General features: G+C 43.0%; 34 non-coding genes across 34 annotated transcripts; all 34 read right to left on the reverse strand.

Moving 5' to 3' along the window:
• Positions 1-42,152: 42,152 nt before the first annotated feature.
• Positions 42,153-42,226, reverse strand: trnan-guu (transfer RNA asparagine (anticodon GUU)). Its single transcript has one exon. It is a non-coding gene; the product is annotated as a tRNA-Asn (tRNA).
• A 1,094-nt stretch (positions 42,227-43,320) lies between these two features.
• On the reverse strand, positions 43,321-43,394 carry trnan-guu (transfer RNA asparagine (anticodon GUU)). The gene has a single exon. It is a non-coding gene; the product is annotated as a tRNA-Asn (tRNA).
• Positions 43,395-44,481: 1,087 nt separating this feature from the next.
• Positions 44,482-44,555, reverse strand: trnan-guu (transfer RNA asparagine (anticodon GUU)). Its single transcript has one exon. It is a non-coding gene; the product is annotated as a tRNA-Asn (tRNA).
• A 2,262-nt stretch (positions 44,556-46,817) lies between these two features.
• On the reverse strand, positions 46,818-46,891 carry trnan-guu (transfer RNA asparagine (anticodon GUU)). The gene has a single exon. It is a non-coding gene; the product is annotated as a tRNA-Asn (tRNA).
• A 1,094-nt stretch (positions 46,892-47,985) lies between these two features.
• trnan-guu (transfer RNA asparagine (anticodon GUU)) lies at positions 47,986-48,059 on the reverse strand. Its single transcript has one exon. It is a non-coding gene; the product is annotated as a tRNA-Asn (tRNA).
• Positions 48,060-49,153: 1,094 nt separating this feature from the next.
• trnan-guu (transfer RNA asparagine (anticodon GUU)) lies at positions 49,154-49,227 on the reverse strand. The gene has a single exon. It is a non-coding gene; the product is annotated as a tRNA-Asn (tRNA).
• Positions 49,228-50,321: 1,094 nt separating this feature from the next.
• On the reverse strand, positions 50,322-50,395 carry trnan-guu (transfer RNA asparagine (anticodon GUU)). Its single transcript has one exon. It is a non-coding gene; the product is annotated as a tRNA-Asn (tRNA).
• A 1,094-nt stretch (positions 50,396-51,489) lies between these two features.
• trnan-guu (transfer RNA asparagine (anticodon GUU)) lies at positions 51,490-51,563 on the reverse strand. The gene has a single exon. It is a non-coding gene; the product is annotated as a tRNA-Asn (tRNA).
• Positions 51,564-52,657: 1,094 nt separating this feature from the next.
• Positions 52,658-52,731, reverse strand: trnan-guu (transfer RNA asparagine (anticodon GUU)). The gene has a single exon. It is a non-coding gene; the product is annotated as a tRNA-Asn (tRNA).
• A 1,094-nt stretch (positions 52,732-53,825) lies between these two features.
• trnan-guu (transfer RNA asparagine (anticodon GUU)) lies at positions 53,826-53,899 on the reverse strand. Its single transcript has one exon. It is a non-coding gene; the product is annotated as a tRNA-Asn (tRNA).
• A 1,094-nt stretch (positions 53,900-54,993) lies between these two features.
• trnan-guu (transfer RNA asparagine (anticodon GUU)) lies at positions 54,994-55,067 on the reverse strand. The gene has a single exon. It is a non-coding gene; the product is annotated as a tRNA-Asn (tRNA).
• A 1,094-nt stretch (positions 55,068-56,161) lies between these two features.
• On the reverse strand, positions 56,162-56,235 carry trnan-guu (transfer RNA asparagine (anticodon GUU)). Its single transcript has one exon. It is a non-coding gene; the product is annotated as a tRNA-Asn (tRNA).
• Positions 56,236-58,497: 2,262 nt separating this feature from the next.
• Positions 58,498-58,571, reverse strand: trnan-guu (transfer RNA asparagine (anticodon GUU)). The gene has a single exon. It is a non-coding gene; the product is annotated as a tRNA-Asn (tRNA).
• A 1,866-nt stretch (positions 58,572-60,437) lies between these two features.
• trnan-guu (transfer RNA asparagine (anticodon GUU)) lies at positions 60,438-60,511 on the reverse strand. Its single transcript has one exon. It is a non-coding gene; the product is annotated as a tRNA-Asn (tRNA).
• A 1,094-nt stretch (positions 60,512-61,605) lies between these two features.
• On the reverse strand, positions 61,606-61,679 carry trnan-guu (transfer RNA asparagine (anticodon GUU)). Its single transcript has one exon. It is a non-coding gene; the product is annotated as a tRNA-Asn (tRNA).
• A 1,094-nt stretch (positions 61,680-62,773) lies between these two features.
• Positions 62,774-62,847, reverse strand: trnan-guu (transfer RNA asparagine (anticodon GUU)). The gene has a single exon. It is a non-coding gene; the product is annotated as a tRNA-Asn (tRNA).
• A 1,094-nt stretch (positions 62,848-63,941) lies between these two features.
• On the reverse strand, positions 63,942-64,015 carry trnan-guu (transfer RNA asparagine (anticodon GUU)). Its single transcript has one exon. It is a non-coding gene; the product is annotated as a tRNA-Asn (tRNA).
• Positions 64,016-65,109: 1,094 nt separating this feature from the next.
• Positions 65,110-65,183, reverse strand: trnan-guu (transfer RNA asparagine (anticodon GUU)). Its single transcript has one exon. It is a non-coding gene; the product is annotated as a tRNA-Asn (tRNA).
• A 2,262-nt stretch (positions 65,184-67,445) lies between these two features.
• trnan-guu (transfer RNA asparagine (anticodon GUU)) lies at positions 67,446-67,519 on the reverse strand. The gene has a single exon. It is a non-coding gene; the product is annotated as a tRNA-Asn (tRNA).
• A 3,430-nt stretch (positions 67,520-70,949) lies between these two features.
• Positions 70,950-71,023, reverse strand: trnan-guu (transfer RNA asparagine (anticodon GUU)). Its single transcript has one exon. It is a non-coding gene; the product is annotated as a tRNA-Asn (tRNA).
• A 4,598-nt stretch (positions 71,024-75,621) lies between these two features.
• trnan-guu (transfer RNA asparagine (anticodon GUU)) lies at positions 75,622-75,695 on the reverse strand. The gene has a single exon. It is a non-coding gene; the product is annotated as a tRNA-Asn (tRNA).
• A 2,200-nt stretch (positions 75,696-77,895) lies between these two features.
• trnan-guu (transfer RNA asparagine (anticodon GUU)) lies at positions 77,896-77,969 on the reverse strand. The gene has a single exon. It is a non-coding gene; the product is annotated as a tRNA-Asn (tRNA).
• A 1,094-nt stretch (positions 77,970-79,063) lies between these two features.
• trnan-guu (transfer RNA asparagine (anticodon GUU)) lies at positions 79,064-79,137 on the reverse strand. The gene has a single exon. It is a non-coding gene; the product is annotated as a tRNA-Asn (tRNA).
• A 1,094-nt stretch (positions 79,138-80,231) lies between these two features.
• Positions 80,232-80,305, reverse strand: trnan-guu (transfer RNA asparagine (anticodon GUU)). Its single transcript has one exon. It is a non-coding gene; the product is annotated as a tRNA-Asn (tRNA).
• A 2,263-nt stretch (positions 80,306-82,568) lies between these two features.
• On the reverse strand, positions 82,569-82,642 carry trnan-guu (transfer RNA asparagine (anticodon GUU)). Its single transcript has one exon. It is a non-coding gene; the product is annotated as a tRNA-Asn (tRNA).
• A 3,368-nt stretch (positions 82,643-86,010) lies between these two features.
• Positions 86,011-86,084, reverse strand: trnan-guu (transfer RNA asparagine (anticodon GUU)). The gene has a single exon. It is a non-coding gene; the product is annotated as a tRNA-Asn (tRNA).
• A 3,399-nt stretch (positions 86,085-89,483) lies between these two features.
• Positions 89,484-89,557, reverse strand: trnan-guu (transfer RNA asparagine (anticodon GUU)). Its single transcript has one exon. It is a non-coding gene; the product is annotated as a tRNA-Asn (tRNA).
• A 1,094-nt stretch (positions 89,558-90,651) lies between these two features.
• Positions 90,652-90,725, reverse strand: trnan-guu (transfer RNA asparagine (anticodon GUU)). Its single transcript has one exon. It is a non-coding gene; the product is annotated as a tRNA-Asn (tRNA).
• Positions 90,726-94,062: 3,337 nt separating this feature from the next.
• On the reverse strand, positions 94,063-94,136 carry trnan-guu (transfer RNA asparagine (anticodon GUU)). Its single transcript has one exon. It is a non-coding gene; the product is annotated as a tRNA-Asn (tRNA).
• A 1,063-nt stretch (positions 94,137-95,199) lies between these two features.
• trnan-guu (transfer RNA asparagine (anticodon GUU)) lies at positions 95,200-95,273 on the reverse strand. Its single transcript has one exon. It is a non-coding gene; the product is annotated as a tRNA-Asn (tRNA).
• Positions 95,274-96,336: 1,063 nt separating this feature from the next.
• On the reverse strand, positions 96,337-96,410 carry trnan-guu (transfer RNA asparagine (anticodon GUU)). The gene has a single exon. It is a non-coding gene; the product is annotated as a tRNA-Asn (tRNA).
• Positions 96,411-110,472: 14,062 nt separating this feature from the next.
• Positions 110,473-110,546, reverse strand: trnan-guu (transfer RNA asparagine (anticodon GUU)). Its single transcript has one exon. It is a non-coding gene; the product is annotated as a tRNA-Asn (tRNA).
• A 10,790-nt stretch (positions 110,547-121,336) lies between these two features.
• Positions 121,337-121,410, reverse strand: trnan-guu (transfer RNA asparagine (anticodon GUU)). The gene has a single exon. It is a non-coding gene; the product is annotated as a tRNA-Asn (tRNA).
• A 5,097-nt stretch (positions 121,411-126,507) lies between these two features.
• trnan-guu (transfer RNA asparagine (anticodon GUU)) lies at positions 126,508-126,581 on the reverse strand. The gene has a single exon. It is a non-coding gene; the product is annotated as a tRNA-Asn (tRNA).
• Between the last annotated feature and the right edge of the window lie 17,598 nt (positions 126,582-144,179).

Here is a 144,179-nt window from a genome sequence, read left to right on the forward strand (position 1 = left end):
CAGAAGATCAGAGACCATTGACAGCCATTTTACCAGTAGGTATCATAACTTGTCATCTTTCATGTTCAACAACACACCAATCACATGTGACAACAGGAAACACAGCAGGTCAAAAGCAAGCTTACTGTAAGGCTAGGAAGGTCTTCCACATCACTAGAAACAGAAAGACAGCATTCCTGGGTGGGCTCAAATCACCAACTTTTAAATTAACAGTCTAACGCGCCAACCAATTGCACCACAGAGACTTGTGGTTATACTGACCCTCAGCAGGCCAAAGTCTCATGGAAGCTCAAGCCAAGTCAGGAAGGGTCAGTTCACATCTCCACAATCTGAAAAATGTCATCCCTGGGTGGTGATGATGCACCAACCTTTAGATTGACAGTCAAACACGCTAACTGATTGCACTAGAGAGGCTTGTGTTGGCATTGACCATCAGCAGGGCAAAATAACAGGAATCTCATTACAGGATGTCACATCCACATCATGGAGCACAACAAACTGACAACTGTCGTCCCTGGGTGGGCTCGAACCACCAACCTTTAGAATAACAGTCTAACGCACTAACCAATTGCGCCACAGAGACTTGTGGTATATATGACCCTGACGCTTGATCGATGGCCTTTTGTGCTCTCATCCAACTGAACATGGAGTTTACGAAACAACAACACTTTGTTCCAATGGTTGTGTTAACGTGCATCAAAAGTGCAGCAACATTTTCAAGGAAGTAGACCTATAGTTTTCTAATGTTTGTTAGCTTTTTGAATGGCCTTAAAAGGGCAAAAATGTAGCGCAATGTTTGTCAGCGCAACATTATATTAAAAGGCATCTGGCAGGAGTAAATTCAGCCGCAATCACAAATATATTCTGATAAATATATATTTTAAACAACTGCATTTTCACAAATGTAATATATAATCGCCAAGCCCATTCAAAATAATTAGGGGACTGACTCCGGAAGAATGATGAAGTGGCTAGTCACTTTCATGGCGTATAGGCGTACATATACACACTAACACACTGGACCAACATTGTCCTTCTCGCGAGATAAATATAAATGCTACGTTTTTTCATGCCACATTGACATCATTTACGTTGTCATGCTAGCCGGATTAATTCATGACTGACATTTTTTGGTGTAAGGGTTTATAAAACATTACTTCAGACTGAGATGTAATTATGTTGCCCATGCAGTATATGATGCACTTCTGGTGAATAATTACACTGTCAACGGTGGGATTTGTACTTGTGAGCTCAGGAAGGGTTATCAGACCACCCTCACTTCTCTTTCCTGTCATCTCATCCTGTTCTACTGAATGTGTGGGAGGAGTGGATTTTAATGAAGTAAAAAAGGACTCACACACTCAGATATGTAAATATATACATATACTTTATACCATCTCCGCCTCGATCCACCGGCCACTTCCAGGGCTTTCGAATCTCCGGAGCCCAGAATCAATAACCCGCCGTGTTACTCTGGGGAGCCCACTGAATGCCGCTCGTTCCTCACCCAGTGTGATATTGTGTTTTCTCTCCAGCCCAACACTTACTCCAGGAGCACAGCTCGTATCGCCTACGTCATATCTCTCCTTACTGGACGGGCTCGTGAGTGGGGCACGGCAATCTGGGAGGCGAGGGCTGAGTGTACTAACCAGTATCAGGACTTTAAGGAGGAGATGATACGGGTTTTTGATCGTTCTGTTTTTGGGGAGGAAGCTTCCAGGGTCCTGTCTTCCCTATGTCAAGGTAATCGATCCATAACAGATTACTCTATTGAGTTTCGCACTCTTGCTGCCTCCAGTGACTGGAACGAGCCGGCTTTGCTCGCTCGTTTTCTGGAGGGTCTCCGCGCGGAGGTAAAGGATGAGATTCTCTCCCGGGAGGTTCCTTCCAGCGTGGATTCCTTGATTGAACTCGCTATTCGCATAGAGCGACGGGTTGATCTTCGTCACCGAGCTCGTGAAAGGAGCTCGCGTTCTCCATTGCCCCCCTCTCCGCATCACTACCATCTTCCTCCGCCGGCTCGGGTGCTGAGCCTATGCAGCTGGGGGGTATCCGCATCTCGACTAAGGAGAGGGAACGGAGAATCACCAACCGCCTCTGTCTCTATTGCGGTTCCGCTGGTCATTTTGTCACTTCATGTCCAGTAAAAGCCAGAGCTCATCAGTAAGCGGAGGGCTACTGGTGAGCGCTACTACTCTGGTCTCTCCTTCAAGATCCTGCACTACCTTGTCGGTCCATCTACGCTGGACCGGTTCGTCAGCTTCCTGCAGTGCCTTGATAGACTCTGGGGCGGAGGGCTGTTTTATGGACGAGACCTGGGCTCGGGAACATGACATTCCTCTCAGACAGTTAAGGGAGCCCACGGCCTTGTTCGCTTTGGATGGTCGTTCTCTCCCCAGGATTCAGCGTGAGACGCTACCTTTAACCCTCACTGTCTCTGGTAATCATAGCGAAACCCTTTCTTTTTTAATTTTTCGTTCACCTTTTACACCTGTTGTTTTGGGCCATCCCTGGCTAGTTTGTCATAATCCTTCTATTAATTGGTCTAGTAATTCTATCCTCTCCTGGAACATCTCTTGTCATGTGAAATGTTTAATGTCTGCTATCCCTCCTGTTTCCTCTGTCTCTTCTTCACAGGAGGAGCCTGGTGATTTGACGGGGTGCCGGAGGAATATCACGATCTGCGCACGGTGTTCAGTCGGTCCACCTCTCTTCCTCCGCACAGGTCGTATGATTGTAGTATTGATCTCCTTCCGGGAACCACTCCCCCCCGGGGTAGACTATACTCTCTGTTGGCTCCCGAACGTAAGGCTCTCGAAGATTATTTGTCTGTAGCTCTTGACGCCGGTACCATAGTCCCCTCCTCCTCTCCCGCCGGAGCGGGGTTTTTTTTTGTTAAGAAGAAGGACGGGTCTCTGCGCCCCTGCATAGATTATCGAGGGCTGAATGACATAACAGTGAAGAATCGTTATCCGCTCCCTCTTATGTCTTCAGCCTTCGAGATCCTGCAGGGAGCCAGGTTTTTCACTAAGTTGGACCTTCGTAACGCTTACCATCTCGTGCGCATCAGGGAGGGGGACGAGTGGAAAACGGCGTTTAACACTCCGTTAGGGCACTTTGAATACCGGGTTCTTCCTTTCGGCCTCGCTAACGCTCCAGCTGTCTTTCAGGCATTAGTCAATGACGTCCTGAGAGACATGCTGAACATCTTTGTTTTTGTTTACCTTGACGATATCCTGATTTTTTCACCGTCACTCCAGATTCATGTTCAGCACGTTCGACGTGTCCTCCAGCGCCTTTTAGAGAATTGTATTTTTGTGAAGGCTGAGAAGTGCACTTTTCATGCCTCCTCCGTCACATTTCTCGGTTCTGTTATTTCCGCTGAAGGCATTAAGATGGATCCCGCTAAGGTCCAAGCTGTCATTGATTGGCCCGTTCCTAAGTCACGCGTCGAGCTGCAGCGCTTTCTCGGCTTCGCAAATTTCTATCGTCGTTTCATCCGTAATTTCGGTCAGGTGGCAGCTCCTCTCACAGCCCTTACTTCTGTCAAAACGTGCTTTAAGTGGTCCGTTTCCGCCCAGGGAGCTTTTGATCTCCTCAAGAATCGTTTTACATCCGCACCTATCCTTGTTACACCTGACGTCTCTAGACAGTTCGTTGTCGAGGTTGACGCGTCAGAGGTGGGCGTGGGAGCCATTCTTTCTCAGCGCTCCCTCTCTGACGACAAGGTCCACCCTTGCGCGTATTTTTCTCATCGCCTGTCGCCGTCGGAACGTAACTATGATGTGGGAAACCGCGAACTGCTCGCCATCCGCTTAGCCCTAGGCGAATGGCGACAGTGGTTGGAGGGGGCGACCATTCCTTTTGTTGTTTGGACTGACCATAGGAACCTTGAGTACATCCGTTCTGCCAAACGACTTAATGCGCGTCAGGCTCGTTGGGCGCTGTTTTTCGCTCGTTTCGAGTTCGTAATTTCTTATCGTCCGGGCTCTAAGAACACCAAGCCTGATGCTTTATCTCGTCTCTTCAGTTCTTCAGTAGCCTGCACTGACCCCGAGGGGATTCTCCCTGAGGGGCGTGTTGTCGGGTTGACTGTCTGGGGAATTGAGAGGCAGGTAAAGCAAGCACTCACTCACACTCCGTCGCCGCGCGCTTGTCCTAGGAACCTTCTTTTCGTTCCCGTTCCTACTCGTCTGGCTGTTCTTCAGTGGGCTCACTCTGCCAAGTTGGCCGGCCACCCCGGCGTTCGGGGTACGCTTGCTTCCATTCGCCAGCGTTTTTGGTGGCCCACTCGGGAGCATGACACGCGTTGTTTCGTGGCTGCTTGTTCGGTCTGCGCGCAGACTAAGTCCGGTAACTCCCCTCCTGCCGGCCGTCTCAGACCGCTTCCCATTCCCTCTCGACCGTGGTCTCACATCGCCTTAGATTTTATCACCGGACTGCCTTCGTCAGCGGGGAAGACTGTTATTCTTACGGTTGTTGATAGGTTCTCTAAGGCGGCTCATTTTATTCCCCTCGCTAAGCTCCCTTCTGCTAAAGAAACGGCACAAATCATCATCGAGAATGTTTTCAGAATTCATGGCCTTCCGTCAGACGTCGTTTCGGACAGGGGTCCGCAATTCACGTCTCAATTTTGGAGGGAGTTTTGCCGTTTGATTGGGGCTTCCGTCAGTCTCTCTTCCGGCTTTCACCCCCAGTCTAACGGTCAAGCAGAACGGGCCAATCAGACTATTGGTCGCATCTTACGCAGTCTTTTTTTTCGTAACCCTGCGTCTTGGTCAGAACAGCTCCCCTGGGCAGAATACGCCCACAACTCGCTTCCTTCGTCTGCGACCGGGCTATCTCCTTTTCAGAGTAGCCTCGGGTACCAGCCTCCGCTGTTCTCGTCTCAGTTCACCGAGTCCAGCGTCCCCTCCGCTCAGGCTTTTGTCCAACGTTGCGAGCGCACCTGGAAGAGGGTCAGGTCTGCACTTTGCCGTTATAGGGCGCAGACTGTGAGAGCCGCTAATAAGCGTAGAACTAAGAGTCCTAGATATTGTCGCCGTCAGAGAGTTTGGCTCTCCACTCAGAACCTTCCCCTTAAGACAGCTTCTCGCAAGTTGACCCCGTGGTTCATTGGTCCGTTCCGTATTTCTCAGATCATTAATCCTGTCGCAGTGCGACTTCTTCTTCCGCGATATCTTCGTCGCGTCCACCCGGTCTTCCATGTCTCCTGTGTTAAGCCCGTTCTTCGCGCCCCCGCTCGTCTTTCCCCCCCCCCCCCATCCTTGTCGAGGGCACACCTATCTACAGGGTCCGTAAGATTTTGGACATGCGTCCTCGGGGCCGTGGTCATCAGTACCTAGTGGATTGGGAGGGGTACGGTCCTGAGGAAAGGAGTTGGGTTCCCTCTCGGGACGTGCTGGACCGTTCGCTGATCGATGATTTCCTCCGTTGCAGCCAGGTTTCCTCCTCGAGTGCGCCAGGAGGCGCTCGGTGAGTGGGGGGGTACTGTCATGTATTGTCATATTATGTCTTGTTCCTGTTCTTTCTCTTCACTCCGTCTCCCTCTGCTGGTCGTATTAGGTTACCTTCTCTTCCCCTCCTTCCCCCAGCTGTTCCTCATCTTCTCTAACTACCTCGTTCACCCTTTCCCACCTGTTCCCTTTTTTCCCTCTGATTAGGTCTCTATTTCTCTCTCTGTTCCTGCTTCTGTCTTTGTCAGATTCTCGTTTGAGTTTCTCATGCCAGAACCAAACTATCGTCTCGTTTGCTTCATCCTTGTCCTGTCCTGTCGGAATCTGCCTGTTCATCTGATGCTACGTGTGATCAGGTACCTCTGTCCTCTACGACCCGCGCCTACCCAGAGAGACCAGCAGTCTGTCGCCGCTAACCCAGCTATTCTCCTCTGCTGCTAAGAAGAGGGACTCTTTGTTACGGTGCGTGAATGAGGACCCAAAAGCGAATTAACTTAAACAGAGCTTCTTTAATTACCAAACATAGGTAGGCTCAGACGGACCGGCAGATTCCGACAGGACAAGACAAGGTTACAGCAAACATGACGACAGTCTGGTTCATGCATGAAACACAACAAACAAGAATCCAACAAGGACAGGAGCAGGAACAGAGAGAGATATAGGGACCTAATCAGAGGGAAAAAGGGAACAGGTGGGAAAAGGGGTGACGAGGTGGTTAGGAGGAGACAAGGCACAGCTGGGGGAAAGAGGGGGAGAAAAGGTAACCTAACAACGACCAGCAGAGGGAGACAGGGTGAAGGGAAAGGACAGAGACAAGACACAACATGACAGTACATGACACTCTTCTGTGAATATCAGAAGGACTTTATTATTCATTTGTCGCCCTCTCTGCGGGTTGTCAATTTTGCCATTAAAGGACTCTGTTTTTGTTAAACCGCTTTTGGGTCCTCACTCACGTGCATAACATCACACATGAAAAGGTTAAACATCTCTAATAGTCTCCCCAGCGTGAGTTTTTTTTATGCACGTGCTGTTAGAACGTTCTCTCCATTCCAGAATGTGATTGTTACGCAACTGCCCTCAAACCAAGGCATGCAGCCTGTTTTAATTTATAGGCTGTTTTCAGCTTGTCAATTTCAAATGATTTTCTAAGACGTGTTTTATTTTCTAAGAACAGTTTCGTATTCGAGGGGTGTTACGCCTCCTCGTTCATTCACATAAAAGTAGTCATTTTTACTTTTGAGGACCTAGTTGTTTTTGGACATTTCTGACCTGGACAAAATTCCCAAAGCACTTCCCAATTGTGTGTGCAGTTCAAGTCTGCAGACATTTGCGCATCTCCCGTCCTGCACACACATATTTCACATTTCCTGTCTGTTACCTGCATCGCAGTCATTGTTGTTTTCGTTACCAATAATAACTTAGGAAATGTGTGCGTTTCTATCAAAGTAAGTGCCTTATTACGTTATAATAGTTTCTGTATGTCGTGTTATGTCGTTTCTACTGTAGCATAATATATTTGTGTATATTCCTTATAACCGTGGACACGCGAGGAAACGTTACTCATTTCATAACCTTTATGGTGTTATATTCAATCATGCTTATGTTGCTAGCTGCATTCTTCTATTAGCTCTGTAAAACAATGCTAATTGCATCAGAGAAGTATTAGCTTGTGCTGTATTTTGAAGCTACCCTGACCTTATGACTTCCAAGTGGTGCAGCGGTCTAATGCAGAGCATCTTATTGCTAGAGGCGTCACTACAGACACGCTGGTTCAAATCCGGGCTGTGTTTTTATCTAAGTACCTTATTACGTTAATAGATTTTGCATGTGAACTGTATGTCCAATTACACAAAATGCCTTGTTCAGTGACCATCTCACTTGTTCGTTGGCAGTGAACTATGTGGCCATTGAGGGCAGTGTCGATCAGATGGAAAAATCTCTTCTTATACCACTTGGTCGTTTTTCGAGTACATTCCACAAAGCTGTTTATCATGTCCGCCTTATCCACTGCCCCCTTTTTGAGGTTATAGTCAAGCACACAGTCTGGATTGATTTTTATCTCTCCCGTCAGGTGGTCAAACTTCCCTGTGGCCGACATGGTTGCTGTATGGACAGTGGAGAGGATATGGACGTCTCGTTTGTCATGCCACTTTACTGCCAGCTGTTGACCGTTCTCTTTGAACTCCACCTCTCCTCTCTGCATCTTCCTGCATCCAAATGTTTCCTGCATCCCCTTCCTGTTTGACCTGACTGTGCCACAGGCCCCTGTGCTGTTGGAGAGCAGATACTGGAAGAGTGTGGGACTCCTGTTACAATTGTCCACATACATAGTGTGTCCCTTGCTGAGATGAGGAGCCAGCATGGTCATCACCATGGACTCAGACACCCCAAGCCCCTCATACTCATCAATGCTATTGTGTTAGCGTGCTAAACGCTAATTCTCCTCAGCCTTTTCACTCCTGTTGTAGGATCCCCTTTAATCACTGTGTTGCTAATTAAGCAGGGCCTTTCAGTATGCTATTGCAGTATGCTAATATACTAACACAGCCAGGTTATGCAGGGTAGCTCCAAATGCTATTGTCAGGCTGGTAAGAACATTTCTTATTTCGTATAACGGGTCATTTAGGATGGCAGTAGCATTGTAGACAAAATGCAGGCATCGCAGCAGAACTAGGAAGCGGTCTTGGGAAAAGAGGGTGGCAAAGAAGGGAGTTTCAATTCAAACAGGATCTGTGCTCCAGTATTCTCTTAGGGAGTTCTTCTTTACTATCCCCATGAGAAGGACTGTCACCAGTAGGGTATACATTTCACTAATTGTGGTTGTCCCCCCCCCCACTCCTGGCTCTCTCTTCTCCTGTAGCTCCAAGGCATAGCGATTGGTCTCTACTATGTATACCCACCAGCTCCTCTGTCAGAAACAACTTGAAGAACTCTGCCTCAGATGGAAATGGCAAGGGGTATTGCACTCCAGACTGGGACTCATCAAAGTAAACAGCAGGGCCAGGAGGGGTGAAATGGCTGGCAGCCTTCCAGCTACCACAGAACTCCTGTACTTTTTTCCACTGTCTGTCTGCCTCCACCACCACCAGCATATTCAACGGGACCTGTCAGTGGACAAGAAGTCCTCAGATTCAGGGTTCTCAATGGCTGGGGGGCAGCGCCTCACTGTCACTGTCAGAATCTGATTGCTGACTTTCATACAACACAAAATCTCCAGAATTTCCGCATTTGTGAGTTGTTTCCTTTTGAAAGACATTGCTAATGTTACAGCTTAGCTCACTAGCTACATACATACCCCGATCAGAGACTATGTCCTCAGGCACCCCGTAGTGCCGGAAGACGTGAGTGAACAGGGCCTCCGCAGTCTGTAGGGCCGTAGGGAGACCGGGCAGAGGGAGGAGACGGCAGGAAACCGATCCACAACGACCAGGATCGTGGTGTTGCCCTGTGAGGGAGGAAGATCCGTGAGGATGTTCACCGAAAGGTGCGACCACGGCCTTTGTGGAACGGGGACGGGTTCTAATTTCCCTCTGGGCAGGTGTCTGGGAGCATTGCACTGGGCACACACCGAGCAGGAAGAAACATAAACACTCACGTCCTTGGCCAAGGTGGGCCACCAGTATTTCTCACAAAGGCAACGCACCGTCCGACCGATTATACCGGTGCCACCAGGCAAGAGGCCGTGTGGGCCCAATAGATTAAACGGTCGCAGACAGCAGACGGAACGTACAGACGCCCAGCTGGACACTGGGGAGGAGTGGGCTCTGTGTGTAACTTGTGTAGAGGAGTCAGGCGCAGGACAGCAGATATGAGTAAGTAAACGTAATTTACTCAAAAATAGGCAAATACAATACAAATAAGCAAGCCCATATAACGGACCGAATAACATACAAACAATCACTCACAAAAAAACGTGGGGGAACAGAGGGTTAAATTATGAACAAGTAATTGGGGAAGTGAAACCAGGTGTGTAAAACGAAGACAAAACAAATGGAAAATGGAAAGTCGATCGGCGATGGCTACAAGGCTGGTGACGTTGACCGCCGAACGCCGCCCGAACAAGGAGAGGGACCGACCTCGGCGGAAGTCGTGACACCTGTGTACATAAGTGGACATTATAAAAGGTCATATTTATTCATGATAAAACAATAGGCAGTTTGGATTGCATATTTATGTTTTTCTTTTAAAAACAAACAGAATAGCATGCAAATTTGTTCTGTTTTTTCAACATGGCCCCTGATTGAGTTTGATACCCCTGATGTAAAGCAACACTTTCTAACAAAATCTCTATGCACCATACTGCTGTCAGTCTTCTGTAAACCACATTCAAAGCTTTTTGAACCCATAGAGAAGTGGTCCATGTCTGTACTAATATGATGACATAGATAGAGGGAGGAATAAGAGGGCAGACCAAGTAGACTGAGGGGTTATGTTGTTGCTATGTGACCAGTGACCATATTAGTTTCTATATTGTGATCCACAAGAATGTGAAGTAGTTACAGGCCTGTCCTGACGGGGGTGACAGCAAATCCAAGATGTTTACCTTAGTAATCCCAATAATAGTTAAGTGTGTAACTGATTTCCCCTGTAACCTTTCTCTCCCCATGTTGGTTTCTTCACACATGTTGTACATGTGTCCCACACTCTACGCTCTACAACAAGCCACTTAGACATATTTAGAGGTAAATAGTTGATAAAAATGGATTCATGATTTCCACGTGTTTGAAGACTAATTACCAGATTTAATAAGCCTTTGAGGGGAAAAGGAATAAGATATTCATGGAAATGAAGACAGTGTAGTGGTCTGGGTGTAGCTGGTGAAGAGGAGTCAGGCACAGAACAGCAGAGATGAGTAACACAATTCACTTTACTCAAATATTCCAATAACATGTCGTAATACTGAGCCCACGATAATGGACCGAACATACATAAAACAATCGAGCATGAAAACCATGGGGAAAACAGAGGGTTAAATAATGAACATGTAATTGGGGAATTGAAACCAGGTGTGTAAAACAAAGACAAAACAAATGGAAAATGAAAACTGGATCAGTGATGGCTAGAAGGCCGGTGACGTTGACTGCCGAACGCCGCCCGAACAAGGAGAGAGACCGACTTCAGCGGAAGTCGTGACATTACCCCCCCTAACGCGCGGCTCCAGCAGTGTGTCGACACCGACCTCGGGGAAAACCCGGAGGACGAGGCGCAGGGCGATCCAGATGGAGACAGTGGAACTCCCGCAGCAACCAAGGGTCCAAAACGTCCTCCACCGACACCCAGCATCTCTCCTCCAGACCATACCCCTCCCACTCCACGAGGTACTGAAGGCCCCTCGCCCGAAGCCTCGAGTCCAGTATGGCTCGAACAGCATACGCCGGTGTCCCCTCGATGTCCTGAGGGGGCGGAGGAACCTACCGCACCTGAGAATCCTGGAGTGGACCAGACGCCACCGGCCTGAGGAGAGACACAAGGAACGAGGGATTAATACGGTAATCGGGGGGAAGCTGTAACCTGTAGCAAACCTAGTTCAGTCTCCTCAGGACTTCGAACAAACCCAACAAACTGCGGGCCCAGCGTCCGGGAGGGCAGGCAGAGGGGCAGGTTTGGGGTTGAGAGCCAGACCCGGTCCCCAGGTGCAAACACCGGGGCCTCACTGTGGTAACGGTTGGCGCTCGCCTTCTGACGCCTCACGGGCCGCTGAAGGTGCACGAGCGGCGTCCCAGGTCTCCTCCGCTTAAACCGTTCGTCCACTGCAGGAGCCTCTATCTGGATCTGATGCCAAGGTGTCAGAACCGGCTGACCCCAGTACTCACTGGAAGGGGGAGAGGTTAGTGGAGGAGTAGCGGAACGAGTTTTGGGCCATCTCTGCCCAGGGGATGAACGCCGCCCACTCCCAAGGCCGGTCCTAGAAAAAAGACTGCAGAAACCTACCAACATCCTGGTTTACTCTCTCCACCTGCCCGTTACTCTCGGGGTGAACACCCGAGGTAAGGATGCCCTCCAGACCCTTGACGTGAACTGGGGACCCCCATCAGACACTATATCCTCAGGCACCCCGTAGTGCCGGAAGACGTGTGTAAACAGGGCCTCCACAGTCTGTAGGGACGTAGGGAGATCGGGCAAAGGGAGGAGACGGCAGGACTTACAGAACCGATCCACAAAGACCAGGATCGTGGTGTTGCCCAGTGAGGGAGGAAGATCCGTGAGGAAGTCCACTGATAGGTGCGACGCGGCCGTTGTGGAACGGGTAAGGGTTGTAACTTCCCTCTAAGCATATGCCTAGGGGCCTTGCACTGGGCACACACCGAGCAGGAGGAAACATAAACCCTCATGTCCTTGGCCAAGGTGGACCACCAGTACTTCCGACCGATGCCAGGATGACAAGAGGAGGGTGGCTTGTGGGCCCAATAGATCAAACGGTTGCGGACAGCAGACGGAACGTACAGATGCCCAGCTGCACACTGGAGGGGGAGTGGGCTCTGTATGTAACTCCCGCTCGATGTCCGCGTCCAGCTCCCACACCACCGGTGCCACCAGGCAAAAGGCATGAAGTATGGGGGTGGGATCTATGGACCACTCCTCTGTGTCATACATCCGGTACAGTGTGTCTGCCTTAGCGTTCTGGGAACCTGGTCTGTAGGACAGGGTGAAAACAAAACAGGTAAAGAACATTGCCCACCTTTCCTGGTGAGGGTTCAGTCTCCTCGCCACCCGGATGTACTCCAGATTGCGGTGGTCAGTCCAGATGAGAAAAGGGTGTTTAGCCCCCTCATGTATCCACACCTGCAGAGCCTTGACAACAGCCAACAGCTCCCGATCCCCCCCATCATAGTTTCGCTCCGCAGGGCTGAGCTTCCTCGAAAAGAAAGCATAGGGGCGGAGCTTTGGTGGCGTACCCGAGCGCTGAGAGAGCACGGCTCCTATCCCAGTCTCGGACGCATCCACCTCCACTATGAACGCCAAAGAGGGATCCGGATTAGCCAGCACGGGATCCGAGGTAAACAGACAGAGCCCTCAGGTGACCAACAGCCCTGTCCGCCTCAGCCAACCACTGCAGTCGCACTGGTCCCCCATTCAGCAATGAGGTAATGCCCCTGCCCCAGGGATTCGGAGACATATGTTTCCATAGCTGCCGTCTCCTCCTGTGACAGGGGATACACGTGACTCCTGGGAAGTGCTGCGTCTACCAGGAGATTTATCGCACAATCCCCCTCTCGATGGGGTGGTAATTGAGTCGCCCTCTTCTTACAGAAGGCGAGAGCCAAGTCGGCATATTCAGAGGGGATGCGCACGGTGGAGACCTCGTCTGGACTTTCCACCGTAGTAGAATTGACGGAAACCCCTAAACACCTCCCCGAGCACTCTCGTGACCACCCCTTGAGAGCCCTTGTTGCCACGAAATAGTGGGGTCATGACAGGCCAACCAGGGTAGGCCCAGCACCACGGGAAACATAGGAGAATAAATAAGGGAAAAACGAATTCCCTATTTGTGACCCTCATGCATAACCATAACCAGTGGAGCGGTGGCCTCCCTAATTAGCCCTGACCCTAATGGTCGACTATCTAGGGCGGGCATGTCCCGTTATACCGAGCCCACAATAACGGACCGAACATACATAAAACAGAGGGGGAAAACAGAGGGTAAAATAATGAACATGTAATTGGGGGGATTGAAACCAGGTGTGTAAAACAAAGAAAAACAAATGGAAAATGAAAAGAGGATCGGCAATGGCTAGAAGGCCGGTGACGTTGACCGCCGAACGCCACGCGAACAAGGAGAGGGACCGACTTCGGCGGAAGTCGTGACAGGCAGTTTCATGCTTTACTTTTGTTTTTGGTGTTTTATCCCTTATTGACAAAACAGCGCAAAAGCTTAGAAAATGGCACTAAAAGGAAATTGGAGCACATATGGTCTGCAGATAGAATGTGGCCACAATACATTGATGTTGCATCTCTGTGAGAACCTGGGCTTGTATAGCCGATGCCATGCAGACCTGGTTCGTGTGGTGGTGTGCACTTAACCAGGTCAACACTTAGGAACTAAAGATTGATTCTAACTCAGTGGTTGGATGAGTTGGATGTGTTGTATTATCAAGTTGTGATTATTGTAAATGGTTGAGGGTTCCTTCGCTACAGTTATAGTAAACTGTATTAAGAGATGAATGACGGGTGTTTTAGTGTTTTTGGTCTCTGTACTCTCTCTGTGTGCAGAACATGGGAAGTCAGTGGCCTTTTAAAGCTGCAGTCATCTCTTCAAACAACCACAAAAATAACACCCTTCCACTTGTTGTGGTATATAAGTCTGAGGGATGGGGCTAAGGATATTCATTCATCTACATTATTTACAATAATTGTCATAAAATAATCATATATTTTGCGTTATGATGGGATAAGACTTGAATTTCTATGATTCATTTAAAAGTGAAGAAATCAATGCAGAAATCTCAGATTGCACCTGTAAAATAAAGTACAGGGTGGATGGATTTAGTAATCAGAAACATGAAAATGGCATGTTGTTTATTTCAAGTTTATATTGGTGCAATGTGACTTTCTGTGTTGTAGTGCTTAGTACACACATCTACTCTGGACACTCTGAAGACGATGGTGGTAGATATTTGTACACTTGATCAAGCCTCCATCTCTTAATGCTTCATCAAATGTTTTATTTGTCATTTTTAAATCTGTTTTTGGATAGACAATGTTTGTGTTTTGATCGTCTCAAAATAACATGTGTTAAGCAATTGAATCATGCTGGTTTTATTTTTTGCAGGACAGGCAATGGTTGTTCTGACCAAACACCCCAAATCCTCCCAGATATTCAGTGGAGAATCTGTCACTCTCAGATGTAACATACAGAGGGGAGAAGTCACTGACTGGAAATACACATGGAGCAAGGATGATGTGGACTCAATCAGTAGGAAGCATGAATATGAGATCAGTGAGATTAAGACTTCAGACAATGGTGAAGCATTCTGAGTAGAGTGATGCAGTCAGACATACAGTGACATCATGTATTATTACATTTTAGCGCATTTATTATTGAGTAGGCTTTTCAGGACTTACAGTTGGCCTTTGATGTTATTCAAAGGCAGCTTTTCTAATTAAAATGTGTGCTTTATGAAAGGAAAACAAAGATGATGGTTTTCTCTTCCCTGAAAGTAAGGACGTGGAGTCACTTGCAGATTTGAACTTCAACAGGCCATAAAATTGATGGGGTCACCTCCTATAAGTATCTTGGGGTTTGGCTAGATGAAAAGTTTAATTTTAAACAGCACATTGATAACTTGACCAAGGAACTGAAGTTGAAATTGGGTTTCTATTTCAGGAACAAATCTTGCTCTTCAATGTTAGTCAGAAAATATCTTGTTCAAAATACTTTTTTAATCAATGCTGGATTATGGTGATATTGTCTATATGCAGGCCTCTGGCCACTGTGTATCATGGTGCTTTAAGATTAATTACAAATGCTCGACCACTTATCCATCACTGTGATTTGTATGCCATGGTGCAATGGACCTCTCTCTCCACTAGGAGGCTAAAGCATTGGTACACTTTAGTGTACACAGCATTGATGGGACAACTCCCTTTGTTCTTTACTGACCAGATCAGTCACTCAATATTGTCTTCATTCAAAGTCGCTGCTGTCCTTGTCTGTTCCGAAGGCCAGAACTGAGATAGGGAAAAAATGCCCCTTCTTGGAACATGCTTCAGAAGATTTTAAAGTTAGGGGAGTTAGTGTCCTTGTCTGTTTTAAAGACTCTGATCGACAACACTGTTTGTGACAACTGCAGTTGTTTCTAATCTTCAGTTGTTTCTTCAACTTGTGACGTTTTGTCTTGTGTGTGTATTCTGTTTTTATCTGTAATGTTTAATGGACACGCTGCTATTTCCCTGTTTTGCCTTCTTGACAGGTCGCCCTTAAATAAAGGTAATTAAAAATAAATAAAAAAATTCATCATCTTTTCACCTCCATGCCCATAACAACTTGACATTGGGCCCCATTTGAAGAAGGCTGCCTACCATTGCTGTTCTGATTCCTCCATTCATTAAATCTCATTTCATGTAATAATTGAAGAAATATGGTGCACGGTACTAAGATCATACTTTTAACTGATTGGTGCGCTAACTGCATTTGTCTTCATTGAACTGTTTCCACAGCTCTGCTTACAGCCTCTGTGAAGATAGTCACTACTCAGGAGCCACTGTACTCCGGAGACACAGTCAAGCTGCAGTGTGAACTATGGACGTACCGCTGGTTAATAAATAAACAACGGCTTTCCAGTCAGACCAGTAAAACCACCACCATCTCTCTCTCTAACCAGGCTGGTCAGTACCAGTGTGAGGGGACAAGGACAGGACGGACCCAAAATTCATATCTCAGCTCATCTCTCCACATCAACTTCACTGGTGAGCTCACTATTGATCTTCAATCACTTCTGAACTTTCTAAATATATAAATATTAAAAATCTATATATACTGTATATAATGCAAGCTCATAAGAGGTTAAATGGTGTGAGTGATTACTCCAGATTTACAGATTTATTGATATATTATTTTACACAGTTGGCCCTCTGATCCTGGAGAGCCCTGTCTATCCCATAACTGAGGGAGACTCTGTGACTCTACGCTGTACAAATAGATATCAGGAAACAAACCCGAACCCCAAGGTTGATTTTTACAAAGATGGAGTACTCATCAGGAATGAGACCACAGGAGAGATGACCATCCCTGTAGTATCCAAGTCAGATGAAGGCTTCTATAAGTATGAATCTAATGAAGGAGAATTACCAGAGAGCTGGGTGGCAGTGAGAGGTCATAATCACATGACCTTTTCATAATATCTCTGGTCATAAGTCATTTGTAGTGTTAAAAAGGTTTGGAGTTGCAAGCTCAGGCTGGTCATCTGATCTCAAGTCAGTTGTCAAATATACACTGCTCAAAAAAATAAAGGGAACACTAAAATAACACATCCTAGAACTGAATGAATGAAATATTTTTATTAAATACTTTTTTCTTTACATAGTTGAATGTGCTGACAACAAAATCACACAAAAATGATCAATGGATATCAAATTTATCAACCCATGGAGGTCTGGATTTGGAGTCACACTCAAAATTAAAGTGGAAAACCACACTACAGGCTGATCCAACTTTGATGTAATGTCCTTAAAACAAGCAAAATGAGGCTCAGTAGTGTGTGTGGCTTCCACGTGCCTGTATGACCTCCCTACAATGCCTGGGCATGCTCCTGATGAGGTGGCGGATGGTCTCCTGAGGGATCTCCTCCCAGACCTGGACTAAAGCATCCGCCAACTCCTGGACAGTCTGTGGTGGATGGAGCGAGACATGATGTCCCAGATGTGCTCAATTGGATTCAGGTCTGGGGAACGGGCGGGCCAGTCCATAGCATCAATGCCTTCCTCTTGCAGGAACTGCTGACACACTCCAGCCACATGAGGTCTAGCATTGTCTTTCATTAGGAGGAACCCAGGGCCAACCGCACCAGCATATGGTCTCACAAGGGGTCTGAGGATCTCATCTCGGTACCTAATGGCAGTCAGGCTACCTCTGGCGAGCACATGGAGGGCTGTGCGGCCCCCCAAAGAAATGCCACCCCACACCATGACTGACCCACCGCCAAACCGGTCATGCTGGAGGATGTTGCAGGCAGCAGAACGTACTCCACAGCATCTCCAGACTCTGTCACGTCTGTCACGTGCTCAGTGTGAACCTGCTTTCCTCTGTGAAGAGCACAGGGCACCAGTGGCGAATTTGCCAATCTTGGTGTTCTCTGGCAAATGCCAAACGTCCTGCACGGTGTTGGGCTGTAAGCACAACCCCCACCTGTGGATGTCGGGCCCTCATACCACCCTTGTGGAGTCTGTTTCTGACCGTTTGAGCAGACACATGCACATTTGTGGCCTGCTGGAGGTCATTTTGCAGGGCTCTGGCAGTGCTCCTCCTGCTCCTCCTTGGAAAGGCGGAGGTAGCGGTCCTGCTGCTGGGTTGTTGCCCTCCTATGGCCTCCTCCATGTCTCCTGATGTACTGGCCTGTGTCCTGGTAGCGCCTCCATGCTCTGGACACTACGCTGACAGACACAGCAAACCTTCTTGCCACAGCTCGCATTGATGTGCCCTCCTGGATGAGCTGCACTACTGTGTGCTGAGCCACTTGTGTGGGTTGTAGACTCCGTCTCATGTTGCCACTAGAGTGAAAGCACCGCCAGCATTCAAAAGTGACCAAAACATCAGCCAGGAAGCATAGGAACTGAGAAGTGGTCTGTGGTCACCCCTTGCAGAACCACTCCTTTATTGGGGGTGTCTTGCTAATTGCCTATAATTTCCACCTGTTGTCTATTCCATTTGCACAACAGCATGTGAAATGTATTGTCAATCAGTGTTGCTTCCTAAGTGGACAGTTTGATTTCACAGAAGTGTGATTGACTTGGAGTTACATTGTGTTGTTTAACTGTAAGGTTTTTTTTTGTGTCAGGGTTTATAAAACATTACTTCAGACTGACATGTATTTATAATGTTGCCCATGCAGTATATGATGCATTTATGGTGAATAATTACACAGTGAATGTACTTGTGAGCTGAGGAGGGGTTATCGATCCACCCCCCACTTCTCTTTTCCTGTAATCTAATCCTGTTCTACTGAATGTGGGGGAGGAGTGGACTTGAATGAAGTTAAAAAGGACCCACACACTCACACACGTAAAGATGTAAAGTGAAAATATGTATAATGCCATGTACAGTACAAATGAAACCTGGAAATGGGCTTTATAAATCCAATCCACTATCTATTATTGATTAGGTAGGACTTTGCATTGTAGTGTATTATTGTGTAATTATTCATGTAGGCACACTGTAACAAGTATTACAGTCACACTGTAACAAGTATTAGAGTGTAACAATGAGTAATTACAACACTTGTAACATCGTACTACATGAATAATTACACACTAATAAGTTCATTGTAATATAGTGTTTAACCATTGATTGATGTCAGAATTATTTTATTTTTGACTTTATTTACCCTTTATAATGTGTGTATTTGTGTTTTTCCGGTGTAGGTGTTCCTCTGATCATCAACAAGAGAGTGGGGGACTCCGTGGAGCTGCAGGCAGGCTTAGAGACGGGACATTTAAAATCCTTGGTGTGGAAGTATATGGGAAAGGATATTGCAGAATTCAATTCAGAAGTTGTATATTCCCCTGCATCCCAGTTTGAGGGGAGACTAAAGATGAACACCCAAAACTTCAGTTTAACAGTCAGAGAACTGACACTGCAAGACTCATGGGATTTTCTACTTACAGTTGAAGGGGACAAAGGTCAGATTGGCAGTAAGACCATCACTCTGAAGGTCCACGGTAGGCTGTTAATACCATTATTGAATCCTATTTTGATATCATTGTTATTTATGATCTTTAAACTATAACACAGGTTTTGTGGTTTTATACTGACCTAACTCACCGTGCTTTGTTAAATATCCATCATATTTTCAAGTATTTCTCCTGGTGGAATGGCTATGGTAGGGTTCATTTAGAAGACTGATTATGAGTCTCTATCTCTCTCCTGGTTGGTCAGAGCCTATATCCAAGGTGGCGATCCAGACAGACATCAAGCAATTGGCCAACTGCACCTGTACGGTGCTGCTGGTGTGCAACGTGTCCTGCTACCCAACATTACCTACACCTGGGAAAGAGACAATGAGATCTACGGGGATGCCCAGCAGATTTACTTCTCTCTCTCACCAGCAGAGAGAAACATCAATGTGAAGTGCAACGCCCCCAAACTAGTCAGTTGGAAAACTGCCTCTGCGACAGTAAAGTGTAGAAATGGCACAACCACCCCAGGTACCTAGATATCATAATAATCCTTCCATACACGTTCAGTGTGCCTATACGCTTATGTTGTCAAATACATTATGTAATGCATGTCATTACATTGGATGTATATGATATAGAGACATTTAGTCTTTATCATATTGTATCGTCTAATCATGTGTGTTGTACAATATGTGACAGGACTGGTGTGGTAAACCATCTACATTGGAATATCAGTAGGAGGCGCTGTGGTGCTGATCCTCACTGTAGCTGTGGCAGTGTGCTACTGCAGGGGCCGAAGTAACACAGGTATGTACAGCTTAGGGGCCTCAACTGTACTTAAAGTGGCATTTCAGGTGGTTCTAGAAGTATTCTTCAGCTGGTTTGATTTTGGGGGGGATTTGCTAGAAATTAGAAAAAGAGTGAGACCCCTCATTAATTCCTGAGTATGTTTGTTGATATCCTGTTTCTGATTGGTTGATATTTTGTTCTTATAAAACACAGCAGATCTAACTGACATCACAATATATGCTGATATTATGGACAACACAAGAAGTAGAGATGTAAGTTACATCGCGATGTAAGATACATTGCCGTTATTATGTATCTGAATGTGTTAAAGCTGTATTCCAGACAAGATCAAACAGTCATGTAAACCCAATATCCATCTATGAAACTGTCAATGATCTGGTTATCCCAAGATTGAACAAGGTAAGATATAAATGGTCATAATGGTAAAATGTCTGTGGTTGAATGGAAGACTATGTAGTCTACATTGAGAATAGTCACTACCTTTCTTGATGCTGAAACAGTTTCTTCTTGATTATCTGTCACATGTAGCCGCAGACTCTGTATGATAAGATCGTTATTGGACGCCCAGAAGGCCCCCAATCTCCCTACCAGGAAGTACTGTGAACTGAACAGGATGTGGTCATAGGCTGTGCCTTCCATAGATATGGAACTCTCTGCATCCTCTGTAATTTACAGTTGTATATTCTGTAGATAGGCCTAGTTATTACTGTTAAATTTCATCACAAACTACACTATTTGCTTCTATTTCCTTCTCCCTTTGATGATTCTCATATATACAGTATATCATAAGGCCTTATACCTTTCTTTGAAGGCCTAGATACAATTGGAAGATTCGGAAATGGGTAATAGGCAGAATAAGGCGTGGTGATCAGATAAGCTCATATGTCGAATTTCTATTTTCTAGATTAAAGAAAACAGTTTTAGTTAATAGTATGACATTGATTAGTGAGGTTGATTTATGCCTGTGAATAGAAAGTGTACTATTTTGCATTAGGATTATGTGCTCGCCAGGCATCAATGACGTTGTAATCAGAGAGTATATGCTTGGTTGCATGTTGATTGTAGATGGTCTTATTTGATTTGTCTGCATGTCCAAAATGGCATTCATGTCTGTCCCAATTACCAGATGTAATTCAGTTCATTCTAAAAAAAAACATGCTGATCAGAGAATTAAGAATACTTCTACCTTATGTTGGGGAATAATCAGAATTAGGTGGTAACATAGGTAAGATGTTTTATATTCATCATATGTTTGTAAGTTACTTCTCATCAAGAATGTTATTTTTGTATAATACTGTGGCAGAGTTGCAGTATCTGTTCTATGTCAAGACTAAGTTGTTTCGGCCGGAGAGAGGGGAGAGGTCAAGCGTGTATCTCTTGGCTCCACAATGTCTGTGTGCCAGTCATTGTGTCTCTGTGATCTTGTCAAGATAGGATGGATTTGAGATATGCCTGTTGATATGGAGGATTGGTTGTATTTAGAATTGGTTGTATCTAAATGACAATTTGATATATATCATAGGGTGGGGGTAATGTCTTGGTACCATTTTGTACCAAGGACGAAATAAGAGCTTTGTTTAGGAGACCAAACTGAACGCTAATTTATAGCCAACTCTGTCTGGCTAGGGGATACTCCTCTCTGAAGTAAAGTATTTTCTTTGTGTAAGTTCCTAAGACCTGTGGTTTGTCATGTCGTCTAGGGGGGGTGGATCTTTGCTATTAAAGGATCTCAGTTGCAATGTAGAGGGGGCTCTCAGAGAATTCATTGATAGACACTGAATTGATCTGAGAGTCACAGGGTTGTGATAGAGCTCATATAATTAAAGATGGACTTTGATAACTAACTATGACTTGTGTGTGGTTTGCACTCATGATTTGGTAAATAGAGGAAATTTCCACGACACTTATTTGCATGCCTTGAGTGCTTTGCATTTAGAGTAAATTGTAATTAACACTCGCGACTGTATTTGCTAGCAACAGAGGCATGATTGTTGTATTGAATGGTTTTCAGTACTGTAGCCTTCACCAAGTGAATGTCTAAGTGGATATGTTATCTTTAAAATTAAACTCATTATGACAACACATTACATATATCATAAAGCCCCTGAGGGCCTAGTTACACCCTAACACACTGGTCTGAAGCTCCTGGTTTAGTCAAATTATGCCGGCTTGCAAAGGGATGTGTCATTTCTATAGGAATCCAGCCAAAGTTAGGATATTCAACAATTTAACCTTTCAGTCACACGCAACCTGCATTCAGAATGACTGTTGGGGTAGGGAAGATTGATTTTGAGAATTTCTAAATCATATAAACTGGAACAAACATATCAGTAATGGGTGAAATAAGTCCAACTACTAACAGATTGGATTAGTTTAGAAAAATTGATGTTATCTATGTTTGTGTAGCATAAGATTAATCAACCAGTCATAGTACATGCAAATACACAGGTATTGAAATAAACCATTCTGAAAATCAACCTGTGAAGAGTTCATGCTGGAATAATGATAATGATGATGATTGGTGTCGTTTTGAGCAAACATTCATTTTGTATTTTACTCAACAAGGGTGTGCTTCTTCACCTGCATTGCTTGCTGTTTGGGGTTTTAGGCTGGGTTTCTGTACAGCACTTTGAGATATCAGCTGATGTACGAAGGGCTATATAAAATAAATTTGATTGATTTTGATTGTTCAAAAACGACTGACTTCAAGCAGAGTTTAAGCAGAGTCTAACACATTGGCTCAAAGTCTTGTCATTTTTAAGTCCACTCAACATGCATAGAAATGCCAATTAAGCAATTGGTTAAGTTAGACTTTTTCCAGTGCACAGCGGATTAAATTAAAAGGCTGAGGAACTTCACATTAGATCACTTGTTTGTCATAGTTGAGGGGTCATGGTTTGCTCTCTTCATCTTTAGCAGTGTGGGTTTGTGAAGGAAGGCACTCTGTAAAGCTGTCTTTTCCCGCTGTGATCAGAGAGTCAAATAGAGAAATGGTTGTAATCATATGCAAAAACCTGTGAAAACCTTGTTGCTGGGCTGATGAGTACACATGAAAAGTTTTGCAGGGATTTATGTCCTTTTCAGAGAGAAGATGACAATGTTCTTGCAGCATACATTATCTGTAGTTCACTTATTAATTTCTCTCTTTTTCATTCAATCTATCACTGTGATCACTACTTTCCTGGGTTATTACTTTGAACAGTTGACAGACTGTAACTCAAGAACATCTACATGCAGTTGACCTCCAAATAGCTACAACATAAACCAAATGATAAACATGCCATGACCTCAAACCTTTGACACCTCTCCTAGTGACATTAAAGATTGTACTGAACATGTTAACATGACCAGGTATGGTAAGTGCAATATTGACTTCACTTTTTGTACAACTATGTCTTATCCACTACGTTTCTTTCTCTGATATATACTATAGTTCTCTCTTCCTCCCACAGAAAGACCACAGTGTTGATGTGTCCATTTACTTTTACAGTAAGAGGAAGTTGTGTAGAGATGAACATGATACCAGATGCTATTTTTTCTGTTTCTCTTTAAGCATCTGTACCTTTCTAATTCTGTCAAAGCCCCATTCGTGTCACAGACGCAGGAACTGTCCGGGTCCGGAAGACTTGCCAGAGGCTTAGAATGGAGTACACTTTATGTGCAACTCTGCAATGATGATGATTAATGTATTTCTCTGTATTTTGAATATTGTTAGTTAACTATTCACTTTATTGGACGAGAAAATGTTTCATTCATAGAATATGAAGTATGTCATATATGCACAATAAATGTGGCAACAGATGATGTTTGGTTACACTGTGTTTTCTGACTGCAGAGATATGGAGGTGTTGGTCACTACAGCTTTCAATCAGGTTGTAGCATGAGCCTGAGAAATATATAATATACACTAATATGATGACATAGAGAGAGGAAGGAATAAGGGGACAGACCCAGTAGACAGTAGACCCAGTAGAATGTTGTTGCTATGTGACCAATCTCATCTTAGTTTCAATAGTGTAATCCACAAGATAGTGGAGTAGTTACAGGTCTGTCCTGAAGGGGGCGATAAGAAACCCCAGATGTTTTATCTATCTACAGTGCCTTGCGAAAGTATTCGGCCCCCTTGAACTTTGCGACCTTTTGCCACATTTCAGGCTTCAAACATAAAGATATAAAACTGTATTTTTTTTGTGAAGAATCAACAACAAGTGGGACACAATTATTAAGTGGAACGACATTTATTGGATATTTCAAACTTTTTTAACAAATCAAAAACTGAAAAATTGGGCGTGCAAAATTATTCAGCCCCCTTAAGTTAATACTTTGTAGCGCCACCTTTTGCTGCGATTACAGCTGTAAGTTGCTTGGGGTATGTCTCTATCAGTTTTGCACATCGAGAGACTGAAATTTTTTCCCATTCCTCCTTGCAAAACAGCTCGAGCTCAGTGAGGTTGGATGGAGAGCATTTGTGAACAGCAGTTTTCAGTTCTTTCCACAGATTCTCGATTGGATTCAGGTCTGGACTTTGACTTGGCCATTCTAACACCTGGATATGTTTATTTTTGAACCATTCCATTGTAGATTTTGCTTTATGTTTTGGATCATTGTCTTGTTGGAAGACAAATCTCCGTCCCAGTCTCAGGTCTTTTGCAGACTCCATCAGGTTTTCTTCCAGAATGGTCCTGTATTTGGCTTCATCCATCTTCCCATCAATTTTAACCATCTTCCCTGTCCCTGCTGAAGAAAAGCAGGCCCAAACCATGATGCTGCCACCACCATGTTTGACAGTGGGGATGGTGTGTTCAGGGTGTTGCTTTTACGCCAAACATAACATTTTGCATTGTTGCCAAAAAGTTCAATTTTGGTTTCATCTGACCAGAGCACCTTCTTCCACATGTTTGGTGTGTCTCCCAGGTGGCTTGTGGCAAACTTTAAACAACACTTTTTATGGATATCTTTAAGAAATGGCTTTCTTCTTGCCACTCTTCCATAAAGGCCAGATTTGTGCAATATACGACTGATTGTTGTCCTATGGACAGAGTCTCCCACCTCAGCTGTAGATCTCTGCAGTTCATCCAGAGTGATCATGGGCCTCTTGGCTGCATCTCTGATCAGTCTTCTCCTTGTATGAGCTGAAAGTTTAGAGGGACGGCCAGGTCTTGGTAGATTTGCAGTGGTCTGATACTCCTTCCATTTCAATATTATCGCTTGCACAGTGCTCCTTGGGATGTTTAAAGCTTGGGAAATCTTTTTGTATCCAAATCCGGCTTTAAACTTCTTCACAACAGTATCTCGGACCTGCCTGGTGTGTTCCTTGTTCTTCATGATGTTCTCTGCGCTTTTAACGGACCTCTGAGACTATCACATTGCAGGTGCATTTATACGGAGACTTGATTACACACAGGTGGATTGTATTTATCATCATTAGTCATTTAGGTCAACATTGGATCATTCAGAGATCCTCACTGAACTTCTGGAGAGAGTTTGCTGCACTGAAAGTAAAGGGGCTGAATAATTTTGCACGCCCAATTTTTCAGTTTTTGATTTGTTAAAAAAGTTTGAAATATCCAATAAATGTCGTTCCACTTCATGATTGTGTCCCACTTGTTGTTGATTCTTCACAAAAAAATACAGTTTTATATCTTTATGTTTGAAGCCTGAAATGTGGCAAAAGGTCGCAAAGTTCAAGGGGGCTGAATACTTTCGCAAGGCACTGTATCTATCTATTATTTATTGAGGTTAGAAGCCCAAAAGGGCTGATTTGAAAACCACACCACAAATATAAGTTTCAAAAAAAGTTTTTTCAATCAGTTAAACAAAGCAAATGAATTATAAGTGTACATAATATATTCAGTAAACAAGAAAAAACATATTTGATTATATGTGGGTACACATGTTTGTGTGTGTGAGTGACAGTTAGGCTACATGAAGGGGATTATTGGGTAGTTTGGTTCATCAGGCTGACCCCCAGTCTTCGCTTGAAGTTATTGAGGGATGATGAGGTTTTGACAATGTGAAGATACGAGCGTCTGCGTTGCCAAGAGCTAAAATAGAAGTAATTCCTATTTCTGATGCAGATCGCGCTGCAAGTCCTGCCTCTCCCATCTCCTCATTGGATTATAGAAGCAGGTACCCATGTGCCATCTCTTCATTGGTTATACCCATGTGGGTGATTGAAAGACGAACTGTTTTGCTGGTTGTCGTGGTAATGCTATGAAAGTGTAGATGCCAATCACCATATAAGTTCAAAGATGAAAAAGCCTGGGAGGAGAAATGACTAGAAACGATTAGGTTGACCGTTTTATGTGTGGATTAATTGTCGGAGTTGAGGACCTTCTGCATTTCAGGTAAAATAACAACTCAATGTTTATATCCCAGGACAAATTAGCTAGCAACAGCAAGCTAGCTAAATAGGACAAATTAGCTAGCAATTGCAAGCTAATTTGCTAAATTGCCATACATGTTTAATGCTTTTCGACCTGTACCCAAATTAATGTAATAATTGGTTCAGAGTTTGTATTGATATTTTAACCTGCGTGTCGTGATCACGTTTGGGGTAGGGGGACAAAATACATTTATGCACGATAGCGCACAATGGCTCACGCGCGGAGCCGGTTTGTGTTCCGTGTAATAAAGTAGTGACCTTGTCTGGCAGACACACTAAAACAGGAGCCACCTTCACCATCAGTAGAGCTGCTGAGTCTGACCAGGGTCTCTTCTGGTGTCAGGGAGAGATCCAGTCCAGACCCACATAATCATTTATCAGTGATCCTGTCACTATCACTGTGAATGATGTTGTGTGTGTGTACGTGTCTGTGTGTCTGTGTGTCTGTGTGTGTGTGTGTACGTGTCTGTGTAGAAATGTGTAGTAATGTTTTGCTTTGTCCACTACTTTATTTATTTTCTACAACTACCTCAGAACCTGACGGTGATTTGTTGTTCTCTAGTAACTCCTGGACCGTCTACATCAGTCCTAGTAGGAGTGGCTGTGGTCCTGGTTGTTGCTGGTGTTCTACTGGCCATTATCCCGGTACTGCTGTGTCGATATAAAAACGCCAAAGGTGAGATTTTATCATTTCTCATGTAACTTTTTCATTAATGTTTAGGATAAAAATGTCTAATTACAAAAGTTTAAAACAGTATACATTTCTCATTACAGGTTCATGTTGAAACAGAATATTCTCACGAGTACACCTGTCTTTCAACTAAGTTCCTTTTCATTAGTAAAATCTAATCGGTGTGTTTCATGACTCTCTATTTCCCTGTAGGCCCCCCCAGCCCCAGAGGACTAACCTGAACCCCCAACAGGACCAATGATCTACCCAGGGACGAGCTCCTGATAATGGGTATAAACATCTGCAGCATGGTCAGTCTCTTAGTCCAGACCACTCTACCCTCTCTGTAACCTCACACACTGACTTTTCACCATCCACTTGTGTACAACATGTTACCATACTCTATGTCCCTAGGCAAGCTGAGGGAAAACCGTCCAATAAATCTTTCACTCTCTTCTTTGACCAACAGGTGGCGCTAACATCTATGATACAATCACTCCATCAGTCAATAATGACAGAAGTACTGTACACTATGTTAAGTTTAGCATGAATACAGTGTAGAGTTGTTGTTGCAGTTGTTCTTCATATGTTTAATATTTCTAGCATACTAACAGTAAGTAGAGATATTAGTGTATTACCTGTATATTTCAGATGCTGGTGCTGCTACTGCTGGACCAAGTGAGGTCACGTACGCACAGATTCAACTCAAAAATTTGGACAAGAAAAAGATAAGTAATTCTCGACTGTCACGTAAATTAATACAAAATGTAGCAGTGTTATTTACTCATCAAATTTGATAAAACATACAAATTCTCTCATCCTTCTCCTCCTCCTCTAAAATGCCAGCTGATCCAAAAGAAAATCCAGTCTATTTTGAGGTCAAGACAGGGAAGACCAAAGGTGAGACCCATTCTACAGGTTGGCAGTCGGTGAAATCTAAATGTGCGATTTTTGAGTTTCAAAGAAGATGCAAAATATGCAATAAGCTAATTCCTTCATTTGTTGACTGGAAATGTCAATTATCAGCAGCAACTGACTTGATGTTGATGCGACCTATGCTGAGGTTGACCTTAAACAGAAGGCCAACGCCAAGAAGAAGAAAAGTACGACTGGACATCCCTCCTTTCATATTCCCCCTATCATAACCTCACACCTCTGACTCATATTGACTAGCAGTATAATATTCTGTGTCACACCCTGATCTGTTTCACTGGTCTTTGTGATTGTCTCCACCCCCTCTAGGTGTCACCCATCTTTCCCATTATCCCTTGTGTATTTGTGTTCTCTGTTCTATTTCTATTTGTGTTCTCTGTTTGTCTGTTGCCAGTTCGTTTTGTTTCTACAAGCCTACCAGAGGATTTTACGCTGCTCCTGTCTCTCGATTGTTCCTGTTTTCTTGTTTTCCCTGGAGTTGACCATTCTGCCTGCCCTGACCCTGAGCCTGCCTGCCATCCTGTACCTTTGCCCCACCTTTCTGGATTACTGACCTCTGCCTACCCTGACCCTGAGCCTGCATGCCGTCCTGTTCCTTTTTAATACCTATATGGATTACTGACCCCTGCCTGCCCATGACCTGTCTTTTGCCTGCCCCTGTTGGATTAATAAACTGTTGTTACCTCGACATTGTCTGCATCTGGGTCTTACCTGAAACGTGATAGTATGAACTGGCCATGACTGACCCAGCAGACCCGGGGCCAACTGCTCAACGCCATCTCCTCCAAATGAGCCACCATCTGCACTCACGAGGAATTGCTTCGTGGCCTTATAGAAGAGGTCCAAACGTTGGCTGAACACCATGAACGGGCGTTGGACATTTTGCTGGAGCAATTCCGCGGCTTGCCTGGGAGACAGCCTACCACGGTGGTAACCTCACAGCCCCTGAGTAACTCAGCTGTTAGCAGCGTCGTCTCATCGGTCACTCCACCTTCTCGGGAGATCCGCTTACTTCCCCCGGAACGCTTCAATGGAGAGCCGAGCACCTGTCAGGCGTTTCTAGCTCAGCGTGCCCTCATCTTCGAGCTTCAGCCCTCCTCCTTCCCCTCGGATTGCTCCAAGATGGCCTACCTCATTATGCTGATGTCCGGGAGGGCTCTCACCTGGGCTAATGCTGTATGGGAACAACAACCAACCATATGCGTTAGTCTGGAGAGGTTCGTGGGAGAGGTGGTTTTGATGCTTCTCTCTGGGAGAGAAGCTGCCCGTAAAATAATCCAGCTTCGGCAGGACTTCCTTCAGTGTGGCAAACTATGCAGTGAATTTCCACATGTTGGCAGTGGAGAGTGCTTGGGACCAGGAAGCGCTATTCGATATGTTCCTGCACAGGGTCTCAGAGGAGGTCAAGGACGAGCTTGCTGCTCGGGAGTTACCAACTGATCTCGATTCCTTCCCCGCATTGACCATCAGAATCAATGGGTAATTATGGGAACGACATAGGGAGAGTTAATTTGATTTCGCTCGCACGTCCAGTGATTCCACCTTGCCTCCGAGTCATCCCGGAAATCCCCGATGGTCCCATTGCCGATAGAACCCGAGGCTTCCCGACCTCCCCGGAGAGTCGCCGAAGACGGGTGAGTCACCACTTTCGGAGCCTATGTAACTAGGCAGAGCTGGGCTTACGCCAGCGGAATGGCAATACAGGATCAACACTAAGAGTTGTCTGTATTGCGGGACACTTGGTCATTTTGTGTCTTCTTGTCCTTTAAAAAGACCAGGCTCACCGGTAGGAGCGAGTACTCTGGTGGGCCATATGGATAACTTTTCTGCTTCCCTTGATCAAACCCCTTTTCATGCCATTCTGCTGTGGGGAAACCAGTCTAAATCTTCCCGGGTCTCATTGACTCTGGGGTCGACGAGAGCTTTTTGGACACTACCCTGGCTTCCGAGCTGAACATCCCCATTCAGCCCCTCTCCATTCCCATGGATGTTAGGGCACTGGATGTGAGCTCCATTGGCCGGGTCACTCATAATACCACTCCCTGTGTCAGGGAATCACACTGAAACTATTCCATTTCTGCTCATCAAGTCTCCTCAGATTCCCGTGGTTTTGGGATTCTCCTGGCTCCAGCAACACAATCCCCTCATCAACTGGTCTACTGGTGCCATCATGGGCTGGAGTCTGTGATGCCATGCCCATTGTCTGAAGTCAGCGCAACCTGCCCCGGGACATCTTCCTGGGGGCTCGGAAGGTGCCCCAGACCTCTCCTCCATTCCCGCGGAGTACCAGGATCATCGGGAGGTGTTCAACAAGGCACGGGCCATTTCGCTCTCGCTGCACCGACCATATGACTGCGGGATTGACCTTCTCCTTAGCACCACTCCGCCCCGTTTGACAACTGTACTCGCTGTCGAGACCGGAGTCCAAGGCTATGGAGACCTACATTCGGGGACTCCCTATCTGCAGGTTTATCCATCCGTCTTCCTCTCCTGCTGGCGCAGGGTTCTTCTTTGTGGAGAAGGACCCAATGACATAACGGTGAAGAACCGCTACTCGCTACCACTCATCTCCTCAGCCTTCGAGCCGCTCCAGGGGGCCACCGTGTTTTCCAAGCTGGATCTACGGATGCCTACCACCAAATGCGGATACGGGAAGGGGATTAGTAGAAGACCACCTTCAACACGGCCAGTGGCCACTGTGAGTATTTGGTCATGCTATTTGGCCTCACCAACGCCCCTGCTGTGTTCCAGGCTCTGATAAATGATGTTCTCCGTGACATGTTGAACCGGTTCGTCTTCGTCTACATTGATGACATCCTAATCTTCTCCCGCTCCCCCCAAGAACATGTGCTCCATGTCTGACAGGTTCTTCAACGCCTCCTGGAGAATCAGCTGTTAGCTGTTAAGGAAGAGAAGTGCAATTTGCATCGCTCCACCATCCCCTTTCTGGCGTACATCATCTCCGCTGGGAGTGTCCAGATGGATTCCGGGAAGGTGAGAGTGGTAGTGGATTGGCCAGGGTGCAGATGCAAAGTTTCCTGAAGTTCGCCAACTTTAATCGCCGCTTCATCCTGGGTTACAGCACCCTGGCTTCCCCCCTGTCAGCACTCACCTCTCCCAAAGTTCCGTTCATGTGGTACCCTGCTGTTGACCGGGCGTTCCGGGACCTCAAACACCACTTCACCACTGCTCCCATCTTGGTTCATCCTGACCCTTCCCTTCAGTTCATGGTGGAGGTCGATGCTTCTGATGTAGGAGTGGGGGCGGTCCTGTCCCAGCGTTCTGCCCTGGACCTGAAGCTACATCCCTGCGCCTTCGCCCTCCCATCCCCTCAAAGCCATGGAGAAAAATTACGATGTGGGGAATCGATAGCTTCTCGCAGTGATGATGGCGTTGAAGGAATGGAGGCACTGGCTGGAACGGTCGGATCATTTGTTCATTGTATGGCCCGACCACAAAATTTGAATCAAATCAAACATTATTTGCCACATGTGCCGAATATAACAAGTGTAGACTTTACAGTGAAATGCTCACTGACAAGCCCTTAACCAACAGTGCAGTTCAAGAGTAGGCTAAAATAAACACAATAAGAATAACAATAACGAGGCTATATACAGTGGGTACTGGTACCAACTCAGTGTACAGGCTAGTTGACTTAATCTTTACAGGTGGGGGCGAAGTGACTATGCATAGGTAACAAACAAACAGCGAGTAGCAGCAGTACACAAGGGGAGGGGGGGGGGTCATGTAAATTGTCTGTTTGCGATATTTAGGAATTGTTCAGCAGTCTAATGGCTTGGGGGTTGAAGCTACTGAGGAGCCTTTTGGTCCCAGACTTGACTGACACTCCGGTACCACTTGCCGTGCGGTAGCAGGGAAAACTGTCTATAACTTGGGTGACTGGAATCTTTGACAATTTTATGGGCTTTCCTCTGACACAGCCTATTATATAGGTCCTGGATGGCAGGAAGCTTGGCCCCAGTGATGTACTGGGCCATTCACACTACCCTCTGTAGCGCCTTACGTTCAGATGCCGAGCAGTTGCCATACCAGGCGGTGATGCAACCGATCAGGATGCTCTCGATGGTGCAGCTGTAGAACCTTTTGAGGATCTGGTGACCCAAGCCAAATATTTTCAGTCTCCAGAGGGGGAAAGGGTATTGGTGTGTTTGGACCATGAAAGTTCATTGGTGATGTGGATACCAAGGAACTTGAAACTCTGTTCGGCCCGCCTGTTCGGCCCGCCTTTTCCTGTAGTCCATGATCAAGACAAACGAGATGAGTGGTTGTTGTCCTTGCGCCACAACGCCAGTTCTCTGACCTCCTCCCTATAGGCCATGTCATCGTTGTCAGTGATCAGGCCTACCACTGTTGTGTCATCAGCAAACTTAATAATGGTGTTGGAGTCGTGTTTGTCCATGCAGTAGTGGGTGAACAGGGAATACAGGAGGGGACTAAGTACACACCCCTGACGGGCCCCAGTGTTAAGGATCAGTGTGAGCCGAGCTGTAGTCGATAAACAGCATTCTCACATAAGTGTTCCTTTTGTCCAGGTGAGAAAGGGCTGTGTGGAGTGCGATTGAGATTGCGTCATCTGTGGATCTGTTGGGGTGGTATGCGAATTGGAGTGGGTCTAGGGTGTCCGGGAGGATGCTGTTGATGTGAGTCATGACCAGCCTTTCAAGGCACTTCATGGTTACCAACAAGAATGCTACGGGGAGATAATAATTTAAGCAGGTTATCTTCGCTTCCTTGGGCACAGGGACTATGGTGGTCTGCTTGAAACATGTAGGTATTACAGACTCAGACTCGGTCAGGGAGAGGTTGAAAATGTCAGTGAAGACACTTTACAGTTGGTCCGCGCATGCTTTGAGTACACATCCTGGAAATCCATCTGCCCCTGTGGCTTTGTGGAAAGTTGACCTGCTTAAAGGTTTTGTTCATATCGGCTACCGAGAGCGTTATCACACAGTCATCCAGAACAGCTGGTGCTCTCGTGCATGGTTCAGTGTTGCTTGCCTCAAAGGCTCGCGTCAATGGGCAGCTCGCGTCTGGGTTTCCCTTTGTAGTCCATAATAGTTTTCAAGCCCTGCCACATCCGACGAGCATCAGAGCCGGTGTAGTAGGTTTCAGTCTTAACTTGTTGAGTGTAAGGGGCAGTATTTTCGTTTTTGGCTAAAAAAAAACATTTGAAACTGCCTATTTCTCAGCCCCAGAAACTAGAACATGCATATAATCGTCAGATTAGGATAGAAAACACTCTAAAGTTTCCAAAACTGTCAAAATATTGTCTGTGAGTATAACAGAACAGATATTGCAGGCGAAAGCCTGAGGAATATCCAATCAGGAAGTGCCTCTTATTTTGAAACCTCTCTGTTCCTATGCATGCCTATCCTCCATTTAAAGGGATATCAACCAGATTCCCTTTTCTGTGGCTTCCCTAAGGTGTCAGTCTTTAGACATAGTTTCAGGCTTTTATTTTGAAAAAATTAGCGTGAAGGATCACATTGCGTAAGTGGATAGGTGGGGGCTCTCAAAGTGAGTTTTGCGCAATTGAGTAAATCCGCCATTGTTCCTCCCACTGTTATTGAAAAAGCTACACATCCGGTTGATATAATATCTAATATATATTTGAAAAACTACCTGAAGATTGATTATAAAAAACGTTTGACATGTTTCTGTGGACATTATAGATATTATTTGGAATATACGTCTGCGTTGTGGTGACAGCTCATTTCTGAACATAACGCGACAAACAAAACGTCGGTATTTTGGGTATAAAAATAATCTTTATGGAACAAAAGGAACATTTGTTGTGTAACTGGGAGTCTCGTGAGTGAAAACATTCGAAGATCATCAAAGGTAAACCATTTTTTGATTGCTTTTCTGATTTTCGTGACCTAGCTGCATAATGCTTAGTGTACATAATGTTATGTTATGCTATCAATAATCTTACACAAACGCTTGGATTGCTTTCGCTGTAAAGCATAATTTCAAAATCTGAGACGACAGGTGGATTAACAAAAGGTTAAGCTGTGTTTTCCTATATTGCACTTGTGATTTCATGAATATGAATATATATATATTTTTTAGTAATATTATTTGACTGTGGCGCTATGCTATTCAGCGGTTGCTGATGACAATTACCCCACTACTGGGATGGGTAGCTTCAACAAGTTAATCCTGTATTGACTCTCTGCTTGTTTGAAGGTTCATGTGAGGGCATAGCGGGACTTCTTATAAGCGTCCGGATTCATCTCCCGCTCCTTGAAAGCGTCAGCTCTAGCCTTTAGCTCGATGCAGATGTTGCCTGTAATCCATGGCTTCTGGTTGGGATATGTACGTACGGTCACCGTGGGGACGACGTCATCAATGCACTTATTGATGAAGCCGATGACTGAGGTGGTGTATTCCTCAATGCCATTGGATGAATCCTGGAACATATTCCAGTCTGTGCTAGCAGAACAGTCCTGTAGTGTAGCGTCTGCGTCATCTGTCCACTTCCGTATTGAGCGAGTCACTGGTACTTCCTGCTTTAGTTTTTGCTTGTAAGCAAAAATCAGGATGTAATAATTGTGGTCAGATTTACCAAATGAAGGGCGGGGGAGAGCTTTGTGTCTATCTCTTTGTGTGGAGTAAAGGTTGTCTAGGATTTTTTCCCCCTGGTTGCACATGTGACATAAACATTTGGTACAACTGATTCAAGTTTGCCTTCATTGAAGTCCCCGGCCACTAGGAGCGCCGCTTCTTGGAGAGCATTTTCTTCTCTGCTTATGGCCTTGAGTTGGTTAAAAAGTTAAATGACAAATGATAAATGTCTCACCTTTTGGGTTTTATATCGACACAGCAGTATCAGGAGAATGGACAGTAGAACACCAGCAACAACCAGGCCCACAACCACTCCTACTAGGACTGATGTAGAGGGTCCAGGAGTTACACCTGGAGAGAGAACAGCAAATCACCGTCAGACTCTGAGGTAGTTGTAGAAAATAAATAAAGTAACATTTCTACACAGACACGCACGCATAGCATAGTGAGCTCACCAGTGACGCTGATGTGGAAAGATAAGCTGAGATATGAATTATGGGGCGGTCTTGTCCTTGTCCCCTCACACTGGTACTGACCAGCCTGATCAGAGAGAGAGATGGTGGCGGTTTTACTGGTCTGCCTGTAAAGCCATTCTTTATTTATTAACCAGTGGTATGTCCAGTCTGTGTAGTCTGATAGTTCACACTGCAGCTTGACAGTGTCTCCAGGGTAGTGACTATCTTCACTGAGGCTGTAGGCAGAGCTGTGGAAACAGTTCATTGAAGACAAATGCAGTTAGTACATCAATCAGTTAAAAGTATATTCTTAGTACCATACACCTGTCACCGTCAGTCTGACTGAATCACTAAACTCTGAATGCTTCTTCTGATCAATATGTGTACCGACACTTGTAGTCACCACTGTCTGAAATCTTAACCTCACTGATCTCATTTTCATGCTTCCTACTAAGGAAGTCTACACTATCCTTGCTCCATGTGTATTTCCAGTCAGTGACTTCACCCCTATGTATGTTACAACTGAGAGTGACAGACTCTCCACTGAATATCTGGGAGGATTTGGGGTGCATGGTCAGAACAGCATTTGCCTGTCCTGCACAAAATAAAACCAGCATGAAACAATTACTTTAACACCTGTTATTTTGAGACACTCAAAACACAAAATGTGTCTATCCAAAAGCAGCTTTAAAAATCACAAAGATATATGATGAAGCATAAAGAGATGGAGGCTTGATCAAGTGTACAAATATCTACCATCATCATCTTCAGTGTCCAGAGTAGATGTGTGTAGTCAGCACTACAACAAAGATAGTAGAGATGAAATAAATAACATGCCATATTCATGTTTCTGATTACCTGGTATTTTATTTTAAAGGTGCAATCTGCAATTTCTACATCAATTTCTGCACTTTTAAATGAAAGTAGCAATTCAAGTATTTTACTGTCATAACCCAAAATTGACAGTTATGTCACAACAAGTGACAGGGTGGTAATTTTGTTGTAGTTTGAATTACGGACTGCAAGTTTAAATATCCACCGACTTCCCATGTTCTGCACAGAGAGTGTACAGAGACCAAAAACACAAAATCACCACTCTTAAATTTATCTCACTGTAGCGAAGGAACCCTCAACCATTTACAATAATCACAACTTGATACTACAACACATCCAACAAATATAGCATTTTGTATTTATTGTGGTTGTCAGCACATTTTAGAAGCATTGAGTTAGCATCAATCTTTAGTTCCTGGGTAATGACCTGTAAATGCACACCAACACACTAACCAGGTCTGCATGGCATCGGCTATACAATCTCAGGTTCTCACAGAGATGCAACATCTATGTAGGGTGGTCACATTCTTACTTCATATCTCTACCATATTTGCTGCAATTTCCTTTTAGTGCCGTTTAGTAAGGTTTTGCACTGTTTTCTCAATAAGGATTGAAAATAGAAAACAAATCCAAAGCATGAAACTATCTTCATTTCCATTCATGTCTTAGTAAATCAGGTAATTAATTAGTTCTTAGTAAATCAGGTAATTTTGTTCAACAGGAAACATAGCAGGTCAAAAGCAAGCTTACTGTAAAGCCAGGAAGGTCTGCTTTATGTTTTGGATCATTGTCTTGTTGGAAGACAAATCTCAGTCCCAGTCTCAGGTCTTTTGCAGACTCCATCAGGTTTTCTTCCAGAATGGTCCTGTATTTGGCTCCATCCATCTTCCCATCAATTTGAACCATCTTCCCTGTCCCTGCTGAAGAAAAGCAGGCCCAAACCATGATGCTGCCACCACCATGTTTGACAGTGGGGATGGTGTGAGCTGTGTTGCTTTTACGCCAAACATAACGTTTTGCATTGTTGCCAAAAAGTTCAATTTTGGTTTCATCTGACCAGAGCACCTTCTTCCACATGTTTGGTGTGTCTCCCAGGTGGCTTGTGGCAAACTTTAAACGACACTTTTTATGGATATCTTTAAGAAATGGCTTTCTTCTTGCCACTCTTCCATAAAGGCCAGATTTGTGCAATATACGACTGATTGTTGTCCTATGGACAGAGTCTCCCACCTTAGCTGTAGATCTCTGCAGTTCATCCAGAGTGATAATGGGCCTCTTAAGTTTAGAGGGACGGCCAGGTCTTGGTAGATTTGCAGTGGTCTGATACACCTTCCATTTCAATATTATCGCTTGCACAGTGCTCCTTGGGATGTTTAAAGCTTGGGAAATCTTTTTGTATCCAAATCCGGCTTTAAACTTCTTCACAACAGTATCTCGGACCTGCCTGGTGTGTTCCTTGTTCTTCATGATGCTCTCTGCGCTTTTAACGGACCTCTGAGACTATCACAGTGCAGGTGCATTTATACGGAGACTTGATTACACACAGGTGGATTGTATTTATCATCATTAGTCATTTAGGTCAACATTGGATCATTCAGAGATCCTCACTGAACTTCTGGAGAGTTTGCTGCACTGAAAGTAAAGGGGCTGAATAATTTTGCACGCCCAATTATTCAGTTTTTGATTTGTTAAAAAAGTTTGAAATATCCAATAAATGTTGTTGCACTTCATGATTGTGTCCCACTTGTTGTTGATTCTTCACAAAAAAATACAGTTTTATATCTTTATGTTTGAAGCCTGAAAAAAGGTCGCAAAGTTCAAGGGGGCCGAATACTTTCGCAAGGCACTGTATACACACAAACACACTGGACCAACATTGTCCTTCTCGCGAGATAAATATAAATGCTAAGGTTTTTCATGCCAGATTGACATCATTTACATTGTCATACCAGCCAGATTAATAAGAATAAATGATATGTTCCTTGGAGAACACAGAATGATCAAGCTATTGAGTAACAGAAGATCAGAGACCATTATCAAGACCATTTCAAGGACAGCTTTTTTCCATCTACGTAACATTGCAAAAATCAGAAACTTTCTGTCCAAAAATGACGCAGAAAAATTAATCCATGCTTTTGTCACTTCTAGGTTAGACTACTGCAATGCTCTACTTTCCGGCTACCCGGATAAAGCACTAAATAAACTTCAGTTAGTGCTAAATACGGCTGCTAGAATCCTGACTAGAACCAAAAAATTTGATCATATTACTCCAGTGCTAGCCTCTCTTCACTGGCTTCCTGTCAAAGCAAGGGCTGATGTCAAGGTTTTACTGCTAACCTACAAAGCATTACATGGGCTTGCTCCTACCTATCTCTCTGATTTGGTCCTGCCGTACATACCTACACGTACGCTACGGTCACAAGACGCAGGCCTCCTAATTGTCCCTAGAATTTCTAAGCAAACAGCTGGAGGCAGGGCTTTCTCCTATAGAGCTCAATTTTTATGGAACGGTCTGCCTACCCATGTCAGAGACGCAAACTCGGTCTCAACCTTTAAGTCTCTACTGAAGACTCATCTCTTCAGTGGGTCATATGATTGAGTGTAGTCTGGCCCAGGAGTGGGAGGGTGAACGGAAAGGCTCTGGAGCAACGAACCGCCCTTGCAGTCTCTGCCTGGCCGGTTCCCCTCTTTCCACTGGGATTCTCTGCCTCTAACCCTATTACAGGGGCTGAGTCACTGGCTTACTGGGGCTCTCTCATGCCGTCCCTGGAGGGGGTGCGTCACCTGAGAGGGTTGAGTCACTGATGTGGTCATCCTGTCTGGGTTGGCGCCCCCCCCCCCCCCCCCCCTTGGGTTGTGCCGTGGCGGAGGTCTTTGTGGGCTATACTCAGCCTTGTCTCAGGATGGTAAGTTGGTGGTTGAAGATATCCCTCTAGTGGTGTGGGGGCTGTGCTTTGGCAAAGTGGGTGGGGTTATATCCTTCCTGTTTGGCCCTGTCCGGGGGTGTCCTCGGAATGGGCCACAGTGTCTCCTGACCCCTCCTGTCTCAGCCTCCAGTATTTATGCAGCAGTAGTAGTTTATGTGTCGGGGGGCTAGGTTCAGTTTGTTATATCTGGAGTACTTCTCCTGTCCTATTCGGTGTCCTGTGTGAATCTAGGTGTGCGTTCTCTAATTCTCTACTTCTCTCTTTCGCTCTCTCGGAGGACCTGTGCCCTAGGACCATGCCCCAGGACTACCTGACATGATGACTCCTTGCTGTCCCCAGTCCACCTGGCTGTGCTGCTGCTCCAGTTTCAACTGTTCTGCCTTAATATTATTCGACCATGCTGGTCATTTATGAACATTTGAACATCTTGGCCATGTTCTGTTATAATCTCCACCCGGCACAGCCAGAAGAGGACTGGCCATCCCACATATGCTTTCTCTAATTCTCTCTTTCTTTCTCTCTCTCGGAGGACCTGAGCCCTAGGACCATGCCCCAGGAATACCTGACATGATGACTCCTTGCTGTCCAAAGTCCACCTGACTGTGCTGCTGCTCCAGTTTCAACTGTTCTGCCTTATTATTATTCGACCATGCTGGTCATTTATGAACATTTGAACATCTTGACCATGTTTTGTTATAATCTCCACCCGGCACAGCCAGAAGAGGACTGGCCACCCCACATAGCCTGGTTCCTCTCTAGGTTTCTTCCTAGGTTTTGGCCTTTCTAGGGAGTTTTTCCTAGCCACCGTGCTTCTACACCTGCATTGCTTGCTGTTTGGGGTTTTAGGCTGGGTTTCTGTACAGCACTTTGAGATATCAGCTGATGTACGAAGGGCTATATAAATAAATTTGATTTGATTTGATTCATTGACAGCCATTTTACCAGTAGGTATGATAACTTGTCATCTTTCATGTTCAATAACACACCAATCACATGTGACAACAGGAAACACAGCAGGTCAAAAGCAAGCTTACTGTAAGGCCAGGAAGGTCTTCCACATTACTAGAAACAGAAAGACAGCATTCCTGGGTGGGCTCAAATCACCAACTTTTAAATTAACAGTCTAACGCGCCAACCAATTGCACCACAGAGACTTGTGGTTATACTGACCCTCAGCAGGCCAAAGTCTCATGGAAGCTCAAACCAAGTCAGGAAGGGTCAGTTCACATCTCCACAATCTGAAAAATGTCATCCCTGGGTGGTGATGATGCACCAACCTTTAGATTGACAGTCAAACACGCTAACTGATTGCACTAGAGAGGCTTGTGTTGGCATTGACCATCAGCAGGGCAAAATAACAGGAATCTCATTACAGGTCCACGATGTCAAATCCACATCATGGAGCACAATAAACTGAGAACTGTCATCCCTGGGTGGGCTCGAACCACCAACCTTTAGATTAACAGTCTAACGCGCTAACCAATTGCGCCACAGAGACTTTTGGTGTATACGACCCTGACGCTTGAATGATGGCCATTTGTGCTCTCATCCAACTGAACATGGAGTTTACGAAACAACAACACTTTGTTCCAATGGTTGTGTTAACGTGCATCAAAAGTGCAGCAACATTTTCAAGGAAGTAGACCTATAGTTTTCTAATGTTTGTTAGCTTTTTGAATGGCCTTAAAAGGGCAAAAATGTAGCGCAATGTTCGTCAGCGCAACATTATATTAAATGGCATCTGGCAGGAGTAAATTCAGCCGCAATCACAAATATATTCTGATAAATATATATTTTAAACAACTGCATTTTCACAAATGTAATATATAATCGCCAAGCCCATTCAAAATAATTAGGGGACTGACTCCGGAAGAATGATGAAGTGGCTAGTCACTTTCATGGCGTGTTGGCGTACATATACACACAAACACACTGGACCAACATTGTCCTTCTCGCAAGATAAATATAAATGCTAAGGTTTTTCATGCCAGATTGACATCATTTACGTTGTCATACCAGCCAGATTAATAAGAATAAATTATATGTTCCTTGGAGAACACAGAATGATCAAGCTATTGAGTAACAGAAGATCAGAGACCAATGACAACCATTTTACCAGTAGGTATGATAACTTGTCATCTTTCATGTTCAACAACACACCAATCACATGTGACAACAGGAAACACAGCAGGTCAAAAGCAAGCTTACTGTAATGCCAGGAAGGTCTTCCACATCACTAGAAACAGAAAGACAGCATTCCTGAGTGGGCTCAAATTACCAACTTTTAAATTAACAGTCTAACGCGCCAACCAATTGCACCACAGAGACTTGTGGTTGTACTGATCCTCAGCAGGCCAAAGTCTCATGGAAGCTCAAGCCAAGTCAGGAAGGGTCAGTTCACATCTCCACAATCTGAAAAATGTCATCCCTGGGTGGTGATGATGCACCAACCTTTAGATTGACAGTCAAACACGCTAACTGATTGCACTAGAGAGGCTTGTGTTGGCATTGACCGGGGCAAAATAACAGGAATCTCATTACAGGTCCAGGATGTCACATCCACATCCACATCATGGAGCACAACAAACTGACATCCCTGGGTGGGCTCGAAACACCAACCTTTAGGTTAACAGTCTAACGGGCTAACCAATTGCGCCACAGAGACTTGTTGGATGACTTGTATATGACCCTGACGCTTGATCGATGGCCATTTGTGCTCTCATCCAACTGAACATGGAGTTTACGAAACAACAACACTTTGTTCCAATGGTTGTGTTAACGTGCATCAAAAGTGCAGCAACATTTTCAAGGAAGTAGACCTATAGTTTTCTAATGTTTGTTAGCTTTTTGAATGGCCTTAAAAGGGCAAAAATGTAGCGCAATGTTCGTCAGCGCAACATTATATTAAAAGGCATCTGGCAGGAGTAAATTCAGCCGCAATCACAAATATATTCTGATAAATATATATTTTAAACAACTGCATTTTCACAAATGTAATATATAATCGCCAAGCCCATTCAAAATAATTAGGGGACTGACTCCGGAAGAATGATGAAGTGGCTAGTCACTTTCATGGCGTGTTGGCGTACATATACACACAAACACACTGGACCAACATTGTCCTTCTCGCAAGATAAATATAAATGCTAAGGTTTTTCATGCCAGATTGACATCATTTACGTTGTCATACCAGCCAGATTAATAAGAATAAATTATATGTTCCTTGGAGAACACAGAATGATCAAGCTATTGAGTAACAGAAGATCAGAGACCATTGACAGCCATTTTACCAGTAGGTATGATAACTTGTCATCTTTCATGTTCAACAACACACCAATCACATGTGACAACAGGAAACACAGCAGGTCAAAAGCAAGCTTACTGTAAGGCCAGGAAGGTCTTCCACATCACTAGAAACAGAAAGACAGCATTCCTGGGTGGGCTCAAATCACCAACTTTTAAATTAACAGTCTAACACGCCAACCAATTGCACCACAGATACTTGTGGTTACACTGACCCTCAGCAGGCCAAAGTCTCATGGAAGCTCAAGCCAAGTCAGGAAGGGTCAGTTCACATCTCCACAATCTGAAAAATGTCATCCCTGGGTGGTGATGATGCACCAACCTTTAGATTGACAGTCAAACACGCTAACTGATTGCACTAGAGAGTTGGCATTGACCGGGGCAAAGTAACAGGAATCTCATTACAGGTCCAGGATGTCACATCCACATCATGGAGCACAACAAACTGACAACTGTCGTCCCTGGGTGGGCTCGAACCACCAACCTTTAGATTAACAGTCTAACGCGCTAACCAATTGCGCCACAGAGACTTGTGGTGTATATGACCCTGACGCTTGATCGATGGCCATTTGTGCTCTCATCCAACTGAACATGGAGTTTACGAAACAACAACACTTTGTTCCAATTGTTGTGTTAACGTGCATCAAAAGTGCAGCAACATTTTCAAGGAAGTAGACCTATAGTTTTCTAATGTTTGTTAGCTTTTTGAATGGCCTTAAAAGGGCAAAAATGTAGCGCAATGTTCGTCAGCGCAACATTATATTAAAAGGCATCTGGCAGGAGTAAATCCCGCCTCAATCACAAATATATTCTGATAAATATATATTTTAAACAACTGCATTTTCACAAATGTAATATATAATCGCCCAGCCCATTCAAAATAATTAGGGGACTGACTCCGGAAGAATGATGAAGTGGCTAGTCACTTTCATGGCGTATTGGCGTACATATACACACAAACACACTGGACCAACATTGTCCTTCTCGCGAGATAAATATAAATGCTAAGGTTTTTCATGCCAGATTGACATCATTTACGTTGTCATACCAGCCAGATTAATAAGAATAAATTATATGTTCCTTGGAGAACACAGAATGATCAAGCTATTGAGTAACAGAAGATCAGAGACCATTGACAGCCATTTTACCAGTAGGTATGATAACTTGTCATCTTTCATGTTCAACAACACACCAATCACATGTGACAACAGGAAACACAGCAGGTCAAAAGCAAGCTTACTGTAAGGCCAGGAAGGTCTTCCACATCACTAGAAACAGAAAGACAGCATTCCTGGGTGGGCTCAAATCACCAACTTTTAAATTAACAGTCTAACGCACCAACCAATTGCACCACAGAGACTTGTGGTTATACTGACCCTCAGCAGGCCAAAGTCTCATGGAAGCTCAAGCCAAGTCAGGAAGGGTCAGTTCACATCTCCACAATCTGAAAAATGTCATCCCTGGGTGGTGATGATGCACCAACCTTTAGATTGACAGTCAAACACGCTAACTGATTGCACTAGAGAGGCTTGTGTTGGCATTGACCGGGGCAAAATAACAGGAATCTCATTACAGGTCCAGGATGTCACATCCACATCATGGAGCACAACAAACTGAGAACTGTCGTCCCTGGGTGGGCTCGAACCACCAACCTTTAGATTAACAGTCTAACGCGCTAACCAATTGCGCCACAGAGACTTGTGGTGTATATGATCCTGACGCTTGATCGATGGCCATTTGTGCTCTCATCCAACTGAACATGGAGTTTACGAAACAACAACACTTTGTTCCAATTGTTGTGTTAACGTGCATCAAAAGTGCAGCAACATTTTCAAGGAAGTAGACCTATAGTTTTCTAATGTTTGTTAGCTTTTTGAATGGCCTTAAAAGGGCAAAAATGTAGCGCAATGTTCGTCAGCGCAACATTATATTAAAAGGCATCTGGCAGGAGTAAATCCCGCCTCAATCACAAATATATTCTGATAAATATATATTTTAAACAACTGCATTTTCACAAATGTAATATATAATCGCCAAGCCCATTCAAAATAATTAGGGGACTGACTCCGGAAGAATGATGAAGTGGCTAGTCACTTTCATGGCGTATTGGCGTACATATACACACAAACACACTGGACCAACATTGTCCTTCTCGCGAGATAAATATAAATGCTAAGGTTTTTCATGCCAGATTGACATCATTTACGTTGTCATACCAGCCAGATTAATAAGAATAAATTATATGTTCCTTGGAGAACACAGAATGATCAAGCTATTGAGTAACAGAAGATCAGAGACCATTGACAGCCATTTTACCAGTAGGTATGATAACTTGTCATCTTTCATGTTCAACAACACACCAATCACATGTGACAACAGGAAACACAGCAGGTCAAAAGCAAGCTTACTGTAAGGCCAGGAAGGTCTTCCACATCACTAGAAACAGAAAGACAGCATTCCTGGGTGGGCTCAAATCACCAACTTTTAAATTAACAGTCTAACGCACCAACCAATTGCACCACAGAGACTTGTGGTTATACTGACCCTCAGCAGGCCAAAGTCTCATGGAAGCTCAAGCCAAGTCAGGAAGGGTCAGTTCACATCTCCACAATCTGAAAAATGTCATCCCTGGGTGGTGATGATGCACCAACCTTTAGATTGACAGTCAAACACGCTAACTGATTGCACTAGAGAGGCTTGTGTTGGCATTGACCGGGGCAAAATAACAGGAATCTCATTACAGGTCCAGGATGTCACATCCACATCATGGAGCACAACAAACTGTCGTCCCTGGGTGGGCTCGAACCACCAACCTTTAGATTAACAGTCTAACGCGCTAACCAATTGCGCCACAGAGACTTGTGGTGTATATGACCCTGACGCTTGATCGATGGCCATTTGTGCTCTCATCCAACTGAACATGGAGTTTACGAAACAACAACACTTTGTTCCAATTGTTGTGTTAACGTGCATCAAAAGTGCAGCAACATTTTCAAGGAAGTAGACCTATAGTTTTCTAATGTTTGTTAGCTTTTTGAATGGCCTTAAAAGGGCAAAAATGTAGCGCAATGTTCGTCAGCGCAACATTATATTAAAAGGCATCTGGCAGGAGTAAATCCCGCCTCAATCACAAATATATTCTGATAAATATATATTTTAAACAACTGCATTTTCACAAATGTAATATATAATCGCCAAGCCCATTCAAAATAATTAGGGGACTGACTCCGGAAGAATGATGAAGTGGCTAGTCACTTTCATGGCGTATTGGCGTACATATACACACAAACACACTGGACCAACATTGTCCTTCTCGCGAGATAAATATAAATGCTAAGGTTTTTCATGCCAGATTGACATCATTTACGTTGTCATACCAGCCAGATTAATAAGAATAAATTATATGTTCCTTGGAGAACACAGAATGATCAAGCTATTGAGTAACAGAAGATCAGAGACCATTGACAGCCATTTTACCAGTAGGTATGATAACTTGTCATCTTTCATGTTCAACAACACACCAATCACATGTGACAACAGGAAACACAGCAGGTCAAAAGCAAGCTTACTGTAAGGCCAGGAAGGTCTTCCACATCACTAGAAACAGAAAGACAGCATTCCTGGGTGAGCACAAATCACCAACTTTTAAATTAACAGTCTAACGCGCCAACCAATTGCACCACAGATACTTGTGGTTACACTGACCCTCAGCAGGCCAAAGTCTCATGGAAGCTCAAACCAAGTCAGGAAGGGTCAGTTCACATTTCCACAATCTGAAAAATGTCATCCCTGGGTGGTGATGATGCACCAACCTTTAGATTGACAGTCAAACACGCTAACTGATTGCACTAGAGAGGCTTGTGTTGGCATTGACCGGGGCAAAATAACAGGAATCTCATTACAGGTCCAGGATGTCACATCCACATCATGGAGCACAACAAACTGACAACTGTCGTCCCTGGGTGGGCTCAAACCACCAACCTTTAGATTAACAGTCTAACGCGCTAACCAATTGCGCCACAGAGACTTGTGGTGTATATGACCCTGACGCTTGATCGATGGCCATTTGTGCTCTCATCCAACTGAACATGGAGTTTACGAAACAACAACACTTTGTTCCAATTGTTGTGTTAACGTGCATCAAAAGTGCAGCAACATTTTCAAGGAAGTAGACCTATAGTTTTCTAATGTTTGTTAGCTTTTTGAATGGCCTTAAAAGGGCAAAAATGTAGCGCAATGTTCGTCAGCGCAACATTATATTAAAAGGCATCTGGCAGGAGTAAATCCCGCCTCAATCACAAATATATTCTGATAAATATATATTTTAAACAACTGCATTTTCACAAATGTAATATATAATCGCCAAGCCCATTCAAAATAATTAGGGGACTGACTCCGGAAGAATGATGAAGTGGCTAGTCACTTTCATGGCGTATTGGCGTACATATACACACAAACACACTGGACCAACATTGTCCTTCTCGCGAGATAAATATAAATGCTAAGGTTTTTCATGCCAGATTGACATCATTTACGTTGTCATACCAGCCAGATTAATAAGAATAAATTATATGTTCCTTGGAGAACACAGAATGATCAAGCTATTGAGTAACAGAAGATCAGAGACCATTGACAGCCATTTTACCAGTAGGTATGATAACTTGTCATCTTTCATGTTCAACAACACACCAATCACATGTGACAACAGGAAACACAGCAGGTCAAAAGCAAGCTTACTGTAAGGCCAGGAAGGTCTTCCACATCACTAGAAACAGAAAGACAGCATTCCTGGGTGGGCTCAAATCACCAACTTTTAAATTAACAGTCTAACGCACCAACCAATTGCACCACAGAGACTTGTGGTCATACTGACCCTCAGCAGGCCAAAGTCTCATGGAAGCTCAAGCCAAGTCAGGAAGGGTCAGTTCACATCTCCACAATCTGAAAAATGTCATCCCTGGGTGGTGATGATGCACCAACCTTTAGATTGACAGTCAAACACGCTAACTGATTGCACTAGAGAGGCTTGTGTTGGCATTGACCGGGGCAAAATAACAGGAATCTCATTACAGGTCCAGGATGTCACATCCACATCATGGAGCACAACAAACTGACAACTGTCGTCCCTGGGTGGGCTCGAACCACCAACCTTTAGATTAACAGTCTAACGCGCTAACCAATTGCGCCACAGAGACTTGTGGTGTATATGACCCTGACGCTTGATCGATGGCCATTTGTGCTCTCATCCAACTGAACATGGAGTTTACGAAACAACAACACTTTGTTCCAATTGTTGTGTTAACGTGCATCAAAAGTGCAGCAACATTTTCAAGGAAGTAGACCTATAGTTTTCTAATGTTTGTTAGCTTTTTGAATGGCCTTAAAAGGGCAAAAATGTAGCGCAATGTTCGTCAGCGCAACATTATATTAAAAGGCATCTGGCAGGAGTAAATCCCGCCTCAATCACAAATATATTCTGATAAATATATATTTTAAACAACTGCATTTTCACAAATGTAATATATAATCGCCAAGCCCATTCAAAATAATTAGGGGACTGACTCCGGAAGAATGATGAAGTGGCTAGTCACTTTCATGGCGTATTGGCGTACATATACACACAAACACACTGGACCAACATTGTCCTTCTCGCGAGATAAATATAAATGCTAAGGTTTTTCATGCCAGATTGACATCATTTACGTTGTCATACCAGCCAGATTAATAAGAATAAATTATATGTTCCTTGGAGAACACAGAATGATCAAGCTATTGAGTAACAGAAGATCAGAGACCATTGACAGCCATTTTACCAGTAGGTATGATAACTTGTCATCTTTCATGTTCAACAACACACCAATCACATGTGACAACAGGAAACACAGCAGGTCAAAAGCAAGCTTACTGTAAGGCCAGGAAGGTCTTCCACATCACTAGAAACAGAAAGACAGCATTCCTGGGTGGGCTCAAATCACCAACTTTTAAATTAACAGTCTAACGCGCCAACCAATTGCACCACAGAGACTTGTGGTTATACTGACCCTCAGCAGGCCAAAGTCTCATGGAAGCTCAAGCCAAGTCAGGAAGGGTCAGTTCACATCTCCACAATCTGAAAAATGTCATCCCTGGGTGGTGATGATGCACCAACCTTTAGATTGACAGTCAAACACGCTAACTGATTGCACTAGAGAGGCTTGTGTTGGCATTGACCGGGGCAAAATAACAGGAATCTCATTACAGGTCCAGGATGTCACATCCACATCATGGAGCACAACAAACTGACAACTGTCGTCCCTGGGTGGGCTCGAACCACCAACCTTTAGATTAACAGTCTAACGCGCTAACCAATTGCGCCACAGAGACTTGTGGTGTATATGACCCTGACGCTTGATTGATGGCCATTTGTGCTCTCATCCAACTGAACATGGAGTTTACGAAACAACAACACTTTGTTCCAATTGTTGTGTTAACGTGCATCAAAAGTGCAGCAACATTTTCAAGGAAGTAGACCTATAGTTTTCTAATGTTTGTTAGCTTTTTGAATGGCCTTAAAAGGGCAAAAATGTAGCGCAATGTTCGTCAGCGCAACATTATATTAAAAGGCATCTGGCAGGAGTAAATCCCGCCTCAATCACAAATATATTCTGATAAATATATATTTTAAACAACTGCATTTTCACAAATGTAATATATAATCGCCAAGCCCATTCAAAATAATTAGGGGACTGACTCCGGAAGAATGATGAAGTGGCTAGTCACTTTCATGGCGTATTGGCGTACATATACACACAAACACACTGGACCAACATTGTCCTTCTCGCGAGATAAATATAAATGCTAAGGTTTTTCATGCCAGATTGACATCATTTACGTTGTCATACCAGCCAGATTAATAAGAATAAATTATATGTTCCTTGGAGAACACAGAATGATCAAGCTATTGAGTAACAGAAGATCAGAGACCATTGACAGCCATTTTACCAGTAGGTATGATAACTTGTCATCTTTCATGTTCAACAACACACCAATCACATGTGACAACAGGAAACACAGCAGGTCAAAAGCAAGCTTACTGTAAGGCCAGGAAGGTCTTCCACATCACTAGAAACAGAAAGACAGCATTCCTGGTTGAGCACAAATCACCAACTTTTAAATTAACAGTCTAACGCGCCAACCAATTGCACCACAGATACTTGTGGTTACACTGACCCTCAGCAGGCCAAAGTCTCATGGAAGCTCAAACCAAGTCAGGAAGGGTCAGTTCACATCTCCACAATCTGAAAAATGTCATCCCTGGGTGGTGATGATGCACCAACCTTTAGATTGACAGTCAAACACGCTAACTGATTGCACTAGAGAGGCTTGTGTTGGCATTGACCGGGGCAAAATAACAGGAATCTCATTACAGGTCCAGGATGTCACATCCACATCATGGAGCACAACAAACTGACAACTGTCGTCCCTGGGTGGGCTCGAACCACCAACCTTTAGATTAACAGTCTAACGCGCTAACCAATTGCGCCACAGAGACTTGTGGTGTATATGATCCTGACGCTTGATCGATGGCCATTTGTGCTCTCATCCAACTGAACATGGAGTTTACGAAACAACAACACTTTGTTCCAATTGTTGTGTTAACGTGCATCAAAAGTGCAGCAACATTTTCAAGGAAGTAGACCTATAGTTTTCTAATGTTTGTTAGCTTTTTGAATGGCCTTAAAAGGGCAAAAATGTAGCGCAATGTTCGTCAGCGCAACATTATATTAAAAGGCATCTGGCAGGAGTAAATCCCGCCTCAATCACAAATATATTCTGATAAATATATATTTTAAACAACTGCATTTTCACAAATGTAATATATAATCGCCAAGCCCATTCAAAATAATTAGGGGACTGACTCCGGAAGAATGATGAAGTGGCTAGTCACTTTCATGGCGTATTGGCGTACATATACACACAAACACACTGGACCAACATTGTCCTTCTCGCGAGATAAATATAAATGCTAAGGTTTTTCATGCCAGATTGACATCATTTACGTTGTCATACCAGCCAGATTAATAAGAATAAATTCTATGTTCCTTGGAGAACACAGAATGATCAAGCTATTGAGTAACAGAAGATCAGAGACCATTGACAGCCATTTTACCAGTAGGTATGATAACTTGTCATCTTTCATGTTCAACAACACACCAATCACATGTGACAACAGGAAACACAGCAGGTCAAAAGCAAGCTTACTGTAAGGCCAGGAAGGTCTTCCACATCACTAGAAACAGAAAGACAGCATTCCTGGGTGGGCTCAAATCACCAACTTTTAAATTAACAGTCTAACGCACCAACCAATTGCACCACAGAGACTTGTGGTTATACTGACCCTCAGCAGGCCAAAGTCTCATGGAAGCTCAAGCCAAGTCAGGAAGGGTCAGTTCACATCTCCACAATCTGAAAAATGTCATCCCTGGGTGGTGATGATGCACCAACCTTTAGATTGACAGTCAAACACGCTAACTGATTGCACTAGAGAGGCTTGTGTTGGCATTGACCGGGGCAAAATAACAGGAATCTCATTACAGGTCCAGGATGTCACATCCACATCATGGAGCACAACAAACTGACAACTGTCGTCCCTGGGTGGGCTCGAACCACCAACCTTTAGATTAACAGTCTAACGCGCTAACCAATTGCGCCACAGAGACTTGTGGTGTATATGATCCTGACGCTTGATCGATGGCCATTTGTGCTCTCATCCAACTGAACATGGAGTTTACGAAACAACAACACTTTGTTCCAATTGTTGTGTTAACGTGCATCAAAAGTGCAGCAACATTTTCAAGGAAGTAGACCTATAGTTTTCTAATGTTTGTTAGCTTTTTGAATGGCCTTAAAAGGGCAAAAATGTAGCGCAATGTTCGTCAGCGCAACATTATATTAAAAGGCATCTGGCAGGAGTAAATCCCGCCTCAATCACAAATATATTCTGATAAATATATATTTTAAACAACTGCATTTTCACAAATGTAATATATAATCGCCAAGCCCATTCAAAATAATTAGGGGACTGACTCCGGAAGAATGATGAAGTGGCTAGTCACTTTCATGGCGTATTGGCGTACATATACACACAAACACACTGGACCAACATTGTCCTTCTCGCGAGATAAATATAAATGCTAAGGTTTTTCATGCCAGATTGACATCATTTACGTTGTCATACCAGCCAGATTAATAAGAATAAATTATATGTTCCTTGGAGAACACAGAATGATCAAGCTATTGAGTAACAGAAGATCAGAGACCATTGACAGCCATTTTACCAGTAGGTATGATAACTTGTCATCTTTCATGTTCAACAACACACCAATCACATGTGACAACAGGAAACACAGCAGGTCAAAAGCAAGCTTACTGTAAGGCCAGGAAGGTCTTCCACATCACTAGAAACAGAAAGACAGCATTCCTGGGTGGGCTCAAATCACCAACTTTTAAATTAACAGTCTAACGCACCAACCAATTGCACCACAGAGACTTGTGGTTATACTGACCCTCAGCAGGCCAAAGTCTCATGGAAGCTCAAGCCAAGTCAGGAAGGGTCAGTTCACATCTCCACAATCTGAAAAATGTCATCCCTGGGTGGTGATGATGCACCAACCTTTAGATTGACAGTCAAACACGCTAACTGATTGCACTAGAGAGGCTTGTGTTGGCATTGACCGGGGCAAAATAACAGGAATCTCATTACAGGTCCAGGATGTCACATCCACATCATGGAGCACAACAAACTGACAACTGTCGTCCCTGGGTGGGCTCGAACCACCAACCTTTAGATTAACAGTCTAACGCGCTAACCAATTGCGCCACAGAGACTTGTGGTGTATATGATCCTGACGCTTGATCGATGGCCATTTGTGCTCTCATCCAACTGAACATGGAGTTTACGAAACAACAACACTTTGTTCCAATTGTTGTGTTAACGTGCATCAAAAGTGCAGCAACATTTTCAAGGAAGTAGACCTATAGTTTTCTAATGTTTGTTAGCTTTTTGAATGGCCTTAAAAGGGCAAAAATGTAGCGCAATGTTCGTCAGCGCAACATTATATTAAAAGGCATCTGGCAGGAGTAAATCCCGCCTCAATCACAAATATATTCTGATAAATATATATTTTAAACAACTGCATTTTCACAAATGTAATATATAATCGCCAAGCCCATTCAAAATAATTAGGGGACTGACTCCGGAAGAATGATGAAGTGGCTAGTCACTTTCATGGCGTATTGGCGTACATATACACACAAACACACTGGACCAACATTGTCCTTCTCGCGAGATAAATATAAATGCTAAGGTTTTTCATGCCAGATTGACATCATTTACGTTGTCATACCAGCCAGATTAATAAGAATAAATTATATGTTCCTTGGAGAACACAGAATGATCAAGCTATTGAGTAACAGAAGATCAGAGACCATTGACAGCCATTTTACCAGTAGGTATGATAACTTGTCATCTTTCATGTTCAACAACACACCAATCACATGTGACAACAGGAAACACAGCAGGTCAAAAGCAAGCTTACTGTAAGGCCAGGAAGGTCTTCCACATCACTAGAAACAGAAAGACAGCATTCCTGGGTGGGCTCAAATCACCAACTTTTAAATTAACAGTCTAACGCACCAACCAATTGCACCACAGAGACTTGTGGTTATACTGACCCTCAGCAGGCCAAAGTCTCATGGAAGCTCAAGCCAAGTCAGGAAGGGTCAGTTCACATCTCCACAATCTGAAAAATGTCATCCCTGGGTGGTGATGATGCACCAACCTTTAGATTGACAGTCAAACACGCTAACTGATTGCACTAGAGAGGCTTGTGTTGGCATTGACCGGGGCAAAATAACAGGAATCTCATTACAGGTCCAGGATGTCACATCCACATCATGGAGCACAACAAACTGACAACTGTCGTCCCTGGGTGGGCTCGAACCACCAACCTTTAGATTAACAGTCTAACGCGCTAACCAATTGCGCCACAGAGACTTGTGGTGTATATGATCCTGACGCTTGATCGATGGCCATTTGTGCTCTCATCCAACTGAACATGGAGTTTACGAAACAACAACACTTTGTTCCAATTGTTGTGTTAACGTGCATCAAAAGTGCAGCAACATTTTCAAGGAAGTAGACCTATAGTTTTCTAATGTTTGTTAGCTTTTTGAATGGCCTTAAAAGGGCAAAAATGTAGCGCAATGTTCGTCAGCGCAACATTATATTAAAAGGCATCTGGCAGGAGTAAATCCCGCCTCAATCACAAATATAGTCTGATAAATATATATTTTAAACAACTGCATTTTCACAAATGTAATATATAATCGCCAAGCCCATTCAAAATAATTAGGGGACTGACTCCGGAAGAATGATGAAGTGGCTAGTCACTTTCATGGCGTATTGGCGTACATATACACACAAACACACTGGACCAACATTGTCCTTCTCGCGAGATAAATATAAATGCTAAGGTTTTTCATGCCAGATTGACATCATTTACGTTGTCATACCAGCCAGATTAATAAGAATAAATTATATGTTCCTTGGAGAACACAGAATGATCAAGCTATTGAGTAACAGAAGATCAGAGACCATTGACAGCCATTTTACCAGTAGGTATGATAACTTGTCATCTTTCATGTTCAACAACACACCAATCACATGTGACAACAGGAAACACAGCAGGTCAAAAGCAAGCTTACTGTAAGGCCAGGAAGGTCTTCCACATCACTAGAAACAGAAAGACAGCATTCCTGGGTGAGCACAAATCACCAACTTTTAAATTAACAGTCTAACGCGCCAACCAATTTCACCACAGATACTTGTGGTTACACTGACCCTCAGCAGGCCAAAGTCTCATGGAAGCTCAAGCCAAGTCAGGAAGGGTCAGTTCACATCTCCACAATCTGAAAAATGTCATCCCTGGGTGGTGATGATGCACCAACCTTTAGATTGACAGTCAAACACGCTAACTGATTGCACTAGAGAGGCTTGTGTTGGCATTGACCGGGGCAAAATAACAGGAATCTCATTACAGGTCCAGGATGTCACATCCACATCATGGAGCACAACAAACTGACAACTGTCGTCCCTGGGTGGGCTCGAACCACCAACCTTTAGATTAACAGTCTAACGCGCTAACCAATTGCGCCACAGAGACTTGTGGTGTATATGATCCTGACGCTTGATCGATGGCCATTTGTGCTCTCATCCAACTGAACATGGAGTTTACGAAACAACAACACTTTGTTCCAATTGTTGTGTTAACGTGCATCAAAAGTGCAGCAACATTTTCAAGGAAGTAGACCTATAGTTTTCTAATGTTTGTTAGCTTTTTGAATGGCCTTAAAAGGGCAAAAATGTAGCGCAATGTTCGTCAGCGCAACATTATATTAAAAGGCATCTGGCAGGAGTAAATCCCGCCTCAATCACAAATATATTCTGATAAATATATATTTTAAACAACTGCATTTTCACAAATGTAATATATAATCGCCAAGCCCATTCAAAATAATTAGGGGACTGACTCCGGAAGAATGATGAAGTGGCTAGTCACTTTCATGGCGTATTGGCGTACATATACACACAAACACACTGGACCAACATTGTCCTTCTCGCGAGATAAATATAAATGCTAAGGTTTTTCATGCCAGATTGACATCATTTACGTTGTCATACCAGCCAGATTAATAAGAATAAATTATATGTTCCTTGGAGAACACAGAATGATCAAGCTATTGAGTAACAGAAGATCAGAGACCATTGACAGCCATTTTACCAGTAGGTATGATAACTTGTCATCTTTCATGTTCAACAACACACCAATCACATGTGACAACAGGAAACACAGCAGGTCAAAAGCAAGCTTACTGTAAGGCCAGGAAGGTCTTCCACATCACTAGAAACAGAAAGACAGCATTCCTGGGTGGGCTCAAATCACCAACTTTTAAATTAACAGTCTAACGCACCAACCAATTGCACCACAGAGACTTGTGGTTATACTGACCCTCAGCAGGCCAAAGTCTCATGGAAGCTCAAGCCAAGTCAGGAAGGGTCAGTTCACATCTCCACAATCTGAAAAATGTCATCCCTGGGTGGTGATGATGCACCAACCTTTAGATTGACAGTCAAACACGCTAACTGATTGCACTAGAGAGGCTTGTGTTGGCATTGACCGGGGCAAAATAACAGGAATCTCATTACAGGTCCAGGATGTCACATCCACATCATGGAGCACAACAAACTGACAACTGTCGTCCCTGGGTGGGCTCGAACCACCAACCTTTAGATTAACAGTCTAACGCGCTAACCAATTGCGCCACAGAGACTTGTGGTGTATATGATCCTGACGCTTGATCGATGGCCATTTGTGCTCTCATCCAACTGAACATGGAGTTTACGAAACAACAACACTTTGTTCCAATTGTTGTGTTAACGTGCATCAAAAGTGCAGCAACATTTTCAAGGAAGTAGACCTATAGTTTTCTAATGTTTGTTAGCTTTTTGAATGGCCTTAAAAGGGCAAAAATGTAGCGCAATGTTCGTCAGCGCAACATTATATTAAAAGGCATCTGGCAGGAGTAAATCCCGCCTCAATCACAAATATAGTCTGATAAATATATATTTTAAACAACTGCATTTTCACAAATGTAATATATAATCGCCAAGCCCATTCAAAATAATTAGGGGACTGACTCCGGAAGAATGATGAAGTGGCTAGTCACTTTCATGGCGTATTGGCGTACATATACACACAAACACACTGGACCAACATTGTCCTTCTCGCGAGATAAATATAAATGCTAAGGTTTTTCATGCCAGATTGACATCATTTACGTTGTCATACCAGCCAGATTAATAAGAATAAATTATATGTTCCTTGGAGAACACAGAATGATCAAGCTATTGAGTAACAGAAGATCAGAGACCATTGACAGCCATTTTACCAGTAGGTATGATAACTTGTCATCTTTCATGTTCAACAACACACCAATCACATGTGACAACAGGAAACACAGCAGGTCAAAAGCAAGCTTACTGTAAGGCCAGGAAGGTCTTCCACATCACTAGAAACAGAAAGACAGCATTCCTGGGTGAGCACAAATCACCAACTTTTAAATTAACAGTCTAACGCGCCAACCAATTGCACCACAGATACTTGTGGTTACACTGACCCTCAGCAGGCCAAAGTCTCATGGAAGCTCAAACCAAGTCAGGAAGGGTCAGTTCACATCTCCACAATCTGAAAAATGTCATCCCTGGGTGGTGATGATGCACCAACCTTTAGATTGACAGTCAAACACGCTAACTGATTGCACTAGAGAGGCTTGTGTTGGCATTGACCGGGGCAAAATAACAGGAATCTCATTACAGGTCCAGGATGTCACATCCACATCATGGAGCACAACAAACTGAGAACTGTCGTCCCTGGGTGGGCTCGAACCACCAACCTTTAGATTAACAGTCTAACGCGCTAACCAATTGCGCCACAGAGACTTGTGGTGTATATGATCCTGACGCTTGATCGATGGCCATTTGTGCTCTCATCCAACTGAACATGGAGTTTACGAAACAACAACACTTTGTTCCAATTGTTGTGTTAACGTGCATCAAAAGTGCAGCAACATTTTCAAGGAAGTAGACCTATAGTTTTCTAATGTTTGTTAGCTTTTTGAATGGCCTTAAAAGGGCAAAAATGTAGCGCAATGTTCGTCAGCGCAACATTATATTAAAAGGCATCTGGCAGGAGTAAATCCCGCCTCAATCACAAATATATTCTGATAAATATATATTTTAAACAACTGCATTTTCACAAATGTAATATATAATCGCCAAGCCCATTCAAAATAATTAGGGGACTGACTCCGGAAGAATGATGAAGTGGCTAGTCACTTTCATGGCGTATTGGCGTACATATACACACAAACACACTGGACCAACATTGTCCTTCTCGCGAGATAAATATAAATGCTAAGGTTTTTCATGCCAGATTGACATCATTTACGTTGTCATACCAGCCAGATTAATAAGAATAAATTATATGTTCCTTGGAGAACACAGAATGATCAAGCTATTGAGTAACAGAAGATCAGAGACCATTGACAGCCATTTTACCAGTAGGTATGATAACTTGTCATCTTTCATGTTCAACAACACACCAATCACATGTGACAACAGGAAACACAGCAGGTCAAAAGCAAGCTTACTGTAAGGCCAGGAAGGTCTTCCACATCACTAGAAACAGAAAGACAGCATTCCTGGGTGAGCACAAATCACCAACTTTTAAATTAACAGTCTAACGCGCCAACCAATTGCACCACAGATACTTGTGGTTACACTGACCCTCAGCAGGCCAAAGTCTCATGGAAGCTCAAACCAAGTCAGGAAGGGTCAGTTCACATCTCCACAATCTGAAAAATGTGATCCCTGGGTGGTGATGATGCACCAACCTTTAGATTGACAGTCAAACACGCTAACTGATTGCACTAGAGAGGCTTGTGTTGGCATTGACCGGGGCAAAATAACAGGAATCTCATTACAGGTCCAGGATGTCACATCCACATCATGGAGCACAACAAACTGAGAACTGTCGTCCCTGGGTGGGCTCAAACCACCAACCTTTAGATTAACAGTCTAACGCGCTAACCAATTGCGCCACAGAGACTTGTGGTGTATATGATCCTGACGCTTGATCGATGGCCATTTGTGCTCTCATCCAACTGAACATGGAGTTTACGAAACAACAACACTTTGTTCCAATTGTTGTGTTAACGTGCATCAAAAGTGCAGCAACATTTTCAAGGAAGTAGACCTATAGTTTTCTAATGTTTGTTAGCTTTTTGAATGGCCTTAAAAGGGCAAAAATGTAGCGCAATGTTCGTCAGCGCAACATTATATTAAAAGGCATCTGGCAGGAGTAAATCCCGCCTCAATCACAAATATATTCTGATAAATATATATTTTAAACAACTGCATTTTCACAAATGTAATATATAATCGCCAAGCCCATTCAAAATAATTAGGGGACTGACTCCGGAAGAATGATGAAGTGGCTAGTCACTTTCATGGCGTATTGGCGTACATATACACACAAACACACTGGACCAACATTGTCCTTCTCGCGAGATAAATATAAATGCTAAGGTTTTTCATGCCAGATTGACATCATTTACGTTGTCATACCAGCCAGATTAATAAGAATAAATTATATGTTCCTTGGAGAACACAGAATGATCAAGCTATTGAGTAACAGAAGATCAGAGACCATTGACAGCCATTTTACCAGTAGGTATGATAACTTGTCATCTTTCATGTTCAACAACACACCAATCACATGTGACAACAGGAAACACAGCAGGTCAAAAGCAAGCTTACTGTAAGGCCAGGAAGGTCTTCCACATCACTAGAAACAGAAAGACAGCATTCCTGGGTGGGCTCAAATCACCAACTTTTAAATTAACAGTCTAACGCACCAACCAATTGCACCACAGAGACTTGTGGTTATACTGACCCTCAGCAGGCCAAAGTCTCATGGAAGCTCAAGCCAAGTCAGGAAGGGTCAGTTCACATCTCCACAATCTGAAAAATGTCATCCCTGGGTGGTGATGATGCACCAACCTTTAGATTGACAGTCAAACACGCTAACTGATTGCACTAGAGAGGCTTGTGTTGGCATTGACCGGGGCAAAATAACAGGAATCTCATTACAGGTCCAGGATGTCACATCCACATCATGGAGCACAACAAACTGACAACTGTCGTCCCTGGGTGGGCTCGAACCACCAACCTTTAGATTAACAGTCTAACGCGCTAACCAATTGCGCCACAGAGACTTGTGGTGTATATGATCCTGACGCTTGATCGATGGCCATTTGTGCTCTCATCCAACTGAACATGGAGTTTACGAAACAACAACACTTTGTTCCAATTGTTGTGTTAACGTGCATCAAAAGTGCAGCAACATTTTCAAGGAAGTAGACCTATAGTTTTCTAATGTTTGTTAGCTTTTTGAATGGCCTTAAAAGGGCAAAAATGTAGCGCAATGTTCGTCAGCGCAACATTATATTAAAAGGCATCTGGCAGGAGTAAATCCCGCCTCAATCACAAATATATTCTGATAAATATATATTTTAAACAACTGCATTTTCACAAATGTAATATATAATCGCCAAGCCCATTCAAAATAATTAGGGGACTGACTCCGGAAGAATGATGAAGTGGCTAGTCACTTTCATGGCGTATTGGCGTACATATACACACAAACACACTGGACCAACATTGTCCTTCTCGCGAGATAAATATAAATGCTAAGGTTTTTCATGCCAGATTGACATCATTTACGTTGTCATACCAGCCAGATTAATAAGAATAAATTATATGTTCCTTGGAGAACACAGAATGATCAAGCTATTGAGTAACAGAAGATCAGAGACCATTGACAGCCATTTTACCAGTAGGTATGATAACTTGTCATCTTTCATGTTCAACAACACACCAATCACATGTGACAACAGGAAACACAGCAGGTCAAAAGCAAGTTTACTCTAAGGCCAGGAAGGTCTTCCACATCACTAGAAACAGAAAGACAGCATTCCTGGGTGGGCTCAAATCACCAACTTTTAAATTAACAGTCTAACACACCAACCAATTGCACCACAGAGACTTGTGGTTATACTGACTTGTGTTATACTTTGTTCCAATTGTTGTGTTAACGTGCATCAAAAGTGCAGCAACATTTTCAAGGAAGTAGACCTATAGTTTTCTAATGTTTGTTAGCTTTTTGAATGGCCTTAAAAGGGCAAAAATGTAGCGCAATGTTCGTCAGCGCAACATTATATTAAAAGGCATCTGGCAGGAGTAAATCCCGCCTCAATCACAAATATATTCTGATAAATATATATTTTAAACAACTGCATTTTCACAAATGTAATATATAATCGCCAAGCCCATTCAAAATAATTAGGGGACTGACTCCGGAAGAATGATGAAGTGGCTAGTCACTTTCATGGCGTATTGGCGTACATATACACACAAACACACTGGACCAACATTGTCCTTCTCGCGAGATAAATATAAATGCTAAGGTTTTTCATGCCAGATTGACATCATTTACGTTGTCATACCAGCCAGATTAATAAGAATAAATTATATGTTCCTTGGAGAACACAGAATGATCAAGCTATTGAGTAACAGAAGATCAGAGACCATTGACAGCCATTTTACCAGTAGGTATGATAACTTGTCATCTTTCATGTTCAACAACACACCAATCACATGTGACAACAGGAAACACAGCAGGTCAAAAGCAAGCTTACTGTAAGGCCAGGAAGGTCTTCCACATCACTAGAAACAGAAAGACAGCATTCCTGGGTGAGCACAAATCACCAACTTTTAAATTAACAGTCTAACGCGCCAACCAATTGCACCACAGATACTTGTGGTTACACTGACCCTCAGCAGGCCAAAGTCTCATGGAAGCTCAAACCAAGTCAGGAAGGGTCAGTTCACATCTCCACAATCTGAAAAATGTCATCCCTGGGTGGTGATGATGCACCAACCTTTAGATTGACAGTCAAACACGCTAACTGATTGCACTAGAGAGGCTTGTGTTGGCATTGACCGGGGCAAAATAACAGGAATCTCATTACAGGTCCAGGACGTCACATCCACATCATGGAGCACAACAAACTGAGAACTGTCGTCCCTGGGTGGGCTCGAACCACCAACCTTTAGATTAACAGTCTAACGCGCTAACCAATTGCGCCACAGAGACTTGTGGTGTATATGATCCTGACGCTTGATCGATGGCCATTTGTGCTCTCATCCAACTGAACATGGAGTTTACGAAACAACAACACTTTGTTCCAATTGTTGTGTTAACGTGCATCAAAAGTGCAGCAACATTTTCAAGGAAGTAGACCTATAGTTTTCTAATGTTTGTTAGCTTTTTGAATGGCCTTAAAAGGGCAAAAATGTAGCGCAATGTTCGTCAGCGCAACATTATATTAAAAGGCATCTGGCAGGAGTAAATCCCGCCTCAATCACAAATATATTCTGATAAATTTATATTTTAAACAACTGCATTTTCACAAATGTAATATATAATCGCCAAGCCCATTCAAAATAATTAGGGGACTGACTCCGGAAGAATGATGAAGTGGCTAGTCACTTTCATGGCGTATTGGCGTACATATACACACAAACACACTGGACCAACATTGTCCTTCTCGCGAGATAAATATAAATGCTAAGGTTTTTCATGCCAGATTGACATCATTTACGTTGTCATACCAGCCAGATTAATAAGAATAAATTATATGTTCCTTGGAGAACACAGAATGATCAAGCTATTGAGTAACAGAAGATCAGAGACCATTGACAGCCATTTTACCAGTAGGTATGATAACTTGTCATCTTTCATGTTCAACAACACACCAATCACATGTGACAACAGGAAACACAGCAGGTCAAAAGCAAGCTTACTGTAAGGCCAGGAAGGTCTTCCACATCACTAGAAACAGAAAGACAGCATTCCTGGGTGGGCTCAAATCACCAACTTTTAAATTAACAGTCTAACGCACCAACCAATTGCACCACAGAGACTTGTGGTTATACTGACCCTCAGCAGGCCAAAGTCTCATGGAAGCTCAAGCCAAGTCAGGAAGGGTCAGTTCACATCTCCACAATCTGAAAAATGTCATCCCTGGGTGGTGATGATGCACCAACCTTTAGATTGACAGTCAAACACGCTAACTGATTGCACTAGAGAGGCTTGTGTTGGCATTGACCGGGGCAAAATAACAGGAATCTCATTACAGGTCCAGGATGTCACATCCACATCATGGAGCACAACAAACTGACAACTGTCGTCCCTGGGTGGGCTCGAACCACCAACCTTTAGATTAACAGTCTAACGCGCTAACCAATTGCGCCACAGAGACTTGTGGTGTATATGATCCTGACGCTTGATCGATGGCCATTTGTGCTCTCATCCAACTGAACATGGAGTTTACGAAACAACAACACTTTGTTCCAATTGTTGTGTTAACGTGCATCAAAAGTGCAGCAACATTTTCAAGGAAGTAGACCTATAGTTTTCTAATGTTTGTTAGCTTTTTGAATGGCCTTAAAAGGGCAAAAATGTAGCGCAATGTTCGTCAGCGCAACATTATATTAAAAGGCATCTGGCAGGAGTAAATCCCGCCTCAATCACAAATATATTCTGATAAATATATATTTTAAACAACTGCATTTTCACAAATGTAATATATAATCGCCAAGCCCATTCAAAATAATTAGGGGACTGACTCCGGAAGAATGATGAAGTGGCTAGTCACTTTCATGGCGTATTGGCGTACATATACACACAAACACACTGGACCAACATTGTCCTTCTCGCGAGATAAATATAAATGCTAAGGTTTTTCATGCCAGATTGACATCATTTACGTTGTCATACCAGCCAGATTAATAAGAATAAATTATATGTTCCTTGGAGAACACAGAATGATCAAGCTATTGAGTAACAGAAGATCAGAGACCATTGACAGCCATTTTACCAGTAGGTATGATAACTTGTCATCTTTCATGTTCAACAACACACCAATCACATGTGACAACAGGAAACACAGCAGGTCAAAAGCAAGCTTACTGTAAGGCCAGGAAGGTCTTCCACATCACTAGAAACAGAAAGACAGCATTCCTGGGTGGGCACAAATCACCAACTTTTAAATTAACAGTCTAACGCGCCAACCAATTGCACCACAGATACTTGTGGTTACACTGACCCTCAGCAGGCCAAAGTCTCATGGAAGCTCAAACCAAGTCAGGAAGGGTCAGTTCACATCTCCACAATCTGAAAAATGTCATCCCTGGGTGGTGATGATGCACCAACCTTTAGATTGACAGTCAAACACGCTAACTGATTGCACTAGAGAGGCTTGTGTTGGCATTGACCGGGGCAAAATAACAGGAATCTCATTACAGGTCCAGGATGTCACATCCACATCATGGAGCACAACAAACTGACAACTGTCGTCCCTGGGTGGGCTCGAACCACCAACCTTTAGATTAACAGTCTAACGCGCTAACCAATTGCGCCACAGAGACTTGTGGTGTATATGATCCTGACGCTTGATCGATGGCCATTTGTGCTCTCATCCAACTGAACATGGAGTTTACGAAACAACAACACTTTGTTCCAATTGTTGTGTTAACGTGCATCAAAAGTGCAGCAACATTTTCAAGGAAGTAGACCTATAGTTTTCTAATGTTTGTTAGCTTTTTGAATGGCCTTAAAAGGGCAAAAATGTAGCGCAATGTTCGTCAGCGCAACATTATATTAAAAGGCATCTGGCAGGAGTAAATCCCGCCTCAATCACAAATATATTCTGATAAATATATATTTTAAACAACTGCATTTTCACAAATGTAATATATAATCGCCAAGCCCATTCAAAATAATTAGGGGACTGACTCCGGAAGAATGATGAAGTGGCTAGTCACTTTCATGGCGTATTGGCGTACATATACACACAAACACACTGGACCAACATTGTCCTTCTCGCGAGATAAATATAAATGCTAAGGTTTTTCATGCCAGATTGACATCATTTACGTTGTCATACCAGCCAGATTAATAAGAATAAATTATATGTTCCTTGGAGAACACAGAATGATCAAGCTATTGAGTAACAGAAGATCAGAGACCATTGACAGCCATTTTACCAGTAGGTATGATAACTTGTCATCTTTCATGTTCAACAACACACCAATCACATGTGACAACAGGAAACACAGCAGGTCAAAAGCAAGCTTACTGTAAGGCCAGGAAGGTCTTCCACATCACTAGAAACAGAAAGACAGCATTCCTGGGTGGGCACAAATCACCAACTTTTAAATTAACAGTCTAACGCGCCAACCAATTGCACCACAGATACTTGTGGTTACACTGACCCTCAGCAGGCCAAAGTCTCATGGAAGCTCAAACCAAGTCAGGAAGGGTCAGTTCACATCTCCACAATCTGAAAAATGTCATCCCTGGGTGGTGATGATGCACCAACCTTTAGATTGACAGTCAAACACGCTAACTGATTGCACTAGAGAGGCTTGTGTTGGCATTGACCGGGGCAAAATAACAGGAATCTCATTACAGGTCCAGGATGTCACATCCACATCATGGAGCACAACAAACTGAGAACTGTCGTCCCTGGGTGGGCTCGAACCACCAACCTTTAGATTAACAGTCTAACGCGCTAACCAATTGCGCCACAGAGACTTGTGGTGTATATGATCCTGACGCTTGATCGATGGCCATTTGTGCTCTCATCCAACTGAACATGGAGTTTACGAAACAACAACACTTTGTTCCAATTGTTGTGTTAACGTGCATCAAAAGTGCAGCAACATTTTCAAGGAAGTAGACCTATAGTTTTCTAATGTTTGTTAGCTTTTTGAATGGCCTTAAAAGGGCAAAAATGTAGCGCAATGTTCGTCAGCGCAACATTATATTAAAAGGCATCTGGCAGGAGTAAATCCCGCCTCAATCACAAATATATTCTGATAAATATATATTTTAAACAACTGCATTTTCACAAATGTAATATATAATCGCCAAGCCCATTCAAAATAATTAGGGGACTGACTCCGGAAGAATGATGAAGTGGCTAGTCACTTTCATGGCGTATTGGCGTACATATACACACAAACACACTGGACCAACATTGTCCTTCTCGCGAGATAAATATAAATGCTAAGGTTTTTCATGCCAGATTGACATCATTTACGTTGTCATACCAGCCAGATTAATAAGAATAAATTATATGTTCCTTGGAGAACACAGAATGATCAAGCTATTGAGTAACAGAAGATCAGAGACCATTGACAGCCATTTTACCAGTAGGTATGATAACTTGTCATCTTTCATGTTCAACAACACACCAATCACATGTGACAACAGGAAACACAGCAGGTCAAAAGCAAGCTTACTGTAAGGCCAGGAAGGTCTTCCACATCACTAGAAACAGAAAGACAGCATTCCTGGGTGGGCACAAATCACCAACTTTTAAATTAACAGTCTAACGCGCCAACCAATTGCACCACAGATACTTGTGGTTACACTGACCCTCAGCAGGCCAAAGTCTCATGGAAGCTCAAACCAAGTCAGGAAGGGTCAGTTCACATCTCCACAATCTGAAAAATGTCATCCCTGGGTGGTGATGATGCACCAACCTTTAGATTGACAGTCAAACACGCTAACTGATTGCACTAGAGAGGCTTGTGTTGGCATTGACCGGGGCAAAATAACAGGAATCTCATTACAGGTCCAGGATGTCACATCCACATCATGGAGCACAACAAACTGAGAACTGTCGTCCCTGGGTGGGCTCGAACCACCAACCTTTAGATTAACAGTCTAACGCGCTAACCAATTGCGCCACAGAGACTTGTGGTGTATATGATCCTGACGCTTGATCGATGGCCATTTGTGCTCTCATCCAACTGAACATGGAGTTTACGAAACAACAACACTTTGTTCCAATTGTTGTGTTAACGTGCATCAAAAGTGCAGCAACATTTTCAAGGAAGTAGACCTATAGTTTTCTAATGTTTGTTAGCTTTTTGAATGGCCTTAAAAGGGCAAAAATGTAGCGCAATGTTCGTCAGCGCAACATTATATTAAAAGGCATCTGGCAGGAGTAAATCCCGCCTCAATCACAAATATATTCTGATAAATATATATTTTAAACAACTGCATTTTCACAAATGTAATATATAATCGCCAAGCCCATTCAAAATAATTAGGGGACTGACTCCGGAAGAATGATGAAGTGGCTAGTCACTTTCATGGCGTATTGGCGTACATATACACACAAACACACTGGACCAACATTGTCCTTCTCGCGAGATAAATATAAATGCTAAGGTTTTTAATGCCAGATTGACATCATTTACGTTGTCATACCAGCCAGATTAATAAGAATAAATTATATGTTCCTTGGAGAACACAGAATGATCAAGCTATTGAGTAACAGAAGATCAGAGACCATTGACAGCCATTTTACCAGTAGGTATGATAACTTGTCATCTTTCATGTTCAACAACACACCAATCACATGTGACAACAGGAAACACAGCAGGTCAAAAGCAAGCTTACTGTAAGGCCAGGAAGGTCTTCCACATCACTAGAAACAGAAAGACAGCATTCCTGGGTGGGCTCAAATCACCAACTTTTAAATTAACAGTCTAACGCACCAACCAATTGCACCACAGAGACTTGTGGTTATACTGACCCTCAGCAGGCCAAAGTCTCATGGAAGCTCAAGCCAAGTCAGGAAGGGTCAGTTCACATCTCCACAATCTGAAAAATGTCATCCCTGGGTGGTGATGATGCACCAACCTTTAGATTGACAGTCAAACACGCTAACTGATTGCACTAGAGAGGCTTGTGTTGGCATTGACCGGGGCAAAATAACAGGAATCTCATTACAGGTCCAGGATGTCACATCCACATCATGGAGCACAACAAACTGACAACTGTCGTCCCTGGGTGGGCTCAAACCACCAACCTTTAGATTAACAGTCTAACGCGCTAACCAATTGCGCCACAGAGACTTGTGGTGTATATGATCCTGACGCTTGATCGATGGCCATTTGTGCTCTCATCCAACTGAACATGGAGTTTACGAAACAACAACACTTTGTTCCAATTGTTGTGTTAACGTGCATCAAAAGTGCAGCAACATTTTCAAGGAAGTAGACCTATAGTTTTCTAATGTTTGTTAGCTTTTTGAATGGCCTTAAAAGGGCAAAAATGTAGCGCAATGTTCGTCAGCGCAACATTATATTAAAAGGCATCTGGCAGGAGTAAATCCCGCCTCAATCACAAATATATTCTGATAAATATATATTTTAAACAACTGCATTTTCACAAATGTAATATATAATCGCCAAGCCCATTCAAAATAATTAGGGGACTGACTCCGGAAGAATGATGAAGTGGCTAGTCACTTTCATGGCGTATTGGCGTACATATACACACAAACACACTGGACCAACATTGTCCTTCTCGCGAGATAAATATAAATGCTAAGGTTTTTCATGCCAGATTGACATCATTTACGTTGTCATACCAGCCAGATTAATAAGAATAAATTATATGTTCCTTGGAGAACACAGAATGATCAAGCTATTGAGTAACAGAAGATCAGAGACCATTGACAGCCATTTTACCAGTAGGTATGATAACTTGTCATCTTTCATGTTCAACAACACACCAATCACATGTGACAACAGGAAACACAGCAGGTCAAAAGCAAGCTTACTGTAAGGCCAGGAAGGTCTTCCACATCACTAGAAACAGAAAGACAGCATTCCTGGGTGGGCACAAATCACCAACTTTTAAATTAACAGTCTAACGCGCCAACCAATTGCACCACAGATACTTGTGGTTACACTGACCCTCAGCAGGCCAAAGTCTCATGGAAGCTCAAACCAAGTCAGGAAGGGTCAGTTCACATCTCCACAATCTGAAAAATGTCATCCCTGGGTGGTGATGATGCACCAACCTTTAGATTGACAGTCAAACACGCTAACTGATTGCACTAGAGAGGCTTGTGTTGGCATTGACCGGGGCAAAATAACAGGAATCTCATTACAGGTCCAGGATGTCACATCCACATCATGGAGCACAACAAACTGAGAACTGTCGTCCCTGGGTGGGCTCGAACCACCAACCTTTAGATTAACAGTCTAACGCGCTAACCAATTGCGCCACAGAGACTTGTGGTGTATATGATCCTGACGCTTGATCGATGGCCATTTGTGCTCTCATCCAACTGAACATGGAGTTTACGAAACAACAACACTTTGTTCCAATTGTTGTGTTAACGTGCATCAAAAGTGCAGCAACATTTTCAAGGAAGTAGACCTATAGTTTTCTAATGTTTGTTAGCTTTTTGAATGGCCTTAAAAGGGCAAAAATGTAGCGCAATGTTCGTCAGCGCAACATTATATTAAAAGGCATCTGGCAGGAGTAAATCCCGCCTCAATCACAAATATATTCTGATAAATATATATTTTAAACAACTGCATTTTCACAAATGTAATATATAATCGCCAAGCCCATTCAAAATAATTAGGGGACTGACTCCGGAAGAATGATGAAGTGGCTAGTCACTTTCATGGCGTATTGGCGTACATATACACACAAACACACTGGACCAACATTGTCCTTCTCGCGAGATAAATATAAATGCTAAGGTTTTTCATGCCAGATTGACATCATTTACGTTGTCATACCAGCCAGATTAATAAGAATAAATTATATGTTCCTTGGAGAACACAGAATGATCAAGCTATTGAGTAACAGAAGATCAGAGACCATTGACAGCCATTTTACCAGTAGGTATGATAACTTGTCATCTTTCATGTTCAACAACACACCAATCACATGTGACAACAGGAAACACAGCAGGTCAAAAGCAAGCTTACTGTAAGGCCAGGAAGGTCTTCCACATCACTAGAAACAGAAAGACAGCATTCCTGGGTGGGCACAAATCACCAACTTTTAAATTAACAGTCTAACGCGCCAACCAATTGCACCACAGATACTTGTGGTTACACTGACCCTCAGCAGGCCAAAGTCTCATGGAAGCTCAAACCAAGTCAGGAAGGGTCAGTTCACATCTCCACAATCTGAAAAATGTCATCCCTGGGTGGTGATGATGCACCAACCTTTAGATTGACAGTCAAACACGCTAACTGATTGCACTAGAGAGGCTTGTGTTGGCATTGACCGGGGCAAAATAACAGGAATCTCATTACAGGTCCAGGATGTCACATCCACATCATGGAGCACAACAAACTGACAACTGTCGTCCCTGGGTGGGCTCGAACCACCAACCTTTAGATCAACAGTCTAACGCGCTAACCAATTGCGCCACAGAGACTTGTGGTGTATATGATCCTGACGCTTGATCGATGGCCATTTGTGCTCTCATCCAACTGAACATGGAGTTTACGAAACAACAACACTTTGTTCCAATTGTTGTGTTAACGTGCATCAAAAGTGCAGCAACATTTTCAAGGAAGTAGACCTATAGTTTTCTAATGTTTGTTAGCTTTTTGAATGGCCTTAAAAGGGCAAAAATGTAGCGCAATGTTCGTCAGCGCAACATTATATTAAAAGGCATCTGGCAGGAGTAAATCCCGCCTCAATCACAAATATATTCTGATAAATATATATTTTAAACAACTGCATTTTCACAAATGTAATATATAATCGCCAAGCCCATTCAAAATAATTAGGGGACTGACTCCGGAAGAATGATGAAGTGGCTAGTCACTTTCATGGCGTATTGGCGTACATATACACACAAACACACTGGACCAACATTGTCCTTCTCGCGAGATAAATATAAATGCTAAGGTTTTTCATGCCAGATTGACATCATTTACGTTGTCATACCAGCCAGATTAATAAGAATAAATTATATGTTCCTTGGAGAACACAGAATGATCAAGCTATTGAGTAACAGAAGATCAGAGACCATTGACAGCCATTTTACCAGTAGGTATGATAACTTGTCATCTTTCATGTTCAACAACACACCAATCACATGTGACAACAGGAAACACAGCAGGTCAAAAGCAAGCTTACTGTAAGGCCAGGAAGGTCTTCCACATCACTAGAAACAGAAAGACAGCATTCCTGGGTGGGCACAAATCACCAACTTTTAAATTAACAGTCTAACGCGCCAACCAATTGCACCACAGATACTTGTGGTTACACTGACCCTCAGCAGGCCAAAGTCTCATGGAAGCTCAAACCAAGTCAGGAAGGGTCAGTTCACATCTCCACAATCTGAAAAATGTCATCCCTGGGTGGTGATGATGCACCAACCTTTAGATTGACAGTCAAACACGCTAACTGATTGCACTAGAGAGGCTTGTGTTGGCATTGACCGGGGCAAAATAACAGGAATCTCATTACAGGTCCAGGATGTCACATCCACATCATGGAGCACAACAAACTGACAACTGTCGTCCCTGGGTGGGCTCGAACCACCAACCTTTAGATTAACAGTCTAACACGCTAACCAATAGCGCCACAGAGACTTGTGGTGTATATGACCCTGACGCTTGATCGATGGCCATTTGTGCTCTCATCCAACTGAACATGGAGTTTACGAAACAACAACACTTTGTTCCAATTGTTGTGTTAACGTGCATCAAAAGTGCAGCAACATTTTCAAGGAAGTAGACCTATAGTTTTCTAATGTTTGTTAGCTTTTTGAATGGCCTTAAAAGGGCAAAAATGTAGCGCAATGTTCGTCAGCGCAACATTATATTAAAAGGCATCTGGCAGGAGTAAATCCCGCCTCAATCACAAATATATTCTGATAAATATATATTTTAAACAACTGCATTTTCACAAATGTAATATATAATCGCCAAGCCCATTCAAAATAATTAGGGGACTGACTCCGGAAGAATGATGAAGTGGCTAGTCACTTTCATGGCGTATTGGCGTACATATACACACAAACACACTGGACCAACATTGTCCTTCTCGCGAGATAAATATAAATGCTAAGGTTTTTCATGCCAGATTGACATCATTTACGTTGTCATACCAGCCAGATTAATAAGAATAAATTATATGTTCCTTGGAGAACACAGAATGATCAAGCTATTGAGTAACAGAAGATCAGAGACCATTGACAGCCATTTTACCAGTAGGTATGATAACTTGTCATCTTTCATGTTCAACAACACACCAATCACATGTGACAACAGGAAACACAGCAGGTCAAAAGCAAGCTTACTGTAAGGCCAGGAAGGTCTTCCACATCACTAGAAACAGAAAGACAGCATTCCTGGGTGGGCACAAATCACCAACTTTTAAATTAACAGTCTAACGCGCCAACCAATTGCACCACAGATACTTGTGGTTACACTGACCCTCAGCAGGCCAAAGTCTCATGGAAGCTCAAACCAAGTCAGGAAGGGTCAGTTCACATCTCCACAATCTGAAAAATGTCATCCCTGGGTGGTGATGATGCACCAACCTTTAGATTGACAGTCAAACACGCTAACTGATTGCACTAGAGAGGCTTGTGTTGGCATTGACCGGGGCAAAATAACAGGAATCTCATTACAGGTCCAGGATGTCACATCCACATCATGGAGCACAACAAACTGACAACTGTCGTCCCTGGGTGGGCTCGAACCACCAACCTTTAGATTAACAGTCTAACGCGCTAACCAATTGCGCCACAGAGACTTGTGGTGTATATGACCCTGACGCTTGATCGATGGCCATTTGTGCTCTCATCCAACTGAACATGGAGTTTACGAAACAACAACACTTTGTTCCAATTGTTGTGTTAACGTGCATCAAAAGTGCAGCAACATTTTCAAGGAAGTAGACCTATAGTTTTCTAATGTTTGTTAGCTTTTTGAATGGCCTTAAAAGGGCAAAAATGTAGCGCAATGTTCGTCAGCGCAACATTATATTAAAAGGCATCTGGCAGGAGTAAATTCAGCCGCAATCACAAATATATTCTGATAAATATATATTTTAAACAACTGCATTTTCACAAATGTAATATATAATCGCCAAGCCCATTCAAAATAATTAGGGGACTGACTCCGGAAGAATGATGAAGTGGCTAGTCACTTTCATGGCGTATTGGCGTACATATACACACAAACACACTGGACCAACATTGTCCTTCTCGCAAGATAAATATAAATGCTAAGGTTTTTCATGCCAGATTTACATAATTTACGTTGTCATACCAGCCAGATTAATAAGAATAAATTATATGTTCCTTGGAGAACACAGAATGATCAAGCTATTGAGTAACAGAAGATCAGAGACCATTGACAACCATTTTACCAGTAGGTATGATAACTTGTCATCTTTCATGTTCAACAACACACCAATCACATGTGACAACAGGAAACACAGCAGGTCAAAAGCAAGCTTACTGTAAGGCCAGGAAGGTCTTCCACATCACTAGAAACAGAAAGACAGCATTCCTGGGTGGGCTCAAATCACCAACTTTTAAATCAACAGTCTAACGCGTCAACCAATTGCACCACAGAGACTTGTGGTTATACTGATCCTCAGCAGGCCAAAGTCTCATGGAAGCTCAAGCCAAGTCAGGAAGGGTCAGTTCACATCTCCACAATCTGAAAAATGTCATCCCTGGGTGGTGATGATGCACCAACCTTTAGATTGACAGTCAAACACGCTAACTGATTGCACTAGAGAGGCTTGTGTTGGCATTGACCGGGGCAAAATAACAGGAATCTCATTACAGGTCCAGGATGTCACATCCACATCATGGAGCACAACAAACTGACAACTTTCGTCCCTGGGTGGGCTCGAACCACCAACCTTTAGGTTAACAGTCTAACGCGCTAACCAATTGCGCCACAGAGACTTGTGGTGTATATGACCCTGACGCTTGATCGATGGCCATTTGTGCTCTCATCCAACTGAACATGGAGTTTACGAAACAACAACACTTTGTTCCAATTGTTGTGTTAACGTGCATCAAAAGTGCAGCAACATTTTCAAGGAAGTAGACCTATAGTTTTCTAATGTTTGTTAGCTTTTTGAATGGCCTTAAAAGGGCAAAAATGTAGCGCAATGTTCGTCAGCGCAACATTATATTAAAAGGCATCTGGCAGGAGTAAATTCAGCCGCAATCACAAATATATTCTGATAAATATATATTTTAAACAACTGCATTTTCACAAATGTAATATATAATCGCCAAATCCATTCAAAATAATTAGGGGACTGACTCCGGAAGAATGATGAAGTGGCTAGTCACTTTCATGGCGTATTGGCGTACATATACACACAAACACACTGGACCAACATTGTCCTTCTCGCAAGATAAATATAAATGCTAAGGTTTTTCATGCCAGATTGACATCATTTACGTTGTCATACCAGCCAGATTAATAAGAATAAATTATATGTTCCTTGGAGAACACAGAATGATCAAGCTATTGAGTAACAGAAGATCAGAGACCATTGACAACCATTTTACCAGTAGGTATGATAACTTGTCATCTTTCATGTTCAACAACACACCAATCACATGTGACAACAGGAAACACAGCAGGTCAAAAGCAAGCTTACTGTAAGGCCAGGAAGGTCTTCCACATCACTAGAAACAGAAAGACAGCATTCCTGGGTGGGCTCAAATCACCAACTTTTAAATTAACAGTCTAACGCGCCAACCAATTGCACCACAGAGACTTGTGGTTATACTGATCCTCAGCAGGCCAAAGTCTCATGGAAGCTCAAGCCAAGTCAGGAAGGGTCAGTTCACATCTCCACAATCTGAAAAATGTCATCCCTGGGTGGTGATGATGCACCAACCTTTAGATTGACAGTCAAACACGCTAACTGATTGCACTAGAGAGGCTTGTGTTGGCATTGACCGGGGCAAAATAACAGGAATCTCATTACAGGTCCAGGATGTCACATCCACATCATGGAGCACAACAAACTGACAACTATCGTCCCTGGGTGGGCTCGAACCACCAACCTTTAGATTAACAGTCTAACGCGCTAACCAATTACGCCACAGAGACTTGTGGTGTATATGACCCTGACGCTTGATCGATGGCCATTTGTGCTCTCATCCGACTGAACATGGAGTTTACGAAACAACAACACTTTGTTCCAATTGTTGTGTTAACGTGCATCAAAAGTGCAGCAACATTTTCAAGGAAGTAGACCTATAGTTTTCTAATGTTTGTTAGCTTTTTGAATGGCCTTAAAAGGGCAAAAATGTAGCGCAATGTTCGTCAGCGCAACATTATATTAAAAGGCATCTGGCAGGAGTAAATTCAGCCGCAATCACAAATATATTCTGATAAATATATATTTTAAACAACTGCATTTTCACAAATGTAATATATAATCGCCAAATCCATTCAAAATAATTAGGGGACTGACTCCGGAAGAATGATGAAGTGGCTAGTCACTTTCATGGCGTATTGGCGTACATATACACACAAACACACTGGACCAACATTGTCCTTCTCGCAAGATAAATATAAATGCTAAGGTTTTTCATGCCAGATTTACATCATTTACGTTGTCATACCAGCCAGATTAATAAGAATAAATTATATGTTCCTTGGAGAACACAGAATGATCAAGCTATTGAGTAACAGAAGATCAGAGACCATTGACAACCATTTTACCAGTAGGTATGATAACTTGTCATCTTTCATGTTCAACAACACACCAATCACATGTGACAACAGGAAACACAGCAGGTCAAAAGCAAGCTTACTGTAAGGCCAGGAAGGTCTTCCACATCACTAGAAACAGAAAGACAGCATTCCTGGGTGGGCTCAAATCACCAACTTTTAAATTAACAGTCTAACGCGTCAACCAATTGCACCACAGAGACTTGTGGTTATACTGATCCTCAGCAGGCCAAAGTCTCATGGAAGCTCAAGCCAAGTCAGGAAGGGTCAGTTCACATCTCCACAATCTGAAAAATGTCATCCCTGGGTGGTGATGATGCACCAACCTTTAGATTGACAGTCAAACACGCTAACTGATTGCACTAGAGAGGCTTGTGTTGGCATTGACCGGGGCAAAATAACAGGAATCTCATTACAGGTCCAGGATGTCACATCCACATCATGGAGCACAACAAACTGACAACTGTCGTCCCTGGGTGGGCTCGTACCACCAACCTTTAGATTAACAGTCTAACGCGCTAACCAATTGCGCCACAGAGACTTGTGGTGTATATGACCCTGACGCTTGATCGATGGCCATTTGTGCTCTCATCCAACTGAACATGGAGTTTACGAAACAACAACACTTTGTTCCAATTGTTGTGTTAACGTGCATCAAAAGTGCAGCAACATTTTCAAGGAAGTAGACCTATAGTTTTCTAATGTTTGTTAGCTTTTTGAATGGCCTTAAAAGGGCAAAAATGTAGCGCAATGTTCGTCAGCGCAACATTATATTAAAAGGCATCTGGCAGGAGTAAATTCAGCCGCAATCACAAATATATTCTGATAAATATATATTTTAAACAACTGCATTTTCACAAATGTAATATATAATCGCCAAGCCCATTCAAAATAATTAGGGGACTGACTCCGGAAGAATGATGAAGTGGCTAGTCACTTTCATGGCGTATTGCCGTACATATACACACAAACACACTGGACCAACATTGTCCTTCTCGCAAGATAAATATAAATGCTAAGGTTTTTCATGCCAGATTGACATCATTTACGTTGTCATACCAGCCAGATTAATAAGAATAAATTATATGTTCCTTGGAGAACACAGAATGATCAAGCTATTGAGTAACAGAAGATCAGAGACCATTGACAACCATTTTACCAGTAGGTATGATAACTTGTCATCTTTCATGTTCAACAACACACCAATCACATGTGACAACAGGAAACACAGCAGGTCAAAAGCAAGCTTACTGTAAGGCCAGGAAGGTCTTCCACATCACTAGAAACAGAAAGACAGCATTCCTGGGTGGGCTCAAATCACCAACTTTTAAATTAACAGTCTAACGCGTCAACCAATTGCACCACAGAGACTTGTGGTTATACTGATCCTCAGCAGGCCAAAGTCTCATGGAAGCTCAAGCCAAGTCAGGAAGGGTCAGTTCACATCTCCACAATCTGAAAAATGTCATCCCTGGGTGGTGATGATGCACCAACCTTTAGATTGACAGTCAAACACGCTAACTGATTGCACTAGAGAGGCTTGTGTTGGCATTGACCGGGGCAAAATAACAGGAATCTCATTACAGGTCCAGGATGTCACATCCACATCATGGAGCACAACAAACTGACAACTGTCGTCCCTGGGTGGGCTCGAACCACCAACCTTTAGATTAACAGTCTAACGCGCTAACCAATTGCGCCACAGAGACTTGTGGTGTATATGACCCTGACGCTTGATCGATGGCCATTTGTGCTCTCATCCGACTGAACATGGAGTTTACGAAACAACAACACTTTGTTCCAATTGTTGTGTTAACGTGCATCAAAAGTGCAGCAACATTTTCAAGGAAGTAGACCTATAGTTTTCTAATGTTTGTTAGCTTTTTGAATGGCCTTAAAAGGGCAAAAATGTAGCGCAATGTTGGCAGGAGTAAATTCAGCCGCAATCACAAATATATTCTGATAAATATATATTTTAAACAACTGCATTTTCACAAATGTAATATATAATCGCCAAATCCATTCAAAATAATTAGGGGACTGACTCCGGAAGAATGATGAAGTGGCTAGTCACTTTCATGGCGTATTGGCGTACATATACACACAAACACACTGGACCAACATTGTCCTTCTCGCAAGATAAATATAAATGCTAAGGTTTTTCATGCCAGATTGACATCATTTACGTTGTCATACCAGCCAGATTAATAAGAATAAATTATATGTTCCTTGGAGAACACAGAATGATCAAGCTATTGAGTAACAGAAGATCAGAGACCATTGACAACCATTTTACCAGTAGGTATGATAACTTGTCATCTTTCATGTTCAACAACACACCAATCACATGTGACAACAGGAAACACAGCAGGTCAAAAGCAAGCTTACTGTAAGGCCAGGAAGGTCTTCCACATCACTAGAAACAGAAAGACAGCATTCCTGGGTGGGCTCAAATCACCAACTTTTAAATTAACAGTCTAACGCGCCAACCAATTGCACCACAGAGACTTGTGGTTATACTGATCCTCAGCAGGCCAAAGTCTCATGGAAGCTCAAGCCAAGTCAGGAAGGGTCAGTTCACATCTCCACAATCTGAAAAATGTCATCCCTGGGTGGTGATGATGCACCAACCTTTAGATTGACAGTCAAACACGCTAACTGATTGCACTAGAGAGGCTTGTGTTGGCATTGACCGGGGCAAAATAACAGGAATCTCATTACAGGTCCAGGATGTCACATCCACATCATGGAGCACAACAAACTGACAACTATCGTCCCTGGGTGGGCTCGAACCACCAACCTTTAGATTAACAGTCTAACGCGCTAACCAATTACGCCACAGAGACTTGTGGTGTATATGACCCTGACGCTTGATCGATGGCCATTTGTGCTCTCATCCGACTGAACATGGAGTTTACGAAACAACAACACTTTGTTCCAATTGTTGTGTTAACGTGCATCAAAAGTGCAGCAACATTTTCAAGGAAGTAGACCTATAGTTTTCTAATGTTTGTTAGCTTTTTGAATGGCCTTAAAAGGGCAAAAATGTAGCGCAATGTTGGCAGGAGTAAATTCAGCCGCAATCACAAATATATTCTGATAAATATATATTTTAAACAACTGCATTTTCACAAATGTAATATATAATCGCCAAATCCATTCAAAATAATTAGGGGACTGACTCCGGAAGAATGATGAAGTGGCTAGTCACTTTCATGGCGTATTGGCGTACATATACACACAAACACACTGGACCAACATTGTCCTTCTCGCAAGATAAATATAAATGCTAAGGTTTTTCATGCCAGATTTACATCATTTACGTTGTCATACCAGCCAGATTAATAAGAATAAATTATATGTTCCTTGGAGAACACAGAATGATCAAGCTATTGAGTAACAGAAGATCAGAGACCATTGACAACCATTTTACCAGTAGGTATGATAACTTGTCATCTTTCATGTTCAACAACACACCAATCACATGTGACAACAGGAAACACAGCAGGTCAAAAGCAAGCTTACTGTAAGGCCAGGAAGGTCTTCCACATCACTAGAAACAGAAAGACAGCATTCCTGGGTGGGCTCAAATCACCAACTTTTAAATTAACAGTCTAACGCGTCAACCAATTGCACCACAGAGACTTGTGGTTATACTGATCCTCAGCAGGCCAAAGTCTCATGGAAGCTCAAGCCAAGTCAGGAAGGGTCAGTTCACATCTCCACAATCTGAAAAATGTCATCCCTGGGTGGTGATGATGCACCAACCTTTAGATTGACAGTCAAACACGCTAACTGATTGCACTAGAGAGGCTTGTGTTGGCATTGACCGGGGCAAAATAACAGGAATCTCATTACAGGTCCAGGATGTCACATCCACATCATGGAGCACAACAAACTGACAACTGTCGTCCCTGGGTGGGCTCGAACCACCAACCTTTAGATTAACAGTCTAACGCGCTAACCAATTGCGCCACAGAGACTTGTTGTGTATATGACCCTGACGCTTGATCGATGGCCATTTGTGCTCTCATCCAACTGAACATGGAGTTTACGAAACAACAACACTTTGTTCCAATTGTTGTGTTAACGTGCATCAAAAGTGCAGCAACATTTTCAAGGAAGTAGACCTATAGTTTTCTAATGTTTGTTAGCTTTTTGAATGGCCTTAAAAGGGCAAAAATGTAGCGCAATGTTCGTCAGCGCAACATTATATTAAAAGGCATCTGGCAGGAGTAAATTCAGCCGCAATCACAAATATATTCTGATAAATATATATTTTAAACAACTGCATTTTCACAAATGTAATATATAATCGCCAAGCCCATTCAAAATAATTAGGGGACTGACTCCGGAAGAATGATGAAGTGGCTAGTCACTTTCATGGCGTATTGGCGTACATATACACACAAACACACTGGACCAACATTGTCCTTCTCGCAAGATAAATATAAATGCTAAGGTTTTTCATGCCAGATTGACATCATTTACGTTGTCATACCAGCCAGATTAATAAGAATAAATTATATGTTCCTTGGAGAACACAGAATGATCAAGCTATTGAGTAACAGAAGATCAGAGACCATTGACAACCATTTTACCAGTAGGTATGATAACTTGTCATCTTTCATGTTCAACAACACACCAATCACATGTGACAACAGGAAACACAGCAGGTCAAAAGCAAGCTTACTGTAAGGCCAGGAAGGTCTTCCACATCACTAGAAACAGAAAGACAGCATTCCTGGGTGGGCTCAAATCACCAACTTTTAAATTAACAGTCTAACGCGCCAACCAATTGCACCACAGAGACTTGTGGTTATACTGATCCTCAGCAGGCCAAAGTCTCATGGAAGCTCAAGCCAAGTCAGGAAGGGTCAGTTCACATCTCCACAATCTGAAAAATGTCATCCCTGGGTGGTGATGATGCACCAACCTTTAGATTGACAGTCAAACACGCTAACTGATTGCACTAGAGAGGCTTGTGTTGGCATTGACCGGGGCAAAATAACAGGAATCTCATTACAGGTCCAGGATGTCACATCCACATCATGGAGCACAACAAACTGACAACTGTCGTCCCTGGGTGGGCTCGAACCACCAACCTTTAGATTAACAGTCTAACGCGCTAACCAATTGCGCCACAGAGACTTGTGGTGTATATGACCCTGACGCTTGATCGATGGCCATTTGTGCTCTCATCCAACTGAACATGGAGTTTACGAAACAACAACACTTTGTTCCAATTGTTGTGTTAACGTGCATCAAAAGTGCAGCAACATTTTCAAGGAAGTAGACCTATAGTTTTCTAATGTTTGTTAGCTTTTTGAATGGCCTTAAAAGGGCAAAAATGTAGCGCAATGTTCGTCAGCGCAACATTATATTAAAAGGCATCTGGCAGGAGTAAATTCAGCCGCAATCACAAATATATTCTGATAAATATATATTTTAAACAACTGCATTTTCACAAATGTAATATATAATCGCCAAGCCCATTCAAAATAATTAGGGGACTGACTCCGGAAGAATGATGAAGTGGCTAGTCACTTTCATGGCGTATTGGCGTACATATACACACAAACACACTGGACCAACATTGTCCTTCTCGCAAGATAAATATAAATGCTAAGGTTTTTCATGCCAGATTTACATAATTTACGTTGTCATACCAGCCAGATTAATAAGAATAAATTATATGTTCCTTGGAGAACACAGAATGATCAAGCTATTGAGTAACAGAAGATCAGAGACCATTGACAACCATTTTACCAGTAGGTATGATAACTTGTCATCTTTCATGTTCAACAACACACCAATCACATGTGACAACAGGAAACACAGCAGGTCAAAAGCAAGCTTACTGTAAGGCCAGGAAGGTCTTCCACATCACTAGAAACAGAAAGACAGCATTCCTGGGTGGGCTCAAATCACCAACTTTTAAATTAACAGTCTAACGCGTCAACCAATTGCACCACAGAGACTTGTGGTTATACTGATCCTCAGCAGGCCAAAGTCTCATGGAAGCTCAAGCCAAGTCAGGAAGGGTCAGTTCACATCTCCACAATCTGAAAAATGTCATCCCTGGGTGGTGATGATGCACCAACCTTTAGATTGACAGTCAAACACGCTAACTGATTGCACTAGAGAGGCTTGTGTTGGCATTGACCGGGGCAAAATAACAGGAATCTCATTACAGGTCCAGGATGTCACATCCACATCATGGAGCACAACAAACTGACAACTGTCGTCCCTGGGTGGGCTCGAACCACCAACCTTTAGATTAACAGTCTAACGCGCTAACCAATTGCGCCACAGAGACTTGTGGTGTATATGACCCTGACGCTTGATCGATGGCCATTTGTGCTCTCATCCGACTGAACATGGAGTTTACGAAACAACAACACTTTGTTCCAATTGTTGTGTTAACGTGCATCAAAAGTGCAGCAACATTTTCAAGGAAGTAGACCTATAGTTTTCTAATGTTTGTTAGCTTTTTGAATGGCCTTAAAAGGGCAAAAATGTAGCGCAATGTTCGTCAGCGCAACATTATATTAAAAGGCATCTGGCAGGAGTAAATTCAGCCGCAATCACAAATATATTCTGATAAATATATATTTTAAACAACTGCATTTTCACAAATGTAATATATAATCGCCAAATCCATTCAAAATAATTAGGGGACTGACTCCGGAAGAATGATGAAGTGGCTAGTCACTTTCATGGCGTATTGGCGTACATATACACACAAACACACTGGACCAACATTGTCCTTCTCGCAAGATAAATATAAATGCTAAGGTTTTTCATGCCAGATTGACATAATTTACGTTGTCATACCAGCCAGATTAATAAGAATAAATTATATGTTCCTTGGAGAACACAGAATGATCAAGCTATTGAGTAACAGAAGATCAGAGACCATTGACAACCATTTTACCAGTAGGTATGATAACTTGTCATCTTTCATGTTCAACAACACACCAATCACATGTGACAACAGGAAACACAGCAGGTCAAAAGCAAGCTTACTGTAAGGCCAGGAAGGTCTTCCACATCACTAGAAACAGAAAGACAGCATTCCTGGGTGGGCTCAAATCACCAACTTTTAAATTAACAGTCTAACGCGCCAACCAATTGCACCACAGAGACTTGTGGTTATACTGATCCTCAGCAGGCCAAAGTCTCATGGAAGCTCAAGCCAAGTCAGGAAGGGTCAGTTCACATCTCCACAATCTGAAAAATGTCATCCCTGGGTGGTGATGATGCACCAACCTTTAGATTGACAGTCAAACACGCTAACTGATTGCACTAGAGAGGCTTGTGTTGGCATTGACCGGGGCAAAATAACAGGAATCTCATTACAGGTCCAGGATGTCACATCCACATCATGGAGCACAACAAACTGACAACTGTCGTCCCTGGGTGGGCTCGAACCACCAACCTTTAGATTAACATCCTAACGCACTAACCAATTGCGCCACAGAGACTTGTGGTGTATATGACCCTGACGCTTGATCGATGGCCATTTGTGCTCTCATCCGACTGAACATGGAGTTTACGAAACAACAACACTTTGTTCCAATGGTTGTGTTAACGTGCATCAAAAGTGCAGCAACATTTTCAAGGAAGTAGACCTATAGTTTTCTAATGTTTGTTAGCTTTTTGAATGGCCTTATAAGGGCAAAAATGTAGCGCAATGTTCGTCAGCGCAACATTATATTAAAAGGCATCTGGCAGGAGTAATTGCAGCCGCAATCACAAATATATTCTGATAAATATATATTTTAAACAACTGCATTTTCACAAATGTAATATATAATCGCCAAGCCCATTCAAAAATAATTAGGGGACTGACTCCGGAAGAATGATGAAGTGGCTAGTCACTTTCATGGCGTATTGGCGTACATATACACACAAACACACGGGACCAACATTGTCCTTCTCGCAAGATAAATATAAATGCTAAGGTTTTTCATGCCAGATTGACATAATTTACGTTGTCATACCAGCCAGATTAATAAGAATAAATTATTTGTTCCTTGGAGAACACAGAATGATCAAGCTATTGAGTAACAGAAGATCAGAGACCATTGACAGCCATTTTACCAGTAGGTATCGTAACTTGTCATCTTTCATGTTCAACAACACACCAATCACATGTGACAACAGGAAACACAGCAGGTCAAAAGCAAGCTTACTGTAAGGCCAGGAAGGTCTTCCACATCACTAGAAACAGAAAGACAGCATTCCTGGGTGGGCTCAAATCACCAACTTTTAAATTAACAGTCTAACGCGTCAACCAATTGCACCACAGAGACTTGTGGTTATACTGATCCTCAGCAGGCCAAAGTCTCATGGAAGCTCAAGCCAAGTCAGGAAGGGTCAGTTCACATCTCCACAATCTGAAAAATGTCATCCCTGGATGGTGATGATGCACCAACCTTTAGATTGACAGTCAAACACGCTAACTGATTGCACTAGAGAGGCTTGTGTTGGCATTGACCGGGGCAAAATAACAGGAATCTCATTACAGGTCCAGGATGTCACATCCACATCATGGAGCACAACAAACTGACAACTGTCGTCCCTGGGTGGGCTCGAACCACCAACCTTTAGATTAACAGTCTAACGCGCTAACCAATTGCGCCACAGAGACTTGTGGTGTATATGACCCTGACGCTTGATCGATGGCCATTTGTGCTCTCATCCGACTGAACATGGAGTTTACGAAACAACAACACTTTGTTCCAATTGTTGTGTTAACGTGCATCAAAAGTGCAGCAACATTTTCAAGGAAGTAGACCTATAGTTTTCTAATGTTTGTTAGCTTTTTGAATGGCCTTAAAAGGGCAAAAATGTAGCGCAATGTTGGCAGGAGTAAATTCAGCCGCAATCACAAATATATTCTGATAAATATATATTTTAAACAACTGCATTTTCACAAATGTAATATATAATCGCCAAATCCATTCAAAATAATTAGGGGACTGACTCCGGAAGAATGATGAAGTGGCTAGTCACTTTCATGGCGTATTGGCGTACATATACACACAAACACACTGGACCAACATTGTCCTTCTCGCAAGATAAATATAAATGCTAAGGTTTTTCATGCCAGATTGACATCATTTACGTTGTCATACCAGCCAGATTAATAAGAATAAATTATATGTTCCTTGGAGAACACAGAATGATCAAGCTATTGAGTAACAGAAGATCAGAGACCATTGACAACCATTTTACCAGTAGGTATGATAACTTGTCATCTTTCATGTTCAACAACACACCAATCACATGTGACAACAGGAAACACAGCAGGTCAAAAGCAAGCTTACTGTAAGGCCAGGAAGGTCTTCCACATCACTAGAAACAGAAAGACAGCATTCCTGGGTGGGCTCAAATCACCAACTTTTAAATTAACAGTCTAACGCGCCAACCAATTGCACCACAGAGACTTGTGGTTATACTGATCCTCAGCAGGCCAAAGTCTCATGGAAGCTCAAGCCAAGTCAGGAAGGGTCAGTTCACATCTCCACAATCTGAAAAATGTCATCCCTGGGTGGTGATGATGCACCAACCTTTAGATTGACAGTCAAACACGCTAACTGATTGCACTAGAGAGGCTTGTGTTGGCATTGACCGGGGCAAAATAACAGGAATCTCATTACAGGTCCAGGATGTCACATCCACATCATGGAGCACAACAAACTGACAACTATCGTCCCTGGGTGGGCTCGAACCACCAACCTTTAGATTAACAGTCTAACGCGCTAACCAATTACGCCACAGAGACTTGTGGTGTATATGACCCTGACGCTTGATCGATGGCCATTTGTGCTCTCATCCGACTGAACATGGAGTTTACGAAACAACAACACTTTGTTCCAATTGTTGTGTTAACGTGCATCAAAAGTGCAGCAACATTTTCAAGGAAGTAGACCTATAGTTTTCTAATGTTTGTTAGCTTTTTGAATGGCCTTAAAAGGGCAAAAATGTAGCGCAATGTTGGCAGGAGTAAATTCAGCCGCAATCACAAATATATTCTGATAAATATATATTTTAAACAACTGCATTTTCACAAATGTAATATATAATCGCCAAATCCATTCAAAATAATTAGGGGACTGACTCCGGAAGAATGATGAAGTGGCTAGTCACTTTCATGGCGTATTGGCGTACATATACACACAAACACACTGGACCAACATTGTCCTTCTCGCAAGATAAATATAAATGCTAAGGTTTTTCATGCCAGATTTACATCATTTACGTTGTCATACCAGCCAGATTAATAAGAATAAATTATATGTTCCTTGGAGAACACAGAATGATCAAGCTATTGAGTAACAGAAGATCAGAGACCATTGACAACCATTTTACCAGTAGGTATGATAACTTGTCATCTTTCATGTTCAACAACACACCAATCACATGTGACAACAGGAAACACAGCAGGTCAAAAGCAAGCTTACTGTAAGGCCAGGAAGGTCTTCCACATCACTAGAAACAGAAAGACAGCATTCCTGGGTGGGCTCAAATCACCAACTTTTAAATTAACAGTCTAACGCGTCAACCAATTGCACCACAGAGACTTGTGGTTATACTGATCCTCAGCAGGCCAAAGTCTCATGGAAGCTCAAGCCAAGTCAGGAAGGGTCAGTTCACATCTCCACAATCTGAAAAATGTCATCCCTGGGTGGTGATGATGCACCAACCTTTAGATTGACAGTCAAACACGCTAACTGATTGCACTAGAGAGGCTTGTGTTGGCATTGACCGGGGCAAAATAACAGGAATCTCATTACAGGTCCAGGATGTCACATCCACATCATGGAGCACAACAAACTGACAACTGTCGTCCCTGGGTGGGCTCAAACCACCAACCTTTAGATTAACAGTCTAACGCGCTAACCAATTGCGCCACAGAGACTTGTGGTGTATATGACCCTGACGCTTGATCGATGGCCATTTGTGCTCTCATCCAACTGAACATGGAGTTTACGAAACAACAACACTTTGTTCCAATTGTTGTGTTAACGTGCATCAAAAGTGCAGCAACATTTTCAAGGAAGTAGACCTATAGTTTTCTAATGTTTGTTAGCTTTTTGAATGGCCTTAAAAGGGCAAAAATGTAGCGCAATGTTCGTCAGCGCAACATTATATTAAAAGGCATCTGGCAGGAGTAAATTCAGCCGCAATCACAAATATATTCTGATAAATATATATTTTAAACAACTGCATTTTCACAAATGTAATATATAATCGCCAAGCCCATTCAAAATAATTAGGGGACTGACTCCGGAAGAATGATGAAGTGGCTAGTCACTTTCATGGCGTATTGGCGTACATATACACACAAACACACTGGACCAACATTGTCCTTCTCGCAAGATAAATATAAATGCTAAGGTTTTTCATGCCAGATTGACATCATTTACGTTGTCATACCAGCCAGATTAATAAGAATAAATTATATGTTCCTTGGAGAACACAGAATGATCAAGCTATTGAGTAACAGAAGATCAGAGACCATTGACAACCATTTTACCAGTAGGTATGATAACTTGTCATCTTTCATGTTCAACAACACACCAATCACATGTGACAACAGGAAACACAGCAGGTCAAAAGCAAGCTTACTGTAAGGCCAGGAAGGTCTTCCACATCACTAGAAACAGAAAGACAGCATTCCTGGGTGGGCTCAAATCACCAACTTTTAAATTAACAGTCTAACGCGCCAACCAATTGCACCACAGAGACTTGTGGTTATACTGATCCTCAGCAGGCCAAAGTCTCATGGAAGCTCAAGCCAAGTCAGGAAGGGTCAGTTCACATCTCCACAATCTGAAAAATGTCATCCCTGGGTGGTGATGATGCACCAACCTTTAGATTGACAGTCAAACACGCTAACTGATTGCACTAGAGAGGCTTGTGTTGGCATTGACCGGGGCAAAATAACAGGAATCTCATTACAGGTCCAGGATGTCACATCCACATCATGGAGCACAACAAACTGACAACTGTCGTCCCTGGGTGGGCTCGAACCACCAACCTTTAGATTAACAGTCTAACGCGCTAACCAATTGCGCCACAGAGACTTGTGGTGTATATGACCCTGACGCTTGATCGATGGCCATTTGTGCTCTCATCCAACTGAACATGGAGTTTACGAAACAACAACACTTTGTTCCAATTGTTGTGTTAACGTGCATCAAAAGTGCAGCAACATTTTCAAGGAAGTAGACCTATAGTTTTCTAATGTTTGTTAGCTTTTTGAATGGCCTTAAAAGGGCAAAAATGTAGCGCAATGTTCGTCAGCGCAACATTATATTAAAAGGCATCTGGCAGGAGTAAATTCAGCCGCAATCACAAATATATTCTGATAAATATATATTTTAAACAACTGCATTTTCACAAATGTAATATATAATCGCCAAGCCCATTCAAAATAATTAGGGGACTGACTCCGGAAGAATGATGAAGTGGCTAGTCACTTTCATGGCGTATTGGCGTACATATACACACAAACACACTGGACCAACATTGTCCTTCTCGCAAGATAAATATAAATGCTAAGGTTTTTCATGCCAGATTTACATAATTTACGTTGTCATACCAGCCAGATTAATAAGAATAAATTATATGTTCCTTGGAGAACACAGAATGATCAAGCTATTGAGTAACAGAAGATCAGAGACCATTGACAACCATTTTACCAGTAGGTATGATAACTTGTCATCTTTCATGTTCAACAACACACCAATCACATGTGACAACAGGAAACACAGCAGGTCAAAAGCAAGCTTACTGTAAGGCCAGGAAGGTCTTCCACATCACTAGAAACAGAAAGACAGCATTCCTGGGTGGGCTCAAATCACCAACTTTTAAATTAACAGTCTAACGCGCCAACCAATTGCACCACAGAGACTTGTGGTTATACTGATCCTCAGCAGGCCAAAGTCTCATGGAAGCTCAAGCCAAGTCAGGAAGGGTCAGTTCACATCTCCACAATCTGAAAAACGTCATCCCTGGGTGGTGATGATGCACCAACCTTTAGATTGACAGTCAAACACGCTAACTGATTGCACTAGAGAGGCTTGTGTTGGCATTGACCGGGGCAAAATAACAGGAATCTCATTACAGGTCCAGGATGTCACATCCACATCATGGAGCACAACAAACTGACAACTATCGTCCCTGGGTGGGCTCGAACCACCAACCTTTAGATTAACAGTCTAACGCGCTAACCAATTACGCCACAGAGACTTGTGGTGTATATGACCCTGACGCTTGATCGATGGCCATTTGTGCTCTCATCCGACTGAACATGGAGTTTACGAAACAACAACACTTTGTTCCAATTGTTGTGTTAACGTGCATCAAAAGTGCAGCAACATTTTCAAGGAAGTAGACCTATAGTTTTCTAATGTTTGTTAGCTTTTTGAATGGCCTTAAAAGGGCAAAAATGTAGCGCAATGTTGGCAGGAGTAAATTCAGCCGCAATCACAAATATATTCTGATAAATATATATTTTAAACAACTGCATTTTCACAAATGTAATATATAATCGCCAAATCCATTCAAAATAATTAGGGGACTGACTCCGGAAGAATGATGAAGTGGCTAGTCACTTTCATGGCGTATTGGCGTACATATACACACAAACACACTGGACCAACATTGTCCTTCTCGCAAGATAAATATAAATGCTAAGGTTTTTCATGCCAGATTTACATCATTTACGTTGTCATACCAGCCAGATTAATAAGAATAAATTATATGTTCCTTGGAGAACACAGAATGATCAAGCTATTGAGTAACAGAAGATCAGAGACCATTGACAACCATTTTACCAGTAGGTATGATAACTTGTCATCTTTCATGTTCAACAACACACCAATCACATGTGACAACAGGAAACACAGCAGGTCAAAAGCAAGCTTACTGTAAGGCCAGGAAGGTCTTCCACATCACTAGAAACAGAAAGACAGCATTCCTGGGTGGGCTCAAATCACCAACTTTTAAATTAACAGTCTAACGCGTCAACCAATTGCACCACAGAGACTTGTGGTTATACTGATCCTCAGCAGGCCAAAGTCTCATGGAAGCTCAAGCCAAGTCAGGAAGGGTCAGTTCACATCTCCACAATCTGAAAAATGTCATCCCTGGGTGGTGATGATGCACCAACCTTTAGATTGACAGTCAAACACGCTAACTGATTGCACTAGAGAGGCTTGTGTTGGCATTGACCGGGGCAAAATAACAGGAATCTCATTACAGGTCCAGGATGTCACATCCACATCATGGAGCACAACAAACTGACAACTGTCGTCCCTGGGTGGGCTCAAACCACCAACCTTTAGATTAACAGTCTAACGCGCTAACCAATTGCGCCACAGAGACTTGTGGTGTATATGACCCTGACGCTTGATCGATGGCCATTTGTGCTCTCATCCAACTGAACATGGAGTTTACGAAACAACAACACTTTGTTCCAATTGTTGTGTTAACGTGCATCAAAAGTGCAGCAACATTTTCAAGGAAGTAGACCTATAGTTTTCTAATGTTTGTTAGCTTTTTGAATGGCCTTAAAAGGGCAAAAATGTAGCGCAATGTTCGTCAGCGCAACATTATATTAAAAGGCATCTGGCAGGAGTAAATTCAGCCGCAATCACAAATATATTCTGATAAATATATATTTTAAACAACTGCATTTTCACAAATGTAATATATAATCGCCAAGCCCATTCAAAATAATTAGGGGACTGACTCCGGAAGAATGATGAAGTGGCTAGTCACTTTCATGGCGTATTGGCGTACATATACACACAAACACACTGGACCAACATTGTCCTTCTCGCAAGATAAATATAAATGCTAAGGTTTTTCATGCCAGATTGACATCATTTACGTTGTCATACCAGCCAGATTAATAAGAATAAATTATATGTTCCTTGGAGAACACAGAATGATCAAGCTATTGAGTAACAGAAGATCAGAGACCATTGACAACCATTTTACCAGTAGGTATGATAACTTGTCATCTTTCATGTTCAACAACACACCAATCACATGTGACAACAGGAAACACAGCAGGTCAAAAGCAAGCTTACTGTAAGGCCAGGAAGGTCTTCCACATCACTAGAAACAGAAAGACAGCATTCCTGGGTGGGCTCAAATCACCAACTTTTAAATTAACAGTCTAACGCGCCAACCAATTGCACCACAGAGACTTGTGGTTATACTGATCCTCAGCAGGCCAAAGTCTCATGGAAGCTCAAGCCAAGTCAGGAAGGGTCAGTTCACATCTCCACAATCTGAAAAATGTCATCCCTGGGTGGTGATGATGCACCAACCTTTAGATTGACAGTCAAACACGCTAACTGATTGCACTAGAGAGGCTTGTGTTGGCATTGACCGGGGCAAAATAACAGGAATCTCATTACAGGTCCAGGATGTCACATCCACATCATGGAGCACAACAAACTGACAACTGTCGTCCCTGGGTGGGCTCGAACCACCAACCTTTAGATTAACAGTCTAACGCGCTAACCAATTGCGCCACAGAGACTTGTGGTGTATATGACCCTGACGCTTGATCGATGGCCATTTGTGCTCTCATCCAACTGAACATGGAGTTTACGAAACAACAACACTTTGTTCCAATTGTTGTGTTAACGTGCATCAAAAGTGCAGCAACATTTTCAAGGAAGTAGACCTATAGTTTTCTAATGTTTGTTAGCTTTTTGAATGGCCTTAAAAGGGCAAAAATGTAGCGCAATGTTCGTCAGCGCAACATTATATTAAAAGGCATCTGGCAGGAGTAAATTCAGCCGCAATCACAAATATATTCTGATAAATATATATTTTAAACAACTGCATTTTCACAAATGTAATATATAATCGCCAAGCCCATTCAAAATAATTAGGGGACTGACTCCGGAAGAATGATGAAGTGGCTAGTCACTTTCATGGCGTATTGGCGTACATATACACACAAACACACTGGACCAACATTGTCCTTCTCGCAAGATAAATATAAATGCTAAGGTTTTTCATGCCAGATTTACATAATTTACGTTGTCATACCAGCCAGATTAATAAGAATAAATTATATGTTCCTTGGAGAACACAGAATGATCAAGCTATTGAGTAACAGAAGATCAGAGACCATTGACAACCATTTTACCAGTAGGTATGATAACTTGTCATCTTTCATGTTCAACAACACACCAATCACATGTGACAACAGGAAACACAGCAGGTCAAAAGCAAGCTTACTGTAAGGCCAGGAAGGTCTTCCACATCACTAGAAACAGAAAGACAGCATTCCTGGGTGGGCTCAAATCACCAACTTTTAAATTAACAGTCTAACGCGTCAACCAATTGCACCACAGAGACTTGTGGTTATACTGATCCTCAGCAGGCCAAAGTCTCATGGAAGCTCAAGCCAAGTCAGGAAGGGTCAGTTCACATCTCCACAATCTGAAAAATGTCATCCCTGGATGGTGATGATGCACCAACCTTTAGATTGACAGTCAAACACGCTAACTGATTGCACTAGAGAGGCTTGTGTTGGCATTGACCGGGGCAAAATAACAGGAATCTCATTACAGGTCCAGGATGTCACATCCACATCATGGAGCACAACAAACTGACAACTGTCGTCCCTGGGTGGGCTCGAACCACCAACCTTTAGATTAACAGTCTAACGCGCTAACCAATTGCGCCACAGAGACTTGTGGTGTATATGACCCTGACGCTTGATCGATGGCCATTTGTGCTCTCATCCGACTGAACATGGAGTTTACGAAACAACAACACTTTGTTCCAATTGTTGTGTTAACGTGCATCAAAAGTGCAGCAACATTTTCAAGGAAGTAGACCTATAGTTTTCTAATGTTTGTTAGCTTTTTGAATGGCCTTAAAAGGGCAAAAATGTAGCGCAATGTTGGCAGGAGTAAATTCAGCCGCAATCACAAATATATTCTGATAAATATATATTTTAAACAACTGCATTTTCACAAATGTAATATATAATCGCCAAATCCATTCAAAATAATTAGGGGACTGACTCCGGAAGAATGATGAAGTGGCTAGTCACTTTCATGGTGTATTGGCGTACATATACACACAAACACACTGGACCAACATTGTCCTTCTCGCAAGATAAATATAAATGCTAAGGTTTTTCATGCCAGATTGACATCATTTACGTTGTCATACCAGCCAGATTAATAAGAATAAATTATATGTTCCTTGGAGAACACAGAATGATCAAGCTATTGAGTAACAGAAGATCAGAGACCATTGACAACCATTTTACCAGTAGGTATGATAACTTGTCATCTTTCATGTTCAACAACACACCAATCACATGTGACAACAGGAAACACAGCAGGTCAAAAGCAAGCTTACTGTAAGGCCAGGAAGGTCTTCCACATCACTAGAAACAGAAAGACAGCATTCCTGGGTGGGCTCAAATCACCAACTTTTAAATTAACAGTCTAACGCGCCAACCAATTGCACCACAGAGACTTGTGGTTATACTGATCCTCAGCAGGCCAAAGTCTCATGGAAGCTCAAGCCAAGTCAGGAAGGGTCAGTTCACATCTCCACAATCTGAAAAATGTCATCCCTGGGTGGTGATGATGCACCAACCTTTAGATTGACAGTCAAACACGCTAACTGATTGCACTAGAGAGGCTTGTGTTGGCATTGACCGGGGCAAAATAACAGGAATCTCATTACAGGTCCAGGATGTCACATCCACATCATAGAGCACAACAAACTGACAACTATCGTCCCTGGGTGGGCTCGAACCACCAACCTTTAGATTAACAGTCTAACGCGCTAACCAATTACGCCACAGAGACTTGTGGTGTATATGACCCTGACGCTTGATCGATGGCCATTTGTGCTCTCATCCGACTGAACATGGAGTTTACGAAACAACAACACTTTGTTCCAATTGTTGTGTTAACGTGCATCAAAAGTGCAGCAACATTTTCAAGGAAGTAGACCTATAGTTTTCTAATGTTTGTTAGCTTTTTGAATGGCCTTAAAAGGGCAAAAATGTAGCGCAATGTTGGCAGGAGTAAATTCAGCCGCAATCACAAATATATTCTGATAAATATATATTTTAAACAACTGCATTTTCACAAATGTAATATATAATCGCCAAATCCATTCAAAATAATTAGGGGACTGACTCCGGAAGAATGATGAAGTGGCTAGTCACTTTCATGGCGTATTGGCGTACATATACACACAAACACACTGGACCAACATTGTCCTTCTCGCAAGATAAATATAAATGCTAAGGTTTTTCATGCCAGATTTACATCATTTACGTTGTCATACCAGCCAGATTAATAAGAATAAATTATATGTTCCTTGGAGAACACAGAATGATCAAGCTATTGAGTAACAGAAGATCAGAGACCATTGACAACCATTTTACCAGTAGGTATGATAACTTGTCATCTTTCATGTTCAACAACACACCAATCACATGTGACAACAGGAAACACAGCAGGTCAAAAGCAAGCTTACTGTAAGGCCAGGAAGGTCTTCCACATCACTAGAAACAGAAAGACAGCATTCCTGGGTGGGCTCAAATCACCAACTTTTAAATTAACAGTCTAACGCGTCAACCAATTGCACCACAGAGACTTGTGGTTATACTGATCCTCAGCAGGCCAAAGTCTCATGGAAGCTCAAGCCAAGTCAGGAAGGGTCAGTTCACATCTCCACAATCTGAAAAATGTCATCCCTGGATGGTGATGATGCACCAACCTTTAGATTGACAGTCAAACACGCTAACTGATTGCACTAGAGAGGCTTGTGTTGGCATTGACCGGGGCAAAATAACAGGATTCTCATTACAGGTCCAGGATGTCACATCCACATCATGGAGCACAACAAACTGACAACTGTCATCCCTGGGTGGGCTCGAACCACCAACCTTTAGATTAACAGTCTAACGCGCTAACCAATTGCGCCACAGAGACTTGTGGTGTATATGACCCTGACGCTTGATCGATGGCCATTTGTGCTCTCATCCGACTGAACATGGAGTTTACGAAACAACAACACTTTGTTCCAATTGTTGTGTTAACGTGCATCAAAAGTGCAGCAACATTTTCAAGGAAGTAGACCTATAGTTTTCTAATGTTTGTTAGCTTTTTGAATGGCCTTAAAAGGGCAAAAATGTAGCGCAATGTTGGCAGGAGTAAATTCAGCCGCAATCACAAATATATTCTGATAAATATATATTTTAAACAACTGCATTTTCACAAATGTAATATATAATCGCCAAGCCCATTCAAAATAATTAGGGGACTGACTCCGGAAGAATGATGAAGTGGCTAGTCACTTTCATGGCGTATTGGCGTACATATACACACAAACACACTGGACCAACATTGTCCTTCTCGCAAGATAAATATAAATGCTAAGGTTTTTCATGCCAGATTTACATAATTTACGTTGTCATACCAGCCAGATTAATAAGAATAAATTATATGTTCCTTGGAGAACACAGAATGATCAAGCTATTGAGTAACAGAAGATCAGAGACCATTGACAACCATTTTACCAGTAGGTATGATAACTTGTCATCTTTCATGTTCAACAACACACCAATCACATGTGACAACAGGAAACACAGCAGGTCAAAAGCAAGCTTACTGTAAGGCCAGGAAGGTCTTCCACATCACTAGAAACAGAAAGACAGCATTCCTGGGTGGGCTCAAATCACCAACTTTTAAATTAACAGTCTAACGCGTCAACCAATTGCACCACAGAGACTTGTGGTTATACTGATCCTCAGCAGGCCAAAGTCTCATGGAAGCTCAAGCCAAGTCAGGAAGGGTCAGTTCACATCTCCACAATCTGAAAAATGTCATCCCTGGATGGTGATGATGCACCAACCTTTAGATTGACAGTCAAACACGCTAACTGATTGCACTAGAGAGGCTTGTGTTGGCATTGACCGGGGCAAAATAACAGGAATCTCATTACAGGTCCAGGATGTCACATCCACATCATGGAGCACAACAAACTGACAACTGTCGTCCCTGGGTGGGCTCGAACCACCAACCTTTAGATTAACAGTCTAACGCGCTAACCAATTGCGCCACAGAGACTTGTGGTGTATATGACCCTGACGCTTGATCGATGGCCATTTGTGCTCTCATCCGACTGAACATGGAGTTTACGAAACAACAACACTTTGTTCCAATTGTTGTGTTAACGTGCATCAAAAGTGCAGCAACATTTTCAAGGAAGTAGACCTATAGTTTTCTAATGTTTGTTAGCTTTTTGAATGGCCTTAAAAGGGCAAAAATGTAGCGCAATGTTGGCAGGAGTAAATTCAGCCGCAATCACAAATATATTCTGATAAATATATATTTTAAACAACTGCATTTTCACAAATGTAATATATAATCGCCAAATCCATTCAAAATAATTAGGGGACTGACTCCGGAAGAATGATGAAGTGGCTAGTCACTTTCATGGCGTATTGGCGTACATATACACACAAACACACTGGACCAACATTGTCCTTCTCGCAAGATAAATATAAATGCTAAGGTTTTTCATGCCAGATTTACATCATTTACGTTGTCATACCAGCCAGATTAATAAGAATAAATTATATGTTCCTTGGAGAACACAGAATGATCAAGCTATTGAGTAACAGAAGATCAGAGACCATTGACAACCATTTTACCAGTAGGTATGATAACTTGTCATCTTTCATGTTCAACAACACACCAATCACATGTGACAACAGGAAACACAGCAGGTCAAAAGCAAGCTTACTGTAAGGCCAGGAAGGTCTTCCACATCACTAGAAACAGAAAGACAGCATTCCTGGGTGGGCTCAAATCACCAACTTTTAAATTAACAGTCTAACGCGCCAACCAATTGCACCACAGAGACTTGTGGTTATACTGATCCTCAGCAGGCCAAAGTCTCATGGAAGCTCAAGCCAAGTCAGGAAGGGTCAGTTCACATCTCCACAATCTGAAAAATGTCATCCCTGGATGGTGATGATGCACCAACCTTTAGATTGACAGTCAAACACGCTAACTGATTGCACTAGAGAGGCTTGTGTTGGCATTGACCGGGGCAAAATAACAGGAATCTCATTACAGGTCCAGGATGTCACATCCACATCATGGAGCACAACAAACTGACAACTGTCGTCCCTGGGTGGGCTCGAACCACCAACCTTTAGATTAACAGTCTAACGCGCTAACCAATTGCGCCACAGAGACTTGTGGTGTATATGACCCTGACGCTTGATCGATGGCCATTTGTGCTCTCATCCGACTGAACATGGAGTTTACGAAACAACAACACTTTGTTCCAATTGTTGTGTTAACGTGCATCAAAAGTGCAGCAACATTTTCAAGGAAGTAGACCTATAGTTTTCTAATGTTTGTTAGCTTTTTGAATGGCCTTAAAAGGGCAAAAATGTAGCGCAATGTTGGCAGGAGTAAATTCAGCCGCAATCACAAATATATTCTGATAAATATATATTTTAAACAACTGCATTTTCACAAATGTAATATATAATCGCCAAATCCATTCAAAATAATTAGGGGACTGACTCCGGAAGAATGATGAAGTGGCTAGTCACTTTCATGGCGTATTGGCGTACATATACACACAAACACACTGGACCAACATTGTCCTTCTCGCAAGATAAATATAAATGCTAAGGTTTTTCATGCCAGATTTACATCATTTACGTTGTCATACCAGCCAGATTAATAAGAATAAATTATATGTTCCTTGGAGAACACAGAATGATCAAGCTATTGAGTAACAGAAGATCAGAGACCATTGACAACCATTTTACCAGTAGGTATGATAACTTGTCATCTTTCATGTTCAACAACACACCAATCACATGTGACAACAGGAAACACAGCAGGTCAAAAGCAAGCTTACTGTAAGGCCAGGAAGGTCTTCCACATCACTAGAAACAGAAAGACAGCATTCCTGGGTGGGCTCAAATCACCAACTTTTAAATTAACAGTCTAACGCGTCAACCAATTGCACCACAGAGACTTGTGGTTATACTGATCCTCAGCAGGCCAAAGTCTCATGGAAGCTCAAGCCAAGTCAGGAAGGGTCAGTTCACATCTCCACAATCTGAAAAATGTCATCCCTGGATGGTGATGATGCACCAACCTTTAGATTGACAGTCAAACACGCTAACTGATTGCACTAGAGAGGCTTGTGTTGGCATTGACCGGGGCAAAATAACAGGATTCTCATTACAGGTCCAGGATGTCACATCCACATCATGGAGCACAACAAACTGACAACTGTCGTCCCTGGGTGGGCTCGAACCACCAACCTTTAGATTAACAGTCTAACGCGCTAACCAATTGCGCCACAGAGACTTGTGGTGTATATGACCCTGACGCTTGATCGATGGCCATTTGTGCTCTCATCCGACTGAACATGGAGTTTACGAAACAACAACACTTTGTTCCAATTGTTGTGTTAACGTGCATCAAAAGTGCAGCAACATTTTCAAGGAAGTAGACCTATAGTTTTCTAATGTTTGTTAGCTTTTTGAATGGCCTTAAAAGGGCAAAAATGTAGCGCAATGTTGGCAGGAGTAAATTCAGCCGCAATCACAAATATATTCTGATAAATATATATTTTAAACAACTGCATTTTCACAAATGTAATATATAATCGCCAAGCCCATTCAAAATAATTAGGGGACTGACTCCGGAAGAATGATGAAGTGGCTAGTCACTTTCATGGCGTATTGGCGTACATATACACACAAACACACTGGACCAACATTGTCCTTCTCGCAAGATAAATATAAATGCTAAGGTTTTTCATGCCAGATTTACATAATTTACGTTGTCATACCAGCCAGATTAATAAGAATAAATTATATGTTCCTTGGAGAACACAGAATGATCAAGCTATTGAGTAACAGAAGATCAGAGACCATTGACAACCATTTTACCAGTAGGTATGATAACTTGTCATCTTTCATGTTCAACAACACACCAATCACATGTGACAACAGGAAACACAGCAGGTCAAAAGCAAGCTTACTGTAAGGCCAGGAAGGTCTTCCACATCACTAGAAACAGAAAGACAGCATTCCTGGGTGGGCTCAAATCACCAACTTTTAAATTAACAGTCTAACGCGCCAACCAATTGCACCACAGAGACTTGTGGTTATACTGATCCTCAGCAGGCCAAAGTCTCATGGAAGCTCAAGCCAAGTCAGGAAGGGTCAGTTCACATCTCCACAATCTGAAAAATGTCATCCCTGGGTGGTGATGATGCACCAACCTTTAGATTGACAGTCAAACACGCTAACTGATTGCACTAGAGAGGCTTGTGTTGGCATTGACCGGGGCAAAATAACAGGAATCTCATTACAGGTCCAGGATGTCACATCCACATCATGGAGCACAACAAACTGACAACTGTCGTCCCTGGGTGGGCTCGAACCACCAACCTTTAGATTAACAGCCTAACGCGCTAACCAATTGCGCCACAGAGACTTGTGGTGTATATGACCCTGACGCTTGATCGATGGCCATTTGTGCTCTCATCCGACTGAACATGGAGTTTACGAAACAACAACACTTTGTTCCAATTGTTGTGTTAACGTGCATCAAAAGTGCAGCAACATTTTCAAGGAAGTAGACCTATAGTTTTCTAATGTTTGTTAGCTTTTTGAATGGCCTTAAAAGGGCAAAAATGTAGCGCAATGTTGGCAGGAGTAAATTCAGCCGCAATCACAAATATATTCTGATAAATATATATTTTAAACAACTGCATTTTCACAAATGTAATATATAATCGCCAAATCCATTCAAAATAATTAGGGGACTGACTCCGGAAGAATGATGAAGTGGCTAGTCACTTTCATGGCGTATTGGCGTACATATACACACAAACACACTGGACCAACATTGTCCTTCTCGCAAGATAAATATAAATGCTAAGGTTTTTCATGCCAGATTTACATCATTTACGTTGTCATACCAGCCAGATTAATAAGAATAAATTATATGTTCCTTGGAGAACACAGAATGATCAAGCTATTGAGTAACAGAAGATCAGAGACCATTGACAACCATTTTACCAGTAGGTATGATAACTTGTCATCTTTCATGTTCAACAACACACCAATCACATGTGACAACAGGAAACACAGCAGGTCAAAAGCAAGCTTACTGTAAGGCCAGGAAGGTCTTCCACATCACTAGAAACAGAAAGACAGCATTCCTGGGTGGGCTCAAATCACCAACTTTTAAATTAACAGTCTAACGCGCCAACCAATTGCACCACAGAGACTTGTGGTTATACTGATCCTCAGCAGGCCAAAGTCTCATGGAAGCTCAAGCCAAGTCAGGAAGGGTCAGTTCACATCTCCACAATCTGAAAAATGTCATCCCTGGGTGGTGATGATGCACCAACCTTTAGATTGACAGTCAAACACGCTAACTGATTGCACTAGAGAGGCTTGTGTTGGCATTGACCGGGGCAAAATAACAGGAATCTCATTACAGGTCCAGGATGTCACATCCACATCATGGAGCACAACAAACTGACAACTGTCGTCCCTGGGTGGGCTCGAACCACCAACCTTTAGATTAACAGTCTAACGTGCTAACCAATTGCGCCACAGAGACTTGTGGTGTATATGACCCTGACGCTTGATCGATGGCCATTTGTGCTCTCATCCGACTGAACATGGAGTTTACGAAACAACAACACTTTGTTCCAATTGTTGTGTTAACGTGCATCAAAAGTGCAGCAACATTTTCAAGGAAGTAGACCTATAGTTTTCTAATGTTTGTTAGCTTTTTGAATGGCCTTAAAAGGGCAAAAATGTAGCGCAATGTTCGTCAGCGCAACATTATATTAAAAGGCATCTGGCAGGAGTAAATTCAGCCGCAATCACAAATATATTCTGATAAATATATATTTTAAACAACTGCATTTTCACAAATGTAATATATAATCGCCAAATCCATTCAAAATAATTAGGGGACTGACTCCGGAAGAATGATGAAGTGGCTAGTCACTTTCATGGCGTATTGGCGTACATATACACACAAACACACTGGACCAACATTGTCCTTCTCGCAAGATAAATATAAATGCTAAGGTTTTTCATGCCAGATTGACATAATTTACGTTGTCATACCAGCCAGATTAATAAGAATAAATTATATGTTCCTTGGAGAACACAGAATGATCAAGCTATTGAGTAACAGAAGATCAGAGACCATTGACAACCATTTTACCAGTAGGTATGATAACTTGTCATCTTTCATGTTCAACAACACACCAATCACATGTGACAACAGGAAACACAGCAGGTCAAAAGCAAGCTTACTGTAAGGCCAGGAAGGTCTTCCACATCACTAGAAACAGAAAGACAGCATTCCTGGGTGGGCTCAAATCACCAACTTTTAAATTAACAGTCTAACGCGCCAACCAATTGCACCACAGAGACTTGTGGTTATACTGATCCTCAGCAGGCCAAAGTCTCATGGAAGCTCAAGCCAAGTCAGGAAGGGTCAGTTCACATCTCCACAATCTGAAAAATGTCATCCCTGGGTGGTGATGATGCACCAACCTTTAGATTGACAGTCAAACACGCTAACTGATTGCACTAGAGAGGCTTGTGTTGGCATTGACCGGGGCAAAATAACAGGAATCTCATTACAGGTCCAGGATGTCACATCCACATCATGGAGCACAACAAACTGACAACTGTCGTCCCTGGGTGGGCTCGAACCACCAACCTTTAGATTAACATCCTAACGCACTAACCAATTGCGCCACAGAGACTTGTGGTGTATATGACCCTGACGCTTGATCGATGGCCATTTGTGCTCTCATCCGACTGAACATGGAGTTTACGAAACAACAACACTTTGTTCCAATGGTTGTGTTAACGTGCATCAAAAGTGCAGCAACATTTTCAAGGAAGTAGACCTATAGTTTTCTAATGTTTGTTAGCTTTTTGAATGGCCTTATAAGGGCAAAAATGTAGCGCAATGTTCGTCAGCGCAACATTATATTAAAAGGCATCTGGCAGGAGTAATTGCAGCCGCAATCACAAATATATTCTGATAAATATATATTTTAAACAACTGCATTTTCACAAATGTAATATATAATCGCCAAGCCCATTCAAAAATAATTAGGGGACTGACTCCGGAAGAATGATGAAGTGGCTAGTCACTTTCATGGCGTATTGGCGTACATATACACACAAACACACGGGACCAACATTGTCCTTCTCGCAAGATAAATATAAATGCTAAGGTTTTTCATGCCAGATTGACATAATTTACGTTGTCATACCAGCCAGATTAATAAGAATAAATTATTTGTTCCTTGGAGAACACAGAATGATCAAGCTATTGAGTAACAGAAGATCAGAGACCATTGACAGCCATTTTACCAGTAGGTATCGTAACTTGTCATCTTTCATGTTCAACAACACACCAATCACATGTGACAACAGGAAACACAGCAGGTCAAAAGCAAGCTTACTGTAAGGCCAGGAAGGTCTTCCACATCACTAGAAACAGAAAGACAGCATCCCTGGGTGGGCTCAAATCACCAACTTTTAAATTAACAGTCTAACGCACCAACCAATTGCACCACAGGGACTTGTGGTTATACTGACCCTCAGCAGGCCAAAGACTCATGGAAGCTCATGCCAAGTCAGGAAGGGTCAGTTCACAGCATCTCCACAATCTGAAAAATGTCATCCCTGGGTGGTGATGATGCACCAACCTTTAGATTGACAGTCAAACACGCTAACTGATTGCACTAGAGAGGCTTGTGTTGGCATTGACCAGGGCAAAATAACAGGAATCTCATTACAGGATGTCACATCCACATCATGGAGCACAACAAACTGAGAACTGTCGTCCCTGGGTGGGGTCAAACCACCAACCTTTAGATTAACAGTCTAACGCACTAACCAATTGCGCCACAGAGACTTGTGGTGTATTTGACCCTGACGCTTGATCTCTGGCCATTTGTGCTCTCATCTAACCGAACATGGAGTTTACGAAACAACAACACTTTGTTCCAATGGTTGTGTTAACGTGCATCAAAAGTGCAGCAACATTTTCAAGGAAGTAGACCTGTAGTTTTCTAATGTTTGTTAGCTTTTTGAATGGCCTTATAAGGGCAAAAATGTAGCGCAATGTTCGTCAGCGCAACATTATATTAAAAGGCATCTGGCAGGAGTAAATTCAGCTGCAATCACAAATATATTCTGATAAATTTATATTTTAAACAACTGCATTTTCACAAATGTAATATATAATCGCCAAGCCCATTCAAAAATAATTAGGGGACTGACTCCGGAAGAATGATGAAGTGGCTAGTCACTTTCATGGTGTATTGGCGTACATATACACACAAACACACTGGACCAACATTGTCCTTCTCGCAAGATAAATATAAATGCTAAGGTTTTTCATGCCAGATTGACATAATTTACGTTGTCATACCAGCCAGATTAATAAGAATAAATTATATGTTCCTTGGAGAACACAGAATGATCAAGCTATTGAGTAACAGAAGATCAGAGACCATTGACAGCCATTTTACCAGTAGGTATCATAACTTGTCATCTTTCATGTTCAACAAATCAAATCAAATCAAATCACATTTTATTTGTCACATACACATGGTTAGCAGATGTTAATGCGAGTGTAGCGAAATGCTTGTGCTTCTAGTTCCGACAATGCAGTAATAACCATCAAGTAATCTAACTAACAATTCCAAAACTACTGTCTTGTACACAGTGTGAGGGGATAAAGAATATGTACATAAGGATATATGAATGAGTGATGGTACAGGGCAGCATAGGCAAGATACAGTAGATGGTATCGAGTACAGTATATACATATGAGATGAGTATGTAAACAAAGTGGCATAGTTAAAGTGGCTAGTGATACATGTATTACACAAGGATACAGTCGATGATATAGAGTACAGTATATACGTATGCATATGAGATGAATAATGTAGGGTAAGTAACATTATATAAGGTAGCATTGTTTAAAGTGGCTAGTGATATATTTACATCATTTCCCATTATTAAAGTGGCTGGAGTTGAGTCAGTGTCAGTGTGTTGGCGACAGCCACTCAATGTTAGTGGTGGCTGTTTAACAGTCTGATGGCCTTGAGATAGAAGCTGTTTTTCAGTCTCTCGGTCCCAGCTTTGATGCACCTGTACTGACCTCGCCTTCTGGATGATAGCGGGGTGAACAGGCAGTGGCTCGGGTGGTTGATGTCCTTGATGATCTTTATGGCCTTCCTGTGACATCGGGTGGTGTAGGTGTCCTGGAGGGCAGGTAGTTTGCCCCCGGTGATGCGTTGTGCAGACCTCACTACCCTCTGGAGAGCCTTACGGTTGAGGGCGGAGCAGTTGCCGTACCAGGCGGTGATACAGCCCGCCAGGATGCTCTCGATTGTGCATCTGTAGAAGTTTGTGAGTGCTTTTGGTGACAAGCCAAATTTCTTCAGCCTCCTAAGGTTGAAGAGGCGCTGCTGCGCCTTCTTCACAATGCTGCCTGTGTGAGTGGACCAATTCAGTTTGTCTGTGATGTGTATGCCGAGGAACTTAAAACTTGCTACCCTCTCCACTACTGTTCCATCGATGTGGATAGGGGGGTGTTCCCTCTGCTGTTTCCTGAAGTCCACAATCATCTCCTTAGTTTTGTTGACGTTGAGTGTGAGGTTATTTTCCTGACACCACACTCCGAGGGCCCTCACCTCCTCCCTGTAGGCCGTCTCGTCATTGTTGGTAATCAAGCCTACCACTGTTGTGTCGTCCGCAAACTTGATGATTGAGTTGGAGGCGTGCGTGGCCACGCAGTCGTGGGTGAACAGGGAGTACAGGAGAGGGCTCAGAACGCACCCTTGTGGGGCCCCAGTGTTGAGGATCAGCGGGGAGGAGATGTTGTTGCCTACCCTCACCACCTGGGGGCGGCCCGTCAGGAAGTCCAGTACCCAGTTGCACAGGGCGGGGTCGAGACCCAGGGTCTCGAGCTTGATGACGAGCTTGGAGGGTACTATGGTGTTGAATGCCGAGCTGTAGTCAATGAACAGCATTCTCACATAGGTATTCCTCTTGTCCAGATGGGTTAGGGCAGTGTGCAGTGTGGTTGAGATTGCATCGTCTGTGGACCTATTTGGGCGGTAAGCAAATTGGAGTGGGTCTAGGGTGTCAGGTAGGGTGGAGGTGATATGGTCCTTGACTAGTCTCTCAAAGCACTTCATGATGACGGAAGTGAGTGCTACGGGGCGGTAGTCGTTTAGCTCAGTTACCTTAGCTTTCTTGGGAACAGGAACAATGGTGGCCCTCTTGAAGCATGTGGGAACAGCAGACTGGTATAGGGATTGATTGAATATGTCCGTAAACACACCGGCCAGCTGGTCTGCGCATGCTCTGAGGGTGCGGCTGGGGATGCCGTCTGGGCCTGCAGCCTTGCGAGGGTTAACAGGTTTAAATGTCTTACTCACCTCGGCTGCAGTGAAGGAGAGACCGCAAGTTTTCGTTGCAGGCCGTGTCAGTGGCACTGTATTGTCCTCAAAGCGGGCAAAAAAGTTATTTAGTCTGCCTGGGAGCAGGACATCCTGGTCCGTGACTGGGCTGGATTTCTTCCTGTAGTCCGTGATTGACTGTAGACCCTGCCACATGCCTCTTGTGTCTGAGCCGTTGAATTGAGATTCTACTTTGTCTCTGTACTGACGCTTAGCTTGTTTGATAGCCTTGCGGAGGGAATAGCTGCACTGTTTGTATTCGGTCATGTTACCAGACACCTGATTAAAAGCAGTGGTTCGCGCTTTCAGTTTCACGCGAATGCTGCCATCAATCCACGGTTTCTGGTTAGGGAATGTTTTAATCGTTGCTATGGGAACGACATCTTCAACGCACGTTCTAATGAACTCGCACACCGAATCAGCGTATTCGTCAATGTTGTTTTCTGACGCAATACGAAACATGTCCCAGTCCACGTGATGGAAGCAGTCTTGGAGTGTGGAGTCAGCCTTGTCGGACCAGCGTTGGACAGACCTCAGCGTGGGAGCCTCTTGTTTTAGTTTCTGTCTGTAGGCAGGGATCAACAAAATGGAGTTGTGGTCAGCTTTTCCGAAAGGGGGGCGGGGCAGGGCCTTATATGTGTCGCGGAAGTTAGAGTAACAATGATCCAAGGTCTTTCCACCCCTGGTTGCGCAATCGATATGCTGATAAAATGTAGGGAGTCTTGTTTTCAGATTAGCCTTGACCTGTTAAGGATATGGCAGACATACGCCCCCTTTGGAGAGATTGGGTACCCCTAGTAAACTGGAAAAAAAATCTGTCAAAAATTGCTAATATATGCAAATAAAAATTATTATTGGATAGAAAACACTCTAAAGATTCTAAAACCGTTGGAATTATGTCTGTAAGTATAGCAGAACTCACAGGGCAGGCATTCTTCCAAACTAGTTTTTGTGGCCATGAAAGTTGGAGCAACTTTGACGTCATGGCCCCCACCCTTCCCAACGAGCTATGATTCTGGGGACACTTTCTATCTCTTCCGCTAGATGTCCTCTTTCATTAGAGCTTCAAATCTGTCAAATCCCGCGAGAATTGACCCTATGGGAGTGAAATTAGTGCGTGCCACGAGAGAATAGGCTGTGCGTATGGGCGCGAATTGGTCCCAGCCATTCCTTTGTTTCCAGCACTCAAGAGAAGGGCAGACGATGGCCGATTGAATTGAAGTTTGTTTTGCATGTCTAAAACATCATAAAGCTTGCTTCTGCACTTAGTTTGACCTGTTTAGTCGACATATAATGTGTAATTTTGAAGTTTTGATGCGCAACTTATCCGGACCAGAGGACGTTTTGGGTGCATTTCAGCTGATGTTATTAGCAGTAGCTAATACAAAGACGCAAGACTTGAAACCAAACGATGTATTGGGTAAGTATGAAGCCTTCCAGAACATTCTGAACGAAGACCATCGAAGGTAAGGGAATATTTATGCTTAAATCTGTGTTTCTGTTGACTCCAACATTACGTGGAAATGTAGCTTGGAACTGAGCGCTGTCTCAGCATATGGAATAGTGTGCGATTTCTGTAACGTTAAAAATAAATCTAACACAGCGGTTGCATAAAGAAGCAGTGTATCTTTCTAACTATATGTAGAACATGTATATTTAGTCAAAGTTTATGATGTCTATTTACGTTATCTTGCCGCGCTACATAGATTTCCTGCGGGCATTTTTGAGTAATTTCTGAAGGTGAACTCACTGTAAATGGACATTTATGGATATAAATGGCATATTATTGAAAAAAAAAATATGTACTGTGTAATATGTCATATTACTGTCATCTGATGAAGATTTTCAAAAGGTTAGTGAGCGATTTATTTTTTAATCCTGCGTTTGTTGATTGCATGTTTTGGCTATTGAAATGAGCTGTGTCTGGTGGTGGTTTTACATATATATGTGCTATGTTTTCGCCGTAAAACATTTTAGAAATCTGACTTGCTGGCTAGATGAACAAGGTGTTTATCTTTCATTTGAGCTATTGGACTTGTTAATGTGTGGAGGTTAAATATTTTTAAGAATATTTTTGCGTTCCATGCGCCACCGTTTCAGCTGAACGTGGGAGGGTTGATCCCCAATTGGGAACCAGTATCGTAGACAGGTTAAAATCCCCAGCTACAATGAATGCAGCCTCCGGATAAATGGTTTCCAGTTTGCAAAGAGTCAAATAAAGTTCATTCAGAGCCAACGATGTGTCTGCTTGGGGGGGGGATATATACGGCTGTGATTATAATCGAAGAGAATTCTCTTGGTAGATAATGCGGTCTACATTTGATTGTGAGGAATTCTAAATCAGGTGAACAGAAGGATTTGAGTTCCTGTATGTTTATTTCATCACACCATGTCACGTTAGTCATAAGGCATACGCCCCCGCCCCTCTTCTTACCAGAAAGATGTTTGTTTCTGTCTGCGCGATGCGTGGAGAAACCCGTTGGCTGCACTGCTTCGGATAGCGTCTCTCCAGTAAGCCACGTTTCCGTGAAGCAAAGAACGTTACAGTCTCTGATGTCCCTCTGGAATGCTACCCTTGCTCGGATTTCATCAACCTTGTTGTCAAGAGACTGGACATTGGCAAGAAGAATGCTAGGGAATGGTGCACGGTGTGCCCGTCTCCGGAGTCTGACCAGAAGACCGCCTCGTTTCCCTCTTTTTCGGAGTCGTTTTTTTCGGTCGCTGCATGGGATCCACTCCGTTGTCCTGTTTGTAAGGCAGAACACAGGATCTGCGTCGCGAAAAACATATTCTTGGTCGTACTGATGGTGAGTTGACGCTGATCTTATATTCAGTATTTCTTCTCGACTGTATGTAATGAAACCTAAGATGACCTGGGGTACTAATGTAAGAAATAACACGTAAAAAAACAAAAAACTGCATAGTTTCCTAGGAACGCGAAGCGAGGCGGCCATCTCTGTCGGCGCCGGAAATCATGTGACAACAGGAAACACAGCAGGTCAAAAGCAAGCTTACTGTAAGGCCAGGAAGGTCTTCCACATCACTAGAAACAGAAAGACAGCATCCCTGGGTGGGCTCAAATCACCAACTTTTAAATTAACAGTCTAACGCGCCAACCAATTGCACCACAGAGACTTGTGGTTATACTGACCCTCAGCAGGCCAAAGACTCATGGAAGCTCAAGCCAAGTCAGGAAGGGTCAGTTCACAGCATCTCCACAATCTGAAAAATGTCATCCCTGGGTGGTGATGATGCACCAACCTTTAGATTGACAGTCAAACACGCTAACTGATTGCACTAGAGAGGCATTGACCATCAGCAGGGCAAAATAACAGGAATCTCATTACAGGATGTCACATCCACATCATGGAGCACAACAAACTGAGAACTGTCATCCCTGGGGGGGCTCCAAGCACCAACCTTTAGATTAACAGTCTAACGCGCTAACCAATTGCGCCACAGAGACTTGTGGTTTATTTGACCCTGACGCTTGATCTCTGGCCATTTGTGCTCTCATCCAACTGAACATGGAGTTTACAAAACAACAACACTTTGTTCCAATGGTTGTGTTAACGTGCATCAAAAGTGCAGCAACATTTTCAAGGAAGTAGACCTGTAGTTTTCTAATGTTTGTTAGCTTTTTGAATGGCCTTATAAGGGCAAAAATGTAGCGCAATGTTCGTCAGCGCAACATTATATTAAAAGGCATCTGGCAGGAGTAATTTCAGCCGCAATCACAAATATATTCTGATAAATATATATTTTAAACAACTGCATTTTAACAAATGTAATATATAATCGCCAAGCCCATTCAAAAATAATTAGGGGACTGACTCCGGAAGAATGATGAAGTGGCTAGTCACTTTCATGGCGTATTGGCGTACATATACACACAAACACACGGGACCAACATTGTCCTTCTCGCAAGATAAATATAAATGCTAAGGTTTTTCATGCCAGATTGACATAATTTACGTTGTCATACCAGCCAGATTAATAAGAATAAATTATATGTTCCTTGGAGAACACAGAATGATCAAGCTATTGAGTAACAGAAGATCAGAGACCATTGACAGCCATTTTACCAGTAGGTATCGTAACTTGTCATCTGTCATGTTCAACAACACACCAATCACATGTGACAACAGGAAACACAGCAGGTCAAAAGCAAGCTTACTGTAAGGCCAGGAAGATCTTCCACATCACTAGAAACAGAAAGACAGCATCCCTGGGTGGGCTCAAATCACCAACTTTTAAATTAACAGTCTAACGTGCCAACCAATTGCACCACAGAGACTTGTGGTTATACTGACCCTCAGCAGGCCAAAGACTCATGGAAGCTCAAGCCAAGTCAGGAAGGGTCAGTTCACAGCATCTCCACAATCTGAAAAATGTCATCCCTGGGTGGTGATGATGCACCAACCTTTAGATTGACAGTCAAACACGCTAACTGATTGCACTAGAGAGGCATTGACCATCAGCAGGGCAAAATAACAGGAATCTCATTACAGGATGTCACATCCACATCATGGAGCACAACAAACTGAGAACTGTCGTCCCTGGGGGGGCTCCAAGCACCAACCTTTAGATTAACAGTCTAACACGCTAACCAATTGCGCCACAGAGACTTGTGGTTTATTTGACCCTGACGCTTGATCTCTGGCCATTTGTGCTCTCATCCAACTGAACATGGAGTTTACAAAACAACAACACTTTGTTCCAATGGTTGTGTTAACGTGCATCAAAAGTGCAGCAACATTTTCAAGGAAGTAGACCTGTAGTTTTCTAATGTTTGTTAGCTTTTTGAATGGCCTTATAAGGGCAAAAATGTAGCGCAATGTTCGTCAGCGCAACATTATATTAAAAGGCATCTGGCAGGAGTAATTTCAGCCGCAATCACAAATATATTCTGATAAATATATATTTTAAACAACTGCATTTTCACAAATGTAATATATAATCGCCAAGCCCATTCAAAAATAATTAGGGGACTGACTCCGGAAGAATGATGAAGTGGCTAGTCACTTTCATGGCGTATTGGCGTACATATACACACAAACACACGGGACCAACATTGTCCTTCTCGCAAGATAAATATAAATGCTAAGGTTTTTCATGCCAGATTGACATAATTTACGTTGTCATACCAGCCAGATTAATAAGAATAAATTATATGTTCCTTGGAGAACACAGAATGATCAAGCTATTGAGTAACAGAAGATCAGAGACCATTGACAGCCATTTTACCAGTAGGTATCGTAACTTGTCATCTGTCATGTTCAACAACACACCAATCACATGTGACAACAGGAAACACAGCAGGTCAAAAGCAAGCTTACTGTAAGGCCAGGAAGATCTTCCACATCACTAGAAACAGAAAGACAGCATCCCTGGGTGGGCTCAAATCACCAACTTTTAAATTAACAGTCTAACGTGCCAACCAATTGCACCACAGAGACTTGTGGTTATACTGACCCTCAGCAGGCCAAAGACTCATGGAAGCTCAAGCCAAGTCAGGAAGGGTCAGTTCACAGCATCTCCACAATCTGAAAAATGTCATCCCTGGGTGGTGATGATGCACCAACCTTTAGATTGACAGTCAAACACGCTAACTGATTGCACTAGAGAGGCATTGACCATCAGCAGGGCAAAATAACAGGAATCTCATTACAGGATGTCACATCCACATCATGGAGCACAACAAACTGAGAACTGTCGTCCCTGGGGGGGCTCCAAGCACCAACCTTTAGATTAACAGTCTAACGCGCTAACCAATTGCGCCACAGAGACTTGTGGTTTATTTGACCCTGACGCTTGATCTCTGGCCATTTGTGCTCTCATCCAACTGAACATGGAGTTTACAAAACAACAACACTTTGTTCCAATGGTTGTGTTAACGTGCATCAAAAGTGCAGCAACATTTTCAAGGAAGTAGACCTGTAGTTTTCTAATGTTTGTTAGCTTTTTGAATGGCCTTATAAGGGCAAAAATGTAGCGCAATGTTCGTCAGCGCAACATTATATTAAAAGGCATCTGGCAGGAGTAATTTCAGCCGCAATCACAAATATATTCTGATAAATATATATTTTAAACAACTGCATTTTCACAAATGTAATATATAATCGCCAAGCCCATTCAAAAATAATTAGGGGACTGACTCCGGAAGAATGATGAAGTGGCTAGTCACTTTCATGGCGTATTGGCGTACATATACACACAAACACACGGGACCAACATTGTCCTTCTCGCAAGATAAATATAAATGCTAAGGTTTTTCATGCCAGATTGACATAATTTACGTTGTCATACCAGCCAGATTAATAAGAATAAATTATATGTTCCTTGGAGAACACAGAATGATCAAGCTATTGAGTAACAGAAGATCAGAGACCATTGACAGCCATTTTACCAGTAGGTATCGTAACTTGTCATCTGTCATGTTCAACAACACACCAATCACATGTGACAACAGGAAACACAGCAGGTCAAAAGCAAGCTTACTGTAAGGCCAGGAAGATCTTCCACATCACTAGAAACAGAAAGACAGCATCCCTGGGTGGGCTCAAATCACCAACTTTTAAATGAACAGTCTAACGCGCCAACCAATTGCACCACAGAGACTTGTGGTTATACTGACCCTCAGCAGGCCAAAGACTCATGGAAGCTCAAGCCAAGTCAGGAAGGGTCAGTTCACAGCATCTCCACAATCTGAAAAATGTCATCCCTGGGTGGTGATGATGCACCAACCTTTAGATTGACAGTCAAACACGCTAACTGATTGCACTAGAGAGGCTTGTGTTGGCATTGACCATTAGCAGGGAAAAATAACAGGAATCTCATTACAGGTCCAGGATGTCACATCCACATCATGGAGCACAACAAACAGAGAACTGTCGTCCCTGGGTGGGCTCGAACCACCAACCTTTAGATTAACAGTCTAACGCGCTAACCAATTGCGCCACAGAGACTTGTGGTGTATTTGACCCTGACGCTTGATCTCTGGCCATTTGTGCTCTCATCCAACTGAACATGGAGTTTTCAAAACAACAACACATTGTTCCAATGGTTGTGTTAACGTGCATCAAAAGTGCAGCAACATTTTCAAGGAAGTAGACCTGTAGTTTTCTAATGTTTGTTAGCTTTTTGAATGGCCTTATAAGGGCAAAAATGTAGCGCAATGTTCGTCAGCGCAACATTATATTAAAAGGCATCTGGCAGGAGTAAATTCAGCCGCAATCACAAATATATTCTGATAAATATATATTTTAAACAACTGCATTTTAACAAATGTAATATATAATCGCCAAGCCCATTCAAAAATAATTAGGGGACTGACTCCGGAAGAATGATGAAGTGGCTAGTCACTTTCATGGCGTATTGGCGTACATATACACACAAACACACTGGACCAACATTGTCCTTCTCGCAAGATAAATATAAATGCTAAGGTTTTTCATGCCAGATTGACATAATTTACGTTGTCATACCAGCCAGATTAATAAGAATAAATTATATGTTCCTTGGAGAACACAGAATGATCAAGCTATTGAGTAACAGAAGATCAGAGACCATTGACAGCCATTTTACCAGTAGGTATCATAACTTGTCATCTTTCATGTTCAACAACACACCAATCACATGTGACAACAGGAAACACAGCAGGTCAAAAGCAAGCTTACTGTAAGGCCAGGAAGGTCTTCCACATCACTAGAAACAGAAAGACAGCATCCCTGGGTGGGTTCAAATCACCAACTTTTAAATGAACAGTCTAACGCGCCAACCAATTGCACCACAGAGACTTGTGGTTATACTGACCCTCAGCAGGCCAAAGACTCATGGAAGCTCAAGCCAAGTCAGGAAGGGTCAGTTCACAGCATCTCCACAATCTGAAAAATGTCATCCCTGGGTGGTGATGATGCACCAACCTTTAGATTGACAGTCAAACACGCTAACTGATTGCACTAGAGAGGCATTGACCATCAGCAGGGCAAAATAACAGGAATCTCATTACAGGATGTCACATCCACATCATGGAGCACAACAAACTGAGAACTGTCGTCCCTGGGTGGGCTCTAACCACCAACCTTTAGATTAACAGTCTAACACGCTAACCAATTGCGCCACAGAGACTTGTGGTGTATTTGACCCTGACGCTTGATCTCTGGCCATTTGTGCTCTCATCCAACTGAACATGGAGTTTACAAAACAACAACACTTTGTTCCAATGGTTGTGTTAACGTGCATCAAAAGTGCAGCAACATTTTCAAGGAAGTAGACCTGTAGTTTTCTAATGTTTGTTAGCTTTTTGAATGGCCTTATAAGGGCAAAAATGTAGCGCAATGTTCGTCAGCGCAACATTATATTAAAAGGCATCTGGCAGGAGTAATTTCAGCCGCAATCACAAATATATTCTGATAAATATATATTTTAAACAACTGCATTTTCACAAATGTAATATATAATCGCCAAGCCCATTCAAAAATAATTAGGGGACTGACTCCGGAAGAATGATGAAGTGGCTAGTCACTTTCATGGCGTATTGGCGTACATATACACACAAACACACGGGACCAACATTGTCCTTCTCGCAAGATAAATATAAATGCTAAGTTTTTTCATGCCAGATTGACATAATTTACGTTGTCATACCAGCCAGATTAATAAAAATAAATTATATGTTCCTTGGAGAACACAGAATGATCAAGCTATTGAGTAACAGAAGATCAGAGACCATTGACAGCCATTTTACCAGTAGGTATCGTAACTTGTCATCTGTCATGTTCAACAACACACCAATCACATGTGACAACAGGAAACACAGCAGGTCAAAAGCAAGCTTACTGTAAGGCCAGGAAGATCTTCCACATCACTAGAAACAGAAAGACAGCATCCCTGGGTGGGCTCAAATCACCAACTTTTAAATGAACAGTCTAACGCGCCAACCAATTGCACCACAGAGACTTGTGGTTATACTGACCCTCAGCAGGCCAAAGACTCATGGAAGCTCAAGCCAAGTCAGGAAGGGTCAGTTCACAGCATCTCCACAATCTGAAAAATGTCATCCCTGGGTGGTGATGATGCACCAACCTTTAGATTGACAGTCAAACACGCTAACTGATTGCACTAGAGAGGCTTGTGTTGGCATTGACCATCAGCAGGGCAAAATAACAGGAATCTCATTACAGGTCCAGGATGTCACATCCACATCATGGAGCACAACAAACTGAGAACTGTCGTCCCTGGGTGGGCTCGAACCACCAACCTTTAGATTAACAGTCTAACACGCTAACCAATTGCGCCACAGAGACTTGTGGTGTATTTGACCCTGACGCTTGATCTCTGGCCATTTGTGCTCTCATCCAACTGAACATGGAGTTTACGAAACAACAACACTTTGTTCCAATGGTTGTGTTAACGTGCATCAAAAGTGCAGCAACATTTTCAAGGAAGTAGACCTGTAGTTTTCTAATGTGTGTTAGCTTTTTGAATGGCCTTATAAGGGCAAAAATGTAGCGCAATGTTCGTCAGCACAACATTATATTAAAAGGCATCTGGCAGGAGTAATTTCAGCCGCAATCACAAATATATTCTGATAAATATATATTTTAAACAACTGCATTTTAACAAATGTAATATATAATCGCCAAGCCCATTCAAAAATAATTAGGGGACTGACTCCGGAAGAATGATGAAGTGGCTAGTCACTTTCATGGCGTATTGGCGTACATATACACACAAACACACTGGACCAACATTGTCCTTCTCGCAAGATAAATATAAGTGCTAAGGTTTTTCATGCCAGATTGACATAATTTACGTTGTCATACCAGCCAGATTAATAAGAATAAATTATATGTTCCTTGGAGAACACAGAATGATCAAGCTATTGAGTAACAGAAGATCAGAGACCATTGACAGCCATTTTACCAGTAGGTATCATAACTTGTCATCTTTCATGTTCAACAACACACCAATCACATGTGACAACAGGAAACACAGCAGGTCAAAAGCAAGCTTACTGTAAGGCCAGGAAGGTCTTCCACATCACTAGAAACAGAAAGACAGCATCCCTGGGTGGGCTCAAATCACCAACTTTTAAATTAACAGTCTAACGCGCCAACCAATTGCACCACAGAGACTTGTGGTTATACTGACCCTAAGCAGGCCAACACAGCAGGTCAAAAGCAAGCTTACTGTAAGGCCAGGAAGGTCTTCCACATCACTAGAAACAGAAAGACAGCATCCCTGGGTGGGCTCAAATCACCAACTTTTAAATTAACAGTCTAACGCGCCAACCAATTGCACCACAGAGACTTGTGGTTATACTGACCCTAAGCAGGCCAACACAGCAGGTCAAAAGCAAGCTTACTGTAAGGCCAGGAAGGTTTTCCACATCACTAGAAACAGAAAGACAGCATCCCTGGGTGGGCTCAAATCACCAACTTTTAAATTAACAGTCTAACGCGCCAACCAATTGCACCACAGAGACTTGTGGTTATACTGACCCTCAGCAGGCCAAAGTCTCATGAGAGCTCACGCCAAGTCAGGAAGGGTCAGTTCACATCTCCACAATCTGAAAAATGTCATCCCTGGGTGGTGTCGAAGCACCAACCTTTAGATTGACAGTCAAACAAGCTAACTGACTGATTGCACTAGAGAGCCTTGTGTTGGCATTGACCCTCAGCAGGGCAAAATAACAGGAATCTCATTACAGGTCCAGGATGTAACATCCACATCATGGAAGAATGATGAAGTGGCTAGTCACTTTCATGGCGTATTGGCGTACATATACACACAAACACACTGGACCAACATTGTCCTTCTCGCAAGATAAATATCAATGCTAAGGTTTTTCATGTCAGATTGACATCATTTACGTTGTCATACCAGCCAGATTAATAAGAATAAATTATATGTTCCTTGGAGAACACAGAATGATCAAGCTATTGAGTAACAGAAGATCAGAGACCATTGACAGCCATTTTACCAGTAGGTATCGTAACTTGTCATCTTTCATGTTCAACAACACACCAATCACATGTGACAACAGGAAACACAGCAGGTCAAAAGCAAGCTTACTGTAAGGCCAGGAAGGTCTTCCATATCACTAGAAACAGAAAGACAGCATCCCTGGGTGGGCTCAAATCACCAACTTTTAAATTAACAGTCTAACGCGCCAACTAATTGCACCACAGAGACTTGGCCAGAGACTGACCCTCAGCAGGACAAAGTCTCATGGAAGCTCAAGCCAAGTCAGGAAGGGTCAGTTCACATCTCCACAATCTGAAAAATGTCATCCCTGGGTGGTGATGATGCACCAATCTTTAGATTAACAGTCAAACACGCTAACTGATTGCACTAGAGAGGCTTGTGTTGGCATTGACCGGGGCAAAGTAACAGGAATCGCATTACAGGTCCAGGATGTCACATCCACATCATGGAGCACAACAAACTGACAACTGTCGTCCCTGGGTGGGCTCGAACCACCAACCTTTAGATTAACAGTCTAACGCGCTAACCAATTGCGTCACAGAGACCTGACGCTTGATTGATGGCCATTTGTGCTCTCATCCAACTGAACATGGAGTTTACGAAACAACAACACTTTGTTCCAATGGTTGTGTTAACATGCATCAAAAGTGCAGCAACATTTTCAAGGAAGTAGACCTATAGTTTTCTAATGTTTGTTAGCTTTTTGAATGGCCTTAAAAGGGCAAAAATGTAGCGCAATGTTCGTCAGCGCAACATTATATTAAAAGGCATCTGGCAGGAGTAAATTCAGCCGCAATCACAAATATATTCTGATAAATATATATTTTAAACAACTGCATTTTCACAAATGTAATATATAATCGCCAAGCCCATTCAAAATAATTAGGGGACTGACTCCGGAAGAATGATGAAGTGGCTAGTCACTTTCATGGCGTATTGGCGTACATATACACACAAACACACTGGACCAACATTGTCCTTCTCGCAAGATAAATATCAATGCTAAGGTTTTTCATGTCAGATTGACATCATTTACGTTGTCATACCAGCCAGATTAATAAGAATAAATTATATGTTCCTTGGAGAACACAGAATGATCAAGCTATTGAGTAACAGAAGATCAGAGACCATTGACAGCCATTTTACCAGTAGGTATCGTAACTTGTCATCTTTCATGTTCAACAACACACCAATCACATGTGACAACAGGAAACACAGCAGGTCAAAAGCAAGCTTACTGTAAGGCCAGGAAGGTCTTCCATATCACTAGAAACAGAAAGACAGCATCCCTGGGTGGGCTCAAATCACCAACTTTTAAATTAACAGTCTAACGCGCCAACTAATTGCACCACAGAGACTTGGCCAGAGACTGACCCTCAGCAGGACAAAGTCTCATGGAAGCTCAAGCCAAGTCAGGAAGGGTCAGTTCACATCTCCACAATCTGAAAAATGTCATCCCTGGGTGGTGATGATGCACCAATCTTTAGATTAACAGTCAAACACGCTAACTGATTGCACTAGAGAGGCTTGTGTTGGCATTGACCGGGGCAAAATAACAGGAATCTCATTACAGGTCCAGGATGTCACATCCACATCATGGAGCACAACAAACTGACAACTGTCGTCCCTGGGTGGGCTCGAACCACCAACCTTTAGATTAACAGTCTAACGCGCTAACCAATTGCGTCACAGAGACCTGACGCTTGATTGATGGCCATTTGTGCTCTCATCCAACTGAACATGGAGTTTACGAAACAACAACACTTTGTTCCAATGGTTGTGTTAACATGCATCAAAAGTGCAGCAACATTTTCAAGGAAGTAGACCTATAGTTTTCTAATGTTTGTTAGCTTTTTGAATGGCCTTAAAAGGGCAAAAATGTAGCGCAATGTTCGTCAGCGCAACATTATATTAAAAGGCATCTGGCAGGAGTAAATTCAGCCGCAATCACAAATATATTCTGATAAATATATATTTTAAACAACTGCATTTTCACAAATGTAATATATAATCGCCAAGCCCATTCAAAATAATTAGGGGACTGACTCCGGAAGAATGATGAAGTGGCTAGTCACTTTCATGGCGTATTGGCGTACATATACACACAAACACACTAGACCAACATTGTCCTTCTCGCAAGATAAATATAAATGCTAAGGTTTTTCATGCCAGATTTACGTTGTCATACCAGCCAGATTAATAAGAATAAATGATATGTTCCTTGGAGAACACAGAATGATCAAGCTATTGAGTAACAGAAGATCAGAGACCATTGACAACCATTTTACCAGTAGGTATCATAACTTGTCATCTTTCATGTTCAACAACACACCAATCACATGTGACAACAGGAAACACAGCAGGTCAAAAGCAAGCTTACTGTAAGGCCAGGAAGGTCTTCCACATCACTAGAAACAGAAAGACAGCATTCCTGGGTGGGCTCAAATCACCAACTTTTAAATTAACAGTCTAACGCGCCAACCAATTGCACCACAGAGACTTGTGGTTATACTGACCCTCAGCAGGCCAAAGTCTCATGGAAGCTCAAGCCAAGTCAGGAAGGGTCAGTTCACAGCATCTCCACAATCTGAAAAATGTCATCCCTGGGTGGTGATGATGCACCAACCTTTAGATTGACAGTCAAACACGCTAACTGATTGCACTAGAGAGGCTTGTGTTGGCATTGACCATCAGCAGGGCAAAATAACAGGAATCTCATTACAGGTCCAGGATGTCACATCCACATCATGGAGCACAACAAACTGAGAACTGTCGTCCCTGGGTGGGCTCTAACCACCAACCTTTAGATTAACAGTCTAACACGCTAACCAATTGCGCCACAGAGACTTGTGGTGTATTTGACCCTGACGCTTGATCTCTGGCCATTTGTGCTCTCATCCAACTGAACATGGAGTTTACGAAACAACAACACTTTGTTCCAATGGTTGTGTTAACGTGCATCAAAAGTGCAGCAACATTTTCAAGGAAGTAGACCTGTAGTTTTCTAATGTGTGTTAGCTTTTTGAATGGCCTTATAAGGGCAAAAATGTAGCGCAATGTTCGTCAGCACAACATTATATTAAAAGGCATCTGGCAGGAGTAATTTCAGCCGCAATCACAAATATATTCTGATAAATATATATTTTAAACAACTGCATTTTAACAAATGTAATATATAATCGCCAAGCCCATTCAAAAATAATTAGGGGACTGACTCCGGAAGAATGATGAAGTGGCTAGTCACTTTCATGGCGTATTGGCGTACATATACACACAAACACACTGGACCAACATTGTCCTTCTCGCAAGATAAATATAAATGCTAAGGTTTTTCATGCCAGATTGACATAATTTACGTTGTCATACCAGCCAGATTAATAAGAATAAATTATATGTTCCTTGGAGAACACAGAATGATCAAGCTATTGAGTAACAGAAGATCAGAGACCATTGACAGCCATTTTACCAGTAGGTATCATAACTTGTCATCTTTCATGTTCAACAACACACCAATCACATGTGACAACAGGAAACACAGCAGGTCAAAAGCAAGCTTACTGTAAGGCCAGGAAGGTCTTCCACATCACTAGAAACAGAAAGACAGCATCCCTGGGTGGGCTCAAATCACCAACTTTTAAATTAACAGTCTAACGCGCCAACCAATTGCACCACAGAGACTTGTGGTTATACTGACCCTCAGCAGGCCAAAGACTCATGGAAGCTCAAGCCAAGTCAGGAAGGGTCAGTTCACAGCATCTCCACAATCTGAAAAATGTCATCCCTGGGTGGTGATGATGCACCAACCTTTAGATTGACAGTCAAACACGCTAACTGATTGCACTAGAGAGGCTTGTGTTGGCATTGACCATTAGCAGGGAAAAATAACAGGAATCTCATTACAGGTCCAGGATGTCACATCCACATCATGGAGCACAACAAACTGAGAACTGTCGTCCCTGGGTGGGCTCGAACCACCAACCTTTAGATTAACAGTCTAACGCGCTAACCAATTGCACCACAGAGACTTGTGGTGTATTTGACCGTGACGCTTGATCTCTGGCCATTTGTGCTCTAATCCAACTGAACATGGAGTTTACAAAACATGCCAGATTGACATAATTTACATTGTCATACCAGCCAGATTAATAAGAATAAATTATATGTTCCTTGGAGAACACAGAATGATCAAGCTATTGAGTAACAGAAGATCAGAGACCATTGACAGCCATTTTACCAGTAGGTATCATAACTTGTCATCTTTCATGTTCAACAACACACCAATCACATGTGACAACAGGAAACACAGCAGGTCAAAAGCAAGCTTACTGTAAGGCCAGGAAGGTCTTCCACATCACTAGAAACAGAAAGACAGCATCCCTGGGTGGGTTCAAATCACCAACTTTTAAATGAACAGTCTAACGCGCCAACCAATTGCACCACAGAGACTTGTGGTTATACTGACCCTCAGCAGGCCAAAGACTCATGGAAGCTCAAGCCAAGTCAGGAAGGGTCAGTTCACAGCATCTCCACAATCTGAAAAATGTCATCCCTGGGTGGTGATGATGCACCAACCTTTAGATTGACAGTCAAACACGCTAACTGATTGCACTAGAGAGGCTTGTGTTGGCATTGACCATTAGCAGGGAAAAATAACAGGAATTTCATTACAGGTCCAGGATGTCACATCCACATCATGGAGCACAACAAACTGGTCAAATACACCACAAGTCTCTGTGGCGCAATTGGTTAGCGCGTTAGACTGTTAATCTAAAGGTTGGTGGTTCGTGCCCACCCAGGGATGACAGTTCTCTGTTTGTTGTGCTCCATGATGTGGATGTGACATCCTGGACCTGTAATGAGATTCCTGTTATTTTTCCAATTGCGCCACAGAGACTTGTGGTGTATTTGACCCTGACGCTTGATCTCTGGCCATTTGTGCTCTCATCCAACTGAACATGGAGTTTTCAGAACAACAACACTTTGTTCCAATGGTTGTGTTAACGTGCATCAAAAGTGCAGCAACATTTTCAAGGAAGTAGACCTGTAGTTTTCTAATGTTTGTTAGCTTTTTGAATGGCCTTATAAGGGCAAAAATGTAGCGCAATGTTCGTCAGCGCAACATTATATTAAAAGGCATCTGGCAGGAGTAATTTCAGCCGCAATCACAAATATATTCTGATAAATATATATTTTAAACAACTGCATTTTAACAAATGTAATATATAATCGCCAAGCCCATTCAAAAATAATTAGGGGACTGACTCCGGAAGAATGATGAAGTGGCTAGTCACTTTCATGGCGTATTGGCGTACATATGCACACAAACACACTGGACCAACATTGTCCTTCTCGCAAGATAAATATAAATGCTAAGGTTTTTCATGCCAGATTGACATAATTTACGTTGTCATACCAGCCAGATTAATAAGAATAAATTATATGTTCCTTGGAGAACACAGAATGATCAAGCTATTGAGTAACAGAAGATCAGAGACCATTGACAGCCATTTTACCAGTAGGTATCATAACTTGTCATCTTTCATGTTCAACAACACACCAATCACATGTGACAACAGGAAACACAGCAGGTCAAAAGCAAGCTTACTGTAAGGCCAGGAAGGTCTTCCACATCACTAGAAACAGAAAGACAGCATCCCTGGGTGGGCTCAAATCACCAACTTTTAAATTAACAGTCTAACGTGCCAACCAATTGCACCACAGAGACTTGTGGTTATACTGACCCTCAGCAGGCCAAAGACTCATGGAAGCTCAAGCCAAGTCAGGAAGGGTCAGTTCACAGCATCTCCACAATCTGAAAAATGTCATCCCTGGGTGGTGATGATGCACCAACCTTTAGATTGACAGTCAAACACGCTAACTGATTGCACTAGAGAGGCTTGTGTTGGCATTGACCATCAGCAGGGCAAAATAACAGGAATCTCATTACAGGTCCAGGATGTCACATCCACATTATGGAGCACAACAAACTGAGAACTGTCATCCCTGGGTGGGCTCTAACCACCAACCTTTAGATTAACAGTCTAACGCGCTAACCAATTGCGCCACAGAGACTTGTGGTGTATTTGACCGTGACGCTTGATCTCTGGCCATTTGTGCTCTCATCCAACTGAACATGGAGTTTACAAAACATGCCAGATTGACATAATTTACATTGTCATACCAGCCAGATTAATAAGAATAAATTATATGTTCCTTGGAGAACACAGAATGATCAAGCTATTGAGTAACAGAAGATCAGAGACCATTGACAGCCATTTTACCAGTAGGTATCATAACTTGTCATCTTTCATGTTCAACAACACACCAATCACATGTGACAACAGGAAACACAGCAGGTCAAAAGCAAGCTTACTGTAAGGCCAGGAAGGTCTTCCACATCACTAGAAACAGAAAGACAGCATCCCTGGGTGGGTTCAAATCACCAACTTTTAAATGAACAGTCTAACGCGCCAAACAATTGCACCACAGAGACTTGTGGTTATACTGACCCTCAGCAGGCCAAAGACTCATGGAAGCTCAAGCCAAGTCAGGAAGGGTCAGTTCACAGCATCTCCACAATCTGAAAAATGTCATCCCTGGGTGGTGATGATGCACCAACCTTTAGATTGACAGTCAAACACGCTAACTGATTGCACTAGAGAGGCTTGTGTTGGCATTGACCATTAGCAGGGAAAAATAACAGGAATCTCATTACAGGTCCAGGATGTCACATCCACATCATGGAGCACAACAAACAGAGAACTGTCGTCCCTGGGTGGGCTCGAACCACCAACCTTTAGATTAACAGTCTAACGCGCTAACCAATTGCGCCACAGAGACTTGTGGTGTATTTGACCCTGACGCTTGATCTCTGGCCATTTGTGCTCTCATCCAACTGAACATGGAGTTTTCAAAACAACAACACATTGTTCCAATGGTTGTGTTAACGTGCATCAAAAGTGCAGCAACATTTTCAAGGAAGTAGACCTGTAGTTTTCTAATGTTTGTTAGCTTTTTGAATGGCCTTATAAGGGCAAAAATGTAGCGCAATGTTCGTCAGCGCAACATTATATTAAAAGGCATCTGGCAGGAGTAAATTCAGCCGGAATCACAAATATATTCTGATAAATATATATTTTAAACAACTGCATTTTAACAAATGTAATATATAATCGCCAAGCCCATTCAAAAATAATTAGGGGACTGACTCCGGAAGAATGATGAAGTGGCTAGTCACTTTCATGGCGTATTGGCGTACATATACACACAAACACACTGGACCAACATTGTCCTTCTCGCAAGATAAATATAAATGCTAAGGTTTTTCATGCCAGATTGACATAATTTACGTTGTCATACCAGCCAGATTAATAAGAATAAATTATATGTTCCTTGGAGAACACAGAATGATCAAGCTATTGAGTAACAGAAGATCAGAGACCATTGACAGCCATTTTACCAGTAGGTATCATAACTTGTCATCTTTCATGTTCAACAACACACCAATCACATGTGACAACAGGAAACACAGCAGGTCAAAAGCAAGCTTACTGTAAGGCCAGGAAGGTCTTCCACATCACTAGAAACAGAAAGACAGCATCCCTGGGTGGGCTCAAATCACCAACTTTTAAATTAACAGTCTAACGCGCCAACCAATTGCACCACAGAGACTTGTGGTTATACTGACCCTCAGCAGGCCAAAGACTCATGGAAGCTCAAGCCAAGTCAGGAAGGGTCAGTTCACAGCATCTCCACAATCTGAAAAATGTCATCCCTGGGTGGTGATGATGCACCAACCTTTAGATTGACAGTCAAACACGCTAACTGATTGCACTAGAGAGGCTTGTGTTGGCATTGACCATTAGCAGGGAAAAATAACAGGAATCTCATTATAGGTCCAGGATGTCACATCCACATCATGGAGCACAACAAACTGAGAACTGTCGTCCCTGGGTGGGCTCGAACCACCAACCTTTAGATTAACAGTCTAACGCGCTAACCAATTGCACCACAGAGACTTGTGGTGTATTTGACCGTGACGCTTGATCTCTGGCCATTTGTGCTCTAATCCAACTGAACATGGAGTTTACAAAACATGCCAGATTGACATAATTTACATTGTCATACCAGCCAGATTAATAAGAATAAATTATATGTTCCTTGGAGAACACAGAATGATCAAGCTATTGAGTAACAGAAGATCAGAGACCATTGACAGCCATTTTACCAGTAGGTATCATAACTTGTCATCTTTCATGTTCAACAACACACCAATCACATGTGACAACAGGAAACACAGCAGGTCAAAAGCAAGCTTACTGTAAGGCCAGGAAGGTCTTCCACATCACTAGAAACAGAAAGACAGCATCCCTGGGTGGGTTCAAATCACCAACTTTTAAATGAACAGTCTAACGCGCCAACCAATTGCACCACAGAGACTTGTGGTTATACTGACCCTCAGCAGGCCAAAGACTCATGGAAGCTCAAGCCAAGTCAGGAAGGGTCAGTTCACAGCATCTCCACAATCTGAAAAATGTCATCCCTGGGTGGTGATGATGCACCAACCTTTAGATTGACAGTCAAACACGCTAACTGATTGCACTAGAGAGGCTTGTGTTGGCATTGACCATTAGCAGGGAAAAATAACAGGAATTTCATTACAGGTCCAGGATGTCACATCCACATCATGGAGCACAACAAACTGGTCAAATACACCACAAGTCTCTGTGGCGCAATTGGTTAGCGCGTTAGACTGTTAATCTAAAGGTTGGTGGTTCGTGCCCACCCAGGGACGACAGTTCTCTGTTTGTTGTGCTCCATGATGTGGATGTGACATCCTGGACCTGTAATGAGATTCCTGTTATTTTTCCAATTGCGCCACAGAGACTTGTGGTGTATTTGACCCTGACGCTTGATCTCTGGCCATTTGTGCTTTCATCCAACTGAACATGGAGTTTTCAGAACAACAACACTTTGTTCCAATGGTTGTGTTAACGTGCATCAAAAGTGCAGCAACATTTTCAAGGAAGTAGACCTGTAGTTTTCTAATGTTTGTTAGCTTTTTGAATGGCCTTATAAGGGCAAAAATGTAGCGCAATGTTCGTCAGCGCAACATTATATTAAAAGGCATCTGGCAGGAGTAATTTCAGCCGCAATCACAAATATATTCTGATAAATATATATTTTAAACAACTGCATTTTAACAAATGTAATATATAATCGCCAAGCCCATTCAAAAATAATTAGGGGACTGACTCCGGAAGAATGATGAAGTGGCTAGTCACTTTCATGGCGTATTGGCGTACATATACACACAAACACACTGGACCAACATTGTCCTTCTCGCAAGATAAATATAAATGCTAAGGTTTTTCATGCCAGATTGGCATAATTTACGTTGTCATACCAGCCAGATTAATAAGAATAAATTATATGTTCCTTGGAGAACACAGAATGATCAAGCTATTGAGTAACAGAAGATCAGAGACCATTGACAGCCATTTTACCAGTAGGTATCATAACTTGTCATCTTTCATGTTCAACAACACACCAATCACATGTGACAACAGGAAACACAGCAGGTCAAAAGCAAGCTTACTGTAAGGCCAGGAAGGTCTTCCACATCACTAGAAACAGAAAGACAGCATCCCTGGGTGGGCTCAAATCACCAACTTTTAAATTAACAGTCTAACGTGCCAACCAATTGCACCACAGAGACTTGTGGTTATACTGACCCTCAGCAGGCCAAAGACTCATGGAAGCTCAAGCCAAGTCAGGAAGGGTCAGTTCACAGCATCTCCACAATCTGAAAAATGTCATCCCTGGGTGGTGATGATGCACCAACCTTTAGATTGACAGTCAAACACGCTAACTGATTGCACTAGAGAGGCTTGTGTTGGCATTGACCATCAGCAGGGCAAAATAACAGGAATCTCATTACAGATCCAGGATGTCACATCCACATTATGGAGCACAACAAACTGAGAACTGTCATCCCTGGGTGGGCTCTAACCACCAACCTTTAGATTAACAGTCTAACGCGCTAACCAATTGCGCCACAGAGACTTGTGGTGTATTTGACCGTGACGCTTGATCTCTGGCCATTTGTGCTCTCATCCAACTGAACATGGAGTTTACAAAACATGCCAGATTGACATAATTTACATTGTCATACCAGCCAGATTAATAAGAATAAATTATATGTTCCTTGGAGAACACAGAATGATCAAGCTATTGAGTAACAGAAGATCAGAGACCATTGACAGCCATTTTACCAGTAGGTATCATAACTTGTCATCTTTCATGTTCAACAACACACCAATCACATGTGACAACAGGAAACACAGCAGGTCAAAAGCAAGCTTACTGTAAGGCCAGGAAGGTCTTCCACATCACTAGAAACAGAAAGACAGCATCCCTGGGTGGGTTCAAATCACCAACTTTTAAATGAACAGTCTAACGCGCCAACCAATTGCACCACAGAGACTTGTGGTTATACTGACCCTCAGCAGGCCAAAGACTCATGGAAGCTCAAGCCAAGTCAGGAAGGGTCAGTTCACAGCATCTCCACAATCTGAAAAATGTCATCCCTGGGTGGTGATGATGCACCAACCTTTAGATTGACAGTCAAACACGCTAACTGATTGCACTAGAGAGGCTTGTGTTGGCATTGACCATTAGCAGGGAAAAATAACAGGAATCTCATTACAGGTCCAGGATGTCACATCCACATCATGGAGCACAACAAACAGAGAACTGTCGTCCCTGGGTGGGCTCGAACCACCAACCTTTAGATTAACAGTCTAACGCGCTAACCAATTGCACCACAGAGACTTGTGGTGTATTTGACCCTGACGCTTGATCTCTGGCCATTTGTGCTCTCATCCAACTGAACATGGAGTTTTCAAAACAACAACACATTGTTCCAATGGTTGTGTTAACGTGCATCAAAAGTGCAGCAACATTTTCAAGGAAGTAGACCTGTAGTTTTCTAATGTTTGTTAGCTTTTTGAATGGCCTTATAAGGGCAAAAATGTAGCGCAATGTTCGTCAGCGCAACATTATATTAAAAGGCATCTGGCAGGAGTAATTTCAGCCGCAATCACAAATATATTCTGATAAATATATATTTTAAACAACTGCATTTTCACAAATGTAATATATAATCGCCAAGCCCATTCAAAAATAATTAGGGGACTGACTCCGGAAGAATGATGAAGTGGCTAGTCACTTTCATGGCGTATTGGCGTACATATACACACAAACACACGGGACCAACATTGTCCTTCTCGCAAGATAAATATAAATGCTAAGTTTTTTCATGCCAGATTGACATAATTTACGTTGTCATACCAGCCAGATTAATAAAAATAAATTATATGTTCCTTGGAGAACACAGAATGATCAAGCTATTGAGTAACAGAAGATCAGAGACCATTGACAGCCATTTTACCAGTAGGTATCGTAACTTGTCATCTGTCATGTTCAACAACACACCAATCACATGTGACAACAGGAAACACAGCAGGTCAAAAGCAAGCTTACTGTAAGGCCAGGAAGATCTTCCACATCACTAGAAACAGAAAGACAGCATCCCTGGGTGGGCTCAAATCACCAACTTTTAAATGAACAGTCTAACGCGCCAACCAATTGCACCACAGAGACTTGTGGTTATACTGACCCTCAGCAGGCCAAAGACTCATGGAAGCTCAAGCCAAGTCAGGAAGGGTCAGTTCACAGCATCTCCACAATCTGAAAAATGTCATCCCTGGGTGGTGATGATGCACCAACCTTTAGATTGACAGTCAAACACGCTAACTGATTGCACTAGAGAGGCTTGTGTTGGCATTGACCATCAGCAGGGCAAATTAACAGGAATCTCATTACAGGTCCAGGATGTCACATCCACATCATGGAGCACAACAAACTGAGAACTGTCGTCCCTGGGTGGGCTCGAACCACCAACCTTTAGATTAACAGTCTAACGCGCTAACCAATTGCGCCACAGAGACTTGTGGTGTATTCGACCCTGACACTTGATCTCTGGCCATTTGTGCTCTCATCCAACTGAACATGGAGTTTACTTTTCATGCCAGATTGACATAATTTACGTTGTCATACCAGCCAGATTAATAAAAATAAATTATATGTTCCTTGGAGAACACAGAATGATCAAGCTATTGAGTAACAGAAGATCAGAGACCATTGACAGCCATTTTACCAGTAGGTATCATAACTTGTCATCTTTCATGTTCAACAACACACCAATCACATGTGACAACAGGAAACACAGCAGGTCAAAAGCAAGCTTACTGTAAGGCCAGGAAGGTCTTCCACATCACTAGAAACAGAAAGACAGCATCCCTGGGTGGGCTCAAATCACCAACTTTTAAATTAACAGTCTAACGCGCCAACCAATTGCACCACAGAGACTTGTGGTTATACTGACCCTCAGCAGGCCAAAGACTCATGGAAGCTCAAGCCAAGTCAGGAAGGGTCAGTTCACAGCATCTCCACAATCTGAAAAATGTCATCCCTGGGTGGTGATGATGCACCAACCTTTAGATTGACAGTCAAACACGCTAACTGATTGCACTAGAGAGGCTTGTGTTGGCATTGACCATCAGCAGGGCAAAATAACAGGAATCTCATTACAGGTCCAGGATGTCACATCCACATCATGGAGCACAACAAACTGAGAACTGTCGTCCCTGGGTGGGCTCTAACCACCAACCTTTAGATTAACAGTCTAACACGCTAACCAATTGCGCCACAGAGACTTGTGGTGTATTTGACCCTGACGCTTGATCTCTGGCCATTTGTGCTCTCATCCAACTGAACATGGAGTTTACGAAACAACAACACTTTGTTCCAATGGTTGTGTTAACGTGCATCAAAAGTGCAGCAACATTTTCAAGGAAGTAGACCTGTAGTTTTCTAATGTGTGTTAGCTTTTTGAATGGCCTTATAAGGGCAAAAATGTAGCGCAATGTTCGTCAGCACAACATTATATTAAAAGGCATCTGGCAGGAGTAATTTCAGCCGCAATCACAAATATATTCTGATAAATATATATTTTAAACAACTGCATTTTAACAAATGTAATATATAATCGCCAAGCCCATTCAAAAATAATTAGGGGACTGACTCCGGAAGAATGATGAAGTGGCTAGTCACTTTCATGGCGTATTGGCGTACATATACACACAAACACACTGGACCAACATTGTCCTTCTCGCAAGATAAATATAAGTGCTAAGGTTTTTCATGCCAGATTGACATAATTTACGTTGTCATACCAGCCAGATTAATAAGAATAAATTATATGTTCCTTGGAGAACACAGAATGATCAAGCTATTGAGTAACAGAAGATCAGAGACCATTGACAGCCATTTTACCAGTAGGTATCATAACTTGTCATCTTTCATGTTCAACAACACACCAATCACATGTGACAACAGGAAACACAGCAGGTCAAAAGCAAGCTTACTGTAAGGCCAGGAAGGTCTTCCACATCACTAGAAACAGAAAGACAGCATCCCTGGGTGGGCTCAAATCACCAACTTTTAAATTAACAGTCTAACGCGCCAACCAATTGCACCACAGAGACTTGTGGTTATACTGACCCTAAGCAGGCCAACACAGCAGGTCAAAAGCAAGCTTACTGTAAGGCCAGGAAGGTCTTCCACATCACTAGAAACAGAAAGACAGCATCCCTGGGTGGGCTCAAATCACCAACTTTTAAATTAACAGTCTAACGCGCCAACCAATTGCACCACAGAGACTTGTGGTTATACTGACCCTAAGCAGGCCAACACAGCAGGTCAAAAGCAAGCTTACTGTAAGGCCAGGAAGGTTTTCCACATCACTAGAAACAGAAAGACAGCATCCCTGGGTGGGCTCAAATCACCAACTTTTAAATTAACAGTCTAACGCGCCAACCAATTGCACCACAGAGACTTGTGGTTATACTGACCCTCAGCAGGCCAAAGTCTCATGAGAGCTCACGCCAAGTCAGGAAGGGTCAGTTCACATCTCCACAATCTGAAAAATGTCATCCCTGGGTGGTGTCGAAGCACCAACCTTTAGATTGACAGTCAAACAAGCTAACTGACTGATTGCACTAGAGAGCCTTGTGTTGGCATTGACCCTCAGCAGGGCAAAATAACAGGAATCTCATTACAGGTCCAGGATGTAACATCCACATCATGGAAGAATGATGAAGTGGCTAGTCACTTTCATGGCGTATTGGCGTACATATACACACAAACACACTGGACCAACATTGTCCTTCTCGCAAGATAAATATCAATGCTAAGGTTTTTCATGTCAGATTGACATCATTTACGTTGTCATACCAGCCAGATTAATAAGAATAAATTATATGTTCCTTGGAGAACACAGAATGATCAAGCTATTGAGTAACAGAAGATCAGAGACCATTGACAGCCATTTTACCAGTAGGTATCGTAACTTGTCATCTTTCATGTTCAACAACACACCAATCACATGTGACAACAGGAAACACAGCAGGTCAAAAGCAAGCTTACTGTAAGGCCAGGAAGGTCTTCCATATCACTAGAAACAGAAAGACAGCATCCCTGGGTGGGCTCAAATCACCAACTTTTAAATTAACAGTCTAACGCGCCAACTAATTGCACCACAGAGACTTGGCCAGAGACTGACCCTCAGCAGGACAAAGTCTCATGGAAGCTCAAGCCAAGTCAGGAAGGGTCAGTTCACATCTCCACAATCTGAAAAATGTCATCCCTGGGTGGTGATGATGCACCAATCTTTAGATTAACAGTCAAACACGCTAACTGATTGCACTAGAGAGGCTTGTGTTGGCATTGACCGGGGCAAAATAACAGGAATCTCATTACAGGTCCAGGATGTCACATCCACATCATGGAGCACAACAAACTGACAACTGTCGTCCCTGGGTGGGCTCGAACCACCAACCTTTAGATTAACAGTCTAACGCGCTAACCAATTGCGTCACAGAGACCTGACGCTTGATTGATGGCCATTTGTGCTCTCATCCAACTGAACATGGAGTTTACGAAACAACAACACTTTGTTCCAATGGTTGTGTTAACATGCATCAAAAGTGCAGCAACATTTTCAAGGAAGTAGACCTATAGTTTTCTAATGTTTGTTAGCTTTTTGAATGGCCTTAAAAGGGCAAAAATGTAGCGCAATGTTCGTCAGCGCAACATTATATTAAAAGGCATCTGGCAGGAGTAAATTCAGCCGCAATCACAAATATATTCTGATAAATATATATTTTAAACAACTGCATTTTCACAAATGTAATATATAATCGCCAAGCCCATTCAAAATAATTAGGGGACTGACTCCGGAAGAATGATGAAGTGGCTAGTCACTTTCATGGCGTATTGGCGTACATATACACACAAACACACTGGACCAACATTGTCCTTCTCGCAAGATAAATATAAATGCTAAGGTTTTTCATGCCAGATTTACGTTGTCATACCAGCCAGATTAATAAGAATAAATGATATGTTCCTTGGAGAACACAGAATGATCAAGCTATTGAGTAACAGAAGATCAGAGACCATTGACAACCATTTTACCAGTAGGTATCATAACTTGTCATCTTTCATGTTCAACAACACACCAATCACATGTGACAACAGGAAACACAGCAGGTCAAAAGCAAGCTTACTGTAAGGCCAGGAAGGTCTTCCACATCACTAGAAACAGAAAGACAGCATTCCTGGGTGGGCTCAAATCACCAACTTTTAAATTAACAGTCTAACGCGCCAACCAATTGCACCACAGAGACTTGTGGTTATACTGACCCTCAGCAGGCCAAAGTCTCATGGAAGCTCAAGCCAAGTCAGGAAGGGTCAGTTCACAGCATCTCCACAATCTGAAAAATGTCATCCCTGGGTGGTGATGATGCACCAACCTTTAGATTGACAGTCAAACACGCTAACTGATTGCACTAGAGAGGCTTGTGTTGGCATTGACCATCAGCAGGGCAAAATAACAGGAATCTCATTACAGGTCCAGGATGTCACATCCACATCATGGAGCACAACAAACTGAGAACTGTCGTCCCTGGGTGGGCTCTAACCACCAACCTTTAGATTAACAGTCTAACACGCTAACCAATTGCGCCACAGAGACTTGTGGTGTATTTGACCCTGACGCTTGATCTCTGGCCATTTGTGCTCTCATCCAACTGAACATGGAGTTTACGAAACAACAACACTTTGTTCCAATGGTTGTGTTAACGTGCATCAAAAGTGCAGCAACATTTTCAAGGAAGTAGACCTGTAGTTTTCTAATGTGTGTTAGCTTTTTGAATGGCCTTATAAGGGCAAAAATGTAGCGCAATGTTCGTCAGCACAACATTATATTAAAAGGCATCTGGCAGGAGTAATTTCAGCCGCAATCACAAATATATTCTGATAAATATATATTTTAAACAACTGCATTTTAACAAATGTAATATATAATCGCCAAGCCCATTCAAAAATAATTAGGGGACTGACTCCGGAAGAATGATGAAGTGGCTAGTCACTTTCATGGCGTATTGGCGTACATATACACACAAACACACTGGACCAACATTGTCCTTCTCGCAAGATAAATATAAGTGCTAAGGTTTTTCATGCCAGATTGACATAATTTACGTTGTCATACCAGCCAGATTAATAAGAATAGATTATATGTTCCTTGGAGAACACAGAATGATCAAGCTATTGAGTAACAGAAGATCAGAGACCATTGACAGACATTTTAGCAGTAGGTATCATAACTTGTCATCTTTCATGTTCAACAACACACCAATCACATGTGACAACAGGAAACACAGCAGGTCAAAAGCAAGCTTACTGTAAGGCCAGGAAGGTCTTCCACATCACTAGAAACAGAAAGACAGCATCCCTGGGTGGGCTCAAATCACCAACTTTTAAATTAACAGTCTAACGCGCCAACCAATTGCACCACAGAGACTTGTGGTTATACTGACCCTAAGCAGGCCAACACAGCAGGTCAAAAGCAAGCTTACTGTAAGGCCAGGAAGGTTTTCCACATCACTAGAAACAGAAAGACAGCATCCCTGGGTGGGCTCAAATCACCAACTTTTAAATTAACAGTCTAACGCGCCAACCAATTGCACCACAGAGACTTGTGGTTATACTGACCCTCAGCAGGCCAAAGTCTCATGAGAGCTCACGCCAAGTCAGGAAGGGTCAGTTCACATCTCCACAATCTGAAAAATGTCATCCCTGGGTGGTGTCGAAGCACCAACCTTTAGATTGACAGTCAAACAAGCTAACTGACTGATTGCACTAGAGAGCCTTGTGTTGGCATTGACCCTCAGCAGGGCAAAATAACAGGAATCTCATTACAGGTCCAGGATGTAACATCCACATCATGGAAGAATGATGAAGTGGCTAGTCACTTTCATGGCGTATTGGCGTACATATACACACAAACACACTGGACCAACATTGTCCTTCTCGCAAGATAAATATCAATGCTAAGGTTTTTCATGCCAGATTGACATCATTTACGTTGTCATACCAGCCAGATTAATAAGAATACATTATATGTTCCTTGGAGAACACAGAATGATCAAGCTATTGAGTAACAGAAGATCAGAGACCATTGACAACCATTTTACCAGTAGGTATGATAACTTGTCATCTTTCATGTTCAACAACACACCAATCACATGTGACAACAGGAAACACAGCAGGTCAAAAGCAAGCTTACTGTAAGGCCAGGAAGGTCTTCCACATCACTAGAAACAGAAAGACAGCATTCCTGGGTGGGCTCAAATCACCAACTTTTAAATTAACAGTCTAACGCACCAACCGATTGCACCACAGAGACTTGTGGTTATACTGACCCTCAGCAGGCCAAAGTCTCATGGAAGCTCAAGCCAAGTCAGGAAGGGTCAGTTCACATCTCCACAATCTGAAAAATGTCATCCCTGGGTGGTGATGATGCACCAACCTTTAGATTGACAGTCAAACACGCTAACTGATTGCACTAGAGAGGCTTGTGTTGGCATTGACCGGGGCAAAATAACAGGAATCTCATTACTGGATGTCACATCCACATCATGGAGCACAACAAACTGACTACTGTTGTCCCTGGGTGGGCTTGAACCACCAACCTTTAGATTAACAGTCTAACGCGCTAACCAATTGCGTCACAGAGACCTGACGCTTGATCGATGGCCATTTGCGCTCTCATCCAACTGAACATGGAGTTTACGAAACAACAACACATTGTTCCAATGGTTGTGTTAACATGCATCAAAAGTGCAGCAACATTTTCAAGGAAGTAGACCTATAGTTTTCTAATGTTTGTTAGCTTTTTGAATGGCCTTAAAAGGGCAAAAATGTAGCGCAATGTTCGTCAGCGCAACATTATATTAAAAGGCATCTGGCAGGAGTAAATTCAGCCGCAATCACAAATATATTCTGATAAATATATATTTTAAACAACTGCATTTTCACAAATGTAATATATAATCGCCAAGCCCATTCAAAATAATTAGGGGACTGACTCCGGAAGAATGATGAAGTGGCTAGTCACTTTCATGGCGTATTGGCGTACATATACACACAAACACACTGGACCAACATTGTCCTTCTCGCAAGATAAATATAAATGCTAAGGTTTTTCATGCCAGATTGACATCATTTACGTTGTCATACCAGCCAGATTAATAAGAATAAATTATATGTTCCTTGGAGAACACAGAATGATCAAGCTATTGAGTAACAGAAGATCAGAGACCATTGACAACCATTTTACCAGTAGGTATGATAACCTGTCATCTTTCATGTTCAACAACACACCAATCACATGTGACAACAGGAAACACAGCAGGTCAAAAGCAAGCTTACTGTAAGGCCAGGAAGGTCTTCCACATCACTAGAAACAGAAAGACAGCATTCCTGGGTGGGCTCAAATCACCAACTTTTAAATTAACAGTCTAACGCGCCAACCAATTGCACCACAGAGACTTGTGGTTATACTGACCCTCAGCAGGCCAAAGTCTCATGGAAGCTCAAGCCAAGTCAGGAAGGGTCAGTTCACATCTCCACAATCTGAAATATGTCATCCCTGGGTGGTGATGATGCACCAACCTTTAGATTGACAGTCAAACACGCTAACTGATTGCACTAGAGAGGCTTGTGTTGGCATTGACCGGGGCAAAATAACAGGAATCTCATTACAGGTCCAGGATGTCACATCCACATCATGGAGCACAACAAACTGACAACTGTCGTCCCTGGGTGGGCTCGAACCACCAACCTTTAGATTAACAATCTAACGCGCTAACCAATTGCGCCACTGACGCTTGATCGATGGCCATTAGTGCTCTCATCCAACTGAACATGGAGTTTACGAAACAACAACACTTTGTTCCAATGGTTGTGTTAACATGCATCAAAAGTGCAGCAACATTTTCAAGGAAGTAGACCTATAGTTTTCTAATGTTTGTTAGCTTTTTGAATGGCCTTAAAAGGGCAAAAATGTAGCGCAATGTTCGTCAGCGCAACGATCAATGATCCAAGATGGCGTAGCAGTAGGACGTATTGTCGTGTCGTGTCCCTTGTATATATCGTTTGTTTTCGTTTTTTTTTCTTCACATATCTTTAAAACTTTTTGCTGAACCTCAACTTCTTCTAAATACTCTCCTGCAACCCGCCTCACCCAACGTAGCTATTTTTCCTAAAGTATTTATATTTACTTCGGATCTGGAACCCCTCAACTGAAGCTAGCCAACTAACTACCAGCTTCAGCAAAACATTGCTAGCGGTCTTCAGCTAACCCTTCATCAGCTAACCTTTAGCTCGGAAAGCTCTCGCCAGTTCGAACAACGCGACTCTAACCAGAGCATAACGGACCTATTTATTATTTTTATTTTTCATCCCCGGATTCCCATCGCAAACGGAACATTTTGAGCTCCTGGGCTACAATATACAGACCCACGACCGGTCCATCGATGTCACCGCATGAAGAGGAATAAACTGACTCCCCCCATCGCGACGTCCCCAAAGGCTAACTCTCTAGCCCTTGCTATCTCCTTGCTTGCAAATTTGGCCTGCTAACTGCTAGCTTGTTTAGCCCGGTCCGCTAACTGCTACCGTGTTTAGCACCGTCTACTAACTGTTAGCTTGTTAGCACAGGCCTGCTAACCGTCTGAATCGCCGCGTCCCAAACACTCACTGAACCCATATTTACTTTCTATCCCTTTTCGATTTTTAATTTGTTTATACCTTCCGGTAACCTGCCTCACCCAATGTGATACGGAACCGCTATTATCTTTACATTTTTAGAACACACTCAAGAACCTCCAGAAGCTAACCAGCTAACTGGCTACAAGCTATTTAGTCATTGTTAGTTTTCTAACCTGGATAACACTCGCCAGTCCAGCTTCCCTGCCCCATCCACCGCTGCCCTGCCCCATCCACCGCTGCCCCTTGGACACTGATCACTTGGCTACATAGCTGATGCATGCTGGACTGTCCATTAATCACGGTAATCCATTCTGCTTGTTTATGTTTTATCTGTCGGCCCCAGCCGCACTTAGGCTCTGTGTGTAGTTAATCCGACCCTCTCTGCCTAATCAATCGCCATTCTACCTGCTGTTGTTGTGCTAGCTGATTAGCTGTTGTTGTCTCACCTACTGTTTTAGCTAGCTCTCCCAATTCAACACCTGTGATTACTGTATGCCTCGCTGTATGTCTCTCTCAAATGTCAATATGCCTTGTATACTGTTGTGCAGGTTAGTTATCATTGTTTTAGTTTACAATGGAGCCCCTAGTTCCACTCTTTATACCCCTGATACCTCCTTTGTCCCACCCCCCACACATGCGGTGACCTCACCCATTACTACCAGCATGTCCAGAGATACAACCTCTCTCATCATCACCCAGTGCCTGGGCTTACCTCCGCTGTGCCCGCACCCCACCATACCCCTGTTTGCGCATTATGCCCTGAATATATTCTACCATGCCCAGAAACCTGCTCCTCTTATTCTCTGTCCCCAACGCCCTAGGCGACCAGTTTTGATAGCCTTCAGCCGCACCCTCATACTACTCCTTCTCTGTTCCGCGGGTGATGTGGAGGTAAACCCAGGCCCTGCATGTCCCCAGGCACCCTCATTTGTTGACTTCTGTGATCGAAAAAGCCTTGGTTTCATGCATGTCAACATCAGAAGCCTCCTCCCTAAGTTTGTCTTACTCACTGCTCTAGCACACTCTGCTAACCCTGATGTCCTTGCCGTGTCTGAATCCTGGCTCAGGAAGGCCACCAAAAATTCTGAGATTTCCATACCCAACTATAACATCTTCCGTCAAGATAGAACTGCCAAAGGGGGAGGAGTTGCAGTCTACTGCAGAGATAGCCTGCAAAGTAATGTCATACTTTCCAGGTCCATACCCAAACAGTTCGAACTACTAATTTTGAAAATTACTCTCTCCAGAAATAAGTCTCTCACTGTTGCCGCCTGCTACCGACCCCCCTCAGCTCCCAGCTGTGCCCTGGACACCATTTGTGAATTGATCGCCCCCCATCTAGCTTCAGAGTTTGTTCTGTTAGGTGACCTAAACTGGGATATGCTTAACACCCCGGCAGTCCTACAATCTAAGCTAGATGCCCTCAATCTCACTCAAATCATCAAGGAACCCACCAGGTACAACCCTAACTCTGTAAACAAGGGCACCCTCATTGACGTCATCCTGACCAACTGGCCCTCCAAATACACCTCCGCTGTCTTCAACCAGGATCTCAGCGATCACTGCCTCATTGCCTGTATCCGCTACGGAGCCGCAGTCAAACGACCACCCCTCATCACTGTCAAACGCTCCCTAAAACACTTCTGTGAGCAGGCCTTTCTAATCGACCTGGCCCGGGTATCCTGGAAGGACATTGACCTCATCCCGTCAGTTGAGGATGCCTGGTCTTTCTTTAAAAGTAACTTCCTCACCATTTTAGATAAGCATGCTCCGTTCAAAAAATGCAGAACTAAGAACAGATATAGCCCCTGGTTCACTCCAGACCTGACTGCCCTCGACCAGCACAAAAACATCCTGTGGCGGACTGCACTAACATCGAATAGTCCCCGCGATATGCAACTGTTCAGGGAAGTCAGGAACCAATACACACAGTCAGTCAGGAAAGCTAAAGCCAACTTCTTCAGGCAGAAGTTTGCATCCTGTAGCTCCAACTCCAAAAAGTTCTGGGACACTATGAAGTCCATGGAGAACAAGAGCACCTCCTCCCAGCTGCCCACTGCACTGAGGCTAGGTAACACGGTCACCACCGATAAATCCATGATTATCGAAAACTTCAACAAGCATTTCTCAACGGCTGGCCATGCCTTCCGCCTGGCTACTCCAACCTCGGCCAACAGCTCCCCCCCCCCCCCCCCCCCCCCGCAGCTACTCGCCCAAGCCTCTCCAGGTTCTCCTTTACCCAAATCCAGATAGCAGATGTTCTGAAAGAGCTGCAAAACCTGGACCCGTACAAATCAGCTGGGCTTGACAATCTGGACCCTCTATTCCTGAAACTATCCGCCGCCATTGTCGCAACCCCTATTACCAGCCTGTTCAACCTCTCTTTCATATCGTCTGAGATCCCCAAGGATTGGAAAGCTGCCGCAGTCATCCCCCTCTTCAAAGGGGGCGACACCCTGGACCCAAACTGTTACAGACCTATATCCATCCTGCCCTGCCTATCTAAGGTCTTCGAAAGCCAAGTCAACAAACAGGTCACTGACCATCTTGAATCCCACCGTACCTTCTCCGCTGTGCAATCTGGTTTCCGAGCCGGTCACGGGTGTACCTCAGCCACGCTCAAGGTACTAAACGATATCATAACCGCCATCGATAAAAGACAGTACTGTGCAGCCGTCTTCATAGACCTTGCCAAGGCTTTCGACTCTGTCAATCACCGTATTCTTATCGGCAGACTCAGTAGCCTCGGTTTTTCGGATGACTGCCTTGCCTGGTTCACCAATTACTTTGCAGACAGAGTTCAGTGTGTCAAATCGGAGGGCATGCTGTCCGGTCCTCTGGCAGTCTCTATGGGGGTGCCACAGGGTTCAATTCTCGGGCCGACTCTTTTCTCTGTATATATCAATGATGTTTCTCATGCTGCGGGCGATTCCCTGATCCACCTCTACGCAGACGACACCATTCTATATACTTCCGGCCCGTCCTTGGACACTGTGCTATCTAACCTCCAAACGAGCTTCAATGCCATACAGCACTCCTTCCGTGGCCTCCAACTGCTCTTAAACGCTAGTAAAACCAAATGCATGCTGTTCAACCGTTCGCTGCCTGCACCCGCACGCCTGATCAGCATCACCACCCTGGATGGTTCCGACCTTGAATATGTGGACACCTATAAGTACCTAGGTGTCTGGCTAGACTCTAAACTCTCCTTCCAGACCCATATCAAACATCTCCAATCGAAAATCAAATCAAGAGTCGGCTTTCTATTCCGCAACAAAGCCTCCTTCACTCACGCCGCCAAACTTACCCTAGTAAAACTGACTATCCTACCGATCCTCGACTTCGGCGATGTCATCTACAAAATTGCTTCCAACACTCTACTCAGCAAACTGGATGCAGTTTATCACAGTGCCATCCGTTTTGTCACTAAAGCACCTTATACCACCCACCACTGCGACTTGTATGCTCTAGTCGGCTGGCCCTCGCTACATATTCGTCGCCAGACCCACTGGCTCCAGGTCATCTACAAGTCCATGCTAGGTAAAGCTCCGCCTTATCTCAGTTCACTGGTTACGATGGCAACACCCATCCGTAGCACGCGCTGCAGCAGGTGTATCTCACTGATCATCCCTAAAGCCAACACCTCATTTGGCCGCCTTTCGTTCCAGTTCTCTGCTGCCTGTGACTGGAACGAATTGCAAAAATCGCTGAAGTTGGAGACTTTTATCTCCCTCACCAACTTCAAACATCTGCTATCTGAGCAGCTAACCGATCGCTGCAGCTGTACATAGTCTATTGGTAAATAGCCCACCCATTTTCACCTACCTCATCCCCATACTGTTTTTATTTATTTATTTTTTCTGCTCTTTTGCACACCAATATCTCTACCTGTACATAACCTTCTGATCATTTATCACTCCAGTGTTAATCTGCATAATTGTAATTATTTGCCTACCTTCTCATGCCTTTTTGCATACAATGTATATATAGACTCCCCTTTTTTCTACTGTGTTATTGACTTGTTAATTGTTTACTCCATGTGTAACTCTGTGTTGTCTGTTCACACTGCTATGCCTTATCTTGGCCAGGTCGCAGTTGTAAATGAGAACTTGTTCTCAACTAGCCTACCTGGTTAAATAAAGGTGAAATAAAAATAAAATAAAATTATATTAAAAGGCATCTGGCAGGAGTAAATTCAGCCGCAATCACAAATATATTCTGATAAATATATATTTTAAACAACTGCATTTTCACAAATGTAATATATAATCGCCAAGCCCATTCAAAATAATTAGGGGACTGACTCCGGAAGAATGATGAAGTGGCTAGTCACTTTCATGGCGTATTGGCGTACATATACACACAAACACACTGGACCAACATTGTCCTTCTCGCAAGATAAATATAAATGCTAAGGTTTTTCATGCCAGATTGACATCATTTACGTTGTCATACCAGCCAGATTAATAAGAATAAATTATATGTTCCTTGGAGAACACAGAATGATTAAGCTATTGAGTAACAGAAGATCAGAGACCATTGACAACCATTTTACCAGTAGGTATGATAACTTGTCATCTTTCATGTTCAACAACACACCAATCACATGTGACAACAGGAAACACAGCAGGTCAAAAGCAAGCTTACTGTAAGGCCAGGAAGGTCTTCCACATCACTAGAAACAGAAAGACAGCATTCCTGGGTGGGCTCAAATCACCAACTTTTAAATTAACAGTCTAACGCGCCAACCAATTGCACCACAGAGACTTGTGGTTATACTGACCCTCAGCAGGCCAAAGTCTCATGGAAGCTCAAGCCAAGTCAGGAAGGGTCAGTTCACATCTCCACAATCTGAAAAATGTCATCCCTGGGTGGTGATGATGCACCAACCTTTAGATTGACAGTCAAACACGCTAACTGATTGCACTAGAGAGGCTTGTGTTGGCATTGACCGGGGCAAAATAACAGGAATCTCATTACAGGTCCAGGATGTCACATCCACATCATGGAGCACAACAAACTGACGTCCCTGGGGGGGCTTGAACCACCAACCTTTAAATTAAAAGTCTAACGCGCTAACCAATTGCGCCACTGACGCTTGATCGATGGCCATTTGTGCTCTCATCCAACTGAACATGGAGTTTACGAAACAACAACACTTTGTTCCAATGGTTGTGTTAACGTGCATCAAAAGTGCAGCAACATTTTCAAGGAAGTAGACCTATAGTTTTCTAATGTTTGTTAGCTTTTTGAATGGCCTTAAAAGGGCAAAAATGTAGCGCAATGTTCGTCAGCGCAACATTATATTAAAAGGCATCTGGCAGGAGTAAATTCAGCCGCAATCACAAATATATTCTGATAAATATATATTTTAAACAACTGCATTTTCACAAATGTAATATATAATCGCCAAGCCCATTCAAAATAATTAGGGGACTGACTCCGGAAGAATGATGAAGTGGCTAGTCACTTTCATGGCGTATTGGCGTACATATACACACAAACACACTGGACCAACATTGTCCTTCTCGCGAGATAAATATAAATGCTAAGGTTTTTCATGCCAGATTGACATCATTTACGTTGTCATACCAGCCAGATTAATAAGAATACATTATATGTTCCTTGGAGAACACAGAATGATCAAGCTATTGAGTAACAGAAGATCAGAGACCATTGACAGCCATTTTACCAGTAGGTATCATAACTTGTCATCTTTCATGTTCAACAACACACCAATCACATGTGACAACAGGAAACACAGCAGGTCAAAAGCAAGCTTACTGTAAGGCTAGGAAGGTCTTCCACATCACTAGAAACAGAAAGACAGCATTCCTGGGTGGGCTCAAATCACCAACTTTTAAATTAACAGTCTAACGCGCCAACCAATTGCACCACAGAGACTTGTGGTTATACTGACCCTCAGCAGGCCAAAGTCTCATGGAAGCTCAAGCCAAGTCAGGAAGGGTCAGTTCACATCTCCACAATCTGAAAAATGTCATCCCTGGGTGGTGATGATGCACCAACCTTTAGATTGACAGTCAAACACGCTAACTGATTGCACTAGAGAGGCTTGTGTTGGCATTGACCATCAGCAGGGCAAAATAACAGGAATCTCATTACAGGATGTCACATCCACATCATGGAGCACAACAAACTGACAACTGTCGTCCCTGGGTGGGCTCGAACCACCAACCTTTAGAATAACAGTCTAACGCACTAACCAATTGCGCCACAGAGACTTGTGGTATATATGACCCTGACGCTTGATCGATGGCCTTTTGTGCTCTCATCCAACTGAACATGGAGTTTACGAAACAACAACACTTTGTTCCAATGGTTGTGTTAACGTGCATCAAAAGTGCAGCAACATTTTCAAGGAAGTAGACCTATAGTTTTCTAATGTTTGTTAGCTTTTTGAATGGCCTTAAAAGGGCAAAAATGTAGCGCAATGTTTGTCAGCGCAACATTATATTAAAAGGCATCTGGCAGGAGTAAATTCAGCCGCAATCACAAATATATTCTGATAAATATATATTTTAAACAACTGCATTTTCACAAATGTAATATATAATCGCCAAGCCCATTCAAAATAATTAGGGGACTGACTCCGGAAGAATGATGAAGTGGCTAGTCACTTTCATGGCGTATAGGCGTACATATACACACTAACACACTGGACCAACATTGTCCTTCTCGCGAGATAAATATAAATGCTACGTTTTTTCATGCCACATTGACATCATTTACGTTGTCATGCTAGCCGGATTAATTCATGACTGACATTTTTTGGTGTAAGGGTTTATAAAACATTACTTCAGACTGAGATGTAATTATGTTGCCCATGCAGTATATGATGCACTTCTGGTGAATAATTACACTGTCAACGGTGGGATTTGTACTTGTGAGCTCAGGAAGGGTTATCAGACCACCCTCACTTCTCTTTCCTGTCATCTCATCCTGTTCTACTGAATGTGTGGGAGGAGTGGATTTTAATGAAGTAAAAAAGGACTCACACACTCAGATATGTAAATATATACATATACTTTATACCATCTCCGCCTCGATCCACCGGCCACTTCCAGGGCTTTCGAATCTCCGGAGCCCAGAATCAATAACCCGCCGTGTTACTCTGGGGAGCCCACTGAATGCCGCTCGTTCCTCACCCAGTGTGATATTGTGTTTTCTCTCCAGCCCAACACTTACTCCAGGAGCACAGCTCGTATCGCCTACGTCATATCTCTCCTTACTGGACGGGCTCGTGAGTGGGGCACGGCAATCTGGGAGGCGAGGGCTGAGTGTACTAACCAGTATCAGGACTTTAAGGAGGAGATGATACGGGTTTTTGATCGTTCTGTTTTTGGGGAGGAAGCTTCCAGGGTCCTGTCTTCCCTATGTCAAGGTAATCGATCCATAACAGATTACTCTATTGAGTTTCGCACTCTTGCTGCCTCCAGTGACTGGAACGAGCCGGCTTTGCTCGCTCGTTTTCTGGAGGGTCTCCGCGCGGAGGTAAAGGATGAGATTCTCTCCCGGGAGGTTCCTTCCAGCGTGGATTCCTTGATTGAACTCGCTATTCGCATAGAGCGACGGGTTGATCTTCGTCACCGAGCTCGTGAAAGGAGCTTGCGTTCTCCATTGCCCCCCTCTCCGCATCACTACCATCTTCCTCCGCCGGCTCGGGTGCTGAGCCTATGCAGCTGGGGGGTATCCGCATCTCGACTAAGGAGAGGGAACGGAGAATCACCAACCGCCTCTGTCTCTATTGCGGTTCCGCTGGTCATTTTGTCACTTCATGTCCAGTAAAAGCCAGAGCTCATCAGTAAGCGGAGGGCTACTGGTGAGCGCTACTACTCTGGTCTCTCCTTCAAGATCCTGCACTACCTTGTCGGTCCATCTACGCTGGACCGGTTCGTCAGCTTCCTGCAGTGCCTTGATAGACTCTGGGGCGGAGGGCTGTTTTATGGACGAGACCTGGGCTCGGGAACATGACATTCCTCTCAGACAGTTAAGGGAGCCCACGGCCTTGTTCGCTTTGGATGGTCGTTCTCTCCCCAGGATTCAGCGTGAGACGCTACCTTTAACCCTCACTGTCTCTGGTAATCATAGCGAAACCCTTTCTTTTTTAATTTTTCGTTCACCTTTTACACCTGTTGTTTTGGGCCATCCCTGGCTAGTTTGTCATAATCCTTCTATTAATTGGTCTAGTAATTCTATCCTCTCCTGGAACATCTCTTGTCATGTGAAATGTTTAATGTCTGCTATCCCTCCTGTTTCCTCTGTCTCTTCTTCACAGGAGGAGCCTGGTGATTTGACGGGGTGCCGGAGGAATATCACGATCTGCGCACGGTGTTCAGTCGGTCCACCTCTCTTCCTCCGCACAGGTCGTATGATTGTAGTATTGATCTCCTTCCGGGAACCACTCCCCCCCGGGGTAGACTATACTCTCTGTTGGCTCCCGAACGTAAGGCTCTCGAAGATTATTTGTCTGTAGCTCTTGACGCCGGTACCATAGTCCCCTCCTCCTCTCCCGCCGGAGCGGGGTTTTTTTTTGTTAAGAAGAAGGACGGGTCTCTGCGCCCCTGCATAGATTATCGAGGGCTGAATGACATAACAGTGAAGAATCGTTATCCGCTCCCTCTTATGTCTTCAGCCTTCGAGATCCTGCAGGGAGCCAGGTTTTTCACTAAGTTGGACCTTCGTAACGCTTACCATCTCGTGCGCATCAGGGAGGGGGACGAGTGGAAAACGGCGTTTAACACTCCGTTAGGGCACTTTGAATACCGGGTTCTTCCTTTCGGCCTCGCTAACGCTCCAGCTGTCTTTCAGGCATTAGTCAATGACGTCCTGAGAGACATGCTGAACATCTTTGTTTTTGTTTACCTTGACGATATCCTGATTTTTTCACCGTCACTCCAGATTCATGTTCAGCACGTTCGACGTGTCCTCCAGCGCCTTTTAGAGAATTGTATTTTTGTGAAGGCTGAGAAGTGCACTTTTCATGCCTCCTCCGTCACATTTCTCGGTTCTGTTATTTCCGCTGAAGGCATTAAGATGGATCCCGCTAAGGTCCAAGCTGTCATTGATTGGCCCGTTCCTAAGTCACGCGTCGAGCTGCAGCGCTTTCTCGGCTTCGCAAATTTCTATCGTCGTTTCATCCGTAATTTCGGTCAGGTGGCAGCTCCTCTCACAGCCCTTACTTCTGTCAAAACGTGCTTTAAGTGGTCCGTTTCCGCCCAGGGAGCTTTTGATCTCCTCAAGAATCGTTTTACATCCGCACCTATCCTTGTTACACCTGACGTCTCTAGACAGTTCGTTGTCGAGGTTGACGCGTCAGAGGTGGGCGTGGGAGCCATTCTTTCTCAGCG

This window comes from Oncorhynchus mykiss, chromosome 21 (assembly GCF_057628025.1).
Source record: "Oncorhynchus mykiss isolate SJ-2025 chromosome 21, ASM5762802v1, whole genome shotgun sequence".
NCBI classification, from domain to species: Eukaryota; Metazoa; Chordata; class Actinopteri; order Salmoniformes; family Salmonidae; genus Oncorhynchus; species Oncorhynchus mykiss.